Below are 140,781 nucleotides of genomic sequence, written 5' to 3' on the forward strand. Positions count from 1 at the left end.
CCTTCTTCCCAGTCCAACTCTCACATCCATACATGACCACAGGAAAAACCATAGCCTTGACTAGACGGACCTTTGTTGGCAAAGTAACATCTCTGCTTTTGAATATGCGATCTAGGTTGGTCATAACTTTCCTTCCAAGGAGTAAGCGTCTTTTAATTTCATGGCTGCAGTCACCATCTGCAGTGATTTTGGAGCCCAGAAAAATAAAGTCTGACACTGTTTCCACTGTTTCCCCATCTATTTCCCATGAAGTGATAGGACCAGATGCCATGATCTTTGTTTTCTGAATGTTGAGCTTGAAGTCAACTTTTTCACTCTCCACTTTCACTTTCATCAAGAGGCTTTTTAGTTCCTCTTCACTTTCTGCCATAAGGGTGGTATCAACTGCATATCTGAGGTTATTGATATTTCTCCCGGCAATCTTGATTCCAGCTTGTGTTTCTTCCAGTCCAGCGTTTCTCATGATGTACTCTGCATGTAAGTTAAATAAGCAGGGTGACAATATACAGCCTTGACGAACTCCTTTTCCTATTTGGAACCAGTCTGTTGTTCCATGTCCAGTTCTAACTTTTGCTTCCTGACCTGCATACAGATTTCTCAAGAGGCAGGTCAGGTGGTCTGGTATTCCCATCTCTTTCAGAATTTTCCACAGTTTATTGTGATCCACACAGTCAAAGGCTTTGGCATAGTCCATAAAGCAGAAATAGATGGTTTTCTGGAACTCTCTTACTTTTTCCATGATCCAGCAGATATTGGCAATTTGATCTCTGGTTCCTCTGCCTTTTCTAAAACCAGCTTGAACATCAGGAAGTTCATGGTTCACGTAAGGCCAGTAATTCCTAGCAAACGTGTAAGAGGAAGAAGTTAGTGCGTCCACAGAGACAGTCCACGGAGCAGTGCCCGCGTTCCCCTGGTGAGCGTGCCGGCCTTCCGACCCAAGACACAGACTGGAGAGCATCCCGAGGGGTTCTGTGAACCCCTGATTGCTGTCTGAAGGTTTCCTAATTTTAACCACGGGCGCCGGCATCCAACTTTCCCCTCTTGCTGCTGTGTGAAGCTCAGTCTCTTATAGCTCTGGCAAGTCTATCCCAGACTCTCCCACTCTGATCCACTTAACAATGAGACGATCCATTCTCACCCACAATACGTGTTCACCTCCATCGGTTTATGAGGCCAGAAACCTTTAACCCACAAAGAAGCATAAGGATATGGCTTCTCTGATTGTTTCAGTAACAAATAATAGAAAATGTGGTTTTCTTATGTAGTATATCTTCTCCTTCCAAAAATATCTAGAAACTTCTTGCCAAACATTGCACATACTCTCTGCACTAACATTCAGGACATCTGTAAATTCTCACAGGGCTCTAGTCTTGCCTGCTGTTGCACTTCATCCTGTGCTTGCTAAGTCACTCAGTCGTGTCTGACGCTTTGCTACCCCATGGACTGTAGCCCACCAGGCTCTTCTGTCCACGGGATTCTCCAGGCAAGAATACTGGAGTGGGTTGCCATTTCCTTCTCCAGGGGACCTTCCAAAGCCAGGGATCCAACCTGTATCTCTTACATCTCCTGCATTAGGAAGCCCATACAACACAGAGATCAGCCACAAGTATACAGCTGTCGGCTTTTAACTTCTCTTCCTTTCAGAGAATACCGGCCTGACCTCCAGGCACGAGGCAGACGTCTGGGATGCTAATACCCAGGAACCGCCTTCAGCACCGGGCCTGGGACCTTGGTGCTCTGTCTCCAGATGCCCTCAGCCCCAGGTCCCCCGCAGAGCCCCCGTGCAAGTGCACCCAGGTCCCCTACCTGGAAGAACTCGTGGCCTCGGGACGGTAACAAACCTCAAATCTCGGAGCCCTTTGTTCGCCTTCCCCACCTCCCTCTCAGGAGATTCTACCAGATTTAGAGCTGAAAACATCCGTGAACACCACAACCCACTCAGCAGGGCTGGCTGCTAAGGGCTGTCCTCCACACCCGATCACCCTGGCGTTGTGCGACAGGCCCATCGACTTCCTGGAGAAAGGCCACCCTACCCCCCACTCAAGACAGGAAAAAGCCAGACCCGCCCCTGGGACCTGCTGTCCTGGCAGAGGGTGGCCCAGGGGGAGGCTGAGATCAGGCCTGTAGAAGCTGTTTCGACCTTGCACTTGAGAGGGAAGGGAAAGCACCCTGAAGCCATTGTGGAATAACTTACAGAAACACAGAATTAAACCTGAGGCTCCACGGCATCTTTAATCCCTGCCTAGTTGAAAAATCTTCCCGATACTAAACAATAGTGTGGTTGGATGGGCAGGAAAACGTGTTAAAGTTATCACTGAGGCTGCACCACTTCTTGGAAGAATTAAAAATAACAGTCCTTGTCCTATTTATTGAGTCTTTGCAAGACAGAAATGTAACTCTAGAAGTAAAGCCCACACCCAGCCATCCTGCTCATCAGCCCCGGTCACAATGCTTGCAGATGCTGCAGGAGGCCAAACGTTGAGATGGAACTGTCCTGCACTCAGGAAAAAGGAAAAGCGCAAGCGGTAAATGCCTTAGCTTCCTGATGGCAGTAGAGCTCTGTTTGCGTTATGAGGGGAAATCAAGATTGCACCAGTCTTGCCAAGAGAGTCTCTGAATGGACCGGAGGCCGTGGGTGAAGTGGGGTTGCGCACGTCTCAGCCCCGAGGGGATCTGCACCCTGACCGTTTATAGTCTTGATGCTGCCCTCCAGAACGTCTGCACACTTTCCAGAAGCTCAAGATACTCATCAGACCCTTGCCCTAAATAACCTGAGACGGCCTATCCCCCATGGACAAATATTTCCTTTCTTCTTCAGAGTTAATTATAATTCTTGCCAGACAAACTCGAGCAGCGTAGTGTCCTTCTGCCCTTATAAGTCCCCGACTCTCTCTCTTCTCCAGAATGCTCTGTGGGTTTTACCTGAATCCGTGACTCCTGAGTTTCGATTCTTAAAATCCCAAATTGATACTGGTCATTGTTTTAGAGCATCTGTCTGTGTGTTTATGGATTTATGTGTATGTACCATTTTTCCATCTAAGAATGATACTGTCAAAATCAACTTTAAAAACTTCTTGAAGGCTTTGAGAAAAATAATCATTTATGTAAAGTAAATATTCCTAAAATTCTTAGAAATATAGGAACCGACTCAAGTGTTTTTCCAGTTCATGTGATGTGGGATAAGTCGTCTTGGACTATTAGACTGTTCTTTATTTTTCTTGGACTATTCTTAATAATAATAAGGCCTTCCCTCATAGCTCAGTTGGTAAAGAATCTGCCTGCAATGCAGGAGACCCCAGTTCGATTCCTGGGTCAGGAAGATCCCCTAGAGAAGGACATGGCAACCCACTCCAGTATTCTTGCCTGGAGAATCCCGTGGACAGAGGAGCCTTGCAGGCTACAGTCCATGGGGTCACAAGAGTCAGACATGACCTAGCGACTAAAGAGAGAGATTCCTAATAAGAGACTGTGAAAGCCTTGCTTTACATTTTGAACGCGCCACCTAGGAAGCCAGGATTCCACGCACTTCCGGCTGTCTTTCTCCTATCGTTGATTATAAAAGAAAGCTAAGTCTTCCCAATATTGGAAGTGCTAAGCTTTTTTTAATCATGTTATTCCCTATACTTATTTTTAAAGTCTTTTATTGTCACTTTGGTAAATAAATATTTTTCATAGTGATCTGTGAAGCTATTTAGCCAAGTGTTCAAAACTTTTTGACATTTTGGACAACTTTCCAAAATCAAATTCCAAATGACATCTTCCTGACCTTGAGACTCAGAAATTTCCCAGAGGATCTCAGAAAATCTCAAAGGATCTGGTCTCTCACTTTGTAAAAACAGATGTTGAACTCCTTAGGTCTATTTTTTTTTTTTTTTTTAATTTTAAGCGCCCTGGTCACTCGGGGTCCGCACTCAGCTGCAGCCTCCGCGGCTGGGCCGCCACGTCCAGGCCGGCGCCCAGCGGCCTCACCGCGACATGCACGGCCAGGAGCACGCGCCGAGCCAGGGTCCGAGCCAGCGGCTGTGCCGCCCGGCCGGGCGCGCCATCCGGTCTGGCCCCGCAGACTGCCCCCGAGCCCGCCGTGGCCTTGGGTCCCTTAGGTCTATTTGATATGTTAAACTGTGTTGGAAACATTCTCGAATAAAAAGTGATACTTAATCTTCCTTAGGTTATATTTATACGGATGAAAGCTTGTTTCAGAAATTATAAGAAGTCTCTAGAAATTTGTCAAATCCTTGCTTCCCATGGTATGTCCTAATACAGTGCTACTGATCATTCCAGTTGCCTTCACAGGAACAACCGAATTGTTTGCCAATTGCAAACTCTCATCAAATCTTTAACTGTGGTCATTTTAAGCCTTTTATCATTTACAGACAGTTATTTTTTTCACTCTGGTATTTTCCCAGTTGCTCTTGTAATCAAATATAGGCCAAAGTTCTTCATCTTAAACAAAAAAGCACCATCTTTGGGACATGGGGAAGGACGGTCCTCTGGGAGCAAAGACTCCTGGTCCCTTTGCTTAAATAACTTTAAGGTCACACCATTGTGCTGGGTAAAATTCTTCAGAATGAGTGGAGAAGCTAATGGATTTGTGTAACTGCTAACTCAAGACCAAGCAGAGCAAGAATTCAATAAGTTCAGTTCAGTTCATTTGCTCATTCGTGTCTGACTCTTTGCGATGCCATGAATCGCAGCACGCCAGGCCTCCCTGTCCATCACCAACTCCCAGAGTTTACTCAAACTCATGTCCATTGAGTCAGTGATGCCATCCAGCCATCTCATCCTCTGTCGTCCCCTTCTCCTCCTGCCCCTAATCCCTCCCAGCATCAGGATCTTTTCCAATGAGTCAACTCTTTGCATGAGATGGCCAAAGTACTGGAGTTTCAGTTTTAGCATCAGTCCTTCCAATGAACACCCAGGAGTGATCTCTTTTAGGATGGACTGGTTGGATCTCCTTGCAGTCCAAGGGACTCTCAAGAGTCTTCTCCAACACCACAGTTTAAAAGCATCAGTTCTTCGGGGCTCAGCTTTCTTCACAACATGGGACTAGATGAACTGATGAAGAATGGTTAGTTAAGATTTTTATGGCTCTTTTAGTAAAACTTCAGATTCTTTAACATTTGTTTTTCCAGATTTAAGGAACCACTTTCCTCTTTTCTCTTAAGCTTCCTGTCATTGTTCAATTGTCCCCTGCAGAGCCCCCTGTGCAAGTGCACCCAGGTCCCCTACCTGGAAGAACTCGTGGGCCTCGGGACGGTAACAAACCTCAAATCTCGGAGCCCTTTGTTCGCCTTCCCCACCTCCCTCTCAGGAGATTCTACCAGATTTAGAGCTGAAAACATCCGTGAACACCACAACCCACTCAGCAGGGCTGGCTGCTAAGGGCTGTCCTCCACACCCGATCACCCTGGCGCAGCGACAGGCCCATCGACTTCCTGGAGAAAGGCCACCCTACCCCCCACTCAAGACAGGAAAAAGCCAGACCCGCCCCTGGGACCTGCTGTCCTGGCAGAGGGTGGCCCAGGGGGAGGCTGAGATCAGGCCTGTAGAAGCTGTTTCGACCTTGCACTTGAGAGGGAAGGGAAAGCACCCTGAAGCCATTGTGGAATAACTTACAGAAACACAGAATTAAACCTGAGGCTCCACGGCATCTTTAATCCCTGCCTAGTTGAAAAATCTTCCCGATACTAAACAATAGTGTGGTTGGATGGGCAGGAAAACGTGTTAAAGTTATCACTGAGGCTGCACCACTTCTTGGAAGAATTAAAAATAACAGTCCTTGTCCTATTTATTGAGTCTTTGCAAGACAGAAATGTAACTCTAGAAGTAAAGCCCACACCCAGCCATCCTGCTCATCAGCCCCGGTCACAATGCTTGCAGATGCTGCAGGAGGCCAAACGTTGAGATGGAACTGTCCTGCACTCAGGAAAAAGGAAAAGCGCAAGCGGTAAATGCCTTAGCTTCCTGATGGCAGTAGAGCTCTGTTTGCGTTATGAGGGGAAATCAAGATTGCACCAGTCTTGCCAAGAGAGTCTCTGAATGGACCGGAGGCCGTGGGTGAAGTGGGGTTGCGCACGTCTCAGCCCCGGGGATCTGCACCCTGACCGTTTATAGTCTTGATGCTGCCCTCCAGAACGTCTGCACACTTTCCAGAAGCTCAAGATACTCATCAGACCCTTGCCCTAAATAACCTGAGACGGCCTATCCCCCATGGACAAATATTTCCTTTCTTCTTCAGAGTTAATTATAATTCTTGCCAGACAAACTCGAGCAGCGTAGTGTCCTTCTGCCCTTATAAGTCCCCGACTCTCTCTCTTCTCCAGAATGCTCTGTGGGTTTTACCTGAATCCGTGACTCCTGAGTTTCGATTCTTAAAATCCCAAATTGATACTGGTCATTGTTTTAGAGCATCTGTCTGTGTGTTTATGGATTTATGTGTATGTACCATTTTCCATCTAAGAATGATACTGTCAAAATCAACTTTAAAACTTCTTGAAGGCTTTGAGAAAAATAATCATTTATGTAAAGTAAATATTCCTAAAATTCTTAGAAATATAGGAACCGACTCAAGTGTTTTTCCAGTTCATGTGATGTGGGATAAGTCGTCTTGGACTATTAGACTGTTCTTTATTTTTCTTGGACTATTCTTAATAATAATAAGGCCTTCCCTCATAGCTCAGTTGGTAAAGAATCTGCCTGCAATGCAGGAGACCCCAGTTCGATTCCTGGGTCAGGAAGATCCCCTAGAGAAGGACATGGCAACCCACTCCAGTATTCTTGCCTGGAGAATCCCGTGGACAGAGGAGCCTTGCAGGCTACAGTCCATGGGGTCACAAGAGTCAGACATGACCTAGCGACTAAAGAGAGAGATTCCTAATAAGAGACTGTGAAAGCCTTGCTTTACATTTTGAACGCGCCACCTAGGAAGCCAGGATTCCACGCACTTCCGGCTGTCTTTCTCCTATCGTTGATTATAAAAGAAAGCTAAGTCTTCCCAATATTGGAAGTGCTGTTTTTTTAATCATGTTATTCCCTATACTTATTTTTAAAGTCTTTTATTGTCACTTTGGTAAATAAATATTTTTCATAGTGATCTGTGAAGCTATTTAGCCAAGTGTTCAAAACTTTTTGACATTTTGGACAACTTTCCAAAATCAAATTCCAAATGACATCTTCCTGACCTTGAGACTCAGAAATTTCCCAGAGGATCTCAGAAAATCTCAAAGGATCTGGTCTCTCACTTTGTAAAAACAGATGTTGAACTCCTTAGGTCTTTTTTTTTTTTTTTAATTTTAAGCGCCCTGGTCACTCGGGGTCCGCACTCAGCTGCAGCCTCCGCGGCTGGGCCGCCACGTCCAGGCCGGCGCCCAGCGGCCTCACCGCGACATGCACGGCCAGGAGCACCGCGGCCGAGCCAGGGTCCGAGCCCGCGGCTGTGCCGCCCGCCGGCGGCGCCATCTCCGGTCTGGCCCCCGCACTGCCCCCCCGAGCCCGCTTCCGTGGCCTTGGGTCCCTTAGGTCTATTTGATATGTTAAACTGTGTTGGAAACATTCTCGAATAAAAAGTGATACTTAATCTTCCTTAGGTTATATTTATACGGATGAAAGCTTGTTTCAGAAATTATAAGAAGTCTCTAGAAATTTGTCAAATCCTTGCTTCCCATGGTATGTCCTAATACAGTGCTACTGATCATTCCAGTTGCCTTCACAGGAACAACCGAATTGTTTGCCAATTGCAAACTCTCATCAAATCTTTAACTGTGGTCATTTTAAGCCTTTTATCATTTACAGACAGTTATTTTTTTCACTCTGGTATTTTCCCAGTTGCTCTTGTAATCAAATATAGGCCAAAGTTCTTCATCTTAAACAAAAAAGCACCATCTTTGGGACATGGGGAAGGACGGTCCTCTGGGAGCAAAGACTCCTGGTCCCTTTGCTTAAATAACTTTAAGGTCACACCATTGTGCTGGGTAAAATTCTTCAGAATGAGTGGAGAAGCTAATGGATTTGTGTAACTGCTAACTCAAGACCAAGCAGAGCAAGAATTCAATAAGTTCAGTTCAGTTCATTTGCTCATTCGTGTCTGACTCTTTGCGATGCCATGAATCGCAGCACGCCAGGCCTCCCCTGTCCATCACCAACTCCCAGAGTTTACTCAAACTCATGTCCATTGAGTCAGTGATGCCATCCAGCCATCTCATCCTCTGTCGTCCCCCTTCTCCTCCTGCCCCTAATCCCTCCCAGCATCAGGATCTTTTCCAATGAGTCAACTCTTTGCATGAGATGGCCAAAGTACTGGAGTTTCAGTTTTAGCATCAGTCCTTCCAATGAACACCCAGGAGTGATCTCTTTTAGGATGGACTGGTTGGATCTCCTTGCAGTCCAAGGGACTCTCAAGAGTCTTCTCCAACACCACAGTTTAAAAGCATCAGTTCTTCGGGGCTCAGCTTTCTTCACAACATGGGACTAGATGAACTGATGAAGAATGGTTAGTTAAGATTTTTATGGCTCTTTTAGTAAAACTTCAGATTCTTTAACATTTGTTTTTCCAGATTTAAGGAACCACTTTCCTCTTTTCTCTTAAGCTTCCTGTCATTGTTCAATTGGTCAGTCGCATCCGACCCTTTTGTGACCCCATGGGCTCTAGCCTGCCAGAAGCCTCTGTCCATGGGATTCTCCAGGCCAGAATACAGGAGTGGGTTGCCATTTCCTTTTCCAGGGCATCTTTTCAACCCAGGAATTGAACCCGCATCTCCTGCATTTGAACCCGCATCTCCTGCATCAGCAGGTGGATTCTTTACCACTGAGCCACCAGGGAAGCCATAAGCAACCTATAACTCAGAGCAAGTTGCTGAGTTATACCTTTCCAAATGGAACTGAATCACTTATCTTTCTCCCTGACTTCTCCAGGACTGGAAAACTCTTCCTGAGTATTTTTATCTTCATGGAAATCTGGTTATTCCCATGAGTCCAATAAGAATTGGTTCTCCTAAAAGCAGGACACGGTGGGAACTTTGGTTATATAACAAAGCTTTGACTGGATGTGGTATTGGAAAATGTAGATTGTTGTACTGACATTAAGTTTTGATTGTAACCTAAGTGCTTGACATTGAGGTTTTGATTGCCACGGCATCAGCTTCGAAGACATCCATCTCAAATAAACGTATTACCAGCTATATGACTTAGTTACTAGCCAAACAACTGGGGAGGGGCCCAGGCTGCCCCACCCGCCAAGCTCCCCTGTTAGGAAGTCCTGGGTAAACTGGATAGCTGGCCGTTTGCGTGGCCTGCTCCTCCCATCCGTGCTCAAACTCCCATTCGTACGTTTCAAGCGACCTATAAAGAGTGTGCGCGTGAGACCCCCGCCACTCCACCCTTGGACGCGGACGAAGGCGGAGCCCCAGGCTCGCCTGTGCTCTCTTTGTACCCGCGACCTCACGGCGTGCTCCTGGCGGGCCACGTGTGGCGTGCACCCTCCAGGGCCGGCGAGGAATCCTTTCCGGTTCGGTTCGTTTCCATAGACGGGGCAGCGCTGAGAGCCTGGGCCGCTCTGTAGAGATCAGTCCATTCTGGGCTGTGAGTCTTCCTGGGAAAGTTTCAGACAGAAGAACCATGGGGTGCAGGAAAAGCTATTCCAAAACCCGGGACCACTCCTTACGCTGAACAACTTGAGGAGGCAGAAACGGGCAGGTCTTCTGACCTTGCCTCCACCCTCCTTCCCTGGAACCCACCCCACACCTGGAAGAAAGGAGCAGCCTCGTCTCTGCAGACAAATGTGTGCTGAGAAGAATCCCAGGACAACACGGACCTGCCGTGCAGCTCAGGGGACTTTGCTCAGTGTCATGGGAGGGGGGTGTGGGGGACAACGCACGCAAGAGTATGTGTCCGGCTGAGTCCCTTTGGTGTCCACCTGAAGCTATCAAAACGTTGTCAGTCAGCTATAATTAACATTGTTAATCATTATTATAATTAACATTGTTAACTGGCTATGATACAAAATAAAAAATTTTTAATTAAAATGGATAACCAACAAGGACCTACTATACAGCTCAGGGAACTCTGCTCGGGGTTATGGGGCAGCCTGGATGGGAGGGGAGTTTGGGGGAGAATGGATACATGCGTATGTGTGGCTGATCTCTTTGGTGTGCACCTGAAATTGTCACAACACTGCTAACTGGCTGTACTACAATATAAGATGAAAAGGTAAAAGAAATCCCAACCAACAGGCGCTGTCGGCAACACTCACCTGCTACTGCTTGATCAGCCGCATTCCTCCAGGACTGTCCATTCCTCATCAGAGCCAGTGTGAAAACCCTTACGTCCATCCAAACACTTCCGCAGACCTTCGTTTCCTTGTGAAGGTTTCCATTTCACGTAAAACATTAAGTCAACGTGTATGCTTTCCTCCTGTTGGTCTGTCTTTGTCAGCGTAACTTTCAGACCCACTCAGGAACCCTAAATGGGTAGAAGAAAACTTTTTCCTCCCGTAGAAGAGCCAGTGGGTGCTCAGGCTCTCAGTCATGTCCGACTCTTTGCGACCCCATGGACTGTAGCCCACCAGGCTCCTCTGTCCGTGGGATTCTCCAGGTAAGAATACTGGAGTGGGTTGCCATTTCTTACTCCAGGGGATCTTCCCAACTCAGGGATCGAACCCAAGTCTCTTGCATCTCTTCCACTGGCAGGCACATTATTTTCCACTGAGCCACCACTGAAAACCATACCCTGTAGTCTGAATTCACTGCATACATGTGTCTCCCGGGCATCTGTGAAGATGCAGGTTCTGATTCAGCAGATCTGAGCTGCCCCCGAGCTCTGCATTTCCAGCAGCTTCCAGGTGGGCTGGGGAAACAGCCAGCAGGTCTGCAGGACTGCAGAAGGAGCCAGAACAGGACACAGTCCTGTGCAGAGACCCCAGCCGGCCTCCCACCTCCTTGCCAGCTACAGACCCCAAGCACGACTCTGTCCACCCCCCCAACACATGGACAGGACCCGGCTCCTCTCCTGCCGTGATGTCACACACCCTGGGCATTCCACTGTGTCCTGGAGACGGAGGCGGGAGAAGCTGAGGGGCCTTCAGGAGAGGGTCCTCCTTCTGCTCGAGGGGCATGGCGGCCACCACAGGAGTGGCCCTCCTGGTCCTGCTGCTCCACTGCGGGCAGGGAGCCGAGCTCCCGCCGCTCAACGTGACCTCAGGTACAGCCTCGGCGCAGTCGTGGCCGGGAGGAAACGGGGCCCCCGGGTGAGTCCGGGGGCAAGGGGTTCTCCCAGGCCCTTCCCCTGCGTGCCGCTCCAGATTTACCACTTATTCCTGGAGGATGGAGCAAGCTGCACAGCTCTCCTATATTCCAAGAGTTTTTCGGATGGGGGAGTAGCATGCATTATATACTTTAACTTTTACGATCGACATTTCTAGCTTACCCAAAAGTAGAGGAGTCGTGGAAAGAAGCTCCATTCCCTGGCTTCAGTTGTACACATTTTGCCATCTTGTTTGGCGCACACACATACACACACATACACACACACATACACACACACACACACACTTTCGTGGTTATTGGAGTATTTTAGCATTGCCCAAAATGTCTTACGATTCCCTGCAAATGCGTCTTGCTAAGATAAGGGCATTTTTCTTTTACGTACCTTGAGCGTCACTGAAGCACTAACAAAATGAAGAAAGCTCCCAGGCAGGGCCAATCCTGGCCCACGCCCAAACCTCCCCCCGGGTCTCAGAACGTGCTTTACAGGCGGCGGGTTCGAATCCCACCCAGGCAGGCCCTGCTGGGCTCCGGCCGCTGCATCCCGACCCCTGGGTCGAGGAAGGCGACAGTGGACGCCGCCCTCCTGGGACGGGATCGCTGCCTGAGGACTGCAGGGGGCGGGGTCCCCCGTGACCCCACTTTTCTGCTGGGAGACATGAGCCCAGGCCCCCTCCCACCCTCCTCAGAGGGACGAGCCCAAGGAACGAGGCCCTGCCAGGCCCCCTGCCTGGTGCCCAGTGGACGAGCGGCCCTGGAGGTCCCCACAGGGCTCGAGCGGCTCTACCAAGAAGGACACAGCCTCAGCCTGGCCCCACGTGACCAGGGAGGCCCAGCTCGCTCCGGGTCTGGCGGGAGGGCAGGGGGTCCCCTGCCTGACCTTGCCGTGAAGAAGCTGGCATTTCTAGCAATCTTTCCTCAGGACACTGAGTTTTGAGGCGCCTGCAAGGAGGCATCCTCTGGGTGCCGGGGCACGGGGTCTGTGATGGGCAGCGATGGGGGCTCACCCCGCGCTGGCTCCCGGCTGCCGCTGCTTTTGTGGCTCCCCGCCCCTGGCGCCCGCGGGAACGGCTCCCACCAGGACTGACCCAAGTCTCCTGACGAAGCCCTAAACACGTCTGGCTCCTCGTCCCAACAGAACGTCTGCGGCGACCCCGAGGGCAGCTCAGGGCTGGTCCCAGGCCATGGTCTCTGCTCCAGTCTTCAGCCTTGGTGGACATCGGGCTGGCTTGATCCCGAGGGCAGCTCAGGGCCGGTCCTGGGCATGGTCTCTGTTCCAGCCTCCAGCCTCGGCGGACACCGGGCTGGCCTGACCCAGAGGTCAGGAAGGGGGTGGCCCTGGCCCCGGGAGGGCAGAGGTCACCGTCCTGCTTTTCCCAGGTGGAGCAGAGCATACCCGCAGTGCTCCACGGCGAGCCCGTGCCAGGGCCAGGATGCGCACGTTCAAACACGGAGCAAGCAGCGTCGTCCCTGCGCGGGCACAGGGCACAGGGCCGGCGGACCCTGGATGGCGGGAGGAGACGCAGGCAGACAGGCAGCCACACTTGATGGTGTGCTGCATAGGCCAGGCGGGCGTCACAAGCATCAGCATCTCTCTGCACACGCACGTGGCGGGCTTGCACAAGGGCCCCATTATAATTAGGGACAGACGAGAGATGAGAAGAATGGTTTTAACAAAGCGCTCGCAGGAGCAGCTGTGCCCATCCGTAATGACTCGCTAACGTCGCCTCCGAAGAGGACTGTACTTTTGTTTGCGGCGCTGACGGAGGTCAGCACACTGGGAAGCGATTGTCATCACAGCACAGACCTTTCTGTGCAGTTTCCCTGCATTGTTCTAAGCCCGCGTGTGCGCAGATGAGCGATTGCTATGCAGATTGTCCGTCATTAAAACCATTTCAAAATCAGCGTCATCATTGGTTTAATGCTGGAACTTGAACGCCTGCAGACACCACCTGAGTGCTCTGTGTGAGGCAACGGGAAGGTGGCTTTGCCCGGGGTCCTGGGGGCGGCCGTCTGCTTTATGGTCTCCTTGGGGTCCCCAGGGTCCTGGGGGCGGCCGTCTGGTCTCCCAGGGTCCTGGGGGCGGCCATCTGCTCTCTGGTCCCCCTGGGGGTCCTGTGGGTGGCCGTCTGCTCTCTTATCTCCCCGGAGTCCTGGGGGGCAGCTCTCTGCTCTCTGGTCTCCTTGGGGTCCCCAGGGTCCTGGGGGCGGCTGTCTGGTCTCCCAGGGTCCTGGGAGCGGCCATCTGCTCTCTGGTCCCCCCAGGGGTCCTGTGGGTGGCCGTCTGCTCTCTCATCTCCCCGGAGTCCTGGGGGGCAGCTCTCTGCTCTCTGGTCTCCTTGGGGTCCCCGGGGTCCTGGGGAAGCGACTGCCTGCTCTCTGGTCTCCTGGGGGTCCCGGGGGTCCTGGGGGCGACTGTCTGCTCTCTGGTCCCCCCAGGGCTGAAAGAAGGGGCTGATCTTGACCTTGAGTGGAGGACATGGACCCCGACACCAGCTCTGAGAAGAGTGGGAGGCGCCCTGGGGGTGCAGTGGGGACCGGTGCTCAGGGTCTCTGCACCCTGCCCAGCCCCGCCTGGCTGATTCAGGTCAGCGAGGCCGGGAAGGTGGAGCCAGGGGGTCCAAGGCCCCATGGAGGACTGGCTTCCAGAGGCCAGCCCCCAGAGACCGAGCTCCCCTGGGATCCCTGTTTACAGACGAGGAGCCGCAGGGGCCGGGCTCTCAGATCCCCAAGCAGAGGGGCAGAGGGCAGGCAGCCATGCCCGTCTCCCTTCCTCCACGTCACATCCTCAGCCCCAGACAGGCTTGCGGCTGGACCCGTCATCGGGGAGGAGAGTGTGTGCCCCTTCTTACCCTCCCCGAGGGCGGTGCCAGTGAGCCTGCCCAGGAGCGGGGTTGGTTCCCAGAGCAGGGCCACCCGTCATCACCCTCCAACCTCCTTCCAGACGAGCCCTGAGTCCCCAGATCCTGTGCAGGGCTTCCTCCCCTCGAGCAGGCTGGTGGGCCCGCAAAACCAAACCTACTTGGAGAGAAGTTGGTGCCAGTTCGAGGAACACTGTTAACCTACTGGGGTCTTTATTTCCCCGCAGCTTCAACCACTGAAACGCCAGCAAATCTAAGTAATCTGGATGCTGATATGGCCTCAATATTCGGTAAGGAAACTCCTCCTCCCAAACACGGCCGCGTCTGGGCGGGGCGGGAGGCTGGGGGCTGTAGCCCAGATACCCTGGTGCAAGCCACACAGGCGGGGAGGTGGCCGGGTCTGAGGCCCCGCCAGACGGGAGTGGTGACGGGGACGCCGCTGGGTAGGGCTGCAGCTTAGACCTGGGGCCGCGGTCAGGTGCCCACTTGGGGAGGACCCTGCTCCGCAGGTCAGGGAGCGGCTGTGACTCACGCTGTCCTGGAGGGTCTGACGGTGCTGCTGCGGGTGTCTGCTCTCTGGGACCGTCTCGGGGACGGCGGTCAGCGTCCTGCAGGTGTGACGTCCAGAGCCCACCGGCTGCCCCGCGGGCGCTCACTCGGGGGTCAGCGTGCTCGCTGTGTGATGCAGGTCCGGTCGTTGTCCGTTTGCACATTCAGCATCTCATTTCTCTAAAGGGAAAGTTTAAAGTAGAAAATACATGAGGTTTAAAAGCACAGGCGTTTCTCACCTTGCATGTCTGTTGGGCTCATCACTACCTGGGATTTTTTCCAGAGACAATCACGTGTATGACGCCCACAGGTGTGGGTGTTTCCGTGTGTCTCCACATGAGCTGGGACCGAGGGGCTCCTGGGATGTGGGACTTTCTTGCTAAAACAGGAAAAGCAGGGCAAGCCGGGGTGGGCTGGTCACCCCGCTGGGCGGGAGTCAGCACACACCCAGCGCATGGACAGGCTGGTCGGCTTGGCCGCGGGGTTTGAACCTGGGCCTCGGCACTGACGTGTGTTCACATAGCCCCCACCCTGGCCCCTGACTGTGTCAACCGTGTCCTACACGCACGGCTTCATTTGAACCTCAAACAAATCCTGATGAGGTAAGTGCAGACCCCGTCGTATAGATGAGGAAGCCCGAGGTCCAAGAGACGTCAGAGGACGTCCGGTGAGCACAGAGCCAGGTGTGGTCCAGGGCTGCCCAACACCAAGGCCAGGGCCTGCGTTAGACGCTCCCTGGGCGGGCGCGGGGATGCGCAGGCAGAAAACAGGCCGCCTTGGGTAGAAATCAGGAAAGACGCTCGCGCCTGCCTGCCTCCCGGGGCGCAGATCACAGACGCGGGGTGTCTCAGAGGGGACAGAGCGGCCCCTGGGGCAGAAGGAGAATCATGACCAGGCAGGGTCAGGTTTCCAGCATCTTGTCTCCAGCAAGGGTGTCCAGGTACCTGGATGAGCTCAGGTTTCCAGAAGTTACTTAGGGAGGCAGTGGTCTCCCCGCGCCTGAACAAGGTTTTTAGAAACCAAGTCCGTCTCCCCATGTCCTTGGGTCCTTGTGTCCAGTCCTGCTCTCACCGACTGCCTTAGGGCCGCGCGGAGCAGAAGGGTGTAACAGGCATCCTTGTGTGCTTTTCCCAAGATGAAATTCTAGTCCAGGAGATGATGGAGCCAAACAGATCATCATTTTTTGAAGCACAAAAACCACTACCAACGTTACCAACAATAACAACCTCAACAACATTAACAACGACTCCGACAAAGAAAAAAAGCAAGTATTCACCTTTTCGAGCCTTAATTGCCTGTGTTCCTGGAGGTCTGCGGTGTGTATGCACAGTCCCATCTGGGCAGCATCTTTGAGATCAGCTACTCCTGGGGCAAAGGCAGATGGAGATGTGAAGGACACAGTAGTCCCATATTTTCTGTAATCTTCCCGAGGCAGGAAGGTCAAACCCAGACGGGCAGAGACAAGCTCCTGTATCTGGGAGGTCTCTGGGGGCACGTGCAGGAGAGGCCTGGTGCTTGGGGTGCATGTGGGGTTTAGCCGCCGCAGGACTCCACGATGCATGCAGGCCAGAGCTTCCGACTACCCCGCTCCCCTAAGCCTCCTGAGAGCAGGGGCGGGGACTTGACTCCAGCCGACAGGGGACAAAACTAGGGTCTGAATGGACTGGCCCCCGGCCACAGAGCTGGTAGCGAACAAAACAGCGTGCTTTTCCCAAGTGCAGTTTTGCTGTTGTTCAGTCGCTCAGTCGTGTCCGACTCTTTGTGACCCCACGAACTGCAGCACGCCAGGCTTCCCTATCCTTCCCCATCTCCCAGAGTTTGCAGCTTAGCGTAGTCCAAACACACAGAAAAGGGAAATAGCACCCTAAGGTCCAAACAGAACACGCGGTTAACCCGCAACGACGGTGAGAGCCGTGTGTCTGAAATCTACAACAGAGCATGGAATGCGTTCAGCAGCAGGGAAGGTCAGTGTGTTCTTGAAATTCTGCATCCAGACGTCAATGCCAGTTCCTGGGATCACCTCTCAGAACATCTGCCAAATGGCTGGGTTCACAGAGGTCGGAGAATGCCCGCCTGTGCGTGTTGACTCACTGGAGCACATTGTCAGGAGAAGCTGGAAAGCGTGTTAGCATCCCCACCTCAGGTTCCAAAGCGCAGTGTGGGTCAGAGCATCCCTGCATTCATGCTTTCCTTTTTTTTTTCCACGCCCCTCATCAAGAAGCCCGTATTAAAATGAATTATCAGGTCAGCACTAATAAGAAGGTGCAACATGAAAGTCAGCTCTCTGCCAAGAAGGACGACAAACTCTTCTTTAACGGTAAAGCACCCTGGCGGGCCCCGCCCAAGCTCAGCCACGGTGGGAGGACTGGAGGCTGCAGACAGAGATGTCTCCTTCCTGGGACGAACAGCCTGGTCGGAGAGTGAGGCCACTGCCCCGGGTCGGGTCAGGCAGGTCCCGCCTGGTGGGGACGGGGGCGCCCCAGCCCCGCCTCCTGCCCGTGGGTCTGAGGAGCACACAGTCCTGCTGTCCTGCAGGCAGGTGGCCGCCCCAGCAGGGGAGGGCCCCACCCCTTGTCCCCTGCCCCCGCAATTCCACTGCGGTCACTGCTCCTTCCCCGGGGCGGGTGGGGCGGGGAGAGCCCAGTGTCCCCAGGGGGAGTCCCCAGGAAATGGGATGAAGAGCAGTGAGCTGGGGCTCTGAGGCTGCAGAGTCAGCGTCCTTCGGGGTCACAGAGGAGGCCAAGCACGAGAAAGGAGGCACCGCACAGCTCCCGGGCTCCCTGTGCGCCCGATCTGAGCCCTGGAAGCGAGACCAGGCCCCGGGGGACGAGAGCAACTCAAATACTCACTCCCGGGCCCCACTGAGCTTCACTGCAGCAGGGCCAGGAACTCAGGTTTCAGTCTGTCCCCGGTCTCCGGTCTCTCCTGGGAGCCAGCCTCTGGGTTTGGAAGCTGGAGCAGTAACAGGAGTCCGGTCCCTTCTAAGACCTCTGGGCGCAGCCCACTCCTTGACTGTGCAAACCGCCCAGTGGTTATGAGATAAATAAAGCTGGACGTCTTCTTTCGGGCCCACGGTAGGAGAGGTTATGGGGCGAGTCTGTGCTGAAAGGTCTGAGCACGAGCTGGACTGGCCTTGGGGCACAGGCTCCCTGCGTCCCACCCATCGCAGTCACTGAAGAGGGGAGAATGGGCTGACTGTCCCGAGATGGGAGTCCCCGCAGGGGCTGCCGGGGGTCAGAGGTGAGGCAGAAAGGAACGGGTAGGGCACGTCCGCTGTCCGAGCAGGCACTGGCTCACCGGTCCTCAGAGGGACCATGAGATCCCCCAGCCGGCCGCGTGGCAGACGGACGCGAGGGGGCCACACGCCCCGCAGTGCTTGTCCCGGGCCGCCCCTCCGTCCTAAGACTGCCCTGAGGGCCCGGGGGGGCATCCCGCAGACGGCTCCCTGAGCGGCTGGCACCGCGGTAGATTCCCGTGGGCCCCTGGGCTTCAGAGCCCACGGATCCGTTAATGGAAGTGTGTTGCTCCTAACGGCCATGTGTGAGTTAGAGAAAGCAGAGGTGAGTCACGAGTTTGGGGCAGGGTGGGTGGGTGAGGGCCGGCCTCGGAGGGGACTCAGGGATGAACAGATGCTCACCTGCCGTCTGGGGGCCGGGAGGGATGGGGAGCGTGGTGCGGTGGGCCGGGAAAGGCCCCCGGGCAAAGAAGCTGCTCCCCTCTGTCCTGAGATGACCACCCCGCCCCGTGAAACCAGAGCCCGGGATGCCACTGGGGTGGCCATGAGCCCAAGGCTCAGGGCGCAGAGACCCCACCTCTGGGGCAGCTGCCCTTGTGGTATGTCCCGGGAGCAGGGACCGGCGGTGGCCCACAGGTGCGTCTGGGCCCCCAGTTTCTTGACCAGTGGCCACTGTCCATGAGAGTCAAGGCTGAGGGTGACCTGGAGCAAAGCTGGCGACCCATACAGGAGGCAGGCAAGTGTGGCACATGGAAGGAGCCCAGACCCCAGCTCCCCTGCTCTCGTCAGCCAAATTCCAGCGGGCGCCGCCGCCAGCAGAGCCGCCAGACACGGCGAGGGTGCTTCTGACGCTGGCCTCGTCTGCCCCCTCATGTTAGAGGGCTGGGTGCCTGGACCGCAGCTGTTCTGGGAGAAGTCCATGGGGAACCGGCGTTGGGGCAGGACGTTAGACGGTGCAGGGAGGGCATAGACGGTTTGCGAGAGGAAACCAAAGCCTTAGTGTGGTCACCTAGGAGCATGAAGGGACAGCTCCGAGAAGGGCAGGGCAGCCTTGGGCAGTGGCACTTGGGTGCAGACGGGGTCTCCCGGGCTCGGGAGGAGCCTCCTGGCTGGAGCAGGAACAGAAGGAAGTTGTGAGCAGGGCAGAGGACCGTCACTCTCAGCAGCGACCGCGACAGTGCCTCTGAACAGAGACACGTCCTCGCCATGTGCTCTTGGCCACAGGCAGGCCGTGTCCAGCTATTTATAAATGGAAGTGGGTTGCCACGGTAACCCTGAGTGTGCGTGCACACGCCGCGGCGCGTCTGGGAAACAATACCTCGGGCCAAACGAGGACGATGCAAGCATTTAATCCAGTCTCCTTTGTGAGACTTACGCAAAACAAACTTGCAGCAGCAATACAGATGGCTTCCTGTTCCCCCTTCCACGGCGCTGCCCGCTGTGGACGGCTCACGCAACCCGACACAACCGCGAAAACCAGGGTGGCGCTGCTGACGCATCGCAGTCAGGCGGCCTACAGACCCACGTCCAAGCTGGCCGGTTATCTCACCAATTTTTCTTTTTTTTCCTGGCTCCAGGATCCATCCAGGATTCCGCATTGTCTTTATCTCTCAGGTCACTTTTAGTCTCTTCCAACCTGGGAAGTTTCCTGATCTGTCCTTCACAGCCTTGAAGACAGCGCAGGCTAGTTCTTTCATAGAATCTCTTTCCATTTGAGTTTGTCTCACATTTTCCCATGACTAAATTCAGGTTATGCGTTTGGGGCAAAAATGTGAAAGACATGATGCAAATATATCTCTTTGTCAGGGAAGTTTACTTCATTGCTGGTTTAAGGTGATGGATATCTGATTTCTCCATAATCAGGTTAAAAGTTTTTGCGTGTGTAAATATACCTTGTGGGGAGATACTTTCAGATTCTGAAAATATCTTTCTTTCTTTCTCATCTTATTTTCACCTACTGATCTAGCACCCTTGCAAAAATAACCACTGTTTTTGTTGTCTACTCTCAATTCTTTGAGACCCCATGGACTGCAGCACACCAGGCTTCCCTGTCCTTCACCATCTCCCAGAGACATCCATCCTCTGTCGTCCCCTTCTCCTCCTGCCCTCAATCTTTCCCAGCATCAGGGTCTTTTCCAATGAATTGGCACTTCGCATCCGGTGGCCAAAGTACTGGAGTTTCAGCTTCAGCATCAGTCCTTCCAATGAATATTCAGGACTGATTTCTTTTAGGACTGACTGGTTGGATCTCCTTGCAGTCCAAGGGACTCTCAAGAGTCTTCTCTAACACCACAGTTCAAAAGCATCAATTTTTCGGCGCTCAGCCTTCTTTTCGGTCCAACTCTCACATCCATACACGACTACTGGAAAAACCATAGCTTTGACAGTTTGGACCCATGTCGGCAAAGTGGTGTCTCTGCTTTTTAATACACTGGCTAGGTGTGTCATAGCTTTCCTTGCAAGGAGCAAGCGTCTTTTAATTCCATGGCTGCAGTCACCATCTGCAGTGATTTTGGAGCCCAAGAAAATAAAGTCTGTCACTGTTCCCGTTGTCTCCCCATCTATTTGCCAAAAGGTCAGTTCCTGTTTCCGACGTTCCTTCTGCACGGATTGGTTAGGATTCTACTGTAAGGAAGGACGCTCTTTCTCCTCCCTTTATTCATTGTTTATCCCACTGTGTGTTTACATCTCCATGAACTTACTAACCGCTGATACTGATAGTGGGCAATAAGCCATCAATGTTTACTTCCTCAGGCTCTCAGACTTGGTTCCCAGGAGCTCGGCGTGCTGTCCTCCCTTGGGAGCACCTTCTAGCTTTCTGGGGACACAAGAAGCCTCAGGCCGCTCCCTCACTTGCCCTGGCCCCACCCCAGGACCTCCCACGTCTCCAAGGAGCCCTGATTCCTCGTCCCGGAGGATGGTGGTTAGACGTGTTCCCCGCTCCTGACCCGTCGTCGTTTCCAGGCCCTCCCCGCAGACAGGGCTGGGAAGATTTGGGTGTGCCGATCCGTCTGTTCAGATGTCAGACTCCATGAGTTCAGACTGACCCCACCTGACCTTCGGGCTCACCTGAGCCGCCTCCTCTTTTTTTTTTTTTTGCCTTTATAATTTTTTTTTAATTTTTTTAACACCAAAAACATTTTATATTGGAGTATAGCCAATGAATAAGGTTGTGGTAGTTTGAGGTGGACAGCAAAGGGACTCAGCCATGCATTGACATGTATCTATTCTGCCCCAAACTCCCATTCAAGCTGCCACATAACATTGAGCAGAGTTCCCTGTGCTATGCAATAGGTGTTTGCTGGTTATCCATTTTAAATAGAGCAGTGTGTACATGACTTTCCCAAAGTCCCTAACTATCCCTTCCCTCCAGTCCTCCTCTCTTCTTCACTGAGAGAAACCCGACTCCCAGACGCCACTAGGGCGGATCCCCTGACCCAGTTCTGGAATCCCAAGAAACAGGTGAGACTTCCTGGTGGATACCCACCCCTGCGGAAAACAGAGCTGCTGTCAGACCAGAGTCGTATCCAGCCTCTCGTTCTCAGCATTGCCGTGTACAGTGGCGTCCTGCTCGCCAAAGCTCCTTGTTAGTTCTTTCCTTCCCACGCCCTTCCATGCATGCCTTCTCTGTGTGTGCCAAGTCACTTCAGTCTTGTCTGACTCTTTGTGACCCCATGGACTGTAGCCCGCCAGGCTTCTCTGTCCCTCGGATTCTCCAGGCAAGAATACTGGAGTGGGCTGCCACACCCTTCTCCAGGGGATCTTCCCAACCCAGGAATCTAACCCACGTCTCTTATATCTCCTGCATTAGCAGGCATGTTCTTTACCACCTGGGAAGCCCGCTCTTCCATGGGGCTCTCTTACTCATCTGTAATTCCATTTGGGGCTTAGATTCCATTCTGGGTCCCTCTCCATCATGGCTGATTTTACAGATTTATTTTGGAGCGTGTAAAACGTGTTGTTTAGTTGCTAAGTTGTGTCTGACTCTTTTGTGACCCTATGGACTGTAGCCCACCAGGCTCTGTCCATGGGATTTCCCAGGAAAGAATCCTGAAGTGGTTGCCATTTCCTTCTCCAGATCTTCCTGACCCAGGCATGGAAGCCGCATCTCCTGCATCGGCAGGCAGGTTCTTTTCCACTGAGCCACCTGGGAAGCCTTTGTGTGAAACATGACCCTGGCTCTAACAGAAAACATCAAACACCAGGAGTCTAACCCTCAATCCTCAAACACATTCCCACCCGCTTCTTTCCACCTGCTCCTTCTTGCCTCCTGCTGCAACCAGCCTCACCACTTTCTGGCTTGTCCTTTCTGCATTTTCTTCGACACAAAGGAACAAGTGCATGCAAATGCTCCTTTTCTGGGTACAAGATTATTCTGTTTATTGTTTTACATCTTTTTTTCTCCAATTGAAATACAGTTGACATACAATATCATGTTAGTTTCAAGTGTGCTACATAGCGGCTTGACATTTGCATACATTATGAAATGATTGTCAAGATAAGTCTATTAACCATCTGTCCCTAAACAGGTATTACAGTATTATTATGCACATTCCTTATGCTGTTTATTACAGCCCCGAGGCTTAATTATATTATAACCGGAGGTGTGCACTTCTCAATCCCCTTCAACTATTTTGCCAGCTCCCCTCTCCTCTGGCAATCCCTCCCTCGCTCTTTGTATCGATGAGTCCGTCTTCATTTTGCTATGTTTGCTTTGTTTTTTTTAGGTTTGACATGTAAATGAGATCATACAATATTTATCTTTTCTCCATCTGACTTCACTTAGCATAATACCGTTGTAGTGCCTGTCTTCTTATCCAGTGTGCATTAAGCCACTTTATTAGCTATGATCATGTAAGTTTTCTCATCACCTCTTCTTTCTCACATGAAAGCTAGCACCCGGGAGACATTTCACACTTTCCCTTCTTTTAACCCAGCAGCACACGCTGTAACGCGCTTTATGTCTGTTTGTAGGAAGCGTCCTCACTGTTTATCTTTTTTACAGCTGCATAGTTATCCACCGGAGGACACAATGTAGGTGATTCAAACACCCTTCAATGCATGGGTATTCAGCCTCTTTCCAACATTTTGCAAACAATGCTGAGATGGATAACTGATGCACACGTATTTCCATATTGTCAGGAGGCATCCTTCAGGGTAGATAGCAACTGTGGAATTAAATCACATTGTGCATCAAATCTTGATCACTGTGCTTACTTTTTCCTACAGATGAGGACAAAGAAATACTTTATCAGATTAAAAGCCTAGCAGCTCTGGAAAGAATCATTGAAAGTCTCCGGAAATCTTTAGGTAAAGGGAACCAGGGGCCCACCATGGCGATAGATGAGTGTGGGGGATCGGTCCTTGAGCTGGGGCTGTCCCCCTGGTGAGACGGGAGGTACCGCACCCACTGCAGGGACCAGCGTGAGCCGTGAGCAGCTCTGGACAAGCAGGTGACTCTATCCTGAGGGGACCCTGTGAGCCCCACTCACGAGTCCACAGTCCAGGAGTCACGGGGCCACCAGCAGGCTCCCCGCACTTCTTGGCTGAACTGAACAAGGCCGAGCCGCTTTTCCAGGAGTGAGGGGGAGGAGGGCTTCACACACCCCCGTGTCGCCGTGACCAGGCCCAGGGAGGTCCCACACCCCCGGGCAGACACGCCCCTCTCCGCAGGCGCCTCCCCATGGGGGCCGGCCTCCCGCCCCTCCTGGGCCGCAGTGTACTCACTGCTGAAGTCGCCCACGCCGTCCCCCTCCGCTTCTGCCTCCGGCCCCACGCTTGTCCCTGGAACTCTCGAGAACACCTCCGAGCCTCTCCTAGGCTGGCCTCGCGGCCTCCTTTCCTCTCTGAGTCAGACCTGGCCGCCACGCTGAAGGTTCCAAGCAACTTCTGCAGCATCACACACGCCGTGCACCCGCCCGGATTCAACCTTATCTCACGTGGACCGAGCACGTGCCCCGCGCCAGGCGCTGGGTTCAGATCCCGGGATTTATCTGACCCCTACCCCGCCCCCCCTCCCGCGCCCACCCCGCCCCACAGAACGGCTTCCCGGTGGCTCAGCGGTAAGAATCAGCCTGCAAAGCAGGAGACGCAGGAGACGTGGGTTCGATCCGAGTCAGAAAGATCCCCTGGAAGGGGGCATGGCCACCCACTCCAGTATTCTTGCCTGGGAAATGTCATGAACAGAGGAGCCGGGTGGGCTACAGTCCATAGGGCTACAAAGAGTCCCACATGCCCGAAGCCACCGAGCTCACGCACGCACGCATGTGCACGCGCACGCACAACCCCACCGGGAACTGCTGGGTGGTGACACGTCCCATCGCTGCTCTTCCAGGCCCCGCTGTCCTCCGGCAGCGAGACTGCTGTCCTGTCCTTGGCTCAGCGCCCATGAGACAGAATCTAGGCTCAGCACTGGGACTTCCCAGGGGTTCAGGGTGAGGCAGGGCCTTCCGCCTTGGACTTTGGGGGCCCGAGCGGTCCCGAGGCTCCTCCTGGACCTCGGCCGAGGCCTCTTGTTACCCCAAAGTTGCCGGTTCTCCATCCCCTCCTCGCTCTCTGGCAACCTCCCCTAAATTCACGTTCCCTTCTTTCCCTCCGAGCAAACATGCCCTGTAGTCCAGGGCTCTGATCCGCATCTGTGACACCCTCTGAGGCCAACAGGGCTGATGCCCAGCCCAGCACCAGAAACTCGGAAGGTCAGGGCGGCCTCTGTCCCCTCTGCCCCCCACCCAGTTCCTCTGGGGAAACAGCTGGACACTGCCTCTCTCTGAGGGCCAGGGCCAGCTACCAGCCCTTGGGGCTCGGCTGCAGCTAAGAATGCAGGATTTGAAACTCCCTGACCTGGGTAATATTGCATAGGAAGCTGGAATGTTAGGGCCATGAATCAAGGCAAATTGGAAGTGGTCAAACAGGAGATGACAAGAGTGAACGTTGACATTCTAGGAATCAGCGAACTACGATGGACTGGAAGTGAAGGGAAGTCGCTCAGTCGTGTCTGACTCTTTGCGACCCCATGGACTGTAGCCTACCAGGCTCCTCTGTCCATGGGATTCTCCAGGCAAGAGTACTGGAGTGGGTGGCCATTTCCTTCTCCAAAGATGGACTGGAATGGGTGAATTTAACTCAGATGACCATTATATCTACTACTGTGGGCAGGAATCCCTTAGAAGAAATGGAGTAGCCATCATAGTCAACAAAAGAGTATGAGATGCAGCACTTGGATGCAGTCTCAAAAATGACAGGAAGATCTCTGTTCGTTTCCAAGCCAAACCATTCAATATCATGGAATCCAAGTCTATGCCCCGACCAGTAACGCTGAAGAAGCTGAAGTTGAACAGTTCTATGAAGACCTATAAGACCTTCTAGAACTAACACCCCAAAAAGATGTCCTTTTCATTATAGGGGACTGGAATGCAAAAGTAGGAAGTCAAGAAACACCTGGAGTAACAGGCAACTTTGGCCTTGGAATACAGAATGAAGCAGGGCAAAGGCTAATAGAATTCTGCCAAAAGAAGGCACTGCTCATAGCAAACACCCTCTTCCAACAACACAAGAGAAGACTCTACACATGGACATAACCAGACAGTCAACACCGAAATCAGATTGATTATATTCTTTGCAGCCAAAGATGGAGAAGCTCTATACAGTCAGCAAAAACAAGACTGGGAGCTGACTGTGGCTCAGATCATGAACTCCTTATTGCCAAATTCAGACTGAAATTGAAGAAAGTGGAGAAAACCACTACAGCATTCAGCTATGACCTAAGTAAAATCCCTTACAATCATACAGGGGAAGTGAGAAATAGATTTAAGGGACTAGATCTGACAGACAGAGTGCCTGATGAACTATGGATGGAGGTTCGTGATATTGTACAGGAGGCAGTGATCACGACCATCCCCATGGAAAAGAAATGCAAAAAAGCAAAAAAGCTGTCTGAGGAGGCCTTACAAATAGCTGTGAATAGAAGGGAAGCGAAAAGGAAAGATACACGCATTTGAATGCAGAGTTCCAAAGAATAGCAAAGAGATAAGAAAGCCTTCCTCAGCGATCAATGCAAAGAAGTAGAGGAAAACAACAGAATGGGAAAGACTAGAGATCTCTTCAAGATAATTAGAGATACCAAGGGAACATTTCATGCAAAGATGGGCTTGATAAAGGACAAAAATGGTAGGGACCTAACAGAAGCAGAAGATATTAAGAAGAGGTGGCAAGAATACACAGAAGAACTGTACAAAAAAGATCTTCACGACCCAGATAATCATGATGGTGTGATCACTGACCTAGAGCCAGACATCCTGGAATGTGAAGTCAAGTGGGCCTTAGAAAGCATCACTACGAACAAAGCTAGTGGAGGTGATGGAATTCCAGTTGAGCTATTTCAAATCCTAAAAGATAATGCTGTGAAAGTGTTGCACTCAATATGCCAGCAAATTTGGAAAACTCAGCAGTGGCCATAGGACTGGAAAAGATCAGTTTTCATTCCAGTCCCAAAGAAAGACAATGCCAAAGAATGCTCAAACTACCACACAATTGCACTCATCTCATACGCTAGTAAACTAATGCTTAAAATTTTCCAAGCCAGACTTCAGCAATACATGAACCGTGAACTTCCAGATATTCAAGCTGGATTTAGACAAGGCAGAGGAACCAGAGATCAAATTGCCAGCATCCGCTGGATCATTGAAAAAGCAAGAGAGTTCCAGACAAACATCTATTTCTGCTTTATTTACTATCCCAAAGCCTTTGACTGTGTGGATCACAACTGTGGAAAATACTGAAAGAGATGGGAATACCAGACCACCTGACCTGCCTCTTGAGAAACCTGTATGCAGGTCAGGAAGCAACAGTTACAACTGGACATGGAACAACAGACTGGTTCCAAATAGGAAAGGGAGTACGTCAAGGCTGTATATTGTCACCCTGCTTATTTAACTTATATGCAGAGTACATCATGAGAAACGCTGGGCTGAAGGAAGCACAAGCTAGAATCAAGATTGCCAGGAGAAATATCAATAACCTCAGATATGCAGATGACACCACCCTAATGGCAGAAAGTGAAGAGGAACTAAAAAGCCTCTTGATGAAAGTGAAAGAGAGTGAAAAAGTTGGCTTAAAGCTCAACATTCAGAAAACGAAGATCATGGCATCCAGTCCCATCACTTCATGGCAAATAGATGGGGAAACAGTGGCCGACTTTCTTTTTCTGGGCTCCAGAATCACTGCAGATGGTGATTGCAGCCATGAAATTAAAAGACGCTTACTCCTTGGAAGGAAAGTTTTGACCAACCTAGATAGCATATTCAAAAGCAGAGACATTAGTTTGTCAACAAAGGTCCATCTAGTCAAGGCTATGGTTTTTCCCGTGGTCATGTATGGACGTGAGAGTTGGACTATAAAGAAAGCTGAGCACCAAAGAATTGATGCTTTTGAACTGTGGTGTTGGGGAAGACTCTTGAGAGTCCCTTGGACTGCAAGGAGATCCATCCAGTCCATCCTAAAGGAGATCAGGCCTGAGTGTTCACTGGAAGGACCGATGCTAAAGCTGAAACTCCAATACTTTGGCCACCTGATGTGAAGAGCTGACTCATTGGAAAAGATGCTGATGCTCAGAAAGATTGAGGGCAGGAGAAGAAGGGGACAACAGAGGATAAGATGGTTGGATGGTATCACTGACTCAATGGACATGGGTTTGGGTGGACTCCAGGAGTTGGTGATGGACAGGGAGGCCTGGCATACTGCGGTTCATGGGGTCGCAAAGAGTTGAACATGACTGAGCGACTGAAGTGAACTGACCTGACCTTGGTCAAATCCCCTTTGGGCTCCCAGTGAGTTGGGTGACCTTGGGGTGACCTTGGGCAAGGGACAGCACACACGAAGGCTCAGCATCTCCATCCTCTGAGTGGGGTCTTCAGGGCAGCTGTCTCCTTGTGGGGCAGGGGGCCGAGTGGTGTGATGCTGGCTGAGCGTTTAGCCCAGGTCTGACCCACATGACTGGACTGGTGGGAGGGCCACAGTGCTGGCGACCCCAGGAATGCGTTTGTCCTGGGTCAGGGACCACAGGCGAGGGGACCCAGCACTGCCCTGCCCCCGCAGCCCTCTGCCCCATCAATGAACCCGGGGCCCCATCTCTCAGCCCGGGCTCTCCCGGATGAGTGGGCCATAGGGGGTGGGTCTGAAATGCAGGCTCACAGGAACACCTAGAATTTCTCAAGAAAATCTCCTCTTTCCAAACAGGGAGTTCGCTCATGAAAAGGAGAAAGAAGTATAAACATTTGTTCAGGGGAGGCAAATACCTCGAGCGGAGACAGAGCCTAGACTGAGAACGCAGGACTGCCTGAGGGACTCCCCACTCACCCCCACCACTAGGAAGACAGACAGAGAAGAGTTACTGACCATTCTGTATAAAGAAGAACCGTTTTACTCAAGGAGTGCCAAATAAAATGAACCTATTTAAATATTAAGTTAGAGGCAATGTGGTTCTTTTCCCTTAAACAAAAAAAGAAATGAAATCTAATTGAGCCTGAAAAATAGGAATGTCCACAGCTCCTACTGCCTACCGGGAGGAGCTTTGGAAAAAAACGTAACCTCAGAGACTGTGCCACCGTCAGGCTCCTCCAGAGAGCAGAACCTACAAGACGGGAGTAGAAAGTAGAAAGATCGGAAAATAATCAAGAGGCTTTAGATCACGTGATCATGGAGTCTGACAAGTTCCGAGAGCTGCACCCAGGAGAGACGACGGTGTGGTTTCAGTCTGAGTCTGAAGCCTGACAGCCTGGAGACCCAGGAAGAGCCAATGTTTCAGTTCAAGTCCAAAGGCAGGAAAAGGCTGGTGTCTCGGTTGGAAGGACATCTGGCGTGAGGAGTTCCCTCTTACTCTGGGGAGGGTCAGATTTCTGTTGTATGTGCGCCTTCAGCTGCTCAGAGCAAGCCCTCCCACATCAGGGAGGGGGGCGATCTGCTTGACTCAGTCCGCTGATCTGACTGTGAACTTCATCCAGAAACAACCTCATAGAAACACCAGAATAATGTTTGACCAAGTATCTGGGCACCCCATGGCCCAGTCAAGCTGGCACATGAAGTTAATGTCCACGTTTGTCCATGAATGCCAGAACCTATGAAGTCCTGACAAGCAGCCCTTCCACGCCCCGCTCCTGCCCAGCATCATGCAAGGGGCACGGCCAGGGCTGCAGTGTGTGCACACAGGCAGAGTACGCTTCATGGCCTCGTGAAGGATCAGAAAACACACTCTGGGTTTCTGTGACGATGAACCCACATTCCAGGGAGCTGAGTGGTTTGACCCTCACGGAGGGCGGTGCTGACATCACACCTCCCCGTGGCCAGCTGGTTCACAGGCACGTCCAACCCGAAGGGTGCCTACCTGTTTTGAATCTGATCCCCAACTGAAACCAAGATCCCTACTGAGAGGAAGGCTTTCAGGTCTCCAGGAATGACCCAACTCCACGTAATTTTCACTGCACTGGAACTCTGCTTTACCAGAATGAAGGCGGCTGTGGCACAGAGATCAAGCATGCTCTAGGAGCCAGCCCACCCTCAAGACGGTAAGTCTTGTCACCATCAGTGCTTAAGCTGCGGAGGTCTTGGCCCACCAGTATTTTCTGGGAGACTGAAATTTTTTTCTCAGCAACTGCCAACACGTCTTCAGTGGTTTCTTGTCCAAACTGATTTTGGTTGTGGACGAGATCAGCACACTGAGGTGAGCAGGCTGGAAAGTGAGATTGCCCCATTTCTCCAGAAAGGCAGGTTTGGGAAAAGCTCATGAATCTTGTCTTAAAAACAGCCATGGAGAGAGAACTTCTGCTCCAAGGTGCAGACTTGGCAGCAGATCGATGTTGGTTCTAAAACATCACTTTCAAAGGCAGCTGGAGACAGGATCATTGATGTTTTTGAATTGTGGTGCTTGAGAAGAGTCTTGAGAGTCCCATGGACAGTGAGGAGCTCAAACCAGTCAATCCTAAGGCAAATCAGCCCTGAATATTCTTTGTAAGAACTGGTGTTGAAGCTGAGGCTCCATACTTTGGTCACCTGATACAAAGAGCCAACTCACTGGAAAAGACCCTGATGCTGGGAAAGACTGAGGGCAGGAGCAGATGGGGGCAACAGAGGATGAGCTGTTTGGATGGCCTCACCGACTCAACGGACACGAGTTTGAGCAAACTCCAGGAGATGACAAAGGACAGGGAGGCCTGGCGTTCTGCAGCCCATGGGGTCACAGAGCCGGACATGACTTAGCGACTGAACAACAGAGATAGACTCGAACTAAAGCGTCTTATTGTAATTTGCTGGCTGTGCACTCTTCTCAGACCCCCTCTTCTCTTACCCCTCTCTCCCAGGTGTCATTAAGATGACTGTAAGATGGAGTACTGGAGGACTGGAGTCAGAGAACGAGGTCTTAATCCAACCCCAAGTTCCCAGACGAGGAAGCTGAGGCAGAGAGAGATCCCAAGACTCGCGGTCACCGAGTAAGTCGGTGGCCGAGCAGGAAGCAAAGAGCTCTGATGTCCAGCCTCTCTGGATTCCACGGCCCCATTCTGCAGCCCCCTGACAACAAATGGACATTTCACAGTCATTACCTCTGCTTTTATTTCCTACTTGACTCCTGTATTAGGGTGCTCGGACTGCCGTCACAGCGTCGGATGACGGGGTGGCTTAAACAGCAGCAGTGTACTGCCTCCCAGCCTGGCGTCTGGAAGTCCAAGATCGGGGCAGCACTGGGTCCTTCTGAGGCCGCTCTCTGGCCTGCAGACGGCCATCTTCTCCCTATGTCCTCCCACGGTCTTTCCTCCGTACGTGTCCAAACCTCTTCTTGGGGGAAACCTGTTAGAATGGATTAGAGCCCACCCTAATAATAAGCACTCCTTTGAGACCCCATCTTTAAATACAGTCACATTCTGAGTTCCTGGGTGTTACGGCTTCAGCACGTGAACTTCGAGGGGATACAACTCTGCCCAGAACCCCTCATTTGTGGAGTATTCTGTGCTTTGCACTGTCTACAGGCACATAGGACCATCCGGCCCTCGTCACAGGGAGGGAGGGAGAAGTCACCCGCACTCAGAGACACTGAGTGACCTTCTCAGTGTCGCAGCATCAAACGGCCCGTGCTGGGCCCCATACCGCAGCAGGCCTTCTAATCCGGAGGCCGGGGTCTTCTCACTAAACGTTACGAAACCGTGCCCATCACTGCTTGCCCATCAGGACGTTATTGGTGTAATCAGTTGGCTTAGCACTGCTGCCCCCAGGTAGGCAAGATATTACAAAGCCCCTTTCGTGGCCTTCTGCAGATTAAACTGCAGTTTGACCTCAGCCTTCCCCTGACCCACCTCTGAGGCTTTGTTGTCTTTGTCGTTCGGGCGCTAAGTCACGTTCAGCTTTCTGTGACCCGTGGACTGCAGGACACCAGGCTTCCCTGTCCTTCACTGTCTCCCAAAGTTTGTTCACACTCATGTCCATCGAGTCGGTGATGCCATCCAACCATCTCATCCTCTGTCACCCTCTTCTCTTGCACTCAATCTTTCCCAGCATCAGGGTCTTTTCCAATGAGTCTGCTTTTTGCATCAAGTGGCCAAAGTATTGGAGCTTCAGCTTCAGCATCAATCCTGAACCTTATAACATCTCTCAGTACAGCAGTTTTAGGATCCTGCAAGTGCCATGATTTAATATTTTGACCACACAAAGCTGTTTCCAATCGAAGTGACAATATCCACAACAGCTGAGACAGAACCCTGGGTCCCCAGCACAGAGCTGAGCTCCGTTCCCTGGAGACCTGCTCTCCAACGGCGTACATACACTCAACACTACAGAGTTGTACACTTATGGTTAAGATGGTAAATTCAATGCTATGGTTTTTCTAACACAATTAAAAAAGAATACCTTAAAGTGTATAGCCACAGCTACACTGTGAAGAAAGTGAAAAGAGAGTCCACAGAATAAGAGAAAGTTTTTGTGATCATATATCTGATAAGAGACATGTATCTAAAAGATAAAAAGATCTATCTGTTGCTCACTCAGTCACTTAGTCGTGTCTGACGCTTTGCAACCCCGTGGACTGCAGCATGCCAGGCTTTCCAGTCCATCACCAACTCCCAGAGCATATTCAAACTCATGTCCATTGAGTCAGTGCTGCCGTCCATCCATCTTATCCCTTCTCCTCCTGCCTTCAATCTTTCCCAGCATCAGGGTCTTTTCCAATGAGTTGGCTCCTCGTATCAGGTGAGCAAAGTACTGGAGTTTCAGCTTTAGCATCAGTCCTTCCAATGAACACCCAGGACTGATCTCCTTTAGGATGGACTGGTTGGCTCTCCTTTCAGTCCAAGGGACTATCGAGAGTCTTCTCCAACACCACAGTTCAAAAGCATCAATTCTTTGGCGCTCAGCTTTCTTTAGGGTCCAACTCTCACATCCATACATGACCACTGGAAAAACCACAGCCTTGACTAGATGGACCTTTGTTGGCAAAGTAACATCTTTGCTTTTTAGCATGCTGCTTTTTAGATCTATTTGTGGGGAGGGATAAATTGGGAGATTGGGATTGACATACATATGGTACCATATGTAAAACAGATAACCAACAGAGACTTACTTATGGCACGAGAAACTGCTCAATATTCTGTGATAACCTAGGTGGGAACATAACTTTTAAAAGAAGGGATGCATGTATGTGTACAACTGAATCACTTTGTTGTACACCTGAAGCTAACACAGCATTGCTAATCAGCATGCTCCAATATAAAATAAAGATTAAAAAATAAATAAAAGATCTATTACAACTCAACAGTAGAAAGACAAACAGCCTGATAAAAATGGACAAAAGCTCTGAACACACAGTTTTCCAAAGAAAACAGGCCTTCAGTCAAGCCTCGTACTCAATCAGAGGGATCGCTAGACTTCCCTCAGTAGGGAAAAGCCTCAACTAGTCATGCTGATTTATTGTTAGATGATATATTAGCTTCCAGCTTGCCAGAGCTGACCCACAAACACAAAATACAAGGTACATATATGTAATTTAAAATTTTCCACTAGCCACACTAAAAATAAATAAAAATAAACCAAGAAACCAACTTGAATAACATGTTTTATTTAACCCAGTATAACCAAAATATTTCCGCCAACAATGCAGGGCACCCAGGTGTGATCCCTGGGTTGGGAAGGTGCCCTGGAGGAGAGCACGATAACCCACTCCAGTACTCCTGCCTGAAGAATCCCCACAGACAGAGGAGCCCTTCGGGCTACAGTCCCTGGGGGTGGCGAGGAGTCGGACACGACTGAGCGACTAAGCGCAGCGCAGCACATCCAAAATATTATAAGTTTGACATATACTCAGTGTTAAAAATCACTAGTGAGGCATTTCATATTCTTCTATTCTTACTAAGTTTTACAGCACACGCTTTACCCTCACAGCACATCTCAGTTGGAGCATTCAGTTTCCGCTGGGAATACCTGGTCTGTATTTAGATTTCAGAATAAGAAAGAAAAGAAAGGAATGTAAGTCACTCAGTTGTGTCTGACTCTTTGTGATCCCATGGACTGTAGCCTACCAGGCTCCTCTGTCCATGGGCTTCTCCAGGCAAGAATACTGGAGCGGATTGCTGTTTCCTTCTCCAGGGGATCGTTTCAGAAAACTCACTGTCAGAAGAGAAGCACTCAGCCCAAGTTGTTTTTAGGTTGTTTAAAAATATTTAACATTTTTTCCAATCACGGAATCAAGTTTAAGATTTTCAGTTCAGTCACTCAGTCGTATCTGACTCTTTTCGACCCCATCAATCACAGCACGCCAGGCCTCCCTGTCCATCACCGATTCCTGGAGTCCACCCAAACCCATGTCCATTGAGTCAGTGATGCCATCCAACCATCTCATCCTCTGTCGTCCCCTTTTCCTCCTGCCCTCAATCTTTCCCAGCACCAGAGTCTTTTCCAATGAGTCAGCTCTCTGCATCAGGTGGCCAAAGTATTGGAGTTTCAGCTTTAGCATCAGTCCTTCCAATGAACACCCAGGACTGATCTCCTTTAGGATGGACTGGTTGGATCTCCTTGCAGTCCAAGGGACTCTCAAGAGTCTTCTCCAACACCACAGTTCAAAAGCATCAATTCTTCGACACTCAGCTTTCTTTACAGCCCAACTCTCACATCCATACATTACCACAGGAAAAACCATAGCCTTGACTAGACGGACCTTTGTTGGCAAAGTAATGTCTCTTGTTTTTTAATATGCTGTCTAGGTTGGTCATAACTTTCCTTCCAAGGAGTAACTGCCTTTTATTTTTTTTTATTTTTTTATTTTTTCTGCCTTTTAATTTCATGGTTGTAATCGCCATCTGCAGTGATTCTGGAGCCCAGAAAAATAAAGTCAACCAACTGTTTCCCCATCTATTTGCCACGAAGTGATGGGACCGGATGCCATGATCTTCGTTTTCTGAATGTTGAGCTTTAAGCCAACTTTTTCACTCTCCTCTTTCACTTTCATCAAGAGGCTCTTAGTTCTTCACTTTCTGCTACAAGGGTGGTGTCATCTGCATATCTTTTGAATTTAGGATTTTAAATTCAAATTTAAGTAAGTTAAGATTAAGTACCACTGAACATTTTCAAGTGTGCAGTTTGGATCTTAGGTTCAATGAAAAGGTACTGGCGGGCAGTTCTGTTAGATTTGCACATTGAGAAGATCCTGTGGCTGCCGGACAGGAAAAGTGAAGAAGCCGTCAGGCTGGTTTAAGCGAGAGATTGTAGATAAAGAGGCGGGTGGGGCGAGGGGGCAGAGAAGGACCTGGGCCCCTAACCCTAACCCGGGGGCAGGGCCACCAGGACCTGTGTGAGGACGGGAGCAGGAGGGGAAGGTGCTGACCCCGTGCTGGGTGTGAGCCAAGGCAGAGGCACGGGGGTCCTCTGAGAAGAGAGGCTGAGAACCCAACCGGGGGTGGGGGGTGGGGGGCACAGTGAGAAGGGGCACTGTGCATGGGGTGACCCAGGCATTTCAGCTGGGGCGAAGTAGGGATGCCTGGCAGATTGCCAAATGCAGCTGGAAACTGGATTTAAACCCCAACAGAGGTCAGGGTTGGAGAGGTGAATTTAGGAACCATCAAAAGGTCTTCCGGGGTGGCTCAGTGGTAAAGAATCTGCCAGCAATGCAGGAGACCCCGGTTCAATCCCTGGGTCAGGAAGATCCCCTGGAGGAGGGAATGACAACCCACTCCTGTATCCTTGCCTGGAGAATTCCATGGACAGAGGAGCCTCGCAGGCTACAGTCCACAGGGTGGCAAAGAGCTGGACATGACTGAGCCACTAACACTTGCACTTCAGAAGGGCACGGGGTGCGATGAAAGTGCCCAGGAAGAGAGCAGGGAGAGGGGCCAGTGACCCAGGACCCAGGCCTGGGATCCTTGGACATCTGGAGGTGCGACAGGAGAGCTGGGGAGCCTCTGAAGCCAGGAGATCAGGGCCAACCCACAGAGCGTCCGTGGAGGAAGATTAGGACAGAGGGCTGATCACGGGCTTGGCAACAAGGTCTGTGCTGAGCTCGAGCTGTTACAGGCGTGGGAGGGGGAGGCATGCCGGGGGCTAACACCTGGCTGGAGTGCGCTGTGGAGGGCACATGAGGCTTTCTTGACATTAGACCAGGTTCGCAGTAGCTGAGAAGGTACGCGTGGTGAAGCGCTGTTCTCCCGAGGCAGAGCAGCCCGGCTGGTGACACTGAGCTGGCTCCCTGTGGACCGTGTTGACCCAGGTAGCAGGGCTGGAGAAACGCTGAGCACTTATTAGATATTTACACTTCCTGTCAGCGAACTGCATGCTCACGTCCTCTGTCTGCTTCCTTTCGCTGTTCGTCTCTCTCTTGTGGACTCTGTGTATGCCGAATACCAACGCTTTGTTGAATGACTTGCAAACTCTTTCCTCCTGTCTGCTGCTTACCTTTCACTTTGTTTCTGGTGACTTTTGTCAAAATGAAGGCATCGATTATAATATAGTCATGTGTGTCCTTTTTCTGTGGGTCGCTTTGTGAGTCTTGTTAAGAAATCTTTCACCACTCTAACGCCATAGAGATGGCCTGCTGTCTCCTGTGAACCGTTTCCACTTCTGTTTCCGCATTTCTAGTCCACACGGACTGGATTTTGAGTGTGGCATAACTCAAATACCCTCCTCTTGCCCCTGGTCCACGGAGGCAGGCAGGGTCAAACGAGCGACGGTGACGACAGCTCCTGGTCCCCGACCCTTCTTGGGAGAGGAGCAAGCCCTTGCCGGAGTCTGAGAACCTTTGGCAAGTGCCACTCACAGTGACAGCCCAAGAGGAAGGGGCCACCCTGTACCGGGGATGAAGGAGTCAGGGAAGGGCAGCGTCCAGGAGGGGCCGTCTCCCAAGGGCTGGCAGTCCCGGGAGCGGCTGGCTCACATTCTAAGCGGTGCCCGAGTCTGACAACAAGTGCCCTGGGTGCCTTGTCACTGTGACTCAGTCTTCAAGACAAACAACACACCTCACAGCAACAGCTCATGCCAGGGACACTTCGTAGCTGAAATTTTTATAAACTGTTGGTGGCCAGGGTGTTGGGGGGTGGGGGTGGATAATAAAGAGGCTTGGGAGAACAGTGAGTAACCTAGAGCTTCTCCATCTAAACCCCTCCACACCCACAACCTCTCTGACCCTGACCGGGACCCTTCTGCAGAACCAGCATAATAATGTTGATCTTCTTTAATGAATGAGGAGATTATGCCAACAGGCTGAGAAACACTACTGCAACCCAGTGTGAAGTGTCAGCTGCTCGGTCACGTCCGTGGACAGTCGCCCACCAGGCTCTAATGTCTATGGAATTCTCCGGGCAAGAATACTGGAGTGGGTTGGCATTCCCTTCTCCAGGGGAATGTCCCCAACCCAGGGATCAAACCCAGGTCTCCTGCATTGCAGGCAGATTCTTTACCATTTGAGCCGCCAGGGAAGCCCAGAGATTTCTTCAACCTGAGTTGGGGGAGACGGGGCAGGGCTGGAGGGCCGGCCACAGCTCCCTGAGCCGCCGCTGCTCAGTCTGCCCTGTCTGTCTCCGGCCGCCTCCTGCACCCCCAGCCCCACGCGGCCAGGAAGGGGTGCAGGGCTCCAGCAGAGTGGGATGACAGTGGTTTCCACGCGTTTGCCTTCCAGGTAGAGACACCTGGGGATCAAGAGACAGGAGCTTTTCTCTCCCACCTCGCCTCCAGGGCAGAGTGCTTTTACTGTGACAGCCTCCCTCCAGTTATTTCATCAGAGGGCTAGGATCCCACTGTCCCGGGTAACAGAGATTCCCAGGCTGGATGCGTGCTCTTGTTTCTGGAACATTCTTAAAGAACACATTCGGGGTGGGCGTGTCAGGATGGGCGAGGACGACACGACAGACACCAGGTGCCCGTGGCTGGTCTAGCCCGCAGCTGTCAGCAGCCTCTGCCCAAGGGCTCTGCCCACAGGGTGGCCTCCCAGGGACTTCCGGGCCACTCAGCCAGCCCCCCCAACCCCCACCCCGGGATGGCCAGCACATTTAATAATAGCTGTGGCTCACTGGGGTTCTTCTCTCCCGCGAGAGCTCTGGGAAATGAAGGAATCGGCTGAAATGTTTGAACAGACTGTGCGGTTGACAAGTTAAAGGTCAAGGAGTCGGGAGGGGCCTGCGGGTGCTTTCGGCGGTGATCGGGGCCCTGCCCCCGAGCAGCTCGACCCAGCCGCCCATCTCTGGGCGCCCCCGCCAGCCCGCTGTTCCCCTTTCCTTCAGCAAACCTTCACCCTCCGTCCCCCATGGTTCTGCTTTTGCGTTCTGCTTCTAGGGGAGCACAGACCTTCTGTTTTTTTTCACTGCAAGGGGACTTGTGCTAATCACTTTTCTAAAAAGATTTAAGGAAAACAGGACAATCGGCAAGATTCCAGAACCTTTGTGATGTTTATAGCGGAGATCCCTGGCCCAGGGCAAGGCTCTGTTTCTGAAAACAAGCAGCCATCCATCAAATCTGAGTCTCAGCCTGCATTTCATGGAGCTCGCCCGGTGGCCAGCCCTTGGGAGACGGCCCCTCCTGGACACTGCCCTTCCCTGACCCCTTCATCCCCAGTGCAGGGCGGCCCCTTCCTCTTAGCGCCCCAAAGCACAGCACAGAGCAGCCTGTCACTGCGAGTGGCACTTGCCAAACTCGGGGAGTCTGTTCTGAGGGTTTATAGGAACGGGGCACCGTCCATGGTGTAAGGACAAGACCTCTGAACTGGGGGAGAGGCCTGCCTTCCCGGATCCCACAGTGCTGGCACCTGGACCCGGACACCCAGAGCTGCAGGAAACACATCTCTGTTGTCTGAGCCAGGCAGATAGATGCAGCAGTTCAGACGGCAGCCCGGGTGGCCCGAGACTCTCAAGGGCAAGTTCACACAGACTTGCCGTCTCCACAGGCGGCCCTGGCCGCGTGGTGGGAGGAGGTGGGGGAGAAGGGCCGCAGGGCGAACAGAAGAGTACGGCTCTGGTCCCGCTCCTAGGCCTCGGTGAAGGTGCCGTGCAGTGGGCCCTCCTGCCCGCTCCACCCCACCCCCGAGCCAGCTGCACCCCGCCCCGGGTCCCCCGTCTGCACCCCAGCCCTCCCTTACTCAGCACAGCAGAGTCCTCGAGGACTGACACTTTCAGGAACCACAGAGGCTCTGCGTGTGGTGGACAGTGCCTCCCACCTCCTCTCCAGCCTTGCCTCCCGTGATGCCCCGTCCACTGGGTCCAGTTCCCAGGGTGACCACAACGCCCAAAAGAGGCTCGCCACTGTCCACTAAGGCTGTGGACCCCTCTGTGCATCTCTCACGGGAACTTTCTTCCTCCAAGCCCGGCCTATGCGAGCAGTTTTTCTCACACACAATCCCCTTTAGGAAAACACAATGCCAATCCTAAAGGCAGGGCTGGGTTTGGCTTTGTTTCTAATACATATACTGAGTTTTGAATCTTCCTCTTTTCCATCACATCTTCAAATACCCAATTGTGCTTACATTAAAGAAAAAATTTTTTCAAACTGTTAAAGAAGACATTATTCAAAGACACTTGTTAAAGTGTAGAAAGGCGGACTTAATTCAATGGGAGCCTTCAAATGGGTACAGGGACCACCACAATGGGACTGGGGAGACCTCGCTTTTTTCTTGCAGTCCAGAAGGATTGGACTGAACTCTGAATACATCAAGGGTAAGCGGGGACTCAGGCTAAGGAGCAGGGAGGGTGTCAGTGGATCGGGAATTACTAAGAGGAGGATAACTCAGAGGTCAACTAAATGTCCAGGGTTCTGGCTAAACTGACCTAACAGGATTCTTGCTGAAGGCAGGCCAGGGCGAGCAGATATCACCAGAGTTGGGGGGAGGATGAAGAACCCGGTTAGATATAGATGGTTATCAGAGATGGGGGAGTCTAGCCAAACCAACTTAGCAGGATTCTCGATAAAATCGGACAATGCAGAGACGAACACACAAGTCCAAAAGCTGAAATTTAGGGGAGCCTGAGTAGAGTTTGGTCAAGGAGAGAACCCTTGTCATTTATGTACAGTTACTTTGTCAAATAAAAACAAAGGATCTGAGTTATGAATATACTTTTCTCCTCCTAGGACATTTTAAAAACAACAGCCCTAAAGAAAATCTGTACTTAGTACTAATTGTAAGAGTTGGGCAAAACCTGGGAACAAACCACTGGACCATCGGCTTTAGCAGGACTCCCAAGACCGGCCCGTATCTATGTCACATCCACGGCCACCTTGTGGCCTGTCTTAGGCAGTCGTCACCCTTTGGGCCTGTTTTGGGACAGCTACTTAAAGTGTGTGTGCTTAGTGGCTCAGTCGTGCAGGACTACTTGCAATCCCCTGGTTCAATGATAAAGAGTCTGCCTGCAGAGCAGGAGACCTGGGTTCCATCACTGGGTTGGGAAGAGCCCCTGGAGAAGGAAATGGCTATCCACTCCAGTATTCTTGTTTGGGAAATTCCATGGACAGAGGAGACTGGTGGGCTACAGGCCACGGGGTCGCAGAGTCAGACAAGACTGAGCGGAAACGCACGTTAAGAGAGGTTGCGCTCAGTCGCTCAGTCTTGTCCGACTCTTTGCGATTCCATTGACTGTAGCCCACCAGGCTCCTCTGTCCATGGAATTTCCCAGGCAAGAATACTGGAGTGGGTTGCCATTCCCTTCTCCATAACAGACGTTGCTGCGGCTAAGTCACTTCAGTCGTGTTCGACTCTGTGCGACCCCATAGACAGGAGTCCACCAGGCTTCCCCGTCCCTGGGATTCTCCAGGCAAGAACACTGGAGTGGGTTGCCATTTCCTTCTCCAATGCATGAAAGTGAAAAGTGAAAGTGAAGTTGCTCAGTCGTGTCCAACTCTGTGCGACCCCATGGACTGCCGCCTACCAGGCTCCTCCGTCCATGGGATTTTCCAGGCAAGAGTACTGGAGTGGGGTGCCATTGCCTTCTCCGTATAATAAACGTTACTCCTTGATAAATGAAATGATTGATGATTTTCACATATTACTCATAATCAGAAAAAAAATCTTCAAAATCCTGTGATCTCGACCACAGAGAGAGCATTTGGTATTTCCTTGCGTGCTGCGGGGTTTCTCAGCATTTTCGCCCTGGGTTCTCGGAAGCGTGCGGCCCACCTGAGAAGCAGGACCCAGAGCGCGGGAACCGCTCTCGGGGCCCCACAGACGCACCGCCTGTTTCACTGCGAGAATTAGAGCCGCGAGGCCGTAGCCGCAGGGGGCTGTGCCCGCACCCCAAACCTGCGGCTCCGGGAAATTTTCATTAAGGGGGTCAAGACACCGTCAGCCCTGAGGTCTGGACAGGAGACGCAAGCCAGAGATGCACCCGCCCGCAGGGACCGGGAGGGGCCTAGCCCCGCCCCGCCCCGCCCGGCCCCGCCCCAGGGATCCTGGCCCCACCCCCGACGCTTCAGGCCTCGCCTTCCAGCCCGGCGCCGCAGGCCACGCCCCCGCCCCGCCCCGCCCCGTCCCTGTGCGCTCTCGGCTCGGCAGCAGGCGGGACGCAGCGGCCGCGCTGCTTTCGCTCCTTTGTGCTCGGACGGCGGCGGTGGCCTCTCGGGTCCTCCGTGAGGCGTGTTCTCTGCTCGCCAGTCCGCGCTCTTCCGTGACGGACCATGTCGGCGGTGGGAGCGGGCGCGGGTGTGGAGGCGGGCTTCTCCAGCGAGGAGCTGCTGTCGCTCCGCTTCCCGCTGCACCGCGCCTGCCGCGACGGGGACCTGGCCGCGCTCTGCTCGCTGCTGCAGCAGACGCCGCGCGCCCATCTGGCCGCCGAGGACTCCTTCTACGGCTGGACGCCGGTGCACTGGGCCGCACACTTCGGCAAGGTGGGCGCGGGCCCTTTAAGGCGCCATCTTCCGCGGCTTTGCTGCGGGGGGCCGAGGAGAAGGGGTCGGGGGCTGAGGCTCGGGGGTCGCGGGGCGTATCGGGGACGGGGGCAGAACCGGGGGGGCCGCGGCGGCGCCGCGAGGGTCCGGGGCGTTTGGTCGGCGGCGCGGGGGGCGACCGCGGCCCCGAGGGGCGCGCGGGGCGCGCCGGCGGAAACGGGCCCGGCGTGCGCGGCGCATGTGCGGCGGCGCAAGTTTCGGACGCGGGCTGCCGCTCCGAGGCGCCGCCCAGGCGGCGAGGTTCGTTCGCAGCCGGCGGAGCTGAGGGCCGGGCCGCCCTTGGTGGAGACGCGGCGCGCTAAGTGGCGCGCCGGCGCGAGCGTCTCTGAGGGGAGGCTCTCAGGGCGGCGCGCGGGCGCGTCTCCGAGGGAAGGCTCTCTGAGGGGAACTTCAACGCGCGGAGCCTCTGCCGGGCCTCCTCGCGCCCGCGGGGGGAGCCGCCCTCAGGTCCCGAGGCGGGGCCGCCACCCGAGGGCCGAGTTGGAGGGTTTCGGGCTCAGGCGGCCGCGTCCCCGGCAGCCTGTCGGCCTCGGCGCTTCTGGGGGGCTCCGGGCCGCGTGTTGCCCGGGTTGTGTGGTCCGCGGCGCGTCGGTTGCCTCGGGACTGGGCGGAGCGGGTCGGTGTGCTCGCTCGGTCGTGTCCGCCTCTTGCGACCCCGTGGACTGGGCCTGTCAGGCTCCTCTGTCCATGGGCGTCTGCGGGCAAGGGCACCGGCGTGCCCCGTCCGCGCGGTCCTTGGGTGGCTCGACCCGAGGAGTGCTCGTCCAGGGGCGTCCTCCAGGCTTCTCAGAAGCGGCCGCAACGACTTGCTTGTACCGGCTGCGGTCACAGCCCAGCGAGAACTTTGGGGAAGCAGCTTCCCGGCCCCCAGGAAAACGAAGCCGGGTTTATCTCAGTGAGAGAAGTGAGAGGGAGTCACGGCGGCGGGGCGAGGAGGGTAGTCGTCCGGGGCCTTGAGATTCCCCCAACACCCCGCGGGCCTCGGGGAAATCAGTGTCAATAAACAGGAACAAAAGCGCCTTCCGGCGCGTCTCCCTGCAGCCTGGAATGTGGATTTCCCCAGCCGGTCAATTAGCCCGGGAGCCATCTCCCTGCTGAGCGCGTCTTGCTTCATTCTCAAAGCATTGGTTCTCGGCTTCTTCGTGTTTGGGGGGCGGGGGGAGGGCAAGAGACACCCTGGTAACGGGCTTCCCAGGTGTTCCAAGGATAAGGAACTCGCCTGCCAGTGCAGGAGACGGTTCCGTCCCGGGTTGAGAAGATCCCCTGGAGAAGGAATGGCAACTCCTTCCAATATTCTAGTCTGGGAAATCCCGTGGACAGAGGAGCCTGGTGGGCCACGGTCCATGGGGTCCCAAAGGGTCGGAAACGACTTAGGGACTAAACAGTACCGCCACCACCCTTGTAATAGCCAAGGCAGGTTTTTGGGGGAAAGGTTCCCCTATTGATTCCGATCCTCCCTACCCTGATTGAGAAGGACACAGCATGGCAATCCCAAACATTCTGTAAAATGCCTAAGGACTCCTTACAAAGGGCTGTTTAGAAATATTTACCAAGGCACAGGTACTTCCCTATCTTTAGGAATTAAATATAGCCATAACTGGAAGATGGCTATGATGATGGAAGTGGTGGATTTCATGCATGTGTATTTGGTAATAAAAATGAAGCCAGCTGAATTCACCAAGTCTCTACTTGTACAGAACATGAGTAGTAACACTGGACCCCAAGTAGTAGATGGCCCTCAGAGACCAAAAGTTGTAACTGGAGCCTTTTATTTTAGTGCCTTTGGTTGTCTTTACTCTCACTGTAGGGTCTTCGATGCAGAAGGGGCCGTGAGAAAAGGCTGTTAGGGCAAAAGTTAGGCCAGGACTCTGGACTGAGAATTCTCAGCCCTGCCTCCCCGCACCCTGCCCGCAGCTTCCCTCCTTTGGTGCACACGCAGGCCTTCACTGTTCTCTGCCTGTGTAAGAGCCAGCTGACCATTTAGCATGCTGTGAATGACTCTGAGGGCATTGCAGGCGGCTCAGTGGTAAAGAACCACCCACCCCACCCCTCCCGCCAATGCAAGAGTCGTGGGTTCCATCCCTGGGTGGGAAATTCTCCCTGGAGAAGAAAGTGGCAGCCCCCTCCAGTGTTCTTGCCCGGGGAGTCCCATGGGCAGGGGAGCCTGGCGGGCTGTAGTCCATGGAGCTGCGAAAGAGTCAGACGCAACCGAGCCTGCACCGAGCCCTCATTGTTCTCCGCCTGTGCGAGAGCCAGCTGAGCGCTTAGCATGTTGTGAACTACTCTCAGCCCTCAATCTGTGTTCCTAGAAATGTGCCAACTGCGCACTAATTACCTAACCATTTTATGAGGCTTGTTCTCGCCCAGAGGACTAAACCAGACATTTAAAAACTCTGATTACACCTTGTTTTTACAAGGTGTCCTACTGAACAGTATCTTTCCAAAATTCCAAACCTGGTTTCCTTCATCAAACCGTGGTTAACAAATTTAAGTCCGGGGACCTCTCGGTTCATATTAAGATTAACCACTTTTGGCGTATCAAGTGGTTTTTATCCTCACTTCATTTGTGCTGCTTTGAGACCTGCTCATCTTGTCACTACTCCTGGCCTTCATTTTTCACTCAGTACATTAAAAGCAATATATAAAAATACACCAAAATAGTACCTCTTTTTCAGCCTTTACTCTCAGATTCAGATTTCTTGAAGACAAACCATATTTTAAATCTGTACCACCAACTACGAGTTCATCCTCACAAAATTGTTGATGGCAGTGCTCTGTCTTTTGCAAGGAAACAATGAAATTACTGAAAGAGGATAAGAGACACGGGGTGAGACCCAGGGGTAGCCGATTGTTCCTCACCTGAGGTCTGTCCTCTGGAGGAGAATTGCTGGCAGTGAGCAATTTTTTTCCCCCACTGAGTCTGCATGGTGTTTGGGAAGGAGAAACAGGCGATCGTCCTCGATCTGAGGACACGCTGGGTGGAACAGTGGGAGTCTCTGAGGACAGCAGACCTTCCCTCACAGTGCTGGGCACAGCGTAGGCACTTGCTGAATCCTTGAGTGTGATGGCTCTTTCTCCAGAGGCTAGTGTGGTACTGGTGTCCGGCTGCAGAGTCTCGTCCTGACTCCCGCCCATCTGTCTGTCTGAGTCACCTGCCTGGGCAGAGCTCACCTGTGCTGCTCAGCCAGTTTTTTCCTGGATGGGGGGAGGGGTTCTATACAGACTGTGACAAGATGAATGCTGCCCTCTCGCCTGCTCAGCACTGTCTTCTCCCTGAGATCTGGAGCTGGCCCTGAGTGCGGCCTGTGCAGGACACAGAAAATCCAACTAATCACTCTTAACTGTTCATAACTTTTTTAGAATAGTTCGTGATAGTGGCAAAGCTTAGTTCTGATCAAAATCCTGGAATACACAATCTAGTCTCTTCTGATTTGAGCTTTTAAAGATTGAAGTATAGTTGATTTACATTATATTGGTTTTGTTAGTTGTAGAAAAAACATTTAAATTTGTATTGTGTCTATCATTTTGACTTCCTATTCCTGTGTACCAGCTTTTTTACAAGGAAGAGGAAAAATGTGTTTTTAAATAAGCCTTTTAAATTTTGTGATATTGGGGAGGCATGACTTACTTTCTTAAACAGAAAAAAGTCGAGCAAAACACCGCTTGTCTCCACCATAGAGTTTAGATTGAGCAGTGTTACTAGTATACTGACTTTTGTGCCTCTTTCATCCCCTCTTCTCCAAGTTGGAATGCTTGATACAGTTGGTGAGAGCGGGGGCCACCCTGGACGTCTCCACCACCCGTTACGCACAGACCCCAGCCCACATTGCCGCTTTCGGGGGACACCCTCAGTGCCTCGTCTGGTTGATCCAAGCAGGAGCCAGCATTAACAAACCGGTAAGGGAGTGCCTGTGATTGACATGGTTTGTTTTTGTTTTCTTTTTCCAGCTGTAATCCCATGGTGTTGAGTTTTAAATTGAGGCCTTAATTAGAGTGTAAGACCTTTGCCTGTGGGCTAGCTGGAACTTAAGTTTATTAAGCTGTTTGTGGGTAATCGGCCTTCACGGAGCGATGCTTTCTGCTCAGAGTGCTTTCACCTGTTGTGTGACTCGCTGTGATGAAGCGAGCTGCCCAAGGTCACAGCTGGTGCGGAAGGAGTCTGGTCGTGAGCCTAGGTTTCCTGGCTCCCCTGCTCACAGCTGCCTTAGCTTCATCCCCACCGATGGTTGTGAGAACACACCTGTTCAGCAGAAGAGTGGCTGTGAAGTCATCTACAGTCGTCTGGTTGCGATAGCTTCAGCAGGCGCGTTAGCTTCGGCAGTTCACCATCTGAGTTACGTCGCGCCAGGTACTAGGTGGGGATGATGACCAGATGGAGGGAGGTAGTCAGGGGTCAAGTAGAAAGTGACTCCTAGACACCAGATTGAGGAAAGGTGGTGTAGCAGTCGTTTGACTCGGGTCAGTGAGGAAGGGGAGTGAGGGTGCGACTGGGTAGAGAGGAAGGGCCACGAGGAGAGCCTGGATTTGGGCCCATTTCTTGCTGCTCCGCTCACCAGTTACCCTCCACGCCACCCTCTCTCACACAGGCTCCTCCTGTGCTTTGTCGCCTTTGTCCGAGGATTCAGGAGTTCCCAGGGGGCAGCTGTGTGTGGTTGTGGCGCTGGGCGTCGCCTGTCCCCACCGGTCTCCTTCCTGCTCCTGGATTCTCCTCCCCCTTCCTCCTGGTGGAAAGGGCGCGCCCTGCCTCCTGTCTCTCTGGCCTTGGGCAAGCTGTTTTCTTGGTTGTGACTCAACTTCCTTATCAGTGAGATAGGACAGTGTGAACAGCAGTAATTACTGTTTAGTATATATGTAGAGTTTTAAGTGTAGAACCTTCTTCATGATTATTTTAATTAAGTTGTTACATAACATTTAATTTGGAGAGCTCTAAAGAAGTCGTCTAATGCTGTGTTTCAAAGATTTTTAAGCCCAGAAGCCCCCTTTTCATATAATGATTTATAGCAGCTCGGTATTTTCTGCAGGCACCCCTTCCCTGAGCTGCTCTGGATGGTACTGTGTAGAAGCCCTCCTCAGTTCTGCTCCCAGGGCAGACCCCAGATCCCAGTCTCCTTGCAGCTCTCCTCTAGTGTTGAAACGGCCCACCTGGCTCCACGTCCCCAGTCCTCTCACAGACGAGGGTATTGCTGCGTCCTGACATCCCTCTTGGGGGGACCTTGGCTGGCTGCGGTCTCACAGGGGGAGCTTCGGCCCCTCTGAGGCTCGGCTGCCAGGCTGGACTGCCGTGACCAGCACCCCGCGCCCCTGAGGCCCCAGTAGGCTTCCTGTCGGCTCATCTCAAGGTAGACAGTTTTTCCTCATTTCCCACATAAACATACAAAACTAAATCCAGGTTTTTGTTATTCTTCGTGTGCGTATAATTTTTGGAACCTAGTCTTAATAAATTTTGTTTTAACTCATGTTCTAGTCTTAATCTTTTGGCATGTTAGTTACTACTATCCTTTCTGAGCTCATTTTCCTCAAGTGTAATGGAGACTTTTGCTGCCATCGCTGAGGTTGGCATGAGTGGTCACTGAGCCTGGATGTGCTGTCTCGAGGCTCAGTGCTCTGAGATGACCCAAAGAGGAAGTGGAGTTCATTTTTAAGTGGTTTATTTTTGTAGTCCATAGGTCCTGTCTTTAATACCCCTTCTAGAATGGTGCTGGTGTTTGATACTGCCTTTAGTTTCTTATAACTAGATTAGAAATAAGGTGGTTTTTTTTTTTTTTTTTTTTTTTAATTAAGATTCAAGGTGGCTTGTCTGCCTCGGGTCTCTGGCGCGGCTCCCTCTGTCTTTTGTGACTCAGAGTCTGCCAGCAGTAGTTCTAGAATCATGTTACAAGCCGTTTGGTATTTTTGAAATATGACTGGCCTGAACTTGAGATGTGAGCAACCATGAAATGGCTCTTGCCTCTCATTCCGTTGGTTGCAGTTTTCTTTAAATAGTGTTCATTCTGCCCTTCCCAGCTGAAATGGTCTCCTCGCACACCACGAAGTAGGAGCAGGGTGGCTCTGCTCTCTTCTCTGCCTTCTGTTGCTATCTCACCGTCTTCTTGAAACAATATAGAAAACCTTTTCTTGTACTAAAGATAGTTTTTAAAAGTCCGCTTTGTGTTCTTTAGTCTCTGTTATTTGGCAGAATGTCATCTGAGTCTTGGTTCTGCTCTTCCTGGCGATGCACATGGGTGCTTGTTGCCTCCTTTCTGCGTGTCCTTAGTACGTGCCTCTCCCCTCCCTCCCCTTTCAGAGAATAGGGGGTAGGTTTTTGTAGTTGTCGTAAGTCTGACTTTACCAGATAGTTTACTGTATGATTTTCTGTTTCTTTCTTCAAAGATGGGACTATCCTGTTGGGAATTTTACATTGCTTGTGAGCTTTATACGTGCTTTTCGCTCCAGTAAGCAGTTGAGTCTTTCCCATTGTGTTGTTTCGTACAGTGCTCTGCCGCTCTGTCTATGCAGCCCTCACCTCAGTCTCCCCTGTGAGCTAATGGTCCCCAGTGCTGTGCGTGTGCGCAGTTGCCTCACTCCTGCTTCCTGTCTTTTCCCGTAGCTGTGTATAGTCTTATGCACCAAGTTCCCATTCAGTGATGATGGGATATGATTGATTCAAGGACTGTTGGCATTTCTGAAGCAGAAAGTCCTAAATCAGTTGTTCTAACAGAAGCAGCTTCTCTTGCTCGCTCTTTCTTGACCTTTTATTTTACCCCCGCGTCTGTGAATGAAATTGTATTTCAGATTGTTTTGGTCCTTTCATACAGTGTAGAGTAATCCTTTTCTTTAATGACTGTATTATTCTTCAGAGTCATCTCCCTGAATCACTCACTGCCTCTGCCTCCTTCAACGTTGTTTTCTGAAGGGGCTGCTGCTGCTGCTAAGTCACTTCAGTCATGTCCGACTTTGCGACCCCATAAACGGCAGCCCACCAGGCTCCCCCGTCCCTGGGATTCTCCAGGCAAGAATACTGGAGTAGGTTGCCATTTCCTTCTCCAATGCATGCATGCTTGCTAAGTCGCTTCAGTCGTGTCCAACTCTGTGTGACCCTGTGGACAGCAGCCTTCCAGGCTCCTCTGTCCATGGGATTCTCTAGGTAAGAATACTGCAGTGGGTTGCCATTTCCTTCTCCTCTGAAGGAAAGGTTCTAATGCAGCCTTTCTGAAGGTCCTTAAACACAGCTGCCCGTCACAAACAGCCTAAACTGTGCAGAGCTGCCTGTGTCTGACTCTGTGTTCTCTATTTTTTCTCGACCATTTATCTCAGCTGTTGCTGCTGCTGCTAAGTCGATTCAGTCGTGTCCGACCCTGTGCGACCCCATAGACGGCAGCCCACCAGACTCCCCCCGTCCCTGGGATGCTCCAGGCAAGAATGCTGGAGTAGGTTGCCATTTCCTTCTCCAGTGCGTGCAAGTGAAAAGTGAAAGTGAAGTCGCTCAGTCGTGTCTGACTCCCAGCGACTCCATGGACTGCAGCCCACTAGGCTCCTCCGTCCATGGGATTTTCCAGGCAAGAGTACTGGAGTGGGGCGCCATCGCCTTCTCTGCTTTATCTCAGCAGTCTCGTCTAAAGCATAGTCCTGATTCACGCTCAGGTTAAAACATCCGGGGCAGTGGGGGCACTGGCTGTGCCTGAGATGATGTGTGGCCTCAGGGTGTCCCTGTGGGAGATGCAGATAAACATGGGTACACTAGACCAGGCCTTGGATGTTAGGCCTGGGTTACTAGTTTTGTGTGAGGACAGTGATCTTGCGTTGTATATTCATTTGCACAGTGATTCACCATAAGAATTATTTCTCAATTGCGCCTACAGTACACATGCTGTCATTGCTGCCAAGGCCCCTTGGTGGTTCTGTTTTCGCCCTGAGAATCCAGGAGAGTGTGCTCCTTCCTTGGTCTGCTCTTCTGTTCTCTTTCATCTACATTTTTTTTGTGTTTTGCTTTAAATTTGGCTTACCTTACTCTGTTTCAAAGAGGGCTGAGATGGTCCACGGCCTTCATTAATGACTCTGGAATGTGGATCTGAATGTTTTCACTGTTGTGTATCATTTTTGTCGTTTCAGGACTGTGAGGGCGAGACTCCTATTCACAAGGCGGCTCGCTCTGGGAGCCTGGACTGCATTAGTGCCCTGGTGGCTAACGGGGCTCAAGTCGAGTAAGCGTCTTCATTTATTCCTGCCAACGGAAGATGTAGTCAGGGGTGCTGTGTTTAGAGACAGGTTTAGAGCAAGCACAAGTTCTAAGCTTTTTTTTTAACATTAGTAATATAGTTTTGCTTTTTAGATCAGTTGGCGGTAGTAAGCAGGTTGTTGTGTGGGTTAAGTTGACCACCAGCAGAAGGGGCCTTGACCACAGCAGCCTTGGAATTCTTGCCATGAGAGTGAGCAAGTGAATTAGGGTGGAGATGACAGTTAACCCGTTAAGTTTGGAGCCTGGCATTGTTGACTTTGCCACCACCTAGCTGTGTCACTGTGGGCGAGTCTTCAAATTTTGCCAAGTTTTAGTTTCAAAATGAGTGCCTTGAATTGGATTACATTATCTTTTCAGGCCTCTCTGGCTCAAAATATCTTGCAGACAGTTAGCTTTTCTAAATTTTTATTTCCTTATCTTTTATTAGATATGAGAACATCTTATGTTTTAAAACCTATGATTTTTAATGATTTTATAATTCCATGGAAAATGGAACTGTATACAATAGACTTCAAACTCATTCTGAGTTTTTGATACTGATGTCATAATTTTAGAATATCCTTGTCTTAGCCCAGGTTACATCAACTGGCTTATTTAGAGCTTCATTGAACAATATTAGCATTTAAGTGTATTAATTTTAAAATGTGATTGTGTATGCAAATCATTAGCTAGACATGGCATTATACATTTATTTTAGTATTAAATTTATTTGTATTAACTTTCTCTTAAAGATTTATTATAAAAATTTTTCTTCTGCAGTTCACAGCATTAACAAAATGGATGCGGTTTTCACCCTTAAATGTTGAGTGTAAGCTATAGAGCTGTAATAACCAAAATAACTGTGATAATATCAGCTTTCTTGTTTTACCGAGTGTATTGACTATTTCAGAAAAATTAATTACAAATCACTTTATTCTAATTGGAAATGTGAAAATTTAGACTTTGGGAAAAAACCCACAAAACTTAGTTTAACCCTTTGGTTTCCACTTCATTGTTTTGACTCTGTATTATAATAAATATTGAAAATAGATCCTGGACAGCAGAACCATATACATTAATGTAAGGCCTGTCTAATACCAAGGGCTATCATTAGACTCTTAGTATCTTAGCTTCTGTTTCAGGAAGTGTTATATTGTTAAGACTGGACGTTGGTATGGGCTTGAATCATTTACTTGTATAGCCATTTAGTGTTATAACCATGACCTGTATTACCTGTTACATTGCAGGGAGCCTTGTGACTTCATGTGTAGTTATAACTTAAGGTAATGTAAAAACAATTGATGATTCACTAATGAATATATTACATAGTTTTAAAAAGCACTGAGACGATTCTCCATGCATTGCTTTAAAGCAAAGTTATAGATGCCATTTTCTTTGCTGTTTTTAGGTTTAAAACTCTGATCTTTAATTTTAATAACAGAAGCTTTGATTATGAAATACAGAGTCATAAAATAATCGATTAAATTCCTTAATTGTCATTTATTAAAATAATGAATAATCAGAAGTTGATCTTCTTGATGACTTATTTTTCTAAACAATAATTGGTCCTGAGCATTTTATTACTAAGATGTTTTATTCACTTTAATGGATAGCTTAATCCTTTGAACCAGTAAATATCTTTCTTTTGCTATGTCCTTTTTTTAATAGGTGTCTTTTTTAAATGAGATCATTTTATTTACAATTCTGTCCTTGTTACAGGACCCTCGAGTGTCTCTTTCCCACCAAGTGTGACTGAGCATGGCCTGAGTGCCAGCTTGCTTTTCCTTCTCAGTATAAGCCCCTCCCTTGGGACCCTGCACATGGCGATTTCCCTGGTCTGAACTTTCACATAGTTTTTAGAACAAATACTTAGCCTGAGCCACCTGCCAAACGCAGTGTTTAAAATTGTAAGTCTTTGGCCTGGAGGTAGAGCCCAGTGGTCATTATTAATCGCTGTTGTACGTGTGGTTATTCAGTTTTAACACACAGACAAAATGTCAATGTTGCCAGTAAGCCAAATTGTAAATTGCTTTTTAATATCTGTTCTGCACATTTTTATAGTTTAATACTTTTAGTCTACCAACAAATAATACTTTAATTCCCCCCCAAATTATGATATACTTAGGTCTTTTGTTTTCTGTTAGGCTGCCCATATGGTAAGGTGCAGCCCTGACCAGTGCCTTTTTGTTTTAAGAGCATCAAGGGGCACAAAATTACCTTACTTAAAGTTACTAATTTTTTTTCCCCAGTTCAGATTGAACTGGAGTGTTAATATTACATGCTGTAAATGGAGTAGTGGAAATTTTTCCTTTTTCTGTGACTAGATTAAGAGCTGTCTTGTATCAGTGTTTTATCACACTTGGTGGTAATTAATAATTTTGTTATTAACTCCTACTTTGCTTTTTATATATCTGCTACATAAAGTGGCCAAAATCTGAAGTTGCTGCTTTTTTGGTCATGGGGTAGATAATGGTGAGGGCCTGCGGGCCAGGCGACCGTGGCTAGAGCGGTTTGTTACATACCCTACTTGTCAATGTAGGCCGCGTCCCTAAGGTAACGCACGCCGCTGCCGTGCGCCGTGGCGCACGTGCTGGCACCACACGTGAGTATGTCGATGGAGTTTCTTTTTCTTCTCTTATTTTACATCTTGAGTTTTGGTGCCAAGTTTTCTTTTTCACGTAAGGTTTTGTTTCTGCTTATATGATTGTTGTTGGTATCTGCCACTGTTTCCATCCAAAACTAAGAACCAACAGGACGGTGGCGGTTCTGCGGCCAGATTACAGTGTGAGTGTGTATGCTTTACATGATCCAGAGCGCTACCGGTGCTTCTCACTCTTTCTCAGGGATGGAGTCTGCATCAAGTTAAACTGTCAGCATCGTTACCTTTGCTTGTGTGACAGTTCAGTTCTTTGCAGTCGCGGTTTGAATGCTGCTTGTTTGATTGGAAGAAGGGCAAATCATATCATGGGAAAGTTGATTCTTCAATCAATTCAACTAACAATATAAAATTAAGTCTTAATGGGATTTCCAAGAAAGACTCTTGAAAATTTGCTGTCTACTGATGATTAAGACCTGTCACTACCAGCTTTGTAAACTACGGTTTTCTACCCTTGAATTAGCTTTACTTTAGTACTTTGACACTGATTGATTTTTAATATTTTTATTGTCTTGAGAGATAATGGAGAATGTTTCCTTATCAATCTATAAAAGTCGATTTTTTTAATGCCTCAGAAGAGAAAAATGGATTTAGTGAGATTTAGAGATTCAGAATTGCTTGCATCAAAGGCCAGTTTGCTAGTCTATTTTAATATCACTTTGTACAGGTGCCAGTGTTTAATTGTGACAGAGTCCCACAGCTTTCTATAAGAGAGTATTTCATAAAAGCCATTGGTTCTGTGGTGACTGGATAGATCTTCCAATGAGCTACATGTATTTTAACTTAATTATTTTGATCCCAAGAGAAAGTTAGTTATGATCATCGATAGGGAGAGACGCATCCATGGCCTTAAATAGGCAAGTTCAGTGATTGACTCTGAAAAAATCTTTCTTGCCTGATATAGAAAATGGACACAGGTGATTAAAGTTAACAGAAGTCTTAACATGGGGTCTTAATAGATTTTTCAGTGTTGCAAAAAAAGTATTTTGCTGAACTTCTAAGAATGCATAACTGAAATGGAGTTGGTTTAGTTTGGTCCAGGTTTATGACCCACCTTTATTTGCTGACCCATAGAGCCCCGTCTAGAAGCAGAATTTTCACTGGGGCAAATCACGTGACGAGCATATTTGATGTTAGTGTCGAAAGCTGGTTGCACATTTGCCCGTGGCAAAATGTAATCCATATTTACTCTATTAGACATTTGTTCACATTTGAAGCTTGAAACTTCTTTTCATTTGTTCACCCATTTGCCCTTCAGAGTAATAGTGCAAATCTGAAATGTAGGGGAAGTGAGTAGTAGTTTCTGATCTTGGGATCCTGTGCGTTCCATTCTGGCCTTGTCACTGCAGCAGACTGGGTTTCCTGATTCTGGTTTCCTTTATTAAGCGGCTGCAGGCAGGTGGAGGGATCACTCCAAGGCAGCTGCTGGGATCTGCTTGCTGGGAAGGAGCAGGTAGTGGGGGGCCTGGGGCGCTCTAGACTTGTCATAGCAGCCTGAATAGTACCCACGTTTTAATATTTGTTTAATCACCGCTTTTATAAATAGTGCTTTCAAATAAAACCAATGATTTCTAAATTCAGATGTCTTTTCCTTTGCCAAATTATAGTGGGAGCCTGTTAACTATTTTGTCAGACTCTTTGAATGATGCTGTTGTGTTTTAATGTATGCAGACATAGTTGGGGTTCAGTTGCAAATTAAAACTACCCCCAGTAGTGTTGAACTTGAAATGAAAACTTGGCACCAAATTTATTCAAGTAGAAACTTTAAAAAATACTTTTTCCTATTGTTACCTGAAAAATATATTTAAGAATGTTTTCATAATTACTTATTTAAGAGTTTGGATACCAAAGGGTTAAAAATACACATGTTTTTATTGAAGACATTTTAGATGTTTGTAATGTTTTGTCTGTACAAATGGGCGTTTAGTAATGTTTTATCTTTTTTTTTTTTTTTTTAATGATTCCATGTATTTGCTTATTTCCATCTAGGAATAGTTACTAATGTATTTGAGATACAGCATACCAAATTTTAAAGTAACCAGAATCGTGAGTTAATGGTTTTTAGTCCATACTGTTAAACTTTTGTTGAAATACTGACATGATTAAATTGGCTTCATGCTAAACATTACTAGAAGTAACGGAAGGCAGTGTCTCAGAGTGACAGCCCTTGGCACGGTGGCCACGCGACAGTGGCTGCGCCCGATAACTGTGCTTCTGCACCTCATGTATGTGTATGTATTTTCAATCAAAATGTTGCCTGCAAATATGTGATCCCTTATTATTTAAGTTTCCTGTTTATGAACCATTGCCCGTTTTAAATCACATAGAAGATTCTGAATCTGTAAAAACTACACATGTCAATGTTTTACAGCTACGTAATTCGAATTGACTTGATTTTTTCAAGTAATCCTAGAAAGGGGGAGCATTCCATATAGAAACTGCTGAAACTGCCACAGGTGCTTCTCCGAACCCTTACCGTTGTGGCATTGAATGCTCAGTATGGCTTCCCTTCTCCACTCGAGGCATACTGTTGAGGTATTTGTTGCGGTGATTGGTTTTAATGCTAATCTAGGAATTCAGATATAGATTCTTTAGATTTGCATGCTTTGCTTACCCTAATTTATGATATCTACCTTTTTATTTGTAAACTAACAATAGTTAAGTTGAGATCAGAATTTTAACAGAAATATTATTTAGATAAAAATTGTGGTTATCTTTCATTGTCACATGGCATTAACTAAAAAGAAAACATCCTGAAGGTGATGTGACAACTCAGACTCTAAATATACTTCAGAAACTTCTGGATCCGTGGTTTTTCAAATTTTTTAAAAAAAGAAAACTATTGGAACGCTTCTCATATTCTGATGTTGTGACACTGTAAGTGGAAAATAGATGGGGATCAGCTGGCAGCAGAGCGGAGCTTTGTTCTAAAGTTCTTTGGGGATATATTGTTAGGTATAATAAGTTGTAATAAACTATTCAGAATTTTATTACAGAAAATACAGTGGAGTATAAAAAGTTTGATTTATTTTGCCAATTATTCAGTAGAATAATTCACAGCAGATACTGTTCTTTGTCTTCCCATGTTTTCCTATTCCAGTTTTGAAAGAACACTAGGAACTATTGGGGGGAAATGGGTAGAATGACTGTGTAGCCTCAGTGGAAGTTACAGGAACCAAGTCTGTCGACACGGGACAGTCGTCATGGCTTTCATAATGAATTGTAGCAAATGATTTTACTAGCCTCCAAATCTGATCATGTCAGCTTTTAAAGAAAGTCAGTTTTACAACTTTAACAGAGTAGACCCAATTTGAGCACCCAGGTTGACTGATGTCTGATTTTTTAAAATCTCTGCCCATTTTCCAAGACTTTTCAGATGGATGCCAGAGGGGGCCAGAGAGGTAAAGTAGAATTTGAAGCACATCCCATATGTGGCTTTTTGCTTTCAGAAATGGGCAGCGGGAAATCTTAGATCAGGTTCAGTCTGTTTGCCCAAGTACAACAACCAAAAACATTAAACTGGTGTGTATGTTTAATGATTTAATCTGAAAATAACGTGTACACTTACATTACTACCCCGTTTTCATGCAGAGCACAGTTCCTGAGAGTAATTTTACACAGTATCTACCAGATACTGTGAATTTCCCTTTGGACTGGTGTTTGCCGACTGCAGTCCAGACTTTGTCTTCAGCAGTCTCTCATGGGGTTGGTAGGTGTGGTCAGCAGGAAGTGTAGTGAATACCTCAGGATTGAAGAGTCAAGGCCTGACTGTTTAAAAAGTACTGTAACAACGAGAGGCCACATTCAAATGTAAAATTATCATAGAGCCTGTAAATCCTAAGTCACATTCATGTGCCCAGCTCCCACTGGATTTTTAGCAAAATCACTAGGTTTAAAATCTGCTTACACTTGGAACACTAGAATTTGAAGGCATAATAAATTGATACATTGTAACCAGGGTAACTGTTTCAACTCTTAAAATGTCAAAATTGAAACATGCTCAAGAAAGTGTATATTAAAAAATGAATTTAAAGACCTGAGCCTGTTTTGTTAAAGTGTCTTGGGAACTACACTACTTAATTATTATTTATTCTAGTCTTTAGCAAAAAGCCAGCATGATTTTCAGCCTCTGTGGAGTACATTTGAAAACCCTCTACTTAGGAAGTATTAAGAGGTGGTTTGAGGATTCAGACCTATAAAGGCAGTTTCGCCTTCTTCACTTTAAGTACATTGCCTGATTCAGTTGTGAGACACTTTGAACTTTCAATTGAAAACACTCAAATGAAATAGGAATGATTGTATTACTTCTGCCTGCTCTCTCAGAGTCTTTTATTTTTACATTCTTCTGAAGTTTACCTTCAGATATTTTTCTTGGTATTTGACATTTTGTGGTTTAACAGATTGGGCAGCCTTTAAAAAAGTTCGATTTTGTTTGAATTGAATAGTATGCAAAATTACCAGAGAGACATTTTTCAGGAACCAGTAGACATCTCTTATTAAGGGTTAGCGGTCTAGTCAGAGAAGGACAAATATCATATGATATCACTTGTGTGTGGAATCCAAAATAGGACACATATGAACTTATCTACAGAACAGACGCAGATTCACAGAGAGAACAGACCCGTTGCCAGGGTAAGAGGGGTGGGGAAGGCAAGGATTGGGAGTTGCGGGTTGGCAGGTGTAAACTCTTACATACAGGATGGATGAACAGGGTCCCACTGCAGCAGAAGGAGCTGCAGCATCGTAACTTCATCATGACAAACCATGATGGAAGAGAATATGGAAAAAAAGGCATACATAACGGAGTCACTTTGCTGTACAACAGACATTAACGTTGTAAATCAGCTGTACCTCAACCGATTTTTAAAAAGTAGAAGACTGTTTACTAATATCATCTACTGGGTAAATGTTACTCAACTAGTCCAACCCGTTGTTTGTTTCGTATGGCCCATAAACTAAGAATGATTTTTACATTTTTTAAATGGTTGAGTGAAAAATCAAAGGAATAATGTTTCATTTCACAATATGTAAAAATATATGAAAGTCAGATTCCAGTGGCTGTAGCTGAAGGTTTATTAGAACACAGCGAGCACTGTAATCCTCACATATCATCTAAGGCTGCTTCGGGCGGCAACGAGAGGATGGATCCTTGCTGTCTAGCCCTTTGCAGGAAAAGTGCCTGCCCCCGGAATTGGTGGTCCCATCCACGCCTTCCCACCCACTTCTTGTGCCCCGTACGATTGCACGGCCAGTAGAGCAGGATCTAAATGTGAGCAGAGCAGAGGAGCGTGTTACACTAGGTGGAGAAAGGCGTGAGTGTGGGCGCGGGAGGAAGGCGCTGGGAGCCGGGGAGGGGAAGGGAGGCCTGCCGTCCTGCACCAGGGCCAGGCGTTCACAGACCATCTGCTTTAGGGGAGCGCCAGCTCCATCAAACTGGATTTTGCACTCAGCCCTTAGTAACCGAGAATCACATAGTTGGAAGTCTGCTGTAGTTTCACCAGAAGTGGAGGAGGGGTACTGCGTGTCCCATTTCTAATAATACTCCAAAGATGGTGCTTACATTATGGTCCAGCAGTTCTTCCGCAGCTACCGTGTGTCCCAGATGCTGGCGTCTGTCCGTATGTCTTCTGGAATGTTTGGGACTCCCTTTTGGGTCACTCTTCGACCCCCCAGAGTTACTTGAGGAGCCAGTTGAAGTTCAGCTTGGCTTATGATTGCTCGCTCTTTCTTGGTCCACACATGGGGCACATAGCGTGAGTTGACTCTGGCGACTGTTCTTTGGAGTTGTGAAGGCGCTGCGTCACCCCACCTGGAAATTTGCTGGGCTCCAGCCAAGCTGAGTGACGTGTTCGTGTCGGACCCCTGTGGTGGCGGGAGCCCCTGCCTGTGTTCTCTCGGATTTGCCCCCTGGGACACAGTCAGTCTCTGTGGTCTCTGGATGCCGGCCTTACTTGTTATGTTTCCTTGTATTTCCGTGGAAGAACAGTAAACTCAGTCTCAGGCTGCTTAAGAGCAAAGGAACTGAATGTAATTTGGACAGCTTTGCTTTCAATGACTTTAAAAGTTGGCCTGCTCCCTGAGCATCTCAGCTTTCCTCGGTGAACTGGCATTTCTGGTGTAAATGGCATTTTAAAAGTCTGTGCTGTTCTTTATTTTATCGTCCACTAGAGGAGTGATTTCTACTGACAGCTTATGTGTCCTCATGTCAAGCAACAGTTCCTCATTTCTACATCTGATTTTGGCGAGCGAGTTCATAGTCATATCCATAGAAATCATTTTATAAACTGCTTATTCTAGGTCTTCATCTTTTCAAATTGTGTTGATTTAATTTTTTTTTTTAATTGTGGCACCTTCCTCTGTTCACGTTCTTCATAGAGTAGACCTTTCTGGACCATTCACTCATGGTATCTTCTGAAAAGGAAATACACCCTTTAAAAAAATTACCCAGTCTTAAAGTTACTTGAATATTAAATTTGTATAGCATGCTGATACTAAATCTCAAGTATATGATTATTTTATATGCACATAATTAATGTAATTAACTTTGCCAAAACTTTGGTATTTCCTTTCTTTAATTTATGTCAAAATTAAAACACTATGAAATTTTAGAATAATATTTATCAGAAATCATAGCCACAAGGTAAATGTCAGTTTTAGTTCCCAGTAGTCCTACACACAATGCCTTTTATTTTTAAGAAAATATCGTTGGTTAGGGGGATTCTAGAGTCTTGTCTCATTTATATCTGACCAAATTGAGTTTGGGCTTTTTCCTTTCTTCAAACTGTATAAATCATTTCTTTTTCTCGTGCTTTTAAACATGGAAACATATCTAGTGATTGTCAAACGTGTGTGGATGTTTCATTTCTGAATTTTGACTGTCCTGAGTATTATGGCTGGAACTAGGAATACAGGGCTATGGTATCTTTAAAGTGGAAGATCCCTATTTGTCCCTGATTCTGTAGTTTTCTCTCTGAAACAGTTATTCCCCCATTAACGTGTTCATCTAGGAGACAAGTGTCCGGGGCTGTGCATTGTTCTTTCGGGACAAGGCGAGGCCTATGTCTAGTCAGAGCTGAGCAGTCTGCCGTGAGGTGTGGGGCGCTGCCTGGGCTCCTCGGCACTTCTCCAGTTTGACTGCATCAGCCTGCAGCGACAGCTTGGTTTGCTCTGTTACAGATTCATCACACAGAGCGGTGTATTTTCCTGTCTTCCAGGGGAACTTCATCGTGGAGTTGCTTTTGTTCCCTCCATTTTTATTGTTTCCTAATTAAGACGTACAATCTCAACAGGTTCTTTCCTATCCATCTTACTCAGAGCCTTCATTTATACTCTGCCACCCCTCCTGACTAGTCTGAATCTTAGCTGGTGCAGAGACATCGGTCCTGTACTTGTCAGTGGGATTAACTACAGAGTGATGTTGATTCTTCTTGGTGGTAGGACTCGGCCTCAGGGATAGCTCCTAGGACAGTATTAGAAGAAGACATGCACTCACATGCTTTCAAATGCCAAAATCTAAACTCCTACAAGTTTTCCTATGGCCAAAATATCAAAATCTCAAAAAACTCAGCTTCTCAGACCTCCAGGCTGACGAATCAGTTTCAGGGCATCCGTCTAAACTTCCACTTACGGTGTCACATGTCAGCACAAATTCTGGCTTGTCATTAAGCCATTTGTCTTTGCTTTTAGGAAGTCAGTTGTTACGAATGCCATGGACAATTCAGTAAATGTTTGTTTGTTATGATTTTACTGGAGCTAAAGGAATGGATTATTAAGTGCAGATAATATAGAATTCAGTTTCAGGTTAAGTCTGAAGTTAGCATAAATTTTCATTCTTCAGACTAACATAAAAAATGATTTTGAGACGTTAAATAGGAAGATGCCTTTTATTTTTTTAAGTTTAGTATGTTGATTTTTAAATTACTATCTCCCAAATCTTGTTTAGTAATCAAATGTGCGTAAGAGAGAAGTTAGTTACAGAGATAGAAGAGCAGCTCCTTCTTTAATGAAGACTTGCTGTAAATCTGTATGCTCTTTCATATCACCTTCAGATAGTTAGTCAGTGCAGCAGGAGCAGAGACCAGATGAACGTGCTAATGGGGTGTAATTCAGTGTTTTTGTGTCGTACAGCCTGAGAAATGCCAGTGGCCTGACGGCAGCAGACATTGCTCAAACCCAGGGTTTCCAAGAGTGTACCCAGTTTCTCTTGAACCTCCAGAATTGTCATCTGACTCGTTTCGGTCACAATGGCACCTTAAACGGAGGCCATCCGAGTGTATTTCCTAGTCACGTTAGTGTGGGAACAAACCGCAAGAGATGCCTGGAAGATTCGGAACCCTTTGGCGTGAAGAAAGCTCGACCCGCAGGTGAGACCGCTTTGTGGGCGGGGCAGGCAGGCCTGTTTCTTCTCTAACGTGTGTTCTTCTTACGGCTGAGCGCGCCTCGGAGACGGCTCCCTCACTAAGGGTGCTGTGCCCTGAGGACTCTGGTGCAGTGATGGAGGAGGCTTTCCTGTGTTGCTTCTTGGAAGATTGGCCATTTAACGAGAGGGGAGGATGTGCGAGGGCAGTTCGGCCCAAGCGTAAATGTGTGTATGTAACTCTGCACACCCAGGTTTACCTGCCGTGAATTAGAGTCTTCCCGTTTGTTGTACCTGCTTGAAATATAACTATTAAAAAAATCTGCCCCTGTGCCTCATTTTTTCTTCCTGTGAATTTTCCTGGACTTAGAACAATTGTTGGTCTGATGTAAAATACAGTTTCACATCGGGGAAGGTGGGTGTTTGCACTGCTACGTGGCCTCAGCTGGTCTGCACACCTGGGTGTGGGGGGTGTGTGCCGCAGCGGGGCCCGGTGTGCCGCCTCCACACTGAGGGGTCGTGTCTCCAAGGTAAGTGTTCTGGTTCTCATGTCCTTCCAGCTTTTTATCTCTAGATGGTTTCAGGACGTGTAAATAAACAGTCAGCTAGTCACTCTTTGAGGTGTCCCTTTCATTTAGGGGGAGAAAATTAATATATATAATCAGAAGACGTTAGTAGCTTGGCAGGAATGTTCAGCAAACTTACATGGAAAGGGAAGTTTAGAGGTGACAGTGAAAGTAATCACACTGAAATTATGTGCTCAGATAAGATTTGCCAAGGATAAATACAAAATCATGCCCTTTGGTTTTTTAAAAAAAGAAACTGTTCAAGTATAGTCTGAGAAAACCGGAGTGGCTCCTGTCTTTAAATTCGATGTGTCAGCCTGATCCTCCCAGCGCTGTGCCTCTTTAATGTAACTGGCACATATCCAGACAAAAGCATTTCTCCCAGAGTCAGTAAAAAGTGAATTCTCTCCTTCACAACATTTAAGATATTGGTCGCTGTGAAAAGTTGTGATTATGCAACTTTTCTATAGAAATGAATGTATGGACTTAATAGTTTCTAAAATTCGTAGCTTGTATAAATTACGGGCCTAATCCTTAGAAAGATGTTGTAAAAGTCATACCCAGAACATGAAGGTATGTGTAAACTTCAGAAACTAATCCCCGTTCTGTTTCCTGCCTGGTTAGTATTTTGGGGTGGTGGTGCTGGTTTCACTGTGTCCTGGTACAGGGATCATGCGTGTCCCTGTCGTGTTAGCATACAGGATAAATCTTAAATTCTGCTTAGCTTTTTTAAAGAGATGTCACTTAACGTTCAGTGAAGATTCAAATGTACCTAAAGAGTTTTAAACTGGCCTCTTCAGGTTTCAATTTCAGTTGAATTGGCCAGTATCTCCTTATTGATGTGTCTGGAAGAGCCTTTCCAAGGGTTCTTGGAAACTTAAGAATTTGCACCCTAGGCCCTGTTGCTGCACAAATTGGGTTTGAAGAATTATGCAGGTGTTTGGGGATTTTATTTTCCTCTTCCAGACAAAGATTCATCTTGGTCAGCTGAGTTAAGAGATTAAAGTTCTGCACATTCAGCTCAAGGTACAACTTTCCCTAAGTGCCCCATTCCTAGCAGTCAGCTCAAGGAAGCCAGTTAAGAAAATGAGGTTGGAACCTGGCGTTTGAGTTCACAGGTGATACACACACCTAAGGCTGGGCGTTAAATCTTTGGTTACCTTTTTTAAAAACATGCCTGAAGTATCTTGGCTACACAGCTTGGACTTTATCAATAAGTTTAGTCTGTTCTGTATTCCTAGAATTTAATAAATTAGACATACTGATGTTTTTAGTGTGGAATATACCCAAAAGCTATTAATTGCAGAGATTTTTCTGGCTGAGCCAACTCTTAAAAGACGGATGGCGTCCTGTGACATTGACTCTTCAGTTTGGTGTCACGATTGTGAAAGTTTACCTCCTGCAATCCATAGAGAGTAGGATCTCTCTCTTAATAAATGGTTTTTAAATATTTTAAAGTAATTGGAGTGGTTTTTCCTTTGAAAACCATATGATGTAAAAGAACTTAAGGCACTGATCATTGATTTGTATGGCCCAAATACAAAATATCCTTTGAAAGCAAGTTGTCCAGCAGACGTGGGTACTTTAGAATGTCTTCGATGCAGTCGTTCACACCAGGGTCAGCATGCACCCTGTTCAGGAGGGTGAGTTGAAATCCAAGATTGATACTGATGAAAAGTATTTCAGGGTAATATTTTCCCCAGTGTGGGAGATTTGGTTCATTTAGGACAATGCAAGGAAATATCAGTTCATAATAACTAGGTTTGGGGGTTTTTTTCCCTTCCACATTGACCAACCATCTGCTCGGGGTAGAATGACAGGTGGGCCTCAGGACTTCAGCTGCAGCTGTTGAATAAAATCTGTGTTAGGGCTGTTAGCATTCTAGCTTATAGGAGCAACAGTACAATTGTTCACAAGTGTATTCCTTGGAAACTGGTCCAAATTATCGATGATCCAGGATAGAGAAAAATGCCACTCCCGCCCACGAGAGAAGCTTCATCTTGTTTTTAATCTTGAGTAGTTTCAGGCGCGGCTCCAGAGCCTTGACGGGGAGAGGCGGTGTGAGCAACAGACTGACCTGGGAACCTCGTTTTATCTGGGTGAACAGTTGCCATCCCCAGGAGGCTGTGGTGGTACCAGATTAATCTCAGATGTTAAGTTGACTTCATGGTTTTTGTTTTAATCAAATAAGTATACTACTGAGCTTAGCATCTCATGTATAACATGTTAGGTATTTAAAAACACCTTTTAGGAAAAATACAGTTTGACTTTGCTTAAAATGAGTCATAGGAAGTTGCTCAGCCCACATTCCTCAGGATGAAATAACAAAGAATCTCCACCTTCTGTTCTTAATTGTTCGTGGATGACCGGGCTTAAAAAGACAAGGAGAAAGGAGGGGATGTGACTGGAGATTGCTGAGTGATCATGTTCAGTCACTAAGTTCTGTCCAACTCTGCAGCCCGTGGACTGGCCCACCAGGCTCCTCTGTCTGAGACTTCCCAGGCGGGAACACTGGAGCGGGCTGCTGCTTCCTCCTCCAGAAACCAGATTTGTAACGTGGTTCCCTCTAGTTGAGGTCCGTGTATCTGACATACACGAGAGACTTGAACCTCGATGCTGCTTAGTGTTCCCTCCTATTTGCAGCAAATGGCTGTTTGCTTTTAAAAATTTGACCAAATGTTTGTATTCCAGTTAACAAAAGATGGTTTTACTCTCCAAAGGCATAGCATTATATATATATATATGAATCGTCTGACTGAATTACGTTTAAGAGCAGAGTCATTTTGGGGTTAGTCTTGAGCTCGGCAGAGCTCACAGGCCCGTCTGGCCTCCGCGCACGTGGTGGCTGTGGCGCGCGTCGGCCAGGAGCAGGTCCTTCCTGGCACGCTTTGTCGGCTCCTCTGTGCCACGTGCACCTTCCCCTCCACCACCTATTAACAAAACCCCAGATCCCTTGTTAGTGTTTCCGCAGCTGTCACTCTGTAGTTAGCCCCCCCGTTCACCTGCCCTCTTAAACTCCCCCCGCCCCCGTCTGCTGTGGGGCTGTGGTGGGAGTCCCAGGAGAGGTTACTGGTAGAACCACCTTCCTCCCCGCCTTTTGTACTGTTCAGGTTCTAATAGGACTTTTCCTTTAGAGGGTGATCTGAGTAAAATGTGCTGTGAGGAGAAGAGAACAGTTCTAGTTAGTAATGGAGAGAAGCCATTCCTTTCTTGGGGAATGGGGTTTCACCAGCGGGAAGGCCAGAACGTTGGGAATGACCTTGGTTACGGGTCGGCTCTTAGGTCTTCCCTTGAAGAGGCACAGAGGGCAGTAGGTCGCTACCCTGACCCCAGCTTCACTGGGCTCCATGCATGGAAGTGCCCAGCAGTGCTTGCTCGGCTGGTGGTGTGTAGGGGAGGACACCCCGTGAACTAAGTAAAGCACTTAAGATCTTCAAGGACTGTGTAGGTTGGGTTTTGCCCATTGAGAGAGTTCACTGCCTTTAAAGTGAAAGAATCCCGATGAGGTGTTTTTCATAAGCCCTAGGTACCTCTGTAAGTGTGCCTGGCGATCAGTCTTGTGTACAGGTTCTGCATCAGGATCAGGGACCTGCACGGCATAGTTCGGGCACGTCTGCCCGAGCTGACCAGCCCGCACGAAGGGAAGCTGCTTGGTGGCAACCATTTCTGTAGTGCTGCAGACCCCTGTCTTTAAAAGCTAAGGAAGGGTTTCCTGCTGTTTTCTTATGTCCTTCATCAGGAATCGTTTTGTAGTTTTAGATCCACACTGGTACCTGGCTTTAGTTTTATTCAGCTCTCTGGTTTATATAAAAATTCAGGGGCAGGTTTCTATGCTGCCCCAGGGCACCTTCCCAAATGGAGCTGCTTTCAGCCCCAACGTCAAGAACAGGAGGCTTCTGGGCAGTGGTCACACCTGGTCCTGACTCTGCCTCTGGGCGAAGAAACTGGATTTATTCTGAGGCAGTCCTGGGTGATGTTCTGCCATGAGTACGCTTTGTCTGGCGTGTACCAGAGTCATGTCAGCAGATAACTGCTTTGGAAGTCAGAAGATACGGACACTTAACAAGTGTCTCATTTTTCCTTTTAACCGGAGTAGGAAGATAGGGAAATACTTCTTTTCTAAAACAAATAGAATCAAACATTTTTGAAGAAAGTCTTTTTTCTGAAATGTCTACAAGCCACCTTTCTCAGACGCAGCGTGGGGCGTTGTGGTAGTTGCCTTGGTGATCGTGATAGTGATAGTGATGTGTGGGAGACGGGAGTCAAGTCCAGATCCGTGTTCTTACAGTTCTGCAAGGCTGGTTTTAATGTCATGGCTTTTAATGCAGTTTTAAAAGGTAAGTGGTGACACCCTCTGTGCTCCCATGGAGCTGTCTGAGCCCTTCCTAATTCCAGGTGCTGGGAAGAAAAACATGGAAACGTTGGTATAAGATACATTACCAGGGGTTCTAGGCAGCTAGGTTAGCAGGCAAGTGGTTGCAAATCCTGGCAGATAGATCCTGCATGGGGAAAACGCCTCACAGAGTGTCTACGGAGAAAGGTAATTCTAGGCTGTCCACGTTAGCATATGCCTCCCGCGTTTAGTAAAGAGTTTCTTAAAATCTGAAAGCCTTTAGTTTGTCTCATTTGTACACGTTTTTCCCGCTCTGCTGGTGAGAAACCGCGTTAACAAAAGATGCACCCGAAAGGAGAGCCTTGGGAGGAGCGCTGCTGGCGCACCGCGTGGGTCTCTAGTTAGGGGTCAGCTTCTGCTGCAAAGCCGCACTGGGTCTTGCTCCTGTCTACAGCACTTTTCCTTTGAATGTCCTCTGGCTCCCTTCGCCACCAGCTCTTCCGGCCCCCTAGTGGCAGGTCTGCTCTCTTGTCCTGCTTCATTTTGTTGCCAGTCTTGATTACCTGTTCTTAATGGTGCTGCTTGCTTTCTGTGCCTGTGCCCTTTCTAGCTAGAGTGTGGGCTTCATTCACTGATGGGACACTCCGGGCGCTGGGCTTGGGGAGTGAAGAGACGGTTGACCTGCTTTTGTGAAGCTGCTCTGTTGTGCCCTTTTGGGGAAGAGGGGGTCCTCATGTCATACCTGTCCGTTGTTCTTTTTAAAACCTGCTTTCAGAGATCTGAAGTTGCAGCTGTAACCTAGATGCCCCTTTCCCCGAGGAGCACTGGCCCTGAACTCCAGAACAAAGCCAGGCGTCGGAAGGATGGCCACGTCAGGCTGTCTGTGCTGTATCCGCTTTCGTTTGAGGCTGTTTGTGGCTTTGCCCAATAGGCCCGCTCTGCTTCTCAGTCACCTGCCTGGTCTGGCTTGTCAGACGTGGGTCCTGCGTCACTGCAGAAACAGAATCAGAGGTTGGGAGGGTTTTGTCTCCTGGTACCTGAACTTCCATCCCCCAACCACCCCCCTCCTTTTTTTTTTAAGAAAAGATGGCCTGTTTACCACTGATTTCTTGAAAGTACCTTGTTTGATGGTGAAGCTGGAACCTAGCCTATCAGTGACCTCAGTGGGGCTTGTGGAGGATTAAGAAAAGCTTTGAAAACCGCTGAAGTCCTCCGTTGGTTGCCTCTGGTTTCAAAGCACTTCTATTTCTAGGTGTTTATGGCCTCGTGTCTATGCAGATTTCTGCTATCTCTTAACAGCACGCGTCACACCATTCTGTCTGTTCTGCATACTGATCATCGAATTTGTGTTTCTCTTAAGACTTTTTCATCTAAAACTTTTAACAGTTTGGGGATACTCTGAAACTGATATGTTCATTCCGATATTGAAAACAATTCATGTGCCTCTAGAAGTAGTTGCAGCTGCAGAGTTCAAGTCTTTGTGTTTTTAAATGTTTGTTTGAAAGAAATAGCACTGAAACTTGTTACTTACTTGTTGTATATATCGTGTGACCCAGAAACCATTCTAGTTTATCCTGGTGGAGAAGCAGAAGTGTATGCAAAAGTGTGTTTATAGGGATGGTAGTTAATTACGGTGTTCGTGATGGAAAAGGAGCCCCGCTCAGGCAGCAGTGGGGAGCTGGGTAGTGGGTGAGCTCTTGGTGGTCATTCAGGGAGTTGTTCCTCAGCTTTAAGGATCCTTTTGAATCTAGTTGTTGGGATGTGTTCGTTTAGCGGTAAATGAACATAGGCAAGACGTGCGAGTGATCCTTCAGATCCGGTGTCGTAACAATGCCTGCTGCTTAAGACTGGATAGCTCTGCGCAGCGTGGCAGTGGCTGCTCCTGAGAAGTAGGGGCCCCTGGGCTAGCAGGAGGTGTTTCTGCAGTGTGTGAGCCCCCGCCGGAAGGGGTACCAGGTGTGCGCACCCGCCGTGCTCCACAATGCGAGCGTGGGCGTGCCCTGAGGCGCATGCGTAGCTTCAGTCCTGCCGTCCTGGAGCCCAGAAGCTTACTGGGCGTTTCCAGCTGCGCCACATCTTGGGGCACAGGGCCAGAGCTGCTCTCAGCCGGTATCCGACGAGCTTGTCTTGATCTTGGAATTTATTTTCTATTAATGAAACCACTGATTTTTAAATTTGAGGATCATTATAATGGTTTTTATGTTACTCAAGAATTATCATTTCTTTATGAAAAACAACTGAAGGAACATTCGGGGGTGTAACAGACCATCCTGAATCTTTAGAAGTATTTAGAAATAAATGTCTTTGAGTTACATAACTGCTTTATGTTGCCCAAATACCAGCCTTAAATGAGAATTTACGCCAGCAAGTAAATCTTGAGTAGGTGTCTGAATTGCCATGACTTCATCAAAGCTGCACGTTTCAGGAATTATTCTCTATTGTGGGAAAGTAAGTTTCTTGGTCATGTGCCAAGGTCATTGGTAATCCATAGATTATTAAGCTGTTTGGCAGTTTGGGAGCATCCAGTGCTCTGATGACAAAGAGTGAGGCGCATCTGTCTTGGGTGCAAGGAACCTAAACATGTCTGTTTTCTGTGCAGCCCACAGTCTGGATGAGTCCATGCCGCTCGCGAGTGGTGAGGTGGAAGACGACCCCGACAAGATGCACGTGGACAGAGAGCTCGCCACAGGTGGGGGCGGACAGGTTCCCGTTAGCCGCAGCCGCGGTCCAACGGTCGAAGACACCAAACTGCCGGAGGGCGGTTCCGTTGGACCCAAAGAGATAGAAATCTATACTGTTTCGGCAATGCAGACCCCCTGTCGTTGCAGGAACCAGTATGCGTGTTATTTCTAACATGAGTTGGCGCAGACAGTTTTTGCACTTTGTCCCGCGTTTTAAAGAATGTCATACTATGATTTGGACAAGTTTGTAGATATAAGAATTAAGTGTTCTGGTGCATTTTATGGATATGAAAAATATAAGTGCAATCTTTCTATTTTGATTTGAGGCTTTTGCTTAATGTGCCTTGTTTGATTTTAATGAGGTTTAACATTTTTCATTTTCTGATACAGGACCTTGGGGTGAATTTATCAAACATTTGTTAAATTACTCTTGCTAGTAGTTTCAAAGGGATAAACAGCGAAAGGAGTGGCTGGCTGTAGGCACTGAGAGCTAGCAGGTGTCATGGTTTTGACTTGTAACCTGCCAGGGCCGTGTGGAGTCCTCCACTCAACCCTCCTGGGCGCTTTGGTTTGTGTGACATTGACTCTGAATCTACTAAAATGCTGAGAACCGTGTCAGCACAAAACACCTTTTTCACTAAAATTTTTAGTATATTAAAACAGTTGGTAGTCACTTTTGGTTTTTAAAAGGTAAGGGCTCTGTTTCTGTTAGTATTTAGAGTAAACATTTAGCCATTTAGTTAATGCCTTTTTCTATCCTTTTATTTAGGTGAGCATGAAAACGTTTTAGCCATTCTCTTAATGTTTTAATGTATTTGGAAATAGATACTGTTTCTTTTTTAAGTCTTATTATTATGTCTGTATGCGAAATTCTTGTTTCCCAGGGGTACATGAAAAAATCATCTTTGTTCATATAATGAAAGTGTGTGCATCTTTCTAGAAGCTACAGAATTGTTATGGGTAGAGTCACCATTTTGCCGGGTAATTAAATGAAGTGGATAGATTTTCCAAGGGAAGTTCTCATTGGAAAATACATTTTAAAATCCTGGCTAAAGATAAATAACAAAACTGAAAGCCAGCTTAAAAAAAAAATGGCATTGGTACATGCTTTTAAAAAGATAGAAGTCATCACTCTTTGATCTTCAGACATTTTATTTCCCTGGGTTTTCAAGTAAATTTAATGCCGCACTTGAACCTGACATTGAACAGCCCACTATTTAACCTCAGCGCATCCCATGTGACGGGTGTCAAGTGAGCGTTCCCCGTGTTTTTCATCATTTCAGTTATAACACTCTTTCAGCAAACAAAATGTATTAGATCGCTAGAGGTGACCCGCAGTGGGTGGACACAGCGGAGGGGGCAGGGCGAGTCCTGGAAGGCAGACTGGAGCAGAGTTTGCGGTCCCGGGCCAGCGGCAGCGGAGGGCGTCGGCAGGCAGGTCTGGCCGGGCACCGACAGCCTCAGCCCGTCTCCGGGACGCTTGCTGTTTTCACGCTAGGTTTTACTAGATGTTCCGTAAAGCTGTGAGGTTCCACTCACCTTGGCTTGAGGTTGCATAATGGAACACATTTACTCTAACTGGGCACCAGAGAAGGACCGCGCACATGCAGTGAACATTAAACGGAAAAGTACAGTCTAATCAAGCCGGGTTTCCGAGGCCCAGTCCCCTGAAAATGTAATCTCCATCTTTGTTAGTAGTATCATGGTTGTCTTACTAACTGTTAAGGTCACCATACTACCCATGAGTTTTATTACCCAGGGAAAGCTTCTGGTTTTTGAAAAAAATAAATGTTTCTCTGGGAATAGCTTGTGTTATTTTTAATTCTACCTCATGTTTAGTTCTTGAAACACTTGTTCTCCAGCCTTGAGTTTAACTAGAAAAGCTGTCATTTAATTTGAGAAGAAATAATCCACAGTCCTCTGAAGAATTTATAGAAGCTCTTAAACTCTCTTAAACTGCGAGGAAGTTGAGAACTAGTGGCACGGTTAGGTGTTTTGCTCATTGAATGAGCCACGATTTTCCATCATCAGGAAAACTTGGGGACACACAGAAACCCGTATCTGAGTGCACATCTGGGCGGGGGTCGTGGTGTGGGGCTGCAATAGGGCCAGGGGACACGAAGGAATGTGTCCTCACTCTGAAGGTGACAGAGTCATGCTTTAATGTCGTGCCTTGCTTTAATAGTGCAGGACATTGGGGTAAAGTTTAACGTCATCGAGCAAGTCATGACCTTAGATTGTTTCTGTACTGTTGTGTGAATTCCTGTGAACGTGTATTGGTCCTCAAGTTTCGTTATACAGAAAAATACTTGTCATTGCCTGTTCCCGTGTGGCCAAATGTTTTGTGACTGACGTTTTTTCCCATAAGACATCCCCTCCTAACGGATGTCTGTATATGCAGATTATGGGTTTTGACAGTGGACCCTTGGACACCGTAGTCCCTGTAACTGCTGAACCCAGAGGACACTTCAGGACGTGCTCGTGGCTCAGGACTGCGCGCATGGGATCTTGGGGTTCGTGGTCTTCTGCGGCCTGCCCGTGCTGCTCTGTGGCATCTTGCAGAAATGCTGTGTGATCCAGGTGTTGCTAAGGAACCACAGCCTCGCTGCCGCCCCGTGTGGGCTCCCCGCCTTGGAGGAGGCGCGGTGAGGGGCCTCCGGGGACGCTGTCAGCGTCACCCTGGGAGCTTCCTTCATTCACACGCTTCATCAGTTGCTTTTCTTTTAAAAAAAAAAAAAAGCTTGAAGTTTTCTGTTTTTTAACCCTTTGTTGGGAACACTTAAACGTTCATTTCTGACGGACTTTTTCGAGGGTCATGATTTTTAAAACTGTTCTCCAAACCTAGTCTTAAACTGAGAGCAGTTCAATGCTATTGGTATTTTGCACGTGGCATATTTGTCAGCTGAAGTTTTTTTAATTTGGCTCCCCTACACTAGTGAAATTTCTTAAGTGTTTCCTTTCTTGCCCTTTGCCCTTACCGGGCAAATGCAACTGGTAATGTTTTATTTTTAAATCACTTACGCACAGTTTTTTGCCTTGCAAAAGAAACTGGTTTGTGTAAAGAAAAGAAGCTAAATAAATCCTGTAAAATGGTAGCAGCAAGGAAGCGTTTTATAGTCTCTCCTCCCTTCTGGTTCTGAATTTTGGTGACAGGTGTATTTCTTAATGCAGATATGAAAAACAGTAGCTCCGTATCGAATACACTGACAAACGGATGTGTCGCCAATGGACACTTGGACTTCCCCTCCACGGCCCAGCCCTGTGGGATGGAGAGCAGGAGTGGCCAGTGCTCGGCAGGACTTAACGGAGTCGGCACTGGCCTAGTTCCAGGGCTGCCTTTCCCGAGCAGCCAGGGCTCCCCCGGCGTTAACGGGACTGAGGAGCCGGAAAGGAGCACCCAAGTCAGCCCGGAGACATGCGGCTCTCTGCACCTCAACGGGAGCCCGAGCAGCTGCGTGGCCAGCAGGCCCTCCTGGGCAGAGGAGAGCCTGCAGTACGGACACTACCACGGCTTTGGGGACACGGCCGAGAGCATCCCCGAGCTCAGCAGCGCGCTGGAGCATGCCAGCTCCGTGAAGGCGGAGCAGGGCTACCACAGCGCCGTGCTGGGCGCCATGCACCTGTCCCACGGCTCGTAGGGCCGCGGGCCTCCGCCGCCCCGAAGGAGCGCCACGCCCGTGCGGCGTCTCGTGCTTCAGCTTTCTGGAAAAGCGCGCTCCGAGTGGCCGGCCTCCTCAAGTCCTGGTGCGAGTGCAGGCGGGGCTTACTCAGCGCGCGGCTGTCTCCGTGGGACGGGGGGCCTCTTTCCGGATGCGCTTTTAGAACCTACGTTTTCTGCTGCCAGTCTCGATATTCTCTTTTGAATAATGTCACCGTAAATTGCCATTTTCTCTTCTGTCGAATTAAATTTTATCTAATGAAGAATCGGAGACAGTAAGTGAGGTGCCTGGTAAACCCGCCTCTTGGCACGTGGGCATCATTTTGAAGAACTTGCTTTTCCTCCTCTCTGTAGAATTTTTGACAGAAGACAGCTATCTCCCTATGCAAGGTACAGCCTTACACAGATTTCTTGCAGTGATTTGTATGAAGAAAAGAGCGTTTGTCTTTTTCAGAGCCTTTTTCATGGAAGCTTCACTGCCTGCCGCGTGGTGAGGGTCTTCCGTGTACACACAGTGGTCTGAGAACACGGCGGCGCCTCCTGGAATGCTGGCGCTCGCTGCCCTGGTTTCACCGACAGCCCGTGCGGCCTGGGCCTGACTGCCGACCTGATGTGTTTTTACCCGCGTTTCCTACTCGGGCTTGAGGATTTTTACCACAGATAACGGTTTCCTCTGTATGCAGTGGAAGTTACTCCTTGTAGGGACTGTCAGGTCAACACATTTAACTGACTCTTCCGACCTGTACTTTCTTTTTTCCTTGCTTTTGTTTCTTGGGGTGTTCTGCTTTAAAATATATACCACTACGTGTATCCAGTTAACAGAATTTTGAATCTCTCTTAATAAAGCTTCATTAAGTTTATGGTTTTATAGAAATTAGCTTTTGTTTAGGCAACTAGTGGTTCCACTGTGCGACTATTGTCCTGAATTTTTACTTTTCTGATTTTTGTAATAAAAAATCTGTGAAGATAGAAGATGTGTCAGATGAACAAAACCAGTGTCCTCCGAGTGTTACTAACATTTTGTTTTTAAACTGTCCTTTACAGATTGAATAAAAACCTCTCACACGCGCTGTGTTTCTGGGTGTGCTTGCCCCCATGTGGGGGCGGGGGCGCTGTGGCAGGAACTGTTGCCTCGCTTTCTGCTGTGAACAGTGATTCCCTCTTCTGATTGCCCGTGGAGCACTCCCACGGAGCACTTGTTAGCACCTCGGGTTTGTTCACCTGCTTTCGGCTTACGGGCACATTGGGTCTCTCTCGGGAGGCACGGGGTTTCTCTCGGGAGGTGCAGGGTCTCTCTTGGGAGGAGGGTGAGGGGGTGTTAGGAATTGCTGTCAGCTGACAGTACTTGCCTGTACGCTTATCTTCATAAAGAACCACAGCCGTAGCTTCCTCAGCTTCTTTGAGCCAGCACATATTAATACACAGAAGCCTTTTAAATGCATAAATCTTAGTTAACAAGTGGAAACAATAGCCATTCTGGCCTGCCCAGTGCGTCATTTAAAACGTTCGGTACTCTCTGTACATTATGGAAGCCCCAGGCCGCTGTTTGGAGCATCACAGAAGTTACTCTGTGCTGAGGCAGAACCCAGGACACAGGCCTTGTCACTGCCACTTCCCGTGCAGGCACCTGTCATCACGCCCGGACCCCGCTGACCTCGGAAGCTGTTCTAAGGGACTGATCCCGAAGTCGCCAGAGGCCGAGTTCCAGGAGAGGGGAAACCTGGTGCCATTCGTTCCCTCATCCCCTGTATGAGCTGTATCTTGAATCTCAAAGGCTTCACGGTGAACTGTTAGTGACAGTTACTAGAAAGCATTAATGGAACCTGCTAGAATCTGCTAAAGATCAGGACATCTGGTTCGTCCTGGAATTGGACAGAATTGGACTGTTTCTTGGGGGCAAGAATGCTTCCTAGAAGCTCTGCTTGAGCAGCCTCCAGGCTTCCCTGGGTGGTTGATACATTGTGGTTCAAAGTCATGACACTGAAATTCTTACACTGAACTCCTATTTTGCCTAGAATTGGGTTCAGAATAATATAGAAGGGGAAGAATTTTTAAAATTAGGACTTTTAAGAAGAAAACTCAATACTTTTTTAATTTAAAAAACTCATTAATACTTTTTTTTTTAATGTGGACGTCATTTTCACATTGACCAAAAATAAGCTCAAATTTTTGCTCTGCTTAACTCCCCAAAATTAAGTTCATGCTGAACTGTCACTGGTTCTCGATGTTTGGTCTGAAGAGCCTTATCGGCCCTTGTATTAGATACCCAGTGGCAAGCAGCTGGGAAATGAAGTGAAGTCCATCTACAGTAACATCAAGACCATAAGCTGCCTGGGAATGCCTTTAAAGGCAGGGTATGCGGCTAGGCAGGCATCACGGGGCCACGGGGAGGGGGACGAGATGACAGCAACCGCGAGCAGAGTGAAGGGCCGGGGTGACCGGGCAGCCTCGGCGGGGGGTGACTGCGCCGCGAGGCAGCCGGGGTGGGGTGCGGAGGGGGCGGGGAGCAGAGGGTGGGATTGCGGAGGAGACTGCGTGGGCCTGAAGGTGAGAGCGCCCGGCCCCGAGGGACTGGGAGGGACCCCGCCCCGGAGAAAGCGCTCCGCTTGTGCTCCGGTGACCCGAGTGCGGTGAGAGCCGCAGAGGCGCCAGCGGAGTCCAAGGGGCCGTCCCACTTCCGCCAAGGACGCAGCGGCCTGAGCAGGCAGGGGAAAAACAGGCCCTCCGCGCAGGGAGCTCAGGGTGGGGCCCGGCTTCCCTCCAGACGGCGGGGGAGAGCGTGAGAGGGCGGCCCCCAGGCTCCTCACCCTGCTGCCGTCTCCCTGGAAGTCCCCGGACCGTCTCCGACACTGTCCGCCCCCCGACACGTCCAAAGATGTTCATTGTAACAGCGCACAATCAGAGGCGACCGCTGTGACCATGAATCGTGACCCTGCACGGCCATCCGTGGACACGAGCCGGGGCTTCACGAGGGGGGGTGGGGGGGCCGTCAGGCGTGACCTGGACGGCAGGGACCAGTGCAGGGTGGCGCGTACAGCGCAGGTGCGCATCTGCACGCTTAGAAGGTGCAACCCCACCCTGCGAGCTGTCGGTGGATACACGCACACGTGCGGGAAAGGAGCGGACCACAGGGACGTGAGTGACGTCCACCCCCTCCCGGAGAGAACACCGGAGGGACGGAGGGCTGGCGGGGGCGCTGGGGGAGCAGACCAAGGAGACAGCCGCCTTTTCATTTCATTGCTGTTGTTCTTTTGTTTGTTTAGGAAGATCTGAAACAAAGAAATTTAAATTAAAATGTTCAAAGGATAAAATAAAACACCAGATTAGAGCAACTTGGCTGGGTTACCCTAAGCCCACTGCCCAAGCTTTCTACCTACCACGACCTCCCCGGGACCTCCCTGAACGTCAAGACCACGGTGCAGCTGGAAAGCTGCAAAACATTTAGGTTTTTCTGTTTCGCCGTTTACCACCGCCACAGCGCTGTCACCAGTGAATCCATCTCCAGTGTTTTCAGAAACAGCTACAAAAATCGCAGCAGACGCCTCAGCGAGCCGGTCCCGCCCCCTCCTGCTAAAAGACACGTCACTTGCTTTACGGCTTCCCTGACAGTTCCTGTAACTCAGAATAGCCTGAGCTGATTTTACCAGCAAAACACCATGGGCCCAGACATCAAACAACACTGACGCTCCGACTCCCAACAATGACACGACTCTGTATTCCCGGTGCTTTGAACTCTGGGAAAGCAGGAGCCGTGAAAGGCCCCACAGCACAGGGCAGCCCGGCGACGGGACCCGGGAAGAGAACATGCCCGGCTAAGGGAACCGGGTGAACCTGGCCAGGCCGTGCTGTGGGCGCGTCCAGCTGACAGCTCTCTCTTCTCGAACCTTCTCTGCCTGCCTCTCTGCTCTTAAAGCACCTGGCTTTTTGCGCCCTCACGGGCCCAGACCGACAAGCCCAGGAGGCCCTGCTCGCCTGTGCTCCTCACCAACCTTCCAGAAACAGGAAAGGCCCTCCGAGCCGCCAGCCGGGCCCGTAGAACAAGCCGTTCCCAGTCCCAGGTGGAGTTTCTGGCCTGACCCACACGCAGACACCGCACATGGTGGGTGGTGTGAGCCAGTCTCCCGCGTGACTGGGACCCAGGAGGCCCCGACAGAGGGCGGCCTTCCTGACCCCTCCCAGCGTGTCTCGGGGGCTCCCTGGGACAGGAGGGCAAGTGGTCGGCCCCCCAGGCTCCAGCCGAGAGCAGCAGCAGGAAGAGGGAGGGGCCGCGGGAGAGAGGGGCCCCCTGAGCCGCAGGAAACCGGGCTGGCTGAGCGAGGGCCGCGTGCTCACAGAGGGGGCGGCGGATGCAGCGTTAGTGGGTCGCAGTCAGGGAGCCGGGCAGTCGACCCCTCCTCACCCACCAGGGATCAGGCAGGAAAGGCTGTCACAGGAGTTGCTCCAAGCTTCACCTGTCCGAATGGCTTCTACTGAACGTGAACTGAATGAAGCGCTCACTTTGATGAACGTACTTTATCCTCTGTTACCATACGGAGTGCCCGTGTGCTAAGTCACTCAGTCGTGTCTGACTCTCTGTGACCCCATGGCCTGTAGCCCGCCAGGCTTCTCTGTCCATGGGATTCTCCAGGCAAGAATCCTGGAGTGGGCTGCCATGCCCTCCTCCAGGGGATCTTCCTGACCCAGGGATCAAACCGGCGCTTCCTGCATTGGCAGGCGGATGCTTTACCACTGAACCCTTGGGAAGCCCACTATACAGAGTACTTGACGCTTGACAAAGCCCTCCTGAGGGCGCCCTCCTGGGACCCGTGAACAAGCCCACGCCCTTCAGACGGCAAGAGAGACTAGACCGGACCGTGGCCCCAAGCCATCCCCAGGCGTCCCTGTGAATGCAGTAGATACCAAAACAGATCCGGGTGTGACTGTGCATGCACACACACACGCACACCTCCCTGTCAAGGGGGTGCAGGTGCGAGCAGGGAAGACCAGGCAGCTCACACAGGCCCCAGGAGGGAACCGCGGACGCAGTATCTCCAGGCTCTGGGTGTACACGACCCACTTAAGCCTGGAAAAGGAAGACGGGGTTAAATTCTGTGATACTCGTGGGGGAGGGGAGGGGCTGGGAACGGAGGTGTCGGGGGTCATTTGGCGGACACTGTAGGCGGCTGTGAAGATAAATAAGCAAGGCCAGTCTGTGCCCAGAGCGTCCGCAGGTACCAGGTTAGTGTTTGCTGTTGAAAATTAAGTGACGCCGGTAATGTGCCTGTTGCAAAGATTGACGTCTTAGAGAGAGGCCGAGAGCCCCTCCTTCCTCCCTGAACATAATGAGGCTCACCTGTCTGATGAAAAAAATGTATACAGCCAAGTCACAGGAGAGATCTCGCTGAAAAAGAATCTGAAAACTGGCACAGAGAAAGGGGGAACAAGATGACAGAGAAATTAGCGTTTCATAGGACATCTGGGACCCGATGGAGCCAAGTTTAACTTTGCTTCCAGCACCGCAGAGTCACAGACAAGCCCCTCCGTGGGGCACGGGGCGCCTCGCTCCTGACTAACCAATAGCACCCCCGGAAAGCATTCGGGAACGGCCATCTCAGATTTACCCCAGATGCCCACCATGGTCCTGTCTGCCTTTAACTTCACCATCTGATTCAAATTACTTGAGATTGAGTAAGTTGGCTCCTCGACTGGGTGGGGATTTTTAAAGCCGGAATGGGGATATTTAAAGTATCTGAGGCTAAAAAAAAATAAAGTATCTGAGGCTGGTTTTGAAACTGGAAAGGGAATAGTTGCTTCGCCTTGAGAGACGCTGCCCATGGCAAAGAAGTTAGAATACAGTAAAAACGAATGAAGACGCAGCTTTGGTTGAGTGTAGACCTGCCTGACTTACACGCGCTGCCACATGGAGTCATCACCAGGGCCCTCCTTCCCTGCCTTTAATTTCCTAACGTGAAGCACACAAACCTGTCTCAGAAACTTATTTATGGAGTGTGACAGAATGTATCTGCCAAATTCAGGAGCGCTCCTCCAAAGTGACGAGACAGCTCAGCCCATCAGTGTGCATAATGAATAAAGATATGCAAATTTAAGAGACAAAACAGTGCCTGTCAGACTTGATCAAACGAGAAGAGGAGGAATAATGGAGCCGGGTCAGGGGGCGGCTGGAGCAGCCCCAGTGCATAAGCCCCTCCGTCTCAGGGTCCCCAGAATCCGTGTCTTAAAACTTCAGTATGCTTTTCTGGGACAAAACATTTTCAACTGAATTTAAACAAGGACTTGACCATAGTTCAAAGCCAGTTTCAATACAGAGAGATCTCAGTGACAATCATTTTATTATTTTTTCTGTGATTTGTGTGCTTTATGCGGGTTTCTATTGGATTGCCTTTTTCATTGGTTTATATCAGCTTTGGTATCCATCTTCTGCGTGTGGCGCATCTTTCTGACCCTTCCGTCACTTGCTTTTTTTAACTTTGTTCTGGTCTCTTTAAACTATAGAAGGTTTTTGCCAAATTTGTCCTCCTGTTTGGAGGTTTCTGAATTTAACTTCTTAGAGAAAGTCGCTTTCCCACCCACAGGATTCCAATAATACTGTGCCGCGGGCTCCTTTAACGCTTTTATGATCTGGTGTTTCTATGTTGTTCTTCAGTTCAGCTCAGTCGCTCAGTCGTGTCCAACTCTTTGCGACCCCATGAACCACAGCACGCCAGGCCTCCCTGTCCATCACCAACTCCCGGGGTCCAGCCAAACCCACGTCCATCGAGTCGGGGATGCCATCCAGCCATCTCATCCTCTGTCGTCCCCTTCTCCTCCCGCCCTCGATCTTTCCCAGCATCAGGGTCTTTTCAAATGAGTCAGCTCTTCGCATCAGGTGACCAAAGTACTGGAGTCTCAGCTTCAGCATCAGTCCTTCCAATGAACACCCAGGACTGATCTCCTTTAGGATGGACTGATTGGATCTCCTTACAGTTGTTCTTAATCCAGTCGAAATTTATTTTTGCATATGGGATGAGACCAGCATCAACTTCTATTTTCTCCTATGTATCCAGGTACCATCCCACAAACATTTACGGAGTGGCTTCCTTTCGCACGGGTTTGAGATGTAACCTTTGTCCACCAGTAAGTCCCGGCGCCCGGAAAGGCAGCCGGGTTCTGTCCTGCCCTCCGGCCGTTAGGCTCTTGCCACTTTCCGCTGTTGCCTTTCTATTCTTCACCGCTTCTGCTCTTGACCCTCTTGCGCACCTATTTTTCCTGCCACACGTTAGAAGTGAGTGATCAGCCGCCTTGCATCCCGGTGTTAACTGAAAAAGAACTGGCGTTTTCACGTTACTGTCGTCCCATTCAGAACGACGCTTCAGTCTGGGTCTGCGGTAATGCTAATTATTCCTAAGGATGTAAACTACAGAGTCAGACACGACTGAGCGACTAACCCACACACACATAAACTCCAGCACATAGATACTTGCTGTTCTTATCCTTGAGTGTTCCTTGGTTTCTGCTGCCGTTACAAATGGGATTTCTTCCTATTCATTTTCTAACGATAATGTCAATATGAAATTTTTTTTGCATAAATTTGCCTCGTGTCCAGTCATCTTGCTGAATTTCCTTAGTCTAATACTTTTCTTTGACAATATTCTTATCCTCAGTTCCTCCTGCTTTGCTGCTTTGATTGAAATATCTGAGGTGATGCTACATAAATGGGCTTCTCTCGCCATCAGTGTTTCCTCATTTAAGATTATATTTGTTGCTGCTTTCTGGAAGATACCCTTCTTATAGTCTTTAAGTTCTCTTTTATTTCTGTTGACCCCTGCCTTGTGATTAGGAAATATGAGGTTACCAGATATGTTTTGGGTGTGCGGTGATCAGATCCCAGGACTGTTCTAGAAGGCGGGGTGTGCTGAGTGGCGTTGATGGGTCGCTCAGTGAGAAAGCTGCCTGCATGCTCTGGATCACAGTGTGCGCTCTGAGCATGTCACGCTGGGTCCAGCCTGCTCACGGCTCCCTGGGTGTGTCTCAGGGAAGGAACGTTCCTACGGGATGGGGGTGGCGGGGACCTTTATTAGGCTGTTTGTGAAGGTTTTATGACATGATTGGTGCCCTATTCTTCTCTGTTCTGGAACAGTTTGTGTAAGGAGGGATTGTGTAAGTGTCCCTGGATATCTGGTAAAGTCAGGTGAGAAGCTGTCTGGCTTTGGCAGCTCTTCACCTTCATCTGATGGAGAGTCTTTGCTGTGTGCTTCACGGGATCACAGGGCTGTCGGGCTGCCCACTCGGGCTCACTCCCACCCGGAGGGTGAGTCTCCACAGCGTCGTTAATGTCATCCACACCGACAGAAGGTATCCAGACAGAGATCACAGCTCTCCTCATCTCTTGCCTCTCTGCGCACATTTCTCGGTTGGACTCTGTGTACTCCCTCTCAGCGTTCCTAAAAGTCAGGCTTGCCAGGAACTTCTCTTTCCTAATATATATATATATATTTTGAATAACCAGCTTTAGGTATTTTTATTAGTTCAGGGATTTTTGACACTCTATTAATTTTATCACTCTTAATTTTATCCTTCTTATTCTCTCTTGTTCATTGTTTTTCTGGTTTCTTATAATGAACATTTAACTTGTTCATTTCAAACTTTTCTGCTCAACAGTGAAATTATGGGTAAAGCTATAAAATCTTCTCTGTTTATAACATTAGCTTCATCTTAAAGGTTTGGAGATGAAATCTACTCACCCTAAGGCCTCCCTGGTGGCTCAGCTGGTAAAGAATCCACCTGCAGTGCAGGAGACCCCTGTTCGATCCCTGGGTCAGGAAGATCCCCTGAAGAAGGGATAGGCTACCCACTCCAGTGTTCTTTGGCTTCCCTGGTGGCTCAGATGGTAAAGAATCCACCTGTAATGTGGGAGGCCTGGGTTCGATCCCTGGGTGGGGAAGATCCCCTGGAGGAGGGCATGGCAACTTACTCCGGTATTCTTGCCTGGAGAATCCCAGGGACAGAGGAGCCTGGCGGTCTATAGTCCATGGGGTCGCAAAGAGTTAGACACGACTGAAGCGACCAAGCGCACACACACGTACTCACCTCATAGATTTCTATATAACTAGTCACTTAAAGGACCTCCTGGTGGCTAAGATGGTAAAGTGTCTGCCTACAATGCGGGAGACCCAGGTAGTCACTTATAAGTTATTTGCCTTTGATCTGGGAATCACTTTTTAAAGTGTTTTTCTGACTTGCACACGTAGAGAACATTCTTGTGGTTGTCGAGGCAGAGGAGAGGTAAGGGAGGGAAGTATCTGGAGCTTGGGGTTAGCAGATATAAGCTATCATGTATAAGATGGATAAACAAGGGCCTACATACACAGGGAACTATATTCAAAATGTGTTTTTTCAAATTTCCAAGTAGATAATTGTTTCGGCTTCTTATTATTAATTTCCAGATTAGTGTGACCTGTAAGAACTCTAGTTTTCACAATTTATGAAAAAGTCCTTTGATATCAAAGAAATTAGGAAATTTCTATTTTCACAAGAAGAGAGTCTCTCACACACCTCCACTGATTGCTATTTGCATCTTGAATGTCTGTTTATTTCATTCTTAACTGGTCAGATTCTGAGAGAGGGGTGTTATGGCTTCCCACTGGAACCAAGATTTACAAATTCTCCCTGGATTTGTGGTGTCTTAGCCTGATGTGTGTGGTTCGGAGCACTGGTTATTGACCTTTTTACATGGACTCTTCTTTTCTCCCCTGGACAGGGTGGTCTGGTGGATCAGAGGAGGAGCAGAAAGACGATAGCAGGCTCCGGAGACCCACGCAGCCTGGGTCTTCCTCCACAGCCTCAGTCTTTCCGGCTGGGAAATGGGGAAACGGCCTCTGCTTCACCAGCTGGTGAGGATTTTATTGGTTAAGGCCTGGAACAGACTTCAAGGGCACTTGGCTCCCGGCAAGATGTTAGGTATGTTATATATAATGTGACAAAGTGCCACAAACCTGGAGGCTTAGACAACAGAAGGCTCGTCTCCAGTTCCGGAGCCCAGAGGGCTGCTGCCCTGTGGGGACTGAGGGGAGGCTCTGTCCTCGGCTTGTAAACCTCCGCCCTCACCCTCACGGCCTTCTCCCTGGGCGTGTGCACCTGTCTCTGTGTCCAACTCTGCCCTTTTTTATAAGAACACAGAGATCTGGGACCGCGGCCCACCCGGTGAGCTCAAGCTAGCCTGGGTCTCTCCGAAGACGATTTCCAAATCAGGTCCCGTGAGCAACTGGCGGGGCTTGGCGCCGCAGGCTCTTCCCGGGGCACCCGGGGACCGTGGCGCGGGCACGTGAGGGTAGCAGCCGCGGTGAAGGCGCGGGGCTTTGGGCCCGAGACTCAGCAAGACCCAGGAAGGCAGAGCTTGAGACGCGCTCAGCTGCTGGTGGTGGGAAGGGTGACCTCACCCAGCGAGGCGTGTGGGGAGAGCAGAGGGGCGGCGTCTCTGTGTGAAGGGTGCGGGAGGAAGGGGACCCGAGCAGAGAAGACGTGGGCAGAGGTGTCGCAGGAGCGCGGCAAGCGGGCCTTCAGGAAGGAGGGGTGCTCGGGCGGGCGGAGTTGCGTCAGAAGCGGGACGCGAGCCTCGAGCGGGGCGCGGAGGGCAGGGGCTGCGGAAGAGGGGCCACGACAGACCGCAAGGCTGCGGAGCTCGGGCTCAGCTCCCCTTAAGCTGCCTGCACACGGGGTACTCGGCTGCAGGGGGCCTCAGGACGGGAGGGGCGCGGCCCGGGTCAGGGGACCGAAGGGACGGCTGGTGATCGGGTCTCGCCCATCGGGGAGGGCGGGCGGTGGGGGTCACTCAGCCGTGTCCGACTCTGCGACCCCACGGGCTCCTCTGTCCCCGGGACTCCCAGGGAAGAACACTGGCGGGCCGCGGCGGGGGAAACCCTTTCCTTCTCCAGGGGATCTTCCCCACCCAGGGCTCGAACCTGGGTCTCCCGCATCGCGGGCGGACTCTTTACCTGATGAGCCATCAGGGAGGACATGTGAGCAAAGCCCAACCTAAAGGGAAGCTCAGACTCAGCACGTGTCAGTGAAGGAGCCCTGCTCGGAGGCAGAGAAACGGCAGAGACGTGCAGCCGTGGAGACGGCCAGGGAGACTCACACCCCCGCGCCTCACACGCGGAAGGTTCCGGAAGGTTTACACTTCAGGCGCTTAGACCCTCGGTCATACTCGAGGCAGTGCCGGTCACTAATTACAGAGTTTGTGTGGGGAGGGCTGTTCCAGACAGACCACCTCCCGAGGCCCCGGGTGTGATGAGAGGAGAGCTTGGGATCTCCGTCTTCCCGAGGGCCCCGGGTGTGTTGAGAAGAGAGCTTGGGGTCTCCGTGCTTCACCCCTGGGTGTGATGAGAGGAAAGCTTGGGGTCTCTGTGCTCCCGAGGGTCCCGGGTGTGATGAGAGGAGAGCTTGGGGTCTCCGTGCTTCGCCCCTGGGTGTGATGAGAGGAAAGCTTGGGGTCTCTGTGCTCCCGAGGGTCCCGGGTGTGATGAGAGGAGAGCTTGGGGTCTCCGTGCTTCACCCCTGGGTGTGATGTGCTGGGGGTCACTCGCCCGGCCTCATCCTGTCCGTCGGCCCTGACCCTGTGGACAGCTCTAAGGACCGTCTGACTGGGTGTTGTCCGGTTGAATTTCACTTCTTTCAGTTGGGCCTCCCGACCGCCCCGTCCTTGGCAGCCTGGCCCGTCTGCTCGACTGCACCCGCCCCCAGGATGCCCGGTCCCTAACCCTCCCCTCTCCCTGCCACCCCCAGGAGGCCCTCCAGGGGTGGGCCCTGGGGCTCCTGGTCAGACCCTTCTCCACCGTCTCTCAGCTGTCCCCGGAGGCAGGACGGCATCTCCCCGAGGGGTCCAGGGCCCAGGGCAGGGGAGGACATGCAGGGTCTGGAAGGGGCCCCGGGCTCACACCCCTCCCCAGTGCGTCTCCCTGCTCAGGGCCTTGCTGTCTGTCCAGGTCGTGTGGGGTGTCTGGCTAGGGGACGGGAGGGGACGGCAGGGTAGCAGGACCGTGTGGCCTGTCCCCCAGCCCTGCCCTTCCACAGAGAAGCCCCCAGAAGGGTCCCCTCCATGCCACTAGGCACCCCAGCCAGAGAAAAGTATCCGATTTCTGGCTTGAGCTTTGTACCAAAGCAAAATGGAAGACCTGCATTTCGGGGACAGGAGGGGACAGCTGGGAGTGTCCGTGTCCCGGCAGAACCAGCGCTTCAGGCCTCCTCACTGTCCCCGACCCCGCAGCTGGAGGGGGCGGCGTAGGGGGCTCCGGGGGCCCAGCCCCAGCCCAGGGCATGCTCCTGGGCTGGCCCCACAGTCATGGGAAGGCAGGACGAGGAGGAGCCCTGCCCAGGCGAGGGCCCGGGGCTCATGGGAGGATGAGGTGACCATCTCGGGCACGGGGCAGGGAGGGGCACTGTCCTTCTGGCCTCTCGGCCCCTTGGTCCTGGCCAGAGGCGCTGACGGGTCCCAGGATTGAAGCGCTTTGCTGCCGTCTGAGCTTGTGGGCCGTGAACGCTCGATCGCCTCACCTTTCTTTGAGAGAAGTGACGCTGTCTGTCATCACACGGTTTGACAAACGACAGGGCCATCAGTGGTCACACAGGAGCAGGAACCCGCCTCCGGCCCAAGGGCCACAGGCAAGAATCAGATGAGGCTTCAGGGAGCAGGGGGCTTCCCTTGGCTCAGGTGGTGAAGACTCTGCCCGCGATGCAGGAGACCCGGGTTTAGTCCCTGGGTCAGGAAGGCCCTCTGCAGAGAGGAAAGGCAGCCCACTCCTGGGTTCTAACCTGGGGGATCCCATGGACAAGGGAGCCCGGTGAGCTAGAGTCCACGGGGTCGCGTAGCATCGGACACGACTGAGTGGCTGACACTTTCGGGGCAGCAGAGCCCAAAGGCTCCTGGCGGTCACCCCAGAAGGTCCCTGGTGACGACCCTGCCCCAAGAGGATGAACCAGAGCAGTGGGGCCGGGCCGAAAGCAGCCCCGCCAGGCCACGCAGGGACAACGCCTAGCTTTCTGCAGCCAGTCTAGAGGTGCCCCAGCCGCCTGCCCCCGCTCGTCTGTGGGTCAGGAGCCCCCAGCGCTGATGTGACAAAGGGGGACGCACCACAAGGCCTGAGCAGCAGGGACCCCCACAGTCTGGAGGTGCAACGGCAGCGTCCTCCCTGCCTCCTGCAGCTCCTGGGGCTCCCAGCCATCTCAGGCCCGTGGCTGGCAGGAGCATCACCCCAACCTCCGCTTCAGACTCCAGAGCCTTCAATGGGCCCAGCACCTAGGCAACCAGCAATTCAGCCAAAAAAACAAACCCTGGCCTCTGGCCATGGCACCGGCTCGTTCATGCCTCCGCCCCAGAGGACCAGCTTCCTTTGTGTTGGGGCGGCAGACCAGCCTTGGGGCTCAGAGGCTGTACAAGGCCAGGAGAAGCCTCCTTGGGCCCCCGAGCTGGTCTCTCTGCTGTCGCAGCAGCTGAGGCTTTGTGGGCGATAACGGCAGGAAGAAGGGACCGCACGGGGAGCTGCAGGGAGATCGCGTCTGCAGCTCTCATCTTCACACAGAGCGTGTTTGCTTCTGGCTTCAATTTTCAATGGGATGTTGAGTGAGATTCATGTTTGATCTCCCTATAGCTCAGTCAGTAAAGAATCCGCCTGCAATGCAGGAGAGCTGGGTTCGAGCCCTGGGTCGGGAAGATCCCCGGAGGAGGGCAGGGCAACCCACTCCAGTACTCTTGTCTGGAGAACCCCATGGACAGAGGAGCCTGGGGGGCTACAGTCCTTGGGGTCGCAAAGAGTCAGACACGACTGAGCGAGTAACACGTACATACACATACATGCTTAATCAGTGAATTGGCTTGAAAGGTAAACATATTTACAAAGTAAGTTGTAAGCTATCAAACCTGATCCCTCTCTCAACCTGAAAACTGCCTTTCAGGAAATTACCAGCAGGAAACCCAAAGGTTTGGGGGTACTGAAGTCCTGGGGCGGTGTGGGGGGTGGGAGGGGGCGTCAGCGGGGGAGCTTTCAGGGTGCTGAGAGAGGGCGGCTTTGCATTGAGGAGGGAGCCTGGGGCCTGCACGTGACTCCATCTTTCCCCAGACTTGGCTCCATCTTCAAATATCCCGAGTATGGGCGTATGGCCGGGGTGGGGGTGCAGAATACAGGAGGCAGGGTGGGGCCCGGCCGGTGGGTAGGACCCTGCAAAGATGCCCTCTCCGCCTGCGGCGGCGTCTCCCCGGGCCCTGGGGCCTCGGTGGGAAGGAGCTGCAGTTCCTCTCCTGGAGCCCGAAGGCCGGCTCCCCTTTCCGGAGGGGGAGGGTCGGAGGAGCCCTAACACAAAGTGGGGCGCGGGGAGGTGTCCGGGGCAGGAGGTGGGGCTCTGGGCCGAGTCTCCTTCCCGGAAGCTCCGGGAGGGGCCAGTGGATGGTGCCGGGAGAGGGGCAGGGGTCTGCAGGGGACCCTGGACCGGAGCCCCTCACTGCCCGGCTGAGGGGCTTCTGTGTGGTGGGTGGCCCACCGTCAGGCCTGTCTGCCAGGCGGAGAGCAGCTGAGGAGCCGGTGAGCCTTCAGCCTTGCTGGGCTGCCCCAGGGGGCGTCTGCGTTTGCTAAGAGGAATGGCGATGTTCAATCCAAGCCCACTGCCGGCGGTGACCGCAGGCCTGTGACCCTGGACGTGGAACAGCCTGGGGTGGGGGGTGGGGGTCTCCTGGAAGCCAGCCGCACCTGAACAGGGGGCTGGGGACCTGATGTGTCCTCAGCCCCTCCTGACCCCACCTCCCACCAGGGCTGGGAAGTGCTTGCGTTCGCTCTCTTCTGCTCCCGGGCCCATTCCCGAACAGGGAGTCATCTGCATGGCAGACGGAGGAACCGTGTTCACGTGAACGCAATGTGAGGTCTGGGCTTTTCTGGGCATGTCCAGTGGCTTATGTACTTTGATCAGACCTTCCTTGGAAGAAAGGGCGGCTCAGATTCAGTGGAGGAGACGCGCCTGTTGGACCTGCTGCGGCCAGCGCCCCCCACCCCGCACCCCGCCCCGCTCAGCTCGCGGCAGGACTTGGGGGCCACCCCCTTTAAATGTCTTAAGCAGTCACCACAGTGTCAGCCGCAGCATCGGCGACCTGAACCCTCCTTCCCACCGTGACTTGAGGAGGCCATCGGTGACTTTGCAGACAGCGGATCGCTCGGGACCCTGAAGCCCTCATTCTGCAGATGGGCGTGAGGCCCGGCCGCCGGCTTCTCCCGAAATATCCGCGTCGCGGGCTTCGACAGGCTGAGAAGCTGGACGCCATGCCCCCGCCGGCACAGAAGTTCACTTAGGAGACTGACCTCTGGGAAAGCGGGTCTCCCTCCAAGAGTGGACGCGGAAGGGAAGGAGTCGAGATCAATCGAGCTCCGTCCCTCGCGGCTGGACTCTGGGCCAGTGTCTCCACCGCCACCTCCCCCCCGCCCCACCCCCACACCCCCTCCCACACCCCCCACACCCCACACCACCACCGCACCCCCCCCCCCCGGCCCCGACTGACTTTCTCCGGTCTCTGATTTCCATGAACCCACTCAACCGCATGCAGAGATGAGCTGGCGGAAGGGGCAGCCCCGTTCAGTGCCAGCAGGTCCCCCCCACCCCGTGCCGCCCCCTGCAGACGGGAGGTGGGCGTCGAGAGCACGCGTGCACCAGGGCAGCGCTTCGGAGCCAGGACTCTGAGCGGGGAAGCCGCTCCCCTGGTCGCAGCCTCGCCCTCCAGGGACGCCGCTGGGGCGTGTGCTTGGGGGTGGACGCACTCTGCGGGGCTGCGTTCCCTCCCTGTGTGTGTTTACAGTTACAGCCTTGCAGACAGTAATTCCTTATTTCCCAGGATTTTCCTGGGGAAAGTGGCAGAAAGTGGCTGCTTGAGGGGAAACTTCCGACAGTGGTGTCACCTGCTGCCGGGAGAGGCCGCCCCCCAGAGCCCTTGACCGGCAAAGGTCACTTATGTCCCCACCCTCGGCAAGTCGTCACCTCCCGGTCGTGACCACCATGGGGACAGCAGCCAATGACCCAGGCCGACCCATATCCAGAATATGGGCTCCTGACCCAGCAAGGACATTTTTTGAAGGACAAAGTCTTCAGATTTTTTTTTTAAATCACTTATTTATTGAAAGCTAGTTTGAAGTGTTATTATAGGAGTGAACATACATAGGTAAAGTTATTCTATACATTAGAATCCAGTTGGGATATGTTTTAAATCACAGTAATTTAAACCTAAGAAAGAAAAATGGAAAGCCATATAGCCAAAAAGAGATATATTGTATTTTAAGTACTGTTATATAGGGCACAAGTGAACACCACAAATTTATTAGTAAATTTGCACACACTTCATGTACCATTAAAAGCCAATGTGGGAACTGTATGTCAGGAAATATCTGTAAATAAAAAGCAAGCAGCAACATACACCAAATTAGAATAAATATATATAAAATTCATACTACTTCTCTGTATATTCATTCCATTAATTTTTGAGAGTTTAATATTGAAACTCCCAACTAAAAATCTTAATTTATCTACTTTTAAAAATTATAAAATATAGTAGAATAAGAAGGCAATGGCACCCCACTCCAGTACTCTTGCCTAGAAAATCCCATGGACGGAGGAGCTTGGTAAGCTGCAGTCCATGGGGTCGCTAAGAGTTGGACACAACTGAGCTACTTCACTTTCACTTTTCACTTTCATGCATTGGAGAAAGAAATGGCAACCCACTCCAGTGTTCTTGCCTGGAGAATCCCAGGGACGGGGGAGCCTGGTGGGCTGCCGTCCATGGGGTCACACAGAGTCGGACACGACTGAAGCGACTTAGCAGCAGCACACGTAACCTTATTCTGTATTTTCCAAGTCTCCTATAAATGTGTTACTATACTTTCATAATTTAAAAAATTAAAATAAAAAAATCACATTGACAAAACAAATGTACTGCTAAAAATTGGCACAAAATACACAGCAGACTAAAATAAACCTAAATGATTCCTTTAAAAGGTATCCATGCTGCTGCTGCTAAGTTGCTTCAGTCGTGTCCGACTCTGTGCGACCCCATAGACGGCAGCCCACCAGGCTCCCCCGTCCCTGGGATTCTCCAGGCAAGAGTACTGGAGTGGGGTGCCATTGCCTTCTCCAATGCATGAAAGTGAAAAGGGAAAGTGAAGTCGCTCAGTTGTGTCAGACCCTTAGTGACCTCATGGACTGCAGCCTACCAGGCTCCTTCGTCCATGGGATTTTCCAGGCAAGAGTACTGGAGTGGGGTGCCATTGCCTTCTCCAAATAGTACAAGTTAAAAAAACTAATAAAGGTGAATACACAACGTAGGACAAAATAATACCTTTGAAATAATTACAGTGCCAGGTATCCTGGAAAAACAAAGTTTCACCACAAATATCTACTACATGGTGAGCAGCAGGAAATACGTACAAATTCTGCTTGAAACTAGCTTGACTTTAGTAGCAATGCCTCCATGATTTGGAGCTGTGTATCCAGGTGGTATTCACTTGGACGTTACAGGAAAACCCCAGATTCCGCATCAAGTTAGCTGTGCGGCCTGTGGGAAAGCTCCCCTGGGATGTGAAACTCTGGTGACCTTTGCTCTGCGGGCCTACGATGCTCCCCTCCGCCAGCAGGGGGCAGCAGTGCCATCTGCATCATCTGCTTGGCCACCTGGAGACCCATCCCAACCAGAGGCCAGGGGCTCCCCACGCAGAGGGCCAGGGTCTGAAATCTGGTCAGGGAGCTAGGCCTGCTCTGCAGCAGCTGAGTTTGCACGCTGCAACTAAGAAAAGATGCCCCATGCCTCAACTAAGACTCGGCATAAATAAATAAAAATACGTAATACATATGGTACTTAAAACACAAGGTCACATCTCAATCTGGGCGTGATAAGTAGCAGGAGCCACTGATAACTCATGTCTGTCAAGACAAAACTACAGCTGATTCCCAGTTACGGGGAATACAGGGGTTTCCAGGCCCTGCGCCCACTGTGAACCGGGTGGCTCAGCGGGTGGACCAGCACGCCCACACCTCCCACTTAGGAGCTGCCCTAGTGCCGACCACACTAACGGGAGCCGGTGAGTCATGCCAACCATCCGCAGACGGTCTGCATGGTACCTCCCATCATTCCATGTCCAGTTAAGAGGGGAGTGTTCACAACCAAATGAAAGGCCATGCTCCTCTCCACATTTAGAATTTTCATTTCATACTTGTCAAAAGAGCTATTTTTGTCTTACTTTAAAGTTAAGTATTAGTCACTCAGTCATGTCCAACTCTGTGACCCCATGGACTGTACCGGCCAGGCTCCTCTGTCCTTGGCGGATTTCCCAGGCAAGAACACTGGAGTGGGTTGCCATTTCATTCTCCAGGGGATCTTCCCAACCCAGGGATCGAACCTACATCTCCCACATTGGCCAGTGGATTCTTTACCACTGAGCCATCCAGGAAGACCCTGTAATTATATGCAAGGATTATATTGATATATGCTCCATATATGTGCACATTTATTCAATAAGCATTTTGTATATAATAGATTGCATAGAAAATATGATTAAATAACTTTTAAAATGTTAGCAGTGCTTAGCTCTAATGGTCGGATTTGATTTAGTGATTTTTTTTTTTTAGTTGTTTTTTTTCTTGTTTTTTTGGCTGTGCCTGGGGGCTTACGGAAGTTTAGTTCCCTGACCAGGGATTGAACCCCAACCCTCAGCTCTGAGAGCGTAGACTCCTAACCCCTGGACTGTCAGGGAATTCCCTAGCGATTTTTCTTTTATTCTGTTTTTGTTTTACTGGGTTTCCAGTTTTCTATATGAACTTGACTCTTGTTTTGAGTAAAAATGTTACTTTAGAAAATAGCAATAACAAGGTAAAACCACAGTCTGGTAGATTCAGTAGAATTTTATTTAAATCACAGAGGGCTTTCTTTCCTTATGGAAAATTCTCCAATTTATTATGGAAAAAATGAAGGACCCGGCGTAGCTGAGGCCACATGGAAGAAAAGCAAGCTTGGGACAGGTGCTCTCCAGAGAGGAGGACAGTGCAGGTTGCTGAGCGGTTAGCACAGCGTAGGTGGACAGGAGGCCGTGCAGACAGACAGCCAGACAGCAAGGGGCGCCAAGGACCACGCCCCGTCACACCTGCAGAGCCTGTGTTAGAGCCGGGGTGCCTGTTTGATAAACAGGAAGCGCCGTTCACGGACAGTGCCGAGGCAGGACCCCAAACACAGAGGAAAATGACGCCCCGTCCCTGATCCGCACACTCCGACCAGGAAGAGCTTCAACCAGAGGCTGGCGGCCCTACGTCCCCAGGGCAGGGGGACCCTGCACTGACCCTCCACAGTGAGGATGCCAGCAGCCCGGCCTCTGCTCCGTCCCAGGGCCAGCACGTCCGCTGCGTGCTGGGTGGAGCCGCGGTCTTTTCTGAGCATCTCCGCGTGCAGGGGCCGAGGTACCCTTAGACGTCTACGTGGGGAGGTGGGGAGGCGGCCCACCTCCTCGAATTCTCGCCTGGGCAACACGAAGGAGGAAACGCCCGCTTCAAAGGGCTGTTAAGGGAGTGAGTGAAAGTTCCATGAGGCCCAAATGCACCGTCACTCACCCACTCACAGGTGCGGGGGGCCGGCTGCGTGGAGAGACAGGCCCGACACCGAGGCTGGGCAGCTCGTGTTCCCCTGATCCTAGCTCACTAATCAACTGACGTCACTGACGTCAGTGAGGCCCGCGGGGGAATGCTCCTTCCTGTAGATTCAAAGCGTGGGGTGAGAGGAGTGTCGAGCTTCCTGGGGAGCAGACAGTCCCCTGAGGTGGCCAGCGGGGCGCAGGAGTCACCCACGAGCCTGGCGGTCAGCACCCCGACCTTTCAGAGGAGGCCTCGCTCACCAGCCCTGCCATGAAGGCCAAGTTCGGGAACCCAAGACTCCCTGCCTCTGAAATCGAGGCGCTGGTGCTTTCCCGCGCTGTTCATCCCTCGGGCACTCAGGGCTCAGACTTCAGGCAACTGAAAAGATGCCGCTGAACCACAAAAGACACTGGGATTCTTGGCCTCCAGAGGAGGGGAATTCAATCCAGTGACAAGGCTTCATCGCTCAGAGCTTTTATGTGATAAAGTTTTATTCAAGTATGAAAGAGATAGAGAACGCTTCTGACATAGACATCAGAAGGGAGCAGAAAGGTTATCTTCCTGTCAGCAAGCTGTCAATCAAAGAAAGGAGATGTCCCAGAACTCAGAGAGTGACACCAGGCCCCTCACCCACAACATGCATTTTGAGATAACATTGGCACCAGATGGGTCATCCCGGGCCATCAAACAATTGACATGAATCCTGAAGAAAGGCAGGTTTCCAAGTAAATATATAGTTTCATTAACATAGATTAGGAGAACACAGTATGAGTAAAGTGTACAGGTTTGCTGAGCCCTTATCGGTTCCGAGTCTTAAGCAGAACAGACAGGAAGAAAGACAGAGTCTGGGGTGAACACATAGTTCTTTAACATAGCTCAAGACAAACATTTCTGTAAGAAAAATGCATGGGTTAGCTCAAGGTTTGAGAAAAGTTCAGTTCAGGTGGAACCAGATGTCATCATAGCAACACAGAATTTTAAGAGAAACCTCTTTTTAAATTTGCATAGAGAAGGGAAAATCTGACACTTGTAGTTTGTCTCCTCCTGCCATTCAAGAGAGAGATAAAAAAGTCTGACACTCGCAGCCTATCTCTTCTTGGAGACCTTCCTGCCTAGTACCCTCTTCCAAGGAATCCGCCGTCCAAGCGCAGGGACGCCCTCTGGTGAAGGGCCACCCCCCAGGCACAGGGGGAATTCGGAGGCCAGAGGCCCCACTTCCTGGCAAATATTTCAGTACTTAATCTGTCCTCCCCTGAAACCACGATGGGCTTCTAGTGTGACCCTCAGCGCTGAGGTGCCTCTGAGGCAGCAGAGTGAATCAGAATCATTCCAGCTAAGGTGCTTTGCAAATGGGCTGTCAGTGCCCACAATGGAGCCCTGCTGTTAACCAGAGAGTTCTGTCAGCCCGGAGGACCCACGCCCCAGCCTCCTGCACTGTCCATCCTTCACTGTCCATCCTGACTGTCCACCCTGACCAGCCATCCTGACCACCTATCCTGACTGTCCCAGGCAGACACGAGCGGACAGAGCTTCTCCCACCCTGCTCTGGGAAACTCTGCATTTAACTGAGGCCAGAGGCTGAGCTCCCTGAAGGCAGAGTGGTGTGGATGCTTGCGCCAGCAGACGGCAGCATGGACCCAACAAGCGCCAGGACCCCGTGGACACAGCCCCCAGCCAGCCCTGGGCTTCCCAACAGCCCCTGGAGCCCGCAGCCCCTCGGGGAGCAGCGTCCTGGGAGCCCCAGGCTGGACCACGTTGGGCTCCAGGCTGCGCGGGGAAGCCCGCCACCCACGTCCCCACCTCTCCTCCGGGCCTGACTCTCGCTGTGACCCTGGTGCGTCTCGCTCTCCGTCTCACCGCAGCACCTCACGCAGGGCGAGCCGTGGGGGTGGTTAGTAAACACGGCCGAAAGGAAGATGGAGTGATTTTAAATCATTCTACTTCACTCCATGTTTGTGAACTTCTCTGCGTGCGTGACAGGAGCATCAGGCTTCCTCCGGCTCCTGTCCTTCCATCCAGAGACAAGTGCTGTTGCCAGGTTTGTGGCACCACGGGTGTCATGTAGTCTGTGCAGAGTTACGTGCGTCTACATACCTAGTGTCTGTGATTGCACACCACGCGTGTGCAATCAGTGTCTATACACGTGTGTGCAATCAGTGTCTGTACACATGTGCAATCAGTGTCTGTACAGAGTGCAATCAGTGTCTGTACACACATGTGCAATCAGTGTCTGTACACGTGTGTGCAATCAGTGTCTATACACGCATGTGCAATCAGTGTCTGTACACACGTGTGCAATCAGTGTCTATACAGATCAGATCAGTCACTCAGTCGTGTCCGACTCTTTGCGACCCCATGAATCGCAGCACGCCAGGCCTCCCTGTCCATCACCAACTCCCGGAGTTCACTGAGACTCACATCCATCGAGTCAGTGATGCCATCCAGCCATCTCATCCTCTCTCGTCCCTTTCGCCTCCTGCTCCCAATCCCTCCCAGCATCAGAGTCTTTTCCGGTGAGTCAACTCTTTGCATGAGGTGGCCAAAGTACTGGAGTTTCAGCTTCAGCATCATTCTTACCAAAGAAATCCCAGGGCTGATCTCCTTCAGAATGGACTGGTTGGATCTCCTTGCAGTCCAAGGGACTCTCAAGAGTCTTCTCCAACACCACAGTTCAAAAGCATCAATTCTTCGGCGCTCAGCCTTCTTCACAGTCCAACTCTCACATCCATACATGACCACAGGAAAAACCATAGCCTTGACCAGACGAACCTTTGTTGGCAAAGTAATGTCTCTGCTTTTGAATATGCTATCTAGGTTGGTCATAACTTTCCTTCCAAGGAGTAAGCGTCTTAATTTCATGGCTGCAGTCACCATCTGCAGTGATTTTGGAGCCCCCCAAAATAAAGTCTGACACTGTTTCCACTGTTTCCCCATCTATTTCCCATGAAGTGATGGGACCGGATGCCATGATCTTCGTTTTCTGAACGTTGAGCTTGAAGCCAACTTTTTCACTCTCCACTTTCACTTTCATCAAGAGGCTTTTGAGTTCCTCTTCACTTTCTGCCATAAGGGTGGTGTCATCTGCATATCTGAGGTTATTGATATTTCTCCCAGCAATCTTGATTTCAGCTTGTGTTTCTTCCAGTTCAGCGTTTCTCATGATGTACTCTGCATATAAGTTAAATAAGCAGGGTGACAATATACAGCCTTGACGAACTCCTTTTCCTATTTGGAACCAGTCTGTTGTTCCATGTCCAGTTCTAACTGTTGCTTCCTGACCTGCATACAAATTTCTCAAGAGGCAGATCAGGTGGTCTGGTATTCCTATTTCTTTCAGAATTTTCCACAGTTTATTGTGATCCACAGGGTCAAAGGCTTTGGCATAGTCAATAAAGCAGAAATAGATGTTTTTCTGGAACTCTCTTGCTTTTTCCATGATCCAGCGGATGTTGGCAATTTGATCTCTGGTTCCTCTGCCTTTTCTAAAACCAGCTTGAACATCAGGAAGTTCATGGTTCACATATTACTGAAGCCTGGCTTGGAGGATTTTGAGCATTACTTTACTAGCGTGTGAGATGAGTGCAATTGTGCGGTAGTTTGAGCATTCTTTGGCATTGCCTTTCTTTGGGATTGGAGTGAAAACTGACCTTTTCCAGTCCTGTGGCCACTGCTGAGTTTTCCAAATTTGCTGGCATATTGAGTGCAGCACTTTCACAGCATCATCTTTCAGGATTTGAAATAGCTCAACTGGAATTCCATCACCTCCACTAGCTTTGTTCGTAGTGATGCTTTCTAAGGCCCACTTGACTTCACATTCCAGGATGTCTGGCTCTAGGTCAGTGATCACACCATCATGATTATCTGGGTCGTGAAGATCTTTTTTGTACAGTTCTTCTGTGTATTTTTGCCATCTCTTCTTAATATCTTCTGCTTCTGTTAGGTCCATACCATTTCTGTCCTTTATCGAGCCCATCTTTGCATGAAATGTTCCTTTGGTATCTCTGATTTTCTTGAAGAGATCCCTAGTCTTTCTCATTCTGTTGTTTTCCTCTATTTCTTTGCACTGATCGCTGAAGAAGGCTTTCTTATCTGTTCTTGCTATTCTTTGGAACTCTGCATTCAGATGTTTATATCTTTCCTTTTCTCCTTTGCTTTTCACTTCTCTTCTTTTCACAGCTATTTGTAAGGCCTCCCCAGACAGCCATTTTGCTTTTTTGCATTTCTTTTCTATGGGAATGGTCTTGATCCCTGTCTCCTGTACAATGTCACGAACCTCATTCCATAGTTCATCAGGCACTCTATCTATCAGATCTAATCCCTTAAATCTATTTCTCACTTCCACTGTATAATCATAAGGGATTTGATTTAGGTCATACCTGAATGATCTAGTGGTTTTCCCTACTTTCTTCAATTTAAGTCTGAATTTGGCAATAAGGAGTTCATGGTCTGAGCCACAGTCAGCTCCTGGTCTTGTTTTTGCTGACTGTATAGACCTTCTCCATCTTTGGCTGCAAAGAATATAATCAATCTGATTTCAGTGTTGACTGTCTGGTTATGTCCATGTGTAGAGTCTTCTCTTGTGTTGTTGGAAGAGGGTGTTTGTTATGACCAGTGCATTTTCTTGGCAAAACTCTATTAGTCTTTGCCCTGCTTCATTCCGTATTCCAAGGCCAAATTTGCCTGTTACTCCAGGTGTTTCTTGACTTCCTACTTTTGCATTCCAGTCCCCTATAATGAAAAGGACATCTTTTTGGGGTGTTAGTTCTAAAAGGTCTTGTAGGTCTTCACAGAACTGTTCAACTTCAGCTTCTTCAGCGTTACTGGTTGGGGCATAGACTTGGATTACTAGCTCAGGTGGCTGCGACATGGCGCACCATAGCACGGCCGAGAGGAGCCACCCCCACGTCCGAGGTCAGGGGCGGCGGCCAGGAGGAGATACCCCACGCCCCTAAGTTGGAGGCCAAGGGCGGCGGCGGGGAGGAGCAACTGCTCCACCGAGGCGAGGGGCGGTGGCCAGGAGGACCGACCCCACGTCCAAGGAGCCGTGGCTGAATGGGCGCAGGAGGGCCTAGAGGCACTATCCCACATTGAAGTTCAGGAAGGGCGGCGGTGAGGAGATCCCCCTCGTCCAAGGTAAGGAGCAATGGCTGCGCTTTGCTGGAGCAGCCGTGAAGAGATACCCCACGCCCAAGGTAAGAGAAACCCAAGTAAGACGGTAGGTGTTGCAAGAGGGCATCAGAGGGCAAACACACTGAAACCATACTCACAGAAAACTAGTCAATCTAATCACACTAGGACCACAGCCTTGTCTAACTCAATGAAACTAAGCCATGCCGTTTGGGGCAACCCAAGACGGGCGGGTCATGGTGGAGAGGTCTGACAGAATGTGATCCACTGGAGAAGGGAATGGCAAACCACTTCAGTATTCTTGCCTTGAGAACCCCATGAACAGTATGAAAAGGCAAAATGATAGGATACTGAAAGAGAAACTCCCCAGGTCAGTAGGTGCCCAATATGCTACTGGAGATCAGTGGAGAAATAACTCCAGAAAGAATGAAGGGGATGGAGCCAAAGCAAAAAGAATACCCAGCTGTGGATGTGACTGGTGACAGAAGCAAGGTCCGCTGCTGTAAAGAGCAATATTGCATAGGAACCTGGAATGTCAGGTCCATGAATCAAGGCAAATTGGAAGTGGTCAAACAAGAGATGGCAAGAGTGAATGTCGGCATTCTAGGAATCAGCGAACTGAAATGGACTGGAATGGGTGAATTTAACTCAGATGACCATTATATCTACTACTGCGGGCAGGAATCCCTCAGAAGAAATGGAGTAGCCATCATGGTCAACAAAAGAGTCCGAAATGCAGTACTTGGATGCAATCTCAAAAACGACAGAATGATCTCTGTTCGTTTCCAAGGCAAACCATTCAATATCACAGTGTCTGTACACGCGTGTGCAATCAGTGTCTGTACACATGTGTGCGATCAATGTCTACACGCGTGTGATCTGTGTACACACGTGTGCAACCAGTGTTTGTACATGTGTGTGGAATTAGTGTCCATACATGTGTGCGATCAGTGTCTGTACATGTGTGTACAATCTATTTCATACAAAGGAGAGCATGCCAACCCCACTGCCTCACCTGAAGTATTGGAAGCTGTTTCATTGCAGTACACGTAGAGCATCTTCATTATTTGAAATGCTTTATATATTTTATTGTTCGATTACACCAATGTTTATTGAAGCAGCCCACGGACAGTGGTTGGATTATCGCCGTTAGTCGGCTTTCACAAACAACGTTTGGTCGGGGGACACCGCTTCCTTCAAGACACTGCTCAGCCATCCCCCTGGCCATGCTGGGCACTGTGACCTGCTGCCTCTCTGCAGCCTCAGGGAAAGGCAGAGCGGGTTTTGGTGTGACCACCCCCAGTTCTCATCGCGGTGACACGCGGTCGGGAGTTTCCATCGCTGCCCTGCAGGGTTCGTCTGTTCACCGGGGACCCCGCGAGGCCTCTCAGGGGCTCGCGCTGCAGAAGGGAGACACCCCGTCTCCTTGCTGTTTTCCCAGCCGCACCTTGTGCGCGAGCGTAACAGGGCACAAGAGTGGGCCATCCACACGTGGGTCCTGCCCGCGGATCCTGCCAGCTCAGCGTGCCCTGGAGGGCCGGGCCGACTGGGCTGGAAAGCACCAGTAAAACTGCAGGGGTCACCGCACAGCCTGGGACGGAGGAGAGGCAGGGGCTCGGACGCACGCGGAGAGGAAGCTCAGCTCCTCCTCCACCGCCTTCCCGGGAGAGGCCTTGGAGAATCAGCACAACTCCTGAGCCACGCTTCGGGGGACCTCCAGTTGGAAACTGAGGTTCTCTTTCTGGGCTTTATTTTTAGGGCACATTTTCTTCCGTGTCTCTGTCCAAAGAATCCCCGCCCACCAAGCACTCCTGCTTCCACATGCGTTCACTTGGAAAATTGCTGCAGTTCACATGGTATCACACAGCAGTTCCTTGGAAAGAGCACCACGGCTGCCGCCTAAAAGTCAGTTTTTCAGAGGGAAACGCAAGCCCTCGGCTTGTCGTTGGCGAGAACTTCTCCGGTCATGGTCTAATACAGACCAAACTGGAACTCCCCGAAGCTAATAATTCCATTTGGTCACTCTCAGATGCTTCGCTTAATGAGGTCTTTTAGTGGCGAAACTGCCGATGAAGGAGCTAGCTACTCACACACCCTGATCACGACGGCATCCTCTGTGCCCCAGAAGATATCAGAAAAGCAGAGGGGAGGCAGGAGGACGGGGTCAGCCCGGCAATCAAGGCGGCCATGCAGAGCCTTGACCGTCCTGCCTACGCCTGGGGGCCCAGTTCCATGCCAGGTCCCGGCACAGCCAAAGCTCAGAGCCACTCGGGGCAGCCGTGCCAGGGCTGGATGTGTGTCCAGTTTCATGTGCCCTCTGGAGCCATGCCCACCTTGTCTTTCTGCGTGGAGCCAGACTCACCTATAAAAGTGCATGGGGGTGGGGGGAACTTCCCTGGCAGTGCAATGGTTAAGACTCAGCCTTCCAGTGCAGAGGGCAGGGGGTTCGATTCTTGGTCAGGGACCTAAGATCCCACATGCCTGGCGGCCAAAAACCAAAACATAAAAATGAAGCAATATTGTAACAAGTTCAATAAAGAGTTTAAAAAGTGGTCCATATCGAAAAATCTTAAAAAACACAACTGCACGGGGCCTTCCCCAGTGGTCCAGTGGGTAAGACCACTCCCTTCCAGCGCGACGGCAGCAGTTCCATCCCTCGGGAAACTAAGATCCCACATGCCACTCGGCGGGGCCAAGGGATACAAAGTGTTCTCAAAAGCAGTGGGCAGGTGTGTCTGGGCACCTGAGTGGAGGCGGGCGTTAGCGCCCCAGAGCAGGCCACAGCCCCTGTGATGCTCAGAATAGGACGCACCTGTTTACTTATCTTTGTTGCTCCTGAACAAGAACAGCTGCAGAAAGAAAAATATTGTGGATGATGAAAACATCTCCGTGTACGTGAGGGTTAGGTTGCAGAGACGGAGTGGGACTCTTCCTGCGGCACCGACAGGGGAGCTGGAGGGGCAGGGAACAGAGGCAGGAGGGGTCCTGTGCTCTAGGCACCGACTCTGCCCCTTCGGTTTCCTGGACAACCAAGCCAAGCTGGGATTTCACTCAAATTTACAAAGAAACCAGCACCCAGGGAAGGTTAGGAACTTGCCCCAGATTCGCTCTGAGGTCCAAGCTCGGCTTGGATTCAGAGCAGCGAACTGTGGACACTTTTGACCTCATATCCCCAGAGGTGAAAAGAGCTGAGCAAACCCTCCATACATAACTATGTATTTTTAAGCCACATGTAAGAACGGCCGTGCTAACATCCTACTTACATATTGTTTAAATCTTTTAAAGTATATTTATTTTTTAAGATTTGTCTGTGCTGGGTCTTACTTGCAGCAGGTGGGCTGTTTCCCAACAAGGGATCGAACCCAGGCCTCCTGCATTGGGAGTAACAAGTCTTAGCCACCAGACCACCAGGAAAGTCCCCGTATTACTTATATTTAAAAATCTGCACAACCATAAAAATGCTTAAAGTATGAGTTAAAGATTAAACAAACAGTGCCCTAGAATAATTGTGAGTTATTTTATTTATCCTACAGAAAACCTTTTTATCCTCCCTAAAACAATACCATTCTACATGATAATATTTTAGTGGACAGATTAAGAAGAGGTGGCAAGAATATACAGAAGAACTATACAAAAAAGATTTTCATGACCCAGATAATGACACCGGTGTGATCACTGACCTAGAGCCAGACATCCTGGAATGTGAAGTCAAGTGGGCCTTTGGAAGAAGCATCACTACGAACAAAGCTAGTGGAGGTGATGGAATTCCAGTTGAGCTATTTCAAATCCTGACAGATGATGCTGTGAAAGTGCTGCACTCAATATGCCAGCAAATTTGGAAAACTCAGCAGTGGCCACAGGACTGGGAAAGGTCAGTTTTCCCTCCAATCCCAAAGAAAGGCAATGCCAAAGAATGCTCAAACTACTGCACAATTGCACTCATCTCACATGCTAGTAAAGTAATGCTCAAAATTCTCCAAGCCAGGCTTCAACAGTACATGAACCATGAAATTCCAGATGTTCAAGCTGGTTTTAGAAAAGGCAGAGGAACCAGAGATCAAATAGCCAACATTCATTGGATCATGGAAAAAGCAAGAGAGTTCCAGAAAAACATCTATTTCTGCTTTATTGACTGTGCCAAAGCCTTTGACTGTGTGGATCACAACAAACTGTGGAAAATTCTGAAAGAGATGGGAATACAGACCACCCGATCTGCCTCTTGAGAAATTTGTATGCAGGTCAGGAATCAACAGTTAGAACTGGACATGGAACAACAGACTGGTTCCAAATAGGAAAAGGAGTTCGTCAAGGCTGTATATTGTCACCCTGCTTATTTAACTTACATGCAGAGTACATCATGAGAAACGCTGGACTGGAAGAAACACAAGCTGGAATCAAGATTGCTGGGAGAAATATCAATAACCTCAGATATGCAGATGACACCACCCTTATGGCAGAAAGTGAAGAGGAACTCAAAAGCCTCTTGATGAAAGTGAAAGAGGAGAGTGAAAAAGTTGGCTTCAAGCTCAACATTCAGAAAACGAAGATCATGGCATCCGGTCCCATCACTTCATGGGAAATAGATGGGGAAACAGTGGAAACAGTGTCAGACTTTATTTTTCTGGGCTGCAAAATCACTGCAGATGGTGACTTCAGCCATGAAATTAAAAGACGCTTACTCCTTGGAAGGAAAGTTATGACCAACCTAGACAGCATGTTAAAAAGCAGAGACATTACTTTGCCAACAAAGGTTCGTCTAGTCAAGGCTATGGTTTTTCCAGTGGTCATGTATGGATGTGAGAGTTGGACTGTGAAGAAAGCTGAGCCCCGAAGAATTGATGCCTTTGAACTGTGGTGTTGGAGAAGACTCTTGAGAGTCCCTTGGACTGCAAGGAGATCCAACCAGTCCATCCTAAAGGAAACCAACCTTGAATATTCACTGGAAGGACTGATGCTGAAGCTGAAACTCCAATACTTTGGCCACTTGATGTGAAGAACTGACTCATCTGAAAAGACCCTGATACTGAGAAAGATTGAAGGCGCGAAGAAAAGGGCACAACAGAGGATGAGATGGTTGGATGGCATCACCAACTCAATGGACGTGAGTTTGGTAAACTCCGGGACTTGATGAACAGGGAGGCCTGGCGTGCTGCAGTCCATGGGATCACAGAGTCGGACACGACTGAGCAACTGAACTGCACTAAAGTGAACCGAATGTGATTGAGGGCTTCCCTGGTGGCTCAGGTGATACAGAATCTGCCTCATACTTCACTGTTTTTGAGAAGCTTAGTTTAACATTTCCTGATACAGCATGTGGAGGTCTGATCCTAAGCTGTTTACTTTGTGATTCTAATGGCTTTCAAACTTGTAAAAAGTACTCCTCTAAGAAGCGCACATCTGAATAGCAATGAATAATTGACTTACTAAATCATGTTACTCATTTTTAGTTCTTATCTACCAATTATGCAAACATTTGGTTGAAATTCAGCTAGTAAATTTCCATCTTCCCTGATGTCAATTAGTTGTTCTTGCAAATTAATCATAAGTCACTACATATTAACATTTTTAGCATATGGAATTACAACCCATCATTTTGGGGAAGATTGTTAAATAAGACAGAAAATAAAGTATGCAGACAGGAGCATCTTAATAGATGACATACATCATTTGGGGCAATAATAGAGACTTTAGCCCATCTGTTCTCAAAAGCTGCTCTCAAAAAGCTGTAGTTTTCTTGGTCATTTAAAAAAAATCACTTTCATCTTTAAGCTACAAATTAAACGTGTTGCTTATTATTTTAAAGCTATCTGTTAAGACGTTTCCTCTGACAGCCATTTGTTTTCCCAAGGACAGGTCATGACGTTTGGACAGCTCTGGTGTCGTGTAAAAGAAAACTCTGTAATTCATCTTTAAGTTCAACGCTTAAGTTAACAGTTACAAGTTAACCAGAATGATTCTGGTACCACAGATATTCATGGTCCTTCCCCACCTCTTTATCTAGAACCACAGACGGCCTTTTACCTTTCATCTCTAAATCTGCGTCAGTGTCTTGATGACATCTGTAGCACCTGGCAGATATCTGTCTGCAAGAGTCTGACTTGAAACTCACTTACCCGGAGTCCGTTAGTGACTGTCTCCAGAGCCTCTCCATTTCTACTTCAGACAGTAGGACTGCTTACAGTTTTTCCATTAAATTTTTGACTTTAGGAAAACGACCATTTCTTATTAAGACTATGCGTCCTATGGTACATCTTTCTTCGGATACACAGGGGGTAATAGACCTTTTTCCAACTTAATTTTTGAAGCAAATACAGCCAACATTGTAAGTACTGAATACCCAGACACCCTGATTAGGAAGAAGGCATTTGCAGAGTCTCACAGATACCTGTTAATTACGAGAGGCAGACAGCACTTTTCAGGGGAGACAGATCTTAGCGAGGAGGTGGAGGTCAGCGTCTCCAGCAGTGGGATGTATGCACCCCGCGGACCCTGGACGAGGCGGGCAGGGACACGGCAGCCCCCCAGAGCCGCTCCTGCCAAAGACTCAGAACCTCGATCCACGCCTGGGAAAGCGTCAGACAAACCGAAGAGAGAGACGTCCCCGAAAACACCTGCACAGGACTCAGCAGAGGGCGCGGTCACAAAAGGCTGGGGAATAGCCCCAGATGGGTGTGTGGGGGTGACCCCACACTCTCACAAAGCGGGGAGAGACATCCCCGAAAACACCTGCCCAGGACTCTGCAGAGGGCGCAGTCACGAAAGGCTGGGGAACAGCCCCAGATGGGTGTATGGGGGTGACCCCACACTCTCGCAAAGCAGGGAGAGACATCCCCGAATACACCTGCCCAGGACTCTGCAGAGGGTGCGGTCATGAAAAGCTGGGGAACAGCCCCAGATGGGTGTGGGGGGGTGACCCCACATTCTCGCAGAGTGGGGTCCTGCTGGGGTCCGTCGGCGGGAACACGGGAGGAGGTCTGGGTCGGCCGCCTGGTGCCCCCGTGTCAGGCCGGGGTGGCACGTGGTAACTAGCTGGGAGCTAGGTGGAGGGTAAGGGGAGCTCTCTGGGCTAGTTTCCACAATCCTTCTGCGACTCTGAAATCATTTTTAAGCACGAAGCTGAAAAAGGAGCCTCTGTGTGCTTGCCCGCCTGCGTGCAGAGCCCCCTGCCGCCTGCCCCCCCCAACCCATGCGTGCTGCTCCAACCCGCTTCGTTCAGCTGCAGACGCTTCCCACGCGATCCCACGGCGCCAGGACAAAGGCGAGCATTTCAGCACGACGCCCGTTACTCTTTGTATTTTGGTTCTTTGAACCACAGCTGGAAGCGCTGCCTCCATGGGGTTGGACTAAAATTGCTGCTAAATCTGAAAGCTCAAAAGAGGCTTCGGAACCTCATCAAGCATTTAGTGGGATTTATAAAGTACTATGTTTAGCATGTTTTAAATGGTGGCGAAAATGTCATTCGTTTCCTGCGTTGGATTCTTCTCCGTTTTCACGTGTTTGATCTCTGTCTCTCATCATGGTGATTTTAACTATTATGAGCCAATATTGCAAGACACAACCTACACTTGGGAGCGGGTTACCCTCCAAGGTTACCCTCCCCCACCCCTGGTTACCTTGGAGGGTAACCCTTCCCCTCCAGGGGAAGGTGAATCCATCACTCAGACCCTCCCAGCAGCTGTGGGTCCTGGGACCTCGTCGGGCTGAATCAAGTGTCCAGCTGGACCTGCGGAGGCCACCACCCGCCAAGCTGGGGCAGCAGCGTCCCTTCATCCTATCTGCTGCATCCCTGTGCCGCACTAAGCTGCTCGGCCGTGTCTGGCTCTGTTGCCCCGCGGACTGCAGCACGCCAGCTTCCCTGTCCTCCACCGTCTCCCAAGTTTGCTTAGACTCATGACCATTGAGTTGGTGACGCCATCCAACCATCCCATTCCGTCACTGGCTCCTCCTCCTGCCCTCGATCTTTCCCAACATCAGAGTGTTTTCCAATGAGTTGGCTCTTCACATCAGGTGGACAGAATATTGGAGCTTGCAATGATGCTCTCCTTAAAATCAGATCATCTGCAAATCCAGCAAGAGGCCATGCAGGGTGTTTGTGATTCTGAATGAGCCTCCAGCGAGCCACTGTTACCTCTGGAGCGAGACCTCCTGGCCAGGCCCCCCACAGCACGCCGCAGGAGCCCTCCCCCAGAGCCCGACTCAGTGAGGCCACTCTGAATATTTCAGTTAGAGGAAAATAAACATTGGCAGAAATCTGGAATTTTTTTGCCTCGCTGCCCAAAGCTGTGCTGTCCGATAAAGTAGCTATTTAAGTCAAACTGCAAATTAATGGAAGGTAAGGTGGCTCAGCGGTAAAGAATCTGGTGCCAATGCTGGTTATGTGGGTTTGAGCGGTGGGTCGGGAAGATTCCCTGGAGAAGGAAATGGCAACCCACTAAATGGCAACCCGCTACAGTATTCTTGCCTGGGAAATCCCATGGACAGAGGAACCTGGAGGGCTACAGTCCATGGGGTTGCAAAGAGCTGGACACGACTGAGCGACTAAACCACAGCAATAAATAAACTGTAGTCATGCATTTTCAAGAACCACACTTCAAGTGCTCTGTGTGCAAAGGCCACGCTGCACGGAGCGGATGGAGAACACGGCCAGTTCTCCTGGGTGCGCTACCCGGTGGGCTCACACTTCAGAGAAGCGCCAGTAATCCCCTGGGCCTGAGTCCTGCTGGGGACCGACGGGCGGTGGGCACAGGCTGGAGCCAGCCCGGGCTGGGGGGTCCTCCCTGCCCCCTTTCCCACGTCGTTCCATCCCCGCAGCTGCCAGGCCCTGTGCCCCCGCTGGAGTATGGGAGACTGAGCCCCTTCCCAACCCCGCTGGGCGTCAGCGTACACTTAGCAATGTCTGAAAAGCCCCACGGCATCCTTGGGTCTCACTCCCCATAAATCAAGCAAAATAAGTAGCTCAGGCTGCCACATTGGAGCGAGTATATTTGTCCTGTGGTTTGTTACGGAGCAGGCTGCTTGTTAAGGGCTCAGAGGAGTCCAGCTCTGGCCGAAAACTCTGCAGAAGGTGTTGCCGCGTCCCTGTGCTGGCAGGAGACAGTGTCAGCTGGCGCGGCTGCAGGTGGGGGCCTGGAGGGAGAGGCGGGCAGGGACAGGGCGCCGAGGGTGGTGGGCGAGGGAGGCCAGAGGCAGTGCTGCTGGCGGCTGGAGCTGCCCCCAGGCAGGTTTTCAGGGGCCTGAAAGGACTGAGTCGTCACGCCCAGGCCTGAATTCGCAGCATAAATTACCGTCTGCCCGGGCAAGGAGGCACACGCCACTTTCCAAAACTGGAAAAGCTCCGTCAGTGGGGCCGAGCCATCAGCCAGCCGCCCAGTCCCCGCAGCCGGCGGGGAGAGGAAGTCCTTTCCTGGAGGAGCGTCCCGCTCCGAGGATCCAGGAGAGGGGACTCGGGGCGCCCGGCCTCTGCTGGCTGGCCGTGACGGGAGGGCGAGGCAACCCGTGACGAGGTGGTCGTGGTTCAGGAGAACAGTCTCCCTGCCCGCTCGTCACCAGGGATGGTGGAGCCGGAATTCTGCTCCTTTTCGCTCGCCTCCGAAGGGAGAAAGGATGGCTTGCCGTGGTGGGAACCGGAGGGTGCACAGCTCGTGTCTGTAACAGGAAACAACATCTGCTCTCACTCAGGGACCAAGTCATATTTTTCAGAGTCTGGCTGAGCAATTGGGTTTCCTTTTACTGGCAACCCCAGCTCGGCGCCTTATGAATCTGAAGCTAACACCTTTCCCTTAACTTGTTCCTTCTGCGGACACGTGGGAAAACAGAAAGGCTTCCATTTCCCCTCCGCGCGGTGCTCTGACTGCCCTCAGCACACCCTGGGGCTCCCCCGGCTCAGAGGAGACACCTTCACGCGGACCTGCCCCTCTCCCAGACACAGCCTCGCAGTGCAGGTCCGCCGGTCCTGTGGCCAGAATCCCGGTGGCCAGGTCTGCGAGAGGTCTTTCTTTTGTCCAACAAGGGAAGAGATGGGAACTAAGTTACTTTTTAAAAAAGAAATTATGTAATTTTAATTGAAGGGTAATTGCTGTATGACATTGCTGTGGATTCTGCCGCACATCAGCGTGAATCAGCCACACGTATATACAGAACCTCGAACGATGGTACTAAGCTACTTTTTAAACAGGGGTCTACACACACACACAGGATCATCTGTGGAGCACGTTCAGCTTACGGGCGCACTTGACGACTTCTTCCTGTGCATACACCAGGTCAAGCTCTCAAACATTCTCAGCACCAGAAATTTCCCCTCACACAGCCTCCTGGTTCTGTTACAAATAGAGCTGCTGGGTCCCATCCCACCCCAGAGGCAGCCCGATTCTGATTTCTGCATACACGGATTCCTCCCCTGACCCGGGCCCTCACTGCAGGCAGCTCAGCCCTCAGGACAAGCTCATATTAACCCAGACCATGAAGCAGCGACATCGGTTTGCTAATCTGTGGCTAGAAATGCCGTCTTCCCAGGGACTCATTCCTGCAGGCCAAGTCACGCTGGTGCTGGTCACCTTCCTGAGATGCTGGTCCTGGGGCGAGAGCTGGGTGAGCTGTGCTCACCTTTCTTGCTGTGAACGTCCAGGCCCACGACTCTTTAGAAATGCAGTAACCCCGATGCCAACGTGAAAAGGAGGGGCAACACCCAGTGCTGAAGAGGACACGGAGCGGCTGGAACTCCATGGGGAAATGACCTTGAGAAAGCATTGCAGACTCCACGGAGCGAAGCAAGCGCCTCCCCCAGTCCAGCAAACCTGTTTCTATCACACCCAACAGACGTCTGCCCACCAAGGCCAAGTGCTAAAACAGCCACAGCAGGTTTACTTGTAAGAGCCCACCCTGGAAGTTACCCGGAGGCCCACCTGCGGGAGGACGGATGCGTGTAACGAAGTGCCGTCCACCAGCGGGGTGGGCGCGGACAGGGACGCCTCTGGGAAGTGGCTGAGCCTGGGTGGATTACAAGCAACAGGAGCTCGGGCCAGCTTAACTCAGAGTGAGCCTTATCAGGGGTCCCTGGGGGCCTTGTGGCTAGGATTCTGGGCTCTCACTGCCATGGCCCGAGTTCCATCCCTGGTCGGGGAACCGAGATCCCACAAGGCACACAGCCAGGAAAAAAAAAAAGCTCAGAATATTTCTTCTCTCTGCTTACTGGCCTTCTTCACCCGAAAGGAAGGCCTAGAAAATGAACTCACATTCTGTATGATCAGACAAAGGAAGATGAGGATGATTTTGACAGACCTCTGCAGCCACTGAGGTGCTTTTCACAGGCACACAAACTCTTCGCGGTCAACAGAATCACGGACGAGGGGAGCCCTCTTGGGGCTGATTTCCCAAATCGACGACTGCGAATTTGAATCGGAACTTGTACCGGTGGTGACCAAGCCCTGTGTTGGGGAACCCCGACGGGGCACCACAACCCCCGGTGTGCGCCAAGACGCTTGGTATTTCCAAGGATTACACAATAAAGTTCCGGGGATGAGGAGCTCGGCGGAGGCCACGACTTCTGGTCGGCTTGCAGAGCTCCAAGCCTTCGTGGAGCTGGGGCTTCCTTCAACTGCTGAGCTGAGACGCAGGAACCAGGAGGACTTCTACACGGACGAGGCAGGGGTGGCCGTGCCCGGGGGGCTGAGGTCAGAGCCGCTACGCAGACGGCCAGGGGTGCTCGCCCCGGCTGGAAACGCTGCTCCTGTGAGGATGACCGAGATGCTGGTTTTAATCTCGGTATACTGGCATTATTTTCTCAGTCATCTAGTTGTGAGGATGCAACTCCTTAAGCCGTTTGGACGTCACCACCTAATAAGCAGTGTTGTCAGGTATTTCTCTGGGCCGACGAGCGCCGTGCAGGGTCACCGCGGCCCTGACGGGGCCCTGAGCCTGGGTCCGGAGCGGTCGGCGGCCCTGCCCCCAGGCTGACCGAGGAGGCGCAAACAAGCCCCGTGCTTTCTTTGTGAGATTCTCCGCCATCCTGCCCGAGCGGAACGGCTCGTCAAGCTTCAGCGCTCATCATCCCCGCAGCGAACATAGACTTTAAAGTGTTATTGAAGGAAAACACCCTGTTAACAGCGATCACTCCACAGTGACCTTCAGAATCCGATCGGGTGTCTGTCCCTCAGCTAGGAGCTGGCCGCCCCAGGCCGGTCAGTAAAGTGAAAATCTCTTTTGCTGCAGAGTGAGTATGTCTTTTTTTTTTTTTTTTTTTGCAAAATTAGAGCCTTCTTAGAAGCCAGAGGCAGCAGAAGACAAAAGCTGAGGAGCAGGGTTATAAATGAAAAGCAAACAAAGCAGAAAGCATCGGCACTCAGAGAGAACTCAGTGGACGAATCCTCTGGGGAAAGCTGCCTGTGTCCAAACGTGGTCTCTGATTGAGCTGCTGGGAGGAGCAGACAGCGCTTCCCGGACCACCTCTGACAGTGGTCTGCATCTCATCACAGCCCAAGAACACGGCCGGACCAGCCCAAGACGCGGCTCACATGCGCTCCTGCCAGGCGCTGGTGCCCAGCCGGACGGGAGTGCCCCAGTGCCCCAGGCTCCTCTCTGCACACCCAGCCCCCCACGGACGCTTGACCCAGAGCCCAGACCCCCTGCCTTCTGGACACCGGCACCTCTAGTCCCTGACCCGTGACTCCTCTCCAGCCCTGGTGCCCTGGCTTCCGCGTCCTCACCGGGAGCTGGGAGTCTTAATCTTTTCTACCTCGTGCTGTCTCTGTAAAGTCAGATTAACAAGTACACTAGAAGTAGTCATCGGCTTTTATTATTCTTAAGATAAATGTCTGATAAGGGGCTGCTGAGTCAAGTGACGAGACTAGTTTTTTTGGCTTTTGAAAACTTTCCAAGGGAAAAGTTTAAACCAAGTTGCCTTTTTTTTTTTTTTTTTAAGAAAGGGCCTGTTCCCCTGAGTGTTGGATATTTTAATTTTTACAAACGTGCTGATCTGAACTGTAGACACCGTCTCCTGCTGTACCCACCCCAGCCCCGGGGTCATCTGCTGGTCTACTGTTCTTAAGGTCAAGCAGAATTCTGGAGCATTTTCCATAATAACTCCAACCCCTGTTTCTGAATTTGACAGTTTCGCTCACTCTGAGAGCACATGCTCTTCACCGCGGCAGGGCCGCCCTGGTCTGGAGAACCCCGGGGGTGTGTCATCCCAGCTCCCACCTCACCACGCCCAGCACACAGCCCCTCAGGTGCTTTGGGAGCAGAGCTGCAGAATTCTAAAACCCATCTCCTTACCAACTGAGCAAGACGCTCACAGCTGCGAAGGGAGGGCAGACACAAGCACCCCGAATGGATGCCCTTTCTCCAGAGGCAGAGTCCTAAGAAGACACACGTGAAAAATAAAACTTCACTACAGAGGAAAAGCTTAAAGAAACAACATTCATCACAAAAGAAAAAAATCGCATTGACAATTTCAAACAGAGACAAGTCTATCTTATTAGAGGAGAGAAAGAGATCCAAATTAATTAAATATAAAAGGAGAAAGTAAGTTTAGTTCAGAGGAAGGAAAAGCACAATATAATATACACAGGAATAGAAGCAGGCACCTTGGGGGCGTCCCAGGCGGCTCAGTGGTGAGGAATCCTCCTGCAATGTCGGGGATGTAGATTCCATCCCTGGGCTGGGAAGATCCCCTGGAAGAGGAAATGGCAACCTACTCCAGTGTTCCTGCCTAGAGAATCCCATGGACAGAGGAGCCTGGCGGGCTGCACTCCATGTGGTTGTAAAGAGTCAGACACGACTTAGTGACTAAACCACCTCACCACTGCCATTACAAAAGAAAGGAAGGAGACACTTTTTATTAACGAGCTAAAAATTAAAGAATTGTATGAAATAAATGAGGAAGTGTTGGAACATAAAGTGGAAAGAATAGACTTGCCTGTGGAATATTTTCGTGTTTGAAATCGAATAGTCCTGTAGAATTAAACGGCCTTAACAAGCGGAGAGAACTCAGACAACCTACAGAACAGAGCCAGAAGCAGGAGGAGGGCGGCCAAGGTGTAAAGCGGCGTCCTCGTCTGGCGTGGGAACCAGGGCCCTAGTGGCTGCACACGACGGGTGGGGAGGTGCTCGTCTTTTATTTGGGGGGAGAGTTTGGGGAGAACTGGTATGAACTCTTCTCCAAAGGTTTGGTAGAATTTGGGGTGAGTCAGTCTGAAAAGTGAAGTGTTAGTAGCTCTGTCGTGTCTGACTCTTTCCTACCCTATAGACTGTAGCCCACCAGGCTCCTCTGTCCATGGAATTCTCCAGGCCAGAACACTGGAGTGGGTAGCCTTTCCCTTCTCCAGGGAACCTTACCAACCCAGTGATCGAACCCAGGTCTCCTGCATTGCTGGCAGATTCTTGACCATCTGAGCCACCAGGGAAGCCCAAGAATACTGGGGTGGGTAGCCTATTCCTTCTCCAGTGGGTCTTCCCAACCCAGGAATCAAACTGGAGTCTCCTGCCCTGCAGGCGGATTCTTCACCAGCTGAGCCAGCAAGGAAGCCCCTGAGTCAGTCTGGGGTCTTCTTTTTTGGCAGCTGTTCGTTTGTTTGTTGTTTTTTACGGATTCAACCTCTCCATCTGCCCCTCCCCCTCATCTGTACCTGAGTCCCCAAGCCCCCAGGCCACAGACAGGTCCTGGTCCTGGTCCTGGTAGGATCCAGGCCGCAGAGCAGGAGGGGAGCAGCGGGCATCTGCCGCTCCGTCGCTCTCCATGGGGGCTTGTGCCACCCGAACCGGGCCGTGCCCTGCAGCCCAGGCTCACAGGCAGGGAGGCGCGGGCAGGAAAGAGCAGCTCCTGGAGGAGGGCGTGGGTACGGACGCCCCGCAGGCCTGGTCCACGATGCGGAGTCCAGCCTCGGAAGCGTCTCCTGCAGAGCTGACCTTGGGAACACCTCTGGACGTGACCACACATGAAATGTCCTCTGGTTTCCAGGGCACACGACCCTTAATTATTCCCCAGTCAGCGCCCCAGGCCCACCCTGGGTCCCCCCACCCCCCTGGGCGCTTGACCGTGTGGACGCCAGCTGTCCTGAGACAGCTCGCTCTTATGGGAAAAAGCTTTCTTTCAAAATTCAAAGCTATTGAATTCCAATGTCATCAAAGTCAAATTTTCCATTAAAATTTCTATTGACCTTTTCCCATAAGAGTAACTGAATTGATTCTAAACCCATTTTGAAAGCCTGGGGCAAGGGCTATTCAATCCCAGATCTGAGGCCCCTCACCGGCTTGCAGACCGCGCCCCCCACCCCCTACCCCACCGGGCGTCTCTCCTGTGGAGTGGAAGCAACGCGTCTTTCAGACACAGCAGGACCCGGGCTGTGGAGGAGTCTGGTCTCTAAGGGTCAGGAAGACACTCCTCCCCATCAGTGATGGAATGACCTACACGGCTCCAATCACCCCCACCCTCCACAATCCCTCTAGGTTCTACAGACTCACCTGGTGACCAGCAAACTTACAGAAGGTTAAGAAAGGACTTAAAAATATAATCACTGTTTATTTCTCGTTAGAAAAATGACGTACCTATTAGCAATACTTTATAAGCAACTAAAAATAGAAAAGGACAAAGTAGACTTTTACTTTTAATACAAATAGTATAGATGCTGTGTTTTCAAAAATTGGAAAGAAAGCAGCAAACACACTTTTAAAACACTCATGATTCACGAGAGAGACCCCAGCACGCGCACGAGCGTGGCCACTCCACTTCGCCGGCTCGAGGGCCTGGAACGGAACGAGGCAGTATCTGTGAGCTCTCTGACCCCGTGCACATCTGAGCGGCCGCCAGAAATTCAGCGACTTTTGGGTAAACTGCCCACCCCTGCGTTATCTCAGAGACACAGTGTGCTAAAGCCCGAAGACGCCTATAGGTCAGTGCTGGATAGAACTGATTTTAAAAGCTGTTTATTCACAGCTGCGTCTGCTCACAGAAATAAACCAGCGTCCACTGGACCCAGCCTACCGGGCTTTCTTTGTGGGCAAATTAGTAACACAAGCAAATTTTGTGAGTCTTCGGGAGACACTAAAAAGGAAGGTGTATTTTTTTCAAGACACAAAGTTTGATACCTAGCGATCAGACCCGCTTCACTAACGGTACTCTTTGGGACGGCCACATTCTATCTCAGTTTCTCTCTGTTGGATCACACGTGGTTAGAAGGGTTAGGGTTAGGGACTCCTGCTTATTTCCATTTCTCAATCACCAAAATCCGGAAATCAGCACTGATGTAATGCCACCCTCTGACCCATGGACTGCATTCCGATTTCCCAAGTTGCCCACGTCCTCCGCAGACGGAGGGTCCACCTGGACACACGGTGCATCCCCAGTCTCGTTCCGTCCAGCCCAGGTCCTCAGCCTCCACTCTCTTCTAAGGACCTTGACAGTTGCAAAGGGCACAGCCCAGTTTCCTTGTTCAGTGTCGCTCGATTTGTCTGATATTTCCTCACGATTGTATTCACAATACGCACTTTTGACAGGAGTACCACCAAAGCAGCGCTACGATCCTCGCGGCGGGCTAAGTCAGGAGGAGTGCAGCGTGAATTTGTCTCGTTGCTAATGATGTGGGCTTTCACCCCCCGGTCAAGTGGTGTCTGCCAGGCTTGTCCATGTGACAGTCACTGCGGGTGACGAGATGCTCTGAAATGGTGTTTATCTGTCCTGATTCTCATCAGTGATGACCCTTGCCTTCAAGCACCACAGGGGGGCCACGGGCTGTGTCTCTAATTCCCTCCCTCGCTCTAATTCCACCAGCTGATATTTCCTTACTGACGCGTTGACTGATTTATGTCAGAAGGGTTCCATGGATTCTTACTGTTCAGTGGGTCATAACCTCTTGTGATCCTTGTTTATTTTGATGCTCCGACTTGGCCCATAGATGCTCCATTGCGTTGGCTCCTGTGTTGGTTCTGACATTCCCAACATCTCTGACGTTGTCTTACTTTCCGGGACAGGATGTCTGGGCTCAGTTGCATTTCCCCTGTGCAGGCAGGAACCAGCCGTGCTTCTGCGGGCCCTGGCTCCTTCAGTGGAGGGCGGTATTAAACCAAGATCTGAGCCATGTGTGCCCACTGGCACTGGACTGCCCTGTTCCTAAGCCTTCAGTGGGCAGGACTAGGAAATGTGCATCCACGCACATCAGCATCAGCTCCCCTATCTACACGCACATCGGCATCAGCTTCATTTAGACGTGTTAAAAGCCATGGGTCCCTGCTGATATAACTAATTCTAATCCCTACAACAGAGATCACTGAAGCTCCCCCATTTCCATATTTGTAATCTTTTAAGTATTTGGAACACGGTCCTCATTATCTGCAGTGCATTTACTTATCTTCTCAGTTGCCTGTAAGACAGACCTTCTGGCTTTCAGACCATTCAGGCCATCTATTTGGCATTAATACTGCCTGCTCAGCCACGAAGATGTCCTCCCCAGCCCAGCCCTGCTAATCTTGCTGGTAATGCTACTGAATCCCCAGCCCCCAGCCCCACTGAATCCCCAGCCCCCAGCCTCTAGCCCCACTGAATCCCCAGCCCCCAGCCCCACTGAACCCCCAGCCCCCAGCCCCACTGAACCCCCAGCCCCCAGCCCCACTGAATCCCCAGCCCCCAGCCCCACTGAATCCCCAGACCCCAGCCCCACTGAATCCCCAGCCCCCAGCCCCACTGAACCCCCAGCCCCCAGCCCCACTGAATTGACAACGGTCCTACCTTCAGCAAATACTGTTCCCGTTACAAGTACCGTGCTTTTCTTGTGTAATTCTCTTTATTCTGAATTCATTGTTGTCTGAAGTTAAGACATACATTTTCAAACCACTTTTTCTCTTGGAATACTGTATGATTTACAGAAAAGTTACAAGTATAGGCAGTCCCATATACCCCTTGCCCAGTTTCTCCCACATTTCCATCTTACGTAACTATGGTACTTTTTGTTACAACAAGGAAGTTACCGTTGGTACATTACTGCTGACTAAGCTCCAGGTTTCATCTGGACCTCACCGGTTTTTCTGTGAACGTCCTTCTTCTGGGTCAGGATCCAGCACAGGCCCCTACCCCGCATCTGGTCCCTGGAGCCCCTGGGTGTCCTCTGGTCTGTGGCAGGGCTGTGGTCTTCCTGTCTGCAGATGACACCCACTTACCACCCACCCCCTCAGAGGAGGGTGCCTTCAGAGAAGTACCTGGGAAATTTCAGAGCCTGTTAAAATAGAATTCTAGCAAAGGATTTGGCCAACTGGGATTTAGCAGACTAAAATCCTAAACAGGATTCCGGCTAACTAAGATTTCACTAACTATGGATCCCGGGGAACCTGAGTGTTAGAAACCCAAGGACTAATGCAGCGTCATCTGGGGCTCAGTGAAAGGTCAGATCCTCTCTCCCAGTGTCAAAAATGTCTCCTCACTGATCTGGAAATCCATCGCATTTAAATGAGCTCTTTGGATGGAAAAACCTGAAAGTAAGGCCCTAGGAAAGGATTTGAGAATGATGGGCTTTCATGGAGGAGAAAGGGGTGCTGGGAGGCGCGGAGGGGGAACCCTGGTGGGAGAGGCGGGTGGGGGCCACCACGGTGGCCAGGAGCCTGGAGACCCTGCCTGGGGGGCCGGGAAGGACCGGGAGAGAGTGAGGAGGTGGGGATCCTGGGCAGGTTGGTGTCACAGACCCACCCGGGACCAGGGGCCACCCAGCCCCGGCGTGGGGTTGGCGGAGAAGAGCCTGGGACGGCCACCCACCGGATGCACAGCAGCAGCCGTCATGGCACACGCGTCCCTTCCCGGAGTTTTCGCTGGTTCTCACCAGAGCCCCGTTAGATTAGGCGCAGCGGGTGACTCATCAGGGTCTCATGAGAAGACTGGGGCGCAGTGGAGACCTGGCCCCACCGGGGGTGGCGGCCACCGTGCGGCGATGCTCGGCAGACCTGAGGATCGGCGGGGGCACTCACACACAGCCGGGCCCGTTATGCTGCGGCAGAGACAGCGTTTCTGGGAGTGGACCCCGGGGCCAGAGGATCCGCTCCCACCCAAGGTGGGCCCCGCAGCTCACCTGAGGAGCGCCTGTGGTTGACTGAGAACTGCATTGGCCTCACTGAAGGAGGATCCAGCGAGGCGGGAGGAGGCGGTGTTCCCAGGCGTGTGCTGTCTCCCTAGAGTCTGCAAGGGAGGAGGGGAGTGCTGAGGGGCCCCGGGGGGTCTGCGTGCCCGGGGGTCTACGCCCAGGGCCTTTGGGGCCACACCGCTTACTCCTCACAAAACCTGCCAACCACCAACCTATGTCTGAAGGACCAGGAAGCTTATTTAGGAATGACTCCTGTTAGAAAGGCACTCGGACTAAGGAGTGAAATTTTCTTAGTTTGATACACATTTGAAACCATAAATTATCAAAGCACAAGATTCCAACATGTCTTTTCCCTGGAGCTGCAGGGCGATGGGCTCAAGGAGACCTCTCAGTTCAAGCGCGTTTTAAAACGATGAAGAGGGTTTCCTCAACCCTGTCCAGGACTTGGAAAGACACTTCATCACACACAGTCACATTACTCTTTAAACAAAGTGAAAACCTAGGTTACCAACACGAATGTATAATACCTTCCCAGGTGGCTCAGTGGTAAAGAATCTGCCTGCCAATGCAGGAGACTCAGGAGACATGGGTTCATATTGCTGGGTTGAGAAGATCCCCTGGAGGAGGAAATGGCAACCGGCTCCAGTATTCTTGCCTGGAGAAATCCCACAGACAGAGCCTGGAGGGCTGCGACCAAGCACGGATGCACAGAATATATAATAGCAGGGGCCATGAATTCATTTTGAACAATGAACCAAGTATGCAAAACAAAGAAATCAAGCTTCAAAGAGGCAAAGCAAATTTTTTAAAAAAAAAAAATTTAAATTTTTAAATGAAAACTAGCTAAATAAATAAATCAAGCTTGAAATTAAACTTGTAAAGTGTGTTAGTGCAATTTTCACTGAACCAGCAAAGAAGAATAAAACTAGCCTTTCCATTTGTTTAAGCTTTTCTTTTTAAAGTAGAGGTGGGAGTTTAAAACCTGTGTGTCAGTGACCCGATCCTGTAGGCATTTATGAGGTTTTCAGAGGAGCTCGCGGGGAGCAGAGCCAACAACGAAGCAGAGACGCTCCAGCCCTGGGGCCTGGGGAGCAGAAAAGACCCTCGGCTCCAGGCACTCAGAGGCCCCCAGCCCCACCCCAGTCGGCACCTCTGTGATGGGACCTGAGCGGGAAGCTACTGCTGTTTCACGCTTCTCCTAGGATACCTGCCCCAAACCTGCCAGGACGCTCCGTCCTCACAAAGAAGCTCAGAAGATCTTCGCCCTGGGAAACAACCTCAGAAAGAGCAACTCTTATCACTGAACACAACATTAGCAAGATCAGTTCAGTTCAGTTCAGTTGCTCAGTCGTGTCTGACTTTTTTCGACCCCAGGGATTGCAGCACACGAGGCCTCCCTGTCCATCACCAACTCCCAGAGTTTACTCAAACCCATGTCCATCCAGTCGGTGATGCCATCCAAGAATCTCATCCTCTGTCGTCCCCTTCTCCTCCCGCCTTCAATTTTTCCCAGCATCAGTGTTTTTCCAAGGAGTCAGTTCTTCGCATCAGGTGGCCAAAGTACTGGAGCTTCAGCTTCAGCATCAGTCCTTCCAATGAATATTCAGGATCTCCTTTAGGATGGACTGGTTGGATTTCCTTGCACTCCAAGGGACTCTTAAGAGTCTTCTCCAACACCACAATTCAAAAGCATTAATTCTTCAACACCCAGCTTTCTTTATAGTCCAATTCTCACATCCATACATGACTACCGGAAAAACCATAGTTTAGACTAAATGGACCTTTGTCAGCAAAGTAATGTCCCTGGGTTGGGAAGATCCCCTGGAGAAGGGTATTTTGGGGGCTTCCCTGGTAGCTCAGTTGGTAAAGAATCTGCCTGCAATGCAGGAGACCCCGGTTGGATTCCTGGGTTGGGAAGATCCCCTGGAGAAAGGAAAAAGCTACCCACTCCAATATTCTGGCCTGAAGAACTCCGTGGACTGTATAGCCCCTGGGGTCACAAAGAGTCGGACAGAACTGAGCGACTTTCACTTTCATTAGCAAGACAAGACTGTGTTTATGATTCAGATTTTCCTCCTTTTAAGTCCCATGTTAGCAGAACTGATAGCGGATTAGGGGACGGGGCAGCTGCCTGGTAGAGTACGCTTTAAAAAGCAACCGCATTTTGCTTGAGAGTGTTCTCCAAATTGTCTTCATTGTCCAGCACTAACAATGATGCCTGAGCAGGCAGTCCGGTCTATGCATATCTGTAAGTTACATGAAACATGCAAATACGTATTATAAAACATAAAAATAGAAATTTTCATTTGTGGCCCATACCACACAGCTTGCTGAATCTTGGCTCCCTGACCAGGGATTGAACCCAGGCCCTTGGCTATGAAAGCACAGCATCCTAACCAGTGGACCTCCAGGGAATTCCCTAAAAACAGAAATTTTTAAAGGATAACATAAAATAAATTATAAGTATCCTATAATTTGGGGCAGCTCCTGGGGGTTTTGTGGTCTACCAACATATTAAAGGAATGAGTGAAAAGTACATGCAGCCTGCATTTCAATTCAGAAGCAAAAACTATGACTGAACCACGAGAACGGATAGATAACAGCAGGAAAAGCGAGCTCACGAGGGCTGGAGAGTGTGTTCTGGATATTTGGGTTGTATTTTCTCTTGGTTTGTATTAAATTTTATCACTCACATTTCTAGAGACCATGGCACTCCCAGTTTGCATTTATTTAAAGTGTAAAATTTCAGGGACTTCCCTGGTGGTGCAGTGGTTAGGACTCCATGCTTCCACGCAGGGGGCAAGGGTTCGATCCCTGGTCGGGGAACTAAGATCCTGCAAGATGTGCAGTGCAGCCAAAAAAAAAAAGAGTTTTCTGGAAAAACAACTGCCTTGATGGTACTTAGAATTTCAAACCAACCACTTGAACTTGAAACCACTGGCTTTGGCACGCATTCAGATAACACTCGCTATTCAGACAGCACTGCGTCCAGGTCCCAGGATATAACAGTGAACCAGTCATGGTTCCTGGTCTCCGGGAACTCCGCTTTTACTGGCTAGAATCGGTTTGATAAGAGACTTCTATCCCCAGCAATATGGCAGGCTAGATATCCTGAACATCCTCAGATTGAAGTGATTAATATGTTTATAAAATATTTTTTAAATGCACTCTGGAGATAGCATGAGATTGGAAAAAAAGAAAAAAACCAATCCACAGAGGCCAAAGCTAAAGGAAAGCAGAAATCCCTGTTTTTGCCAAAAGTGTTCTCCCCTCAGGCCGAAGCCTGGGGTCGTGGCTTCTTCCTGGAAGGCTGCATGGGCCTGCGTGCAGAGCGGGGTTGGGGGACCTCCCTGACCTTCCTCAGGCCTCCCTCTGGCCCAGCACCCGCCCCAGTGGGAAAACCGGCGGAGTCCACTCTCGAGCGGGAAAGAGGAAGGGACTTGCTGTGGAGGAATGAACGTCCCCGGTGAGCCGTCTTTCTCCACCTTGGTCCTGGGTGAAGGGGGCGCCTTTGAAAACACACCAGCTTTACCAGACTTCACGTGCGTGTGTGTGTGCTGTGAATTTCCACTGTTGTGTGGCTGGAAAAATCCACAAGGTGGGATTTTAGTTTTACTTGGTTTTCAGGTTGTGAGAGAGCTGGCAGACGGAAAAGCAAGCCTCGGTGGAGGAATTCACCTGCATCTGAGGCTTCCTGGGTGGTTCAGGGGTAAAGAACCATCTGCCAGTGCAGGAGACACAGGAGACAGAGATCAGTCCCCGGGTCAGAAGATCCCCTGGAGGAGGAAATGGCAACTCTCTCCAGAATTCTCCCCTGGAGAATCCCATGGACAGAGGAGCCTGGCAGGCTACAGTCCATGGGGTCGCAAAGAGCCCGACATGACTGAGCAACTCAACAACCAGCAACATGGTGTGAAGTACAGGCTTCTGGTGGCCCGATGGTGAAGAACCCGCCTGCCAGCACGGGAGAGACAGGCTGGATCCCTGGGTCAGGAAGACCCCTGGAGAAGGACATGGCAACCCACTCCAGTATTCTTGCCTGCGAAATCCTGTGGACAGAGGAGCCTGGTGGGCTACAGTCCCTGGGGTCCCAAAGAGTCGTACATGACTGAGTGACTAAGCACGCCATACCGTGCCGTAACTCATAACTGATCTGAAAGGTCACTGGAAAGTAGGCATACTATCTTTTGTATTAAGCTCTGACAAGACATACTGATACCACGCAAATCTAAGAGGAAGTGATAACTCCTGGCACTGAGTCTGCAGTGCAACCTAACTTTTGGAAAATACGACAACTGAAGTTCGATAACATTAGAGCAAAAATCTAAAGTGACACGGTTATTGAAATTACTGGGGCATGTGTCTTGTGGAAGCAAAATACGCAGACAGGTTTACTCGTTTATTTCCTCTTTTATCCCTATGAGGTTATTTGCCATCTGACTCTGATGACAATTTTATTAATATTTTCTAATATCTGACACAGGAAAGGGGCCAGTCAGTGGCATTTCTGGCCTTACCAATGTGTCAGAACTCTGGAGTGGGGACTTCCCTGGTGGCTCAGTGGTTAAGAATCCGCCTGCCAGTGCAGGGGACACAGGTTTGATCCCTGGTCTGGGAAGATTCCCAGTGACCTTGGGCAACAAAGCCGGTGAGCCGCAGGGACCGAGCCTGCGCTCTAGAGCTGTGTTCACAGCGAGAGAAGCCCGAACACAATTAGAGAAAGCCCCATGCACAGCAACGGCAGCCCAGGGCAGCCAAAAACCAGTCAATAGATAAAAACAAAGGTGTTCATTAAAAGAAGGAAAAGGAATGCTGGGGCATGCTGGGGTAGAGGACTGTCCCACCACCAAGACTGGGTGCTCCCCTCGTGGCCGGCGGGGTGACTTGGAATCTTTGAACAATTGAGGATGTCAGGCTAACATTCTCTTCTTAAAGTTGCTCAGATGTGTCCGACTCTTTGTGACCCCATGGACTGTAGCCCGCCAGGCAGGCTCCTCTGTCCATAGAATTCTCCAGGCCAGAACACTAGAGTGGGTAGCTGTACCCTTCTCGAGAGGTTCCTCCCAATCCAGGGATTGAACCCAGTTCTCCCACATTGCAGGCAGGTTCTTCGGCGTCTGAGCCACCAGGGAAGCCCCTTAAGTGCAGGAAAAGCAGAAGGTCAGCCCTAGAAATATAAATGTGGATGATAAAAATCAAATATCTCTGGGAGCCATGAAGAGCTTCTGATCAGTATGGTCAAACAGTAAAAAGCTGGAGGAATTGTGCAGGGGGAGAAAGTTTTAATATATCCCAAACATCAGATGTGCAGATACAACCCTGAAGGCTGAAAGCAAAGAGGAATTAAAGAGACTCTTGATGAAGGAGAGTGAAAAAAACTGGCTTAAGACTCAACATGCATAAAATGAAAATCATGGCATCCTGTCCTATCACTTTATGGCAAGTAGATGGGGAAACAGTGCACACAGTGGCAGACTTTATTTCCTTGGGCTCCAAAATTACAGAAGATGGTGACTGCAGCCATGAAATCATAAGACGCTTGCTCCTTGGAAGAAAAGCTATGACAAACCTAGACAGCATATCAGAAAGCAGAGATCACTTTGCCAACAAAGGTCCATATGGTCAAAGTTATGGCGTCGCCACGAGTCATGTACGGGTGGACCGTAAAGAAGGTTCGAGCCAAGAAATTGATGCTTCTGAACTGTGGTGTTGGAGAAGACTCTTGAGAGTCCCTTGGACTGCAAGGAGATCCAACCAGTCCATCCTAAAGGAGATCAGTCCTGAATATTCATTGGCAGGGCGGATGCTGAAGCTGAAGCTCCAATACTCCGGCCACCTGATGGGAAGTGCTGACTCATTGAAAAAGACCCTGATGCTGGGAAAGATTGAAGGCAGGAGGAGAAGGGGACGACAGAGGATGAGATGGTTGGATGGCATCACTGACTCAGTGGACGTGAGTCTGAGCAAACTCTGGGAGACGGTGGAGGACAGGGAAACCTGGCGTGCTGCAGTCTGTGGAGTCAGAGAGTCAGACACAACCTAGCAACTAAACATCAACAGTAACAAAAACAGTTTCTCTCAGGTCATCCATGTTATTGCTAACGGCAGGATTTCGTATTGAATAATTACTATGGATTTCATATGTCAATATTTGATCATATTATTGAGATCCTGTTATTTTCAAATCATTTTAAAACAGTTACTTTACAATCGTTGTGTGACATTTCTAATTTCTGAAGTTTTTGAGGATTTTGCCTGTTATTCTCAGTTCTGGTACCTTGTTTCCTTGTCATTTTATTGATTGACTGACTTTTTACTATGAAACAGCTAATCTCTCTGGAATTTTGTTGTTCAGTTGCTTAGTCGTTGTCTGATTCTTTGTGACCCCATGGACTCTAGCCCACCAGGCTCCTGTCCATGGGATTCTCCAGGCAAGAACACTGGAGAGGGTTGCCATTTCCTTCTCCAGGGGATCTTCCCCACCCAGGGATCGAAACCGCATCTACTCTGTCTCCTGTGGCTCTTGCGTTGCAGGAGGATTCTCTGCCCTCTGAACCACTGGGGAAGCTCAAGGCATGATATGGAATCACCCCTAAAACTATCCCATGACTGTCCTCACACGTCCCACTCTCACCTCTGCCATGCGCGACTCAGCTAGCTTTTACTTTTGTTAATATTCTTCATTCTAGAAATAAAGTTTCAAAGTTTGCAAAGTGAAATGCTCACTGCTAGCCTTTGCCTTGAACGATGAGCCAAAGTTCACCCTGCCATGCCTTCAACTGTTATTTCAGGCAGATCGTCATGCCCTGAGAGTATTTCCCTGTTACTCAACTTGGGATTTTTCATATTTATGGAGCCGATCTATGAGGCAAGGAGCCAAAAATATTTTGAAAACCATGTATACTGACCGCAGAATAATGGTAACCCTCACCACCAACTAATTCTCACTTATTTTAAGATACAAATGAACATTTCCATTTGCTGAGCACGTCCCAACTATCAGGGAAAGAACGAAGCCAGATCTGCTGTGGTTGCCATGGAGGCAGCATAATTACCCATTTTAAACATGGCATCTATCAGGGCAAGAAGAACTTTAAAAACGGAAAGGTTTACTCTAAACATAGTACCTGATCATCCAAGCCAGACTCGCAGTAGCTCCGAGTCTAGCACACCATCTGCCCTGTTGGCCATCGCTGATGCCGTGAGGGCCCAACTTTCCCATCGTGTCTGAGCTGCAGAGAGAAAGCCGTGCTGCCTGCCCTCGACTTCTCCAGTCCCAGGATTTCCCGAGCCCTCCCTTCTCTCTCCCACCTTTGTGTAAGACATAGCCAATTTCTGTCACTTGCAACCAGGAGATGCTCAAATACAGTCATGGAGGAAATCAAAGTATTTCTCAAGCAATTTGTCATGCAAAATAAAATTTGGAAGACAGTAAATCGTTTCTAAGCATCTTTGTAAATGGAGAAATTGCTAATAAACCCTATGAACAATTATTGATGTTTGTTCTTATGAAATTTTATAACAGAAAATATTGAATGCCTTTGGGTAATCAAAATCTAACCAAATTCAATTTCTCAGATATCCACCATTTAGAAGTATTCTGCATTTCTAATGGCTTATACATTTGTCCTAAAAGTATTTCCTTCACACAAACCAACTGAAATTCCACTTCAGGTATGACTATTATTTAGAAGTTAGAGAAGAAAAATGTCTTGATTTTTGATGTCAGGTCTTAGATTCGTTATTTACTCAACATGTGTTTATTGAAGGCTGATGGCTTCCCGTGAAGAGAGACACCCTGACGGCCCTGCGGGTGAGTCCGGGCCGCCCAGGGACCAGCTGCCTGCAGTCACAGCACCCAGTCTGGTCTAAGCTCTGCCGCTGACTTGCTGAGTCAAGTTGTCACCTGAGCCTCCATTTCCTCTCCTACACACGGAAGGGGCTGAACTAATCTCTGTACGCTCAAATTCAACCAAGAGGTGAGTCAGCAAAAAGGTTACTGGGCTTGAGAGGTGGTGGAAACAAACCCCTATTTCTCTACTTTCTTCTGTTCTGCAAAGAGGAACAGTGATTTCCAGAGAAGCAGCAGCAGGCCTGCTCCTTCACGCAGGAGGAGAGAGGACGTGGCCAGTCTGTCCTGAGGCTGCACTTGACTGCTACCCTGGCGGCTCAGACGGTGAAGCGTCTGTCTACAATGCGGGAGACCCGGGTTCGATCCCTGGGTGGGGAAGATCCCCTGGAGAAGGAACTGGCAATGCACTCCAGTGCTATTGCTTGGAAAATCCCACGGACAGAGGAGCCTGGTAGGCTACGGTCTATGGGGTCACAAAGAGTCGGACACGACTGAGCGACTTCACTTTCACTCCAGCTGTAAGGATCTCAATTTGTTTTCAGAATACATCGGTCGACTGGAATAACCAACTGACCAAAAACAAGCCTCTGATCGTGATCTGCATGGAGTCGAGCGTTCATGAGGTGCTTGCACACCCCCGGCTGGCCGGTCCTCCCGCCAGGGGAGGAGACACACTGTCACCCTCCTCGGGCTGTCCCTGAGGACGCTGGGCGGAGAAGCGACGGCCCCAAGGTCAGACTGCACGAGGTGAGCTAGCGCAGGCCCAAACCTTCCCCCTCACATCTCAGCTCAGTCCACGACCGCGCCGCGTCTCTGGTGAATTGATTTTTTGTTGTTCGGTCGCTCAGTCGTGTCTGACTCTTTGCAACCCCGTAGACTGCCGCACTCCAGGCTTCCCTGTCCTTTACCATCTCCTGGAGCTTGCTCAGACTCACGTCCATCGAGTCAGTGATGCCATCCAACCATCCCGTCCTCTGCCGCCCCCTTCTCCTTCTGCCCTCCATCTTTCCCAGCATCAGGGTCTTTTCCAGTGAGTTGGCTGTTCCCTTCAGGTGGCCAGAGCATTGGAGCTTCAGCATCCGCCCTTCCAATGAATATTCGGGGTTAATTCCTTTCGGACTGACTGGTTTGAGCTCCTTGCAGTCTAAGGGACCCTCAAGAGTCTTCTCTAGCACCTTCAGTTCCTCGGCACTCAGCCTTCTTTCTGGTCCAGCTCTGCTCCCACTATGGGGTGGGACAGGCACTGGCTGTGACCAGCCAGCTGTCCACCTGGAGGCCAGGCAGTGCAGGGGCTGCGTGTGGTAGCGCAGGGCCTTCCTTCAGGCCCAGGCCCGGCAGTGAGGACCCCAGGCTGACTGCCCGCGCCCTGGGCTCCTGTTCCAGTTGGGGTCCTGGACACGTTCCTTCTGCCTGCTTCCGTCCTCTTGGTTTTGAAGGACAGAAGTGAGATCGAGGCGGCGGCAGCAGCAGCGTCAGGTCCTGACCGCGGGTCCCGCCAGGATGGGGATGGAGGGAAGAGGACTCAGGCTCTGCAGCCCGCGGGGGGACGGGGGCCTCCGAGAATCAGGCCTCACCCGGGGCTGGCACCCTCACCTGCAGCAGGGACACCTTCCAGGCAGGGTCCTTGTGAAGGTCTAAGCAGACAAACACTTAACACCCACCTCCAGCGGCGTGTGGCAGGCAGTCCACGGAGGCCGTTCATTTGTCAGCAACGCTGACTCACTCTATCTCGAGTGGACCTGCCTAAACAAACACTGTCTTGTTTAACAGAAGACTCAGGTTGAACCAAGTATTAAATTGTGCAAATCAAGATTTAACCTGTTACTCCATTTGCAGTGACTTCAAGTAGGGTTTTTAAAGTGAGAAAGTTATCAACCCTGTTTTTTGAATGAAGTCAGATGATACAATGAATTTGAGGCAGGGACAGAAGAGAGATCTAAGGCTTTTCTTCCTTCCAGGAAAATGACGCATTCGTTGTCATCCTTTTTGGAGGGAGGAGGGGACACAGCAAACTCGTGTTTAGTTTGTGAAGAAAACAACATATAAATATTCTGAAACAAAGACCCTCATTAAAAACTCCCGGAAGTGGGATTCCCTGGCGGTCCCGTGGTTAATACTCACTGCTTCCACTCCGGGGGCTCAGGTTCAAACCCTGGTGGGGGAATTAAGATCCCGCATGCCACATGGTATGGCCAAAGAAAAAATCCACCAAACCCAGAGGCTATTTTGAGTCTCGACACACCTTTTTCCTGAGCCAAGGAGGGAGATGAGAGAAAAGCCTCAACTGACTAGCAATTTCTCTGGATTAAACGAACCCAGAAGTCTGGCCCCCAAACTGCCTGAGACCACCTGGGACCAAGACAGAAAGCAGAATGGGTCGAAGGTTGCAAGGGAGGGCGACAGGGCATTTCCATAAGCCTCGTTGCATGTGTGCCAGCAACCGCTGAGTCATAAATCACCTCCGACAGGACCATGGAGAAAAACCAGGCCTTTGGCAGGGGCACGTTGTCTTCAAACGTGCAAAGACAGAATGTTCGCAACTTGCTTCCTGAAAGGTTCAGTACCTTAATACACGTGGCCTGGAACACGATATGGACACGAGATGCGAAAGGAAATTTCACACAAATGCCTATTCTTTCTAAAATAAGCATATAGTAAAAAAATAAATAAAAAATAGTGAAAACAGTGGGTTTTGCTTTGGTAAACGCTTTGTTACTTCAGCAAGGGCACCCGTGGATGGCTGCGGCCACCGAGCCACCTTCACGCCCAGGTCGCTGGAGGGCGGCCTGAGGGGCCTGTCGCTGCGGCGTTCCTTCGCAGGACCCCGGGCGCACCCTCCTCCGAGCCCCTCGCCCAGAAACACCGTGGGGTGGCTGCCCAGTGTGCGGTGACTAACTGAATGGGCCAAGTTGCCTTGTCCTGTTTTGTGCTGGGCGTCCTTTGCATTAGCCGAGTAACGGCATTGTGATAGTTTCAGGAGAACAGCGAAGGGATCCAGCCACATACATGCACATATCCATTCTCCCCCCAGATCCCCTCCCATCCAGGTTTCCACAGACACTGAGCAGAGTTCCACGTGCTGTGATGCATGTGCGCTAAGTCGCTTCAGTCCTGTCCGACCCTTTGCGACTCCATGGACTTTGGCCCACCCAGGCTCCTCGGTCCACGGGATTCTCCAGGCAAGAACACCGGGGTGGGCTGCCATGCTCTCCTCCAGGGAACCTTCCCAACACAGGGATTGAACCTGTGTCTCTTCCATCTCCTGCACTGGCCAGCGGGCTCTTTACCATTAGCGCCATCCACGTGCTGTGCAGCGGGTTAAGTTTAACACAAAGATAATCAAGTAGGTTCTAATGGAAACGTCTGCATCGTAATGACTTAGCTATTAAACAAAAGCAACTGGGGGTTAGCAGAGGTGGCGGGGTGGCACATGAAACGGGTGAGGAGGGTCTAAAAGTACAAACTTGCAGGTAGAGATAAGTCACGGGATACACGGTAAGGCCCGGCGCCTGCAGCTAACTGTGCCGTACTGCACATCTGAAAGTTAAGAAAATAAATCTTCAAAGTCCTGATTACAAGATTAAAAAGATTTTGTAACTGCATGGTGACAGACGTCAGCTAGACGCAGCAGTGATCGTTTTGCAATATACACAAATATCAAATCACTGTGAGGTACACCCGAGACATCATTAACACGTTATATCAATTGTACCTCAGCAAAAATTTTCAGATTAAAAAAAAAAAGCAAGTAAATAAAAGCAACTGTTCTCCACCAGGTAGCTTCACTAACCTCTATAGGAAGAATTCAGGCCCATTTCCAGTGCTCCCCTAGGGTTCCCTGGACCTTTATCATGACCTAAAGCCTAAATCTTGATGTTCTAAGCACTTGTTGTTGTATTGCTAAGTCGTGTCCGACTCTTTGCCACCCCATGAACTGCAGTGCGCCAGGTTTCCCTGTCCTTCACCGTCTCCTGGAGTTCAGATCTAGACAGCGTATTAGAAATCAGAGACATTTGTTTGCTGACAAAGGTCTGTATAGTCAAAGCTATGGTTTGTCCAGTAGTCATGTATGGATGTGAGAGCTGGACCGGAAAGAAGTACTTACCTGTGACTTTTTACCCAGTGTCCACTGGAATTAACCAAAGTGATTTAAAAGCGAAGTCCGCTGCCTCTGCCTCTGTGACATTCCACTTTCTAAGAAGAAAACACGGCTAGCCGTTGGTCCTTACGGGAAACTTCATTAAGGCACGAGCAGAAGCCCCAGCGTCAGATTACCCTGAGGCCAGCGTCCTACTCACCGCAGCTCGTTCTCAGAACCACCCCATGAGAAACATATGGCTGAGCCCTGAATACCCGGAGCTAGGGGTGCTGAGTCCCGTCAGTGGGAAACCCGAGTATACCTGAGTCAGGTCCCCACCCCCGTATCCAGGGCTGAGTCCACAGACTCAACAACTGCACGTCCGTCATGCGCTGCTGGAGTATTTCCCTCCGAAAAGAACCCACGTGTAAGTGGGCCCACGCGGGTCAAACCAGTGTTGTTCGAGGGTGAGCTGTATTTTAACAGGAAGAACCATGGATCTAGATTTAGGCAATTTATTCAAGACCTAAGCCCTAAAGGAAATCAAGCCTGAATACTCACTGGAAGGACTGACGCTGAAGTTGAAGTTCCAATACTTTGGCCACCTGATGCAAAAAGCCAGCTCACTGGAAAAGACCCTAATGCTGGGCAAGATTGAAGGCAGAAGAGGGTGACAGGGGATGAGGTGGTTGGATGGCATCACTGATTCAACAGACATGAGTTTAAGACAACTCCAGAAGACAGTGAAGGATGGGGAAGCCTGGTGTGCTGCAGTCCATGGGGTTACAGAGTCAGGCACAATCTTAGTGACTGGAAAACGACAAGCCCTAAGGGGGAAAGATGGGGCTCAAACACTCCCAGGTGTGGCCCTGGGTGTGTCTCTCCAGGAGAGCCGTCTACACTGAACCTGAAAAAATGGGAAGAAATCCCGTATTAGCAGACATGCTATTCAATATGCAACTTCCATTATCAGCTATAACTAAAAGTAGAAAACCAACAGATAGAATTGTTTTAAATAATAATTTATATAAGCACAGATTTGTTTAAACCGCTTTTCTTGCCATTGGATTGTTATTATTTCACTTATTTGTATCTAGCAACCTTCCTATTTTATATTTGTCTACATGCACGCGTGCGTGCTCATTCGCTAGGTCGTGTCCGACTTTTTGCAGCCCAATGGACTGTAGCCTGCCAGGCTCCTCTGTCCATGAGATTTCCTAGGCAAGAATACTGGAGTGGGTTGCCATTTCCTCCTCGAGATCTTCCTGACCCAGGGATCGAACCCACGTCTCCTGTGTCTCCTGCATTGACAGGACAATCTTTACCACTGAGCCACTGGGGAAGCCCATTTGTCTAGGTAAAGCTTATCAAACTTAAACACTTAAGATTCTTAAATGTTTAAGAGTTTTGCTGGAAAGCAAATACCTATTTGTAGACATTGACATGCAAAAAGTTCACGTTCTAATGTATGATCAGTTACAACGCCCGTGTCTTTACCAAACAGTGCTCTGTACTAGCAATTCACTGTCAAAATTAGGGAATTACGTCGGGCACAAAAAAAGTTCTCATTAACTGTTTACCAGATGAAGGTAACAGTCAGAAAACAGACTCATGGTTTCATGTGTAGTGAACATCTGCTACAGGCGTCCCCAGACGCCCCAGGGGCCCAATCTCCCCTGTGGCGCCTTCAGAGCCAGCAGACCCTGGAGAGAAACGACCCTCGGCCACGCGGGGTTAAAGGGAACCACGTTATCACTCAGAGCTCAAAGTCCCACTGACCACGTAGTACGTGGGCAGTGAAGGACGCTGATGATCGCGCTGGCTGTCAGTCTATATCCAACGTCAGCTTTGATGGGGCCAGAAAAGAAACGAATTCAGCTGTGTGGGTCCTGAACCGCTCAACTCTGACGCTGGACAAACGCAGCCACACACGTGTTAGCAAATGAGCCTGGCTGTGCCCATAAACTTTATTTCTGGACACTAACACGTGAATGTCATATAATTTTCATATGTCATGAAATAGTTTCCTTATGTTGACTTTTTTAACCCATTTAACAATCTGAAGATCATCCTTGGCTCACACACCATACAAGAGCAGGTGGTGGGCGGCATTTGGTCTGTGGGCAGTCATTTCCCAACTCCTGGTCTAAACATACACTCCTATTTTAACACTTATTATTTTCCTGGCAATTAGGGTAACTTCTACTTGATTAAGTGAGAACAATAATACAAAATTTTCTTAAGGCTTTGTCTATACTGCTGGTGTACACGTTTTTAAGACAAAAATGTAACACATACTTATGTCAAGATTAAATATACTGGCAGGTGAACAACTGGCCACGTCGCATGTGCCTCCTGACGCCACGTCTGCAGCAGGCTCCTGCATGTGCTGGCATCTGGCTGCACTTCTGATTACAACACAGGAAGTGCCAGGTCCCCCTGCAAACCTCATCGGTACCACTTCTGTAAGTTAGAGACAGCTACCCTGGGATCTGCCATAGCAAAAGCGTGCTCTGAAGCTGGACCTCTCCGGTTTGGTTCAGGAACAAACGTACGCAGTCATTTAAAAATGGCCATTTGGGGGATGGGCCAGGATATAAAATGTTTGTCTGGTAAAATTAACCATTTGGTGTTTTCAAAAAACAATTTTCAAGCGTTAAAACTTGTCTATTGAATTGTTCCATGGATACACACTATTACAGTGAGAAACAAACTGGCCACAGGCCGTGTTTTTAGCAACTTGGCTAATTTTTTTAAAACAATGTGTTCATGAAGTAGTCACATTTTTATTCAAATAGAACAGTGGCGAGATGGACTCTTTTCTTCCCACATCTAATGCGTGAGGTTGCTGCCAAGACGCCCCAACCCCCAACAACAAAAAAATCAGAGACTGACTTGGGTGTTTCATTCAAACCTATATTTGCAGTTTCTCAAACGCTGATCCACAGACCACTTTCCTCTTACACGTGGGACAGCACGTGCACCACCGTGGGTGGTGGGTGCACCACCGGGACAGCAGAGACGCCCGGCGCCCGAGCGAGGGCAGCTCCTCCTCCGTCCACAGGTGCGTCCCTGCGCCCGCCCGCCCGGTGGCGACGCAATAAATACGCGGCTTGCGGCCGCCTGGGTCCGGCAGGCCCGCCACTACCTGTTGTAGGCCCGCTCCCGTTTGGACTTCTCCAGGGCCTTGTCCATGGTCTTCTCGCTCTCGCCCCGGCACTTGGGGCAGTACCACTTGCCCTTGGGCTTGTGGCTCAGCCCCACGCAGGAGAAGTGGAACCACTCGATGGGGCACTCGTCGTTGTCGCAGCCAATCATCTCCCCGTAGGAGACCTGGTTGCACAGACAGTACGTGGGCTCGTTCGGGTCGATGGGCAGGTCCGCGGGGGACGCCTCCCTCTCCGCTTTGGCCTTGGAGCGCTTCTTCTTCTTGGAGGCCTTGGCCTTCTTCTCCTTGGGCGTGCCCGAGGTGACGTCATCGTGGTCGTGATTATTCGCGGCGTTCTCCCGGTTCTCGTTGTTGCGCTGCCGCCGGGACCTCTTGTTGTTGGGCTTCTCCGCCTGGGCGATCGCCTCGTTTTTGGACTTGTCCTGGCCGGCTTTGCTGTGGCCCGTGGCGTCAGCGGCCTCCTGGTGGGCCTCCAGCAGCTCCACGTGGCTGTCCACCTGCCGGGCCCGGTTCTCCACCAGCTCCACCATCTGACTCACAAGCTGGATCTTCTCGTCGCCCAGCTCCTGGCTGCGGATCAGCGCCCGCTGGATGCAGTGCAGTGCTCTCCGCTTCTGGGCGCCGTCCGCCTCCCGCTTGAACCTCTCGTAGTACTCGTCCAGTTCCTTCAGGATCTCTGCCAAGGGGAAAACAAGCGTGAGACCCCGCCAAACACAGTCTCCAACCCATAAGACCGTGGCTGTCAGGGACCAAAACGATCAACGCAAGGCTTCCTAGTACGAAAAATTTGTAACACCTAGGCCTTTCTAACAGGCTTCTTACCCCTGTTACAAAAAGAAAAAAAGTCTCTGGAACTAAATACTAACGTTAACACGGTTCCCATTTATCAAAGTGCACCCCAAAGCTTCCCAAGGGACTCTGTGTGCACTCAGAGCACGGGTAACCAAAACTCCCTGGACAAGCGGCCATGGGGGAGAGTTCAAGTTTAGGCGAGGTATTGAGGCCCAAGCTTTTATTTTCTGTAAAATTAAAGATTATGTCCTATATTTCCATTGTTTTTATCCAAGCATTTTGGGAACATTTTAAAGGCTGTTAGTCTCTTTATTTTAGCGCACCAACATCTAGAAGCTACTATTAGAGAGATTATATAAATACTACTCAGCGGCCCACAGCCTCAGTTTACTTGCCACATCATTGCATCACAGCATGCACTGGAGTATCTCTGTTATCACCCTGTTACTGAAAACAAGAATGGTCTGTAAGGAGGAGCCAGACAAGGGCAGCCCTGCTTGGACACAAAGGTAACAGATTTCACTTTTCCCTTTACTGCTTAGAGCAATAACATTTGTATCTATAAAAGACAACAGATTTTAAAACAAACAAAACTCCCTCCTACTAAATGTTAACCTATTTGGACAGGTTAGAAAACAGTATACCTGCTTTTAAAATGTAATTTGGCGAGTGGAACTAGGCAATTTCTCAAGAAATAAAAACTGTTAGATAAATCTGACTGAAACAAGGAAAGTAAATATTCTTGCCAAAACTCTACTTAAATACACAGAAATTCCCAGACTTATTTTCCCTAAACAGTAATCATTAAACAGTATCAGATTTTACTCCTGAAAACCCTTTGCAGTCTCTTAAGATAAGGCAATTCAACTCTCCAGCTAGGAAGTTGGGGAGGATGTGGGTAGAGGGTGTATAAAACGTGACATGACCACTTCCAGATGTTATCTCCAATTAGTTATAAGGCACACACCTAACACCAGGGTATAAACATATGAACTTAGGCCCACACGACTTAAGCACAGGTTATTTTCCAGGCTATATTCTTCAGACTGCCTTCTCCTAGAAAGGAGGAATGCCAGAGTCTCAGGGGCTCTTGGAGTAAGTAATCCTGAACATAAGCAGCTCTGTTCAACTTATCCAAGTTCTATCTCATAGGTGTTAAAATATGAGTTTCTGCCATTTATTTTTAAGTGATTACACTACAAAACTGTATCACTTGGTTTAATCAGTAACCCAAATTTCTGAAGACAATGTTAGCATTTCATTGGAAAGACACCAATTCCATCATATCACTAACTTGAAAGTTAATAGCATACAGCTTTTTTCACATCACAACCAAGCTCACAGCCCTATAAAGCCTTACTGTGGGAAAGAAACAAACATCCCATCAGAAAATCACCAAGAAATAATTCTGTTACCTACACAACAGCATACGTTTCTTCAGTGCCCCAAGCAAAGCACTCTGATCAACAAAACCACTGAAGTTCAAATATCTGTAAACAAGAACCCTGGTGCTAACTAGGGAGGCATCCTGGTCTCTTTAGCTCCATCAGCTCCAACTGCTGCTAACCCTTTTTTCTAAAAAGGCTCCACACACCAGCACCCTGTGAAAGTAATCTTAAAAGATTAATGGAGACTGCAGCAAAGTTTAATCTCATCTGTCCGATGATTATAAGTGTATTTTAATTCTACATAGGGATGGCACCAAAGTTCTATTAGGAAGCCCTCTTCCTTGGGGGTGCATCAGCATTTAAAAAAAAAATAACATTTTAAAAATAACTGGAAAATATTTCAAATTGAAAATAACCTCAAATATCACTGGCAAACGAATTACAACCCATCCTCATGAATTAATGTCCCATTGAAAATAAGCGAATACTGTTAATCAAAGCTTGACTTGCAACTGAGAAGTTAAGAATGGAGCCTTAATTTCTAGACTAGACTGCGCTGCAAATCTCGGCGTTTACAGTAAATCCCAACCGAATGAGTTATGACCACTATATGCCGGGTGACGAGGCTCCCTCGGGGCCCCGCCGGGGTGTCGGTGGGGCTGGTCTTCTCCCGTGGAGCCGGACACGCGCAAAGCGGCTGTCACCCCGGCTCTGAGACGGTAAACAGGCAGAGTCTTCAATCTCCGTCTCCGAGCGCAGCGCACACCACCCGCGTTCCGCGCCCGGGGCACCGACCCACCCACCAGGCCGGGGTCACTCACGGCGCCGCCGCTCCCGCGGGCCCCAAGGGCCCGGCGGGAGGCCCGACTGCACCCTCGCCGGCCCGGCGGCACGGACGCCGGTCTCCCGCTGTCCCCCGGGTGCCGCCATTGCTCCGCGGAGGAAATGACCCGCTCCCGTCCTTGGGGGGGCGGGGTGGGGGCGGGGCCGAGCCGGACCCCCACCAGTGGAGAGGCGGCCAGCGGGCGGCGCGCCCCGCCCCTGGAGCCACTGCCTATAAGGATCGCCGGGCCGGAGGGCGGGGGCCAAGCGGGTCACCAATCACGACGCAGGAAGGGAGGACACAGCCCGCCCCAGCCGTAGCAATGGCCAATGTGAGGCCGGAGGCCGGGCGACCCGAAGACATTCGAATCGACTCGACCTCCTCCCTCCTGCCCGCCCCTCTACGCAAGGGAAAAAGAAGGCGGCGGAAACAGAGCCATGCCACTCACAGTGCAAGGCCCGCCCCCATCCGGCCCAGGAACCAATGGCTCAGCGACGGACTGATAAGGACATTCCATGGGAGATACCGAGTCCAATCACAGGAGGCCGAGGCGGAACGATCGCAATATGCTAATCGGGCGCCTATATAAGTCGCCGCGAAGGCGAGCCTTAGGCAGAGCGCGCAGGGGCGCCTTGCCGTACGGGCTCTCGGTTCGTTGTGGGGCTCTTCCTGGCTGTCCACCTCCCCCCGCTCTTCCGTTTCCCTGCTGCGCAGCCCTGTAAACATTAGTAAACTCCGAGGGACTGTCCACGGCACAGACACAGCCCCCAGCGCCGTGCCTGACCGGGCAGCAAAGTTTCCCCAGCGGCCGACAATTCCCCGCGGACCCGACCCCTGCGTCTCTCGGGCAGTCTGGGCGGCGGGGGCTGCAGAGGACGATGCACAGATCCCCTCCCCTGCCAGGTCCCTCTCCAAACCGAAGGTACCTGCCTGCGCCCCCCGAGCGCAGCACGGATGGGCGACTTCCTCGCCCCATCCTCCCTCCCCTCCCTTCCCACGGCACACACGGAATAAAGCCCTGGCCCTCCGCAGGCTACACCCGGCCGCGGCGCCCCTCACTCGGTGTCCGGCGCCGTGCGAGGGCCGGGGGCTGGGTGGGGGCGACTGGGGCCGCACCACGCGGAGTAAGGACCCCGGACTTTACGTAACACTCAGATTCGGGACTGGGTGGAGGTGGTTCCGGGGACCCCTTGCCCTCTGCGCCCTCCCGTCAGCCCTGCGCGCAGCCCCGTCCCCGCGCCCCTCAGCCTGACGACCGCGGCACAGCCCTCCCCAGGCGCCGTGGCCTGCGCCCCCTGCGCCCCCTCCCCCGCAGCACCCCGCCTCGTCACTTCACTACAAAGAGCGCTTTGCTCGCGCAGCCTGGCATCAAGACCTCTCTCGTTCCTCCTTCCTCCTCCGTGCCCGGGCTTCGCGCACAAGGACCTTGGCAAATCAAAGACGCCCCAGACCTTTTGTTTCTGCCCGGCAAGGGCCCCGCCGCGGGCTCGCGGCTCTCCAAGAGGGGAAGCAGGACGGCCCGGCCCCGCGGCGCGCCGCCACCGGCGGGGATGGAGCAGCCGCCCCCGCCCATCCATCCCGCCGTACCTTGGTATTTCGCGTCGATCTCCCGCATCAGAGAGACGTTTCTCTGCAGATCAAAAGGCAGAGACTCGATGGAGTCCAGGTAGTCCTCCACGTAGTTCACCAGGTGGATCTGCTCCCCGTTGGCAGGGCTCAACATGGTTCACCGCGGTCCCCGGCGACTCCGCGCGGCTTTCCGCTTCCTCCGGCCCCCGCCCCCTCGGAGCCCGGCGCTGCAAAATGCAAGGCTCCCGCCCGCCGGCGCGCCCCCCCCCCGACTCCAGCCGGCCCCGCGCCGCTACATCTGCGAGCCGCGCCGCCTGGGCCCGGGGACCGGCTCCTGGCGGGCCGGGCCGGCGCTCGGCGGCCTCGGGCGCGGGGCGGGCACGGGCGGGCGTGCGGGCGCGCACCCCGGCGCCGGGGCCGGGGCCGGGGCCGAGCGAGCGCGGGAAGGGGCGCGCGCCGCCCGCCGCGCCGCACTTGTCCAACGTGGAAAACCCAAATACCAGTTTCAAACACTTGGGAAACATTCGGCCCCCCGGCACCGCGCATGCGCCCCGGCGCCACCGCCCCCTCCCCCGGGGGCCCCGCCCCCGCCGCACGCACGCCCCTCGCCAGCCCCGCCGCCCGGGGGGTGGGGCTCTGTCTGTCACTCCGGCCCGGGCGGGGGTCTCGCGGGCAGAGGGCGGCGGGCGGGGCGCAAACTTTACTAGGAGTTTCGCACTTGCAGGCACAGCGGCGTCGGGCGGCACCGCACTCCCACTGGGGCGGAGGGGCCGCAGGGCGGCAGGAAGCCCCGCCCCAGACGGCCGGAGCCGAGCCCGCAGAAGCAGCCCCGCCGCCAGCCCCGCAGGCAACCTCTCTCCCGCTGCCAGCCCCTCGCACTCCCCTAGCCCGCTCTGCAGCGGGGAAATATATAAGTACGGCTCGGAAGAGACTGGCAACCTCGGGAGCCAATCGACTTGCCGCGCACAGTTGGATGGTCCAATCAGGACGAGGAGGGGTGGGTGAGCTCGGGTACCGCCCCCTCCGCCGGGGTCTCACTACTGGAAACCCGCGTCCTCTCGGGGCGGGCGGGGCCCGGTCGGGCGGAAGTGGGCGCGCGTGCGCACTAGGGCGGCCACGGCGCCGCCGGCCCGCGCGGGAGACCTACCATCTGGCGGTCGGACCACCACTCCCAGCGGCCCCCGCGGCTCGCGCGCTTGCGCGGTCCAACACCGCCCGCCCTTATTGTGTCGCCGGCTGGAGGCTGGAGCCAAGCGGCTTGGAGACAAAGAGGCTCGAGAAGTGAACCCACGCCGGGCCCCCGGAGAGGCCGGACGGCCCTTCTTCTCGCCCGTGGCCTGGATGACGCTCTTGATATCCGCGCCCCCACTTCGAAATACCACCCACAGCGGGGTGGGGCCGGCTTTCAGTCAGAGGTCCCGGGGGGGTTTCTCTCTCAGTCTCGGGCCCTTCCCTCCCTCCATATCTCTCTCCTCCTGGTGCTAAACTCAAGTTGGGCTTTCAGCGAGCCCCGTTGCCTAGACGACGAGCCCGCGCGCGGGCCCGCCTCTTCCTATCGAGGCCCCGCCCCGTGGGCGTGACCACGCCGAGGCTTTGTCCGCGAGCCCGGGGCCTGCGCCCGAGCCGCCGCTGCAGGCAGGGGAGCTCGGAGGCGTTCTCTCCGTCCCGTGTGTCCTCTCTCTGGGCGCAGACGTCCTGTAGCCGTCTTTAACCCTGCCCGGTAGCTCGGCCCCAGCCTACGAGCGTCCCATACCAGCTCTGCGTCCCCTCTTCGGCCGGTGGATGGGTGGTGGAGGGTTGGCCTCCCTCCCGGGTGCCCCGCTGCTCCGCGCGGTCCCGCCCCTCGACCCGGGAGCGAGGCTCTGGTGGAGCCCCGAGTGTCCGCAGAAGCAGCGTTGTGACAGCCAAGACCGCTCGGAAGTTTTCAGTCCCTCTCTGTAACCAGTAGAATTGCAGCCCAGCCCGGTGTTTTTAAAATGGGCGATTGTCCGTAGCGCGGCTCGCGCTGGCCAGGTGATGGTCTCGTAAACAGCGCGAGACCGCGTTGAGCTGTTTGTCTTTCGAAACGAGTTTTCACGTTGGACCGTTGCTGCGCTGATCAACCCCGAATAGTACTTAGCACTTTGAAATGAGTTTCTTCTTTACGCTCAGCCCCCTTAACCCACCCCCACATCAGGAGAACGTTCACTTCGAAAATTTGGGGAAACGGTTGTTATTTCACTTAGAGATTCACACTTTTCCAGTTTTGGCCCAGTTTAAAGCGGACGCTGAGTTTAAACTTCATTTATGGGCCACTAGCCTGCACAAGACTTTAGTACTCTGACGCTATGTGGAAACGAAGATATTATGTGGACTAGTGAACGCTGAATAAGAAAAGATACAAGTAACTTTAAAGTACGTGATTAAGAAAGAGGTAGGTACTTTTAATCCAGGCATTTATTGCCTTTAACTGAGAAGTGTTCATCTGGATTTAAGGATAAAGGTGAGAAAGAATTTACTCCTTTCAGTGATAATCAAGCTGGACTGTTTGGTTTTAGTTTTGTTTTTTAAATCACGATGTCATCTCAGTAGCGATCCCTCATTTTGGCATGGACTTGAAAAACACGTGAGACAAAAAAAAATTGTTTCATTCAACAAAATAATATTTAATGAGCGCCTACCATCTGCTTCCGCCTCTTGTGGCTCAGCCGGTAAAGAATCTGCCTGCAATGCGGGAGACCTGGGTTCGATCCCTGGGTTGGGAAGATCCCCTAGAGAAGGGAAAGGCTACCCACTCCAGTATTCTGGCCTGGAGAATTCCATGGACTGTATATCCATGGGGTCGCAAAGAGTGGGACATGACTGAGCGACTTTCACACTTCACCACGTGCTAGCTACTGTTCTGTGCACTAGGGAAGCAGTGGTGAATAATGTTTGTAAGACATTTACTTTACCCCTTAGGCTAAAAAGCCAGAAAATATTTGATTAGTTTTACCAAGTTCTTAAAATGTATGCCAATGACTTCAACATTGAATGGACAAGGTTAGAAGACCAATAGCTAGAGCATAACTGTAATCACCCATTTTATTTTATTTTTTTTAAACTTTACAAAATTGTATTAGTTTTGCTAAATATCAAAATGAATCCGCCACAGGTATACATGTGTTCCCCATCCTGAACCCTAATCACCCATTTTAAAATGCCACTAAAGAGCTTAATTTTGAGGATACATTGAAGAATTTGGGTAGTTTCAATTGTTGTTCTTTGGAGTATGTTTCAAAAATTGATATTAAGTGTTTTTTCTAAGGTTATAGTTCTAGTTTCACTGAAGATGTTCAAACTTATGGAAGAAAAAGAGATGAATTATAATTCTTTCTGTTTTGAGCTGCTTAAATATAAATCCTAACATGTTCATCTCAAACCTGAAGTGCCCTAAACAATATGTGCTTCCCCATCTACTATACTTTGGATTTACAGATTTTGCTTTGAAGCAAAATGTAATGCTGAGAACTACACTTTTTGTTGTCATTAAGGGCTACGAAATGGCATTCATGACATTTTGGAATCATTAATTATACTTACTGGTTCTGACCTAGACTGGGAGGAGTCTTTCTCTCTCTCTCTCTGGGTATGTATGCTACTATATCTTCCTGGTCACTTTAATATTGAACTTGCAAGAGAAGTCATGCTTTTAACCATCAGTGAATAATGTGTCTGTTTTTCCGTTTGACGATTCCCAGAAGACTTAAGGTAGCACTGCTGTCCGCCAAGGGCTGAGCACCTTACAGGACCAGTTTTCAGAGGACAGAATATACCTCTTAGTTTAAAAAATCATGATTTCCCATGGCCAGTTAAAACATGCCAGCTGTCCAGGTTCACGTGCAGGGTTCCATCTTCAGTCTCACTAAATTTGTTTTTAAAACTTCTAGCTTTCCCCTCAAATTCTTCATGTTCTTACAGATTGCAGTCAAGCCTTTTGTCGTTTTCTTATTTTTCTGGCATATCTAATATCTGTCAGAGCTTTCTCTATCAGATGTTTTACTGCTCGGATTTTCTCCCACCTGCAACAGGTGGATCTCCTTAGAGATTACCCTTTTCTGAATTTGGTGGTGGTGACTCAGAGGTTAAAGCCTCTGCTCGCGATGCGGGAGACCCGGGTTCAATCCCTGGGTGGGGAAGATACCCTGGAGAAGGAAATGGCAACCCACTCCAGTACTCTTGCCTGGAGAATCCCATGGATGGAGGAGCCTGGTGGGCTACAGTCCACAGGGTCGCAGAGAGTCGGACACGACTGAGCAACTTCTCTTTCACTTTTCACTTGCATGCATTGGAGAAGGAAATGGCACCCCACTCCAGTATTCTTGCCTGGAGAATCCCATGGATGGAGGAGCCTGGTGGGCTACAGTCCACAGGGTCGCAGAGAGTCGGACACGACTGAGCAACTTCTCTTTCACTTTTCACAGTGAAAGAGGTGGCTTAGTGGGTCAAGAATCTGCCTACCAAGCAGGAGACCTGGGTTCAATCCCTGGGTTGGGAAGATCCCCTGGAGACGCAAATGGCAAACCACTCCAGTATCCTTGCCTAGAGAATCCGACGGACAGAGGAGCCTGCTGGGCTACAGTCTATGGGGTGGCAGAAGAGTTGGACAGGACTGAGCACCTAAACAACCAGAGTTGAAAATAATTTACATCTGAAGTACTCAAGGAACATACTGCTATATTCAAAATGGATAACCAACAAGGACCTATTGTATAGCACGTGGAATTCTCAGTCTTGTGACAGCCTGGATTGGGGGGGGGAGGGGGGAGGATGGATACATATACATGTATGGCTGAGTCCCTTCGCTGTTCCCCTCAAACTACCATTACATTGTTAATTGGCTATACCCCTATGCAAAATAAAAAGTTTAAAGTTTGAAAAAAGAAAAAATCCAAAAATAATTAGGGAGAAAAACACACACCTTGTACTAGAAAGGAGAGAGAATTACAAAAGAGCAACGAGGCAAGTGTGCAGGCAGTGGGGAGGGGGTTAATGCTGAAGCAGGGCTCTGAGTGGTGGGGGAGAGGGGCTTGGCTCCCATGGGAGGTCTCCTAATTGTGAATGACAAGCTCTAACGCTTCAGCCGTCAAGCCTTCGGACACAGTTCCCGTGGAATTGCAGAGCTGGACTCCAGAGGTCTTGGGGAAAGTTTAAGTGCTGTTGGAAGGTACTTCTTTGTCTCTACTGGAGCACTTGCCTTGTTATAGAACGACCAAAACAAACCCCCAAAACAACTGAGAAACTTAATGTGCTGTTTTTTTTTATTTTTATTTTATTTTTTAAAAAATTAAAAAATTTTTTTAATTTTATTTATTTTTTTTTTAATGTGCTGTTTTGAGGACTGCAAAAGCAAAGGGGATTTCTTTGTTTTTTTGAGACGCTGTTTTGGAAGATATCAAGAAGGACACGTTTGTCGAGATAATTTGAAAGTTAACTTCAAGAGAATCCGCCTTTAAAGAGTCTCGTTGAAACCGCAATTCACAATGCTTTTGTTCTCAAGAGACCAGATGACAGAACTTACAACCGTAAAATGAATCCCGGGCAGTCATTTCCTACTACGCGTACTC

The 140,781-nt window shown here is 50.5% G+C and overlaps 2 protein-coding genes and 2 long non-coding RNA genes across 8 annotated transcripts; 2 read left to right on the top strand and 2 right to left on the bottom strand.

The window, feature by feature from the left end:
- The first annotated feature begins 16,851 nt into the window (after positions 1-16,851).
- LOC106701281 (uncharacterized) lies at positions 16,852-29,402 on the top strand. Of its 2 annotated transcripts, none has more exons than XR_011466389.1 (3): positions 16,852-16,982; positions 23,130-23,210; positions 28,134-29,402. It is a non-coding gene; the product is annotated as an uncharacterized lncRNA (long non-coding RNA). The 2 variants fall into 2 exon arrangements; XR_011466388.1 differs by lacking the exon at positions 16,852-16,982 and adding an exon at positions 17,422-17,739.
- Positions 29,403-40,856: 11,454 nt separating this feature from the next.
- Positions 40,857-72,794, top strand: ANKRD10 (ankyrin repeat domain 10). 3 transcript variants are annotated; one of them, XM_070380726.1, is made up of 7 exons: positions 40,859-41,222; positions 45,027-45,179; positions 49,371-49,462; positions 50,724-50,759; positions 60,260-60,495; positions 67,987-68,076; positions 71,240-72,794. In XM_070380726.1, the coding sequence occupies exons 1-7, from the start codon at positions 41,013-41,015 to the stop codon at positions 71,704-71,706; spliced, it is 1,284 nt and encodes a 427-aa protein (XP_070236827.1). In that variant the 5' UTR covers positions 40,859-41,012; the 3' UTR covers positions 71,707-72,794. The 3 variants fall into 3 exon arrangements, with proteins under 3 accessions (XP_070236830.1, XP_070236827.1, XP_070236828.1); XM_070380727.1 differs by lacking the exon at positions 50,724-50,759 and having other exon boundaries at positions 40,860-41,222; XM_070380729.1 differs by lacking the exons at positions 49,371-49,462; positions 50,724-50,759; positions 60,260-60,495 and adding an exon at positions 70,470-70,581 and having other exon boundaries at positions 40,857-41,222.
- A 29,682-nt stretch (positions 72,795-102,476) lies between these two features.
- Positions 102,477-111,636, bottom strand: LOC138990269 (uncharacterized). Its single transcript, XR_011466390.1, has 3 exons — positions 110,051-111,636; positions 109,740-109,822; positions 102,477-106,115 (listed from the first exon to the last, which is right to left on the bottom strand). It is a non-coding gene; the product is annotated as an uncharacterized lncRNA (long non-coding RNA).
- An 18,714-nt stretch (positions 111,637-130,350) lies between these two features.
- ING1 (inhibitor of growth family member 1) lies at positions 130,351-136,057 on the bottom strand. Of its 2 annotated transcripts, none has more exons than XM_005904640.2 (2): positions 135,215-136,057; positions 130,351-131,300 (listed from the first exon to the last, which is right to left on the bottom strand). In XM_005904640.2, the coding sequence occupies exons 1-2, from the start codon at positions 135,348-135,350 to the stop codon at positions 130,600-130,602; spliced, it is 837 nt and encodes a 278-aa protein (XP_005904702.1). In that variant the 5' UTR covers positions 135,351-136,057; the 3' UTR covers positions 130,351-130,599. The 2 variants fall into 2 exon arrangements, with proteins under 2 accessions (XP_005904702.1, XP_070236831.1); XM_070380730.1 differs by lacking the exon at positions 135,215-136,057 and adding an exon at positions 133,626-133,779.
- Positions 136,058-140,781: the final 4,724 nt, after the last annotated feature.

This window comes from Bos mutus, chromosome 12 (assembly GCF_027580195.1).
Source record: "Bos mutus isolate GX-2022 chromosome 12, NWIPB_WYAK_1.1, whole genome shotgun sequence".
Lineage (NCBI taxonomy): Eukaryota > Metazoa > Chordata > Mammalia > Artiodactyla > Bovidae > Bos > Bos mutus.

Excerpts from the sequence above, each read along its gene's own strand:
- ANKRD10 (XM_070380726.1), top strand. The coding sequence starts at position 41,013 with ATGTCGGCGGTGGGAGCGGGCGCGGGTGTGGAGGCGGGCTTCTCCAGC. Across the intron at positions 45,180-49,370 it reads GAGCCAGCATTAACAAACCG|GACTGTGAGGGCGAGACTCC; the intron begins GTAAGGGAGTGC and ends TTGTCGTTTCAG. Across the intron at positions 49,463-50,723 it reads GCTAACGGGGCTCAAGTCGA|GGAGCCTTGTGACTTCATGT; the intron begins GTAAGCGTCTTC and ends GTTACATTGCAG.
- ING1 (XM_005904640.2), bottom strand. The coding sequence starts at position 135,350 with ATGTTGAGCCCTGCCAACGGGGAGCAGATCCACCTGGTGAACTACGTG. Across the intron at positions 131,301-135,214 it reads GATCGACGCGAAATACCAAG|AGATCCTGAAGGAACTGGAC; the intron begins GTACGGCGGGAT and ends TCCCCTTGGCAG.